At 35.4% G+C, this 117,903-nt stretch overlaps 5 protein-coding genes across 6 annotated transcripts; 2 read left to right on the forward strand and 3 right to left on the reverse strand.

Moving 5' to 3' along the window:
* Positions 1–3,724: 3,724 nt before the first annotated feature.
* On the reverse strand, positions 3,725–18,599 carry LOC137387633 (mitochondrial inner membrane protease ATP23 homolog). The gene is made up of 8 exons (XM_068074114.1): positions 18,540–18,599; positions 13,179–13,305; positions 12,305–12,426; positions 10,056–10,101; positions 9,619–9,700; positions 8,188–8,322; positions 6,757–6,843; positions 3,725–4,325 (listed from the first exon to the last, which is right to left on the reverse strand). Exons 2-8 carry the CDS (start codon positions 13,295–13,297, stop codon positions 4,095–4,097), a joined length of 822 nt encoding a protein of 273 aa, XP_067930215.1. The 5' UTR covers positions 13,298–13,305; positions 18,540–18,599; the 3' UTR covers positions 3,725–4,094.
* Positions 18,600–18,736: 137 nt separating this feature from the next.
* Positions 18,737–24,080, forward strand: LOC137387634 (mediator of RNA polymerase II transcription subunit 22-like). Its single transcript, XM_068074115.1, has 6 exons — positions 18,737–18,802; positions 19,713–19,915; positions 20,605–20,747; positions 21,095–21,175; positions 22,510–22,671; positions 23,527–24,080. Exons 3-6 carry the CDS (start codon positions 20,613–20,615, stop codon positions 23,581–23,583), a joined length of 435 nt encoding a protein of 144 aa, XP_067930216.1. The 5' UTR covers positions 18,737–18,802; positions 19,713–19,915; positions 20,605–20,612; the 3' UTR covers positions 23,584–24,080.
* Positions 24,051–66,306, reverse strand: LOC137387632 (solute carrier family 12 member 4-like). 2 transcript variants are annotated; one of them, XM_068074112.1, is made up of 24 exons: positions 66,057–66,306; positions 61,483–61,500; positions 57,930–58,009; positions 51,373–51,486; positions 49,542–49,688; positions 48,849–49,034; positions 46,653–46,885; positions 43,806–44,041; positions 43,266–43,409; positions 40,718–40,874; positions 40,131–40,249; positions 35,861–36,035; positions 34,549–34,647; positions 33,482–33,601; positions 33,045–33,149; positions 30,914–31,082; positions 30,648–30,736; positions 29,920–30,143; positions 29,160–29,341; positions 28,623–28,730; positions 26,322–26,339; positions 25,260–25,498; positions 24,490–24,623; positions 24,051–24,188 (listed from the first exon to the last, which is right to left on the reverse strand). In XM_068074112.1, exons 1-24 carry the CDS (start codon positions 66,235–66,237, stop codon positions 24,097–24,099), a joined length of 3,369 nt encoding a protein of 1,122 aa, XP_067930213.1. In that variant the 5' UTR covers positions 66,238–66,306; the 3' UTR covers positions 24,051–24,096. The 2 variants fall into 2 exon arrangements, with proteins under 2 accessions (XP_067930213.1, XP_067930214.1); XM_068074113.1 differs by lacking the exon at positions 26,322–26,339 and having other exon boundaries at positions 66,057–66,305.
* Positions 66,307–66,666: 360 nt separating this feature from the next.
* On the forward strand, positions 66,667–78,376 carry LOC137388838 (N-alpha-acetyltransferase 11-like). The gene is made up of 7 exons (XM_068075300.1): positions 66,667–66,797; positions 73,263–73,361; positions 73,517–73,575; positions 73,688–73,733; positions 74,979–75,139; positions 78,000–78,084; positions 78,204–78,376. The coding sequence occupies exons 1-7, from the start codon at positions 66,708–66,710 to the stop codon at positions 78,267–78,269; spliced, it is 606 nt and encodes a 201-aa protein (XP_067931401.1). The 5' UTR covers positions 66,667–66,707; the 3' UTR covers positions 78,270–78,376.
* Positions 78,301–116,271, reverse strand: LOC137388837 (divergent protein kinase domain 1C-like). Its single transcript, XM_068075299.1, has 5 exons — positions 115,888–116,271; positions 114,442–114,976; positions 106,495–106,679; positions 86,784–86,891; positions 78,301–79,525 (listed from the first exon to the last, which is right to left on the reverse strand). The coding sequence occupies exons 1-5, from the start codon at positions 116,059–116,061 to the stop codon at positions 79,328–79,330; spliced, it is 1,200 nt and encodes a 399-aa protein (XP_067931400.1). The 5' UTR covers positions 116,062–116,271; the 3' UTR covers positions 78,301–79,327.
* Between the last annotated feature and the right edge of the window lie 1,632 nt (positions 116,272–117,903).

Consider the following 117,903-nt stretch of genomic DNA (forward strand, 5'->3'; position numbering starts at 1 on the left):
GGGGGTCATTCGGACATCATATAATGACCGGTGGCTGGCCTTTCATGCTTCCGGCAGAGTCGAAAGCCGACTCGATCTCTTCTCTCCAATTCTACTAGTCCAAGGAGACTGAGCTGACCTTTTAGTCCAAGCATGATCGGTCGGACATGAGCGCTCTCCCCGACTCTAGGCCCTGGCGTCTCCTGCCATTACACTCTCCCCCATTAAAGGCAATGGGGTTTCCAATGAGCACCTGAGGGAAGCGATTAGCTGGGCCCAAAGTCGATGTAGCTAGACGGTCGCGCTCCAAACTCGAAAGATGAAAGCTAATTCTCCAAGATCTTCATTGGTTTTGTCAGTCATTTAAGAAAACGAAAGTAGTCCAGTGAAGATGCTGCTACCAATGCTTTAAATCACGAACGGTAATGTAATGGTAATGTTCAAAACAGTACTTTTAGGCCAAAACAAGATGACCTTTGTTGATAGAGGTTTTCTAAAAGCCCTACAGTGACTATTTCTAAAACAGGTTTGGAATGCTCAGGGACTTGTTCTTTTCAGATTCACTGTTCAATTTTGTGACAAACTTTCTCGATGTGGCTTCAACTTGATTTGACATGAGCTTTTCTATTTTTATACAATTCACTTAAAATTAAGTGTTAGAAGACACATGTTGCTACGCAGATAATATCAACTTCGTGGGCAAGAATGACGAAACGGATATCGTCTTGACGTGATGATATTTCTACACAAGATGTGTATAGTCTCTGTGATGCACTCGGTTAGCGTAATTGGTCGTAAACCTAAAGGTTGGTGGTTTAAGCCCACTCAGGGATGCCTTGTTTTGCGCTCATGTCAAACTATTGAGCATTGAATATCACAAGATGATATTTTGAACAGAAGATGCACAATTTCCCTGAATAGAAAATAGATATTGAAAATACCACAAATATTACAGCTATTAGACAAAGATGTACTATGATCTTGTCAATCAGTTGACTATGAAATTAGTTTCATGACAATGGTACTACCAATGTTCCAAACAATAAATGCTCAAATATGCGACAAACTTGCTTGATATTATTTGTAGCATCAACTTGATTTCAATTAAGTTTTTTTATTTTGGTATAGTTCACTTAGAATCAAGTGTTAGAAGTCATATATTGCTACACAAAATATGTCCACTCTACACACTAAAAAGACAAACCAGATATTTTCTCGATATGATTATATTTCCATCTAGGGTATGTGCTGTCTCTATGGTACGGTTGGCTCGTTTGGCTGTAAACTGAAAGATTATTGGTCCAAGCCCATCCAAGAACACCTTGTTTTGCTGCCACACATATTGGGCATCAGAATTCATAGGATGTTATTTCAGACATAAGAGAGCACAAATTCATTGAACACAAACAAGATACAGCCGTACCTCGACATATGAGCTCAATTTGTTCTGGGACTGAGCTCGGATGTAAATAGGCTCATATCTCAATGCAATTATATTGTCTATATAAGAAAACTAAATACAAATCAATCTCTTCCTTTATTATAAGACCAACCTAAAAACAGGATAATACGATGAAAATCCGTTTTATATTGCTGTAATTCAGTACCTACGCTTACAAAGCAAAACAATTACCTATTTAGTGGTTATGATCTGCAATAAAATATGACATTACTATATACAGTATTGTATAGAGTTCTTACCTTTGAGTTGTAGAGGCTAACGGTGGTGTGAAAGAGACTTGACAGCAACACATTTGATACACTAGACTTTTGTGACGCTATGTAACATAACACATACTTTAAATTTAACTTAAATGATATTTGTTTACTAAACACACATTTGAACCTAAGTTTTAATCTTTCACTGAACTTAACCATAATTTTGTGATCGTGAATATGGCAACAAAAGAGGTTGTGCCTGAGTAAGCCTGAACCATCAACCTTTCAACACAAACTCAGTGGGAAGGTATCATGGCAGAAGAAGGAGAATATCATCAGAATATCTGTTTTTCCATCGAGTTGATATTGTGTGTACCAACATATATTTTCAAGCATTTGATTTTAAATAAACTATATCGAAATAAAAAAGCTCACTTCATATCAAGTTGAACTGGCAGATCATCTCAAGCAAGTTTGTCGCATCATAGAACGGTGACACTGAAAGGCAGTTTTAGATATGTCAATGCTAGGCTTCTGGACAGTATCTATTAATGAAGGTGACATTGTTTTTGTTTAAAGTAATGATTTGTAAACTGACGTTCGTTATTTGGAAATTTGGTAATATCATCGCCGCTAAACTAATATACAGATAGAGTCAAATAATTGACAAAATCAAAGTACATTTACACCGTTGTCCAATATCTGAAATAATTGTGATAATTTAAACATCTCTTTTGTGTTCAAAGAATTTCTGCTATCTTCGATTTAAAATAACATCCTATGCACTCTGATGTGCAATAGTGTAGCAGCAAAACAGGGCATCCTTGGGTGGGCTTGAACCACCAACCTTTCGATTATCAGCCGAACACGCTAACCAATTGCTTCACAGAGACGTTGCAAATGCATAGGAAAGTATCAAGGCATCCGAAGGATATCTGCTTTGTTTTTCTCATGAACCGAGTTGATATCCTGTGTAGGATCATATATTATCAAGCAACTGGTTTCAAGTGAACTATATAGAAATATAAAACCTTGATTTAAATCAAGTCAAAGCGACAAATCTTCTCAAGCGAATTTGTCACATATTTTAGATATTTTATTTATTATTATATTTTATGTTACACATTTTATTTATATTATTTATACTTTATATTTATTCATTATATTTATTTTAAACACCTGTTTTAACAATAGATCAATATCAGGCGTTCAGAAAACATTTATTAATAAAGGTGACACTGGTTTAGCTTAGAAGTACTGTTTAGTAAATTGACGCTCGTTATTTAGAACTTTGGAAATACCATGATCTCCAGACTAAGTTTATAGTGTGAAATAGTTGACAAAATCAATGCACATCATTGTCCAATAGCTGTTATATTTGTAGTAATTCAAATATCTTTTCTGTGTTTAAGGAATTTATGCCATTTCGTTTCCAAAATAACATCCTGTGAAATCTGATAACCTATTAGGTGATAGCAAAGCAAGGCAAACCTGAGAGGGCTTGAACCACCGACCTTTCATTTAACAGTCGAATGCATGAAGTAATGTGCCCCAGAAACAGTGCAAATGGCATGGTATGGTATCATGGCATCAGGAGGATATCTGTTTTGTCTTTCCTATGAACCGAGTTGATATGTTGAGTACAAGCATACATTTTCAAGCCTTTGATTTCAAGTGAACTACTGTATACAGAAATAAAAAGCAACCAACCATACCAGGCAGTTTTGGTGCATGACCAAGCTGTGATTAATAGTGCTGAGGTTTTGTAAAACCTTTCCTCTGTATTCCGATTTTTGTCAGTAGTACCACTATTGCTACTATGTCACTATTTTTGCAAAGACGTACTGCATACAAAAGTCTCCATTCCTGAGTAGGTTTGAGCCATTAACCACTGGTTCAACATCTGATTCAGTAAAAATGTTGCACTACAACAATTGCAAATCATTGCAAGAGGGCAGAGTAATTCCAATCATGTCTGGTGCTAAAGGCAATGGCTGGGATGCAAGGATAATTGTTCAAATGTCTGTAAATATCTGCACAAATGCACAGCGAAGAAACATGTAACAATGACATGTTCATAATGAAATCAGCGAGCTCACTCGATCTGTATTAAATAAATTTCAGCTAGAACAGGTACTGGCTGCAACAACATACTATGTGTATGAATTCTATGTAATAAAATGAATGATTGACCACTCAATGTTGAAAAAAGCCAGAAATACTGTGCAACCTTCTTACCAAGTAAATGCTACACAAATGGTAAACAATGGAGCATGAAGTTATCATCTGTAGACAATATGGTAGCCTTAAAAAGCACCTGAGAATATAAATTTCATATTAATTTATAAAATTGAAAAATAACTCCATGGAAGTCGCAAGATGATAGTCAACCTCCACTGTGGTGCAGAGCTAGTTGGCCTGCCATCGACTGCTTAAGAATCACTTGCTGTTAGATGTCATCGTTTTGCATACTTATTGTGTGCATATGGATCTTCCGTATAGCCATACAGCGATGCCTCTACATATAGTCTCCGAGCATCTATAGTAACATCGCGAGGGATCCGTCCCAAAGGTTCAAGGTCGGGATAGCACTTGTCAAAGACTCGGTCAACAGCTGCATCGGCTTCCTCCTTGCTCACATTTCTTACAGAAAGAATGGAGTTGCGAGCTTTCCACCTCACACATTGCTGTAAAGGTCAACAGAAATTGGGTAAATCAACTCAACAGGGTTGAGTAAGTCAGCGTGCCATATGAGAGTGAAACAACAGCATCCAGCAGCAAAGATAACTGATGGTAGAAAGGAGGCAAAAACAGAAGGCCTGACCAAAAAGTGTATACAGACACATTAGTAGTTAATGAGAGTAGGTCTGGTATGATATAAGTAGTCAGTGAGAGTAGGTCTGGTATGATATAAGTAGTTGGTGAGAGTAGGTATGGTATGATATAAGTTGTTAGTGAGAGTAGGTCTGATATGATATAAGTAGTTAGTGAGAATAAGTCTGGTATGATATAAGTAGTTAGTGAGAGTAGGTCTGGTATGATATAAGTAGTCAGTGAGAGTAGGTCTGGTATGATATAAGTAGTTAGTGAAAGTAGGTCTGGTATGATATAAGTAGTCAGTGAGAATAGCTCTGGTATGATATAAGTAGTCAGTGAGAGTAAGTCTGGTATGATATAAGTAGTTAGTGAGAGTAGGTCTGGTATGATATAAGTAGTCAGTGAGAATAAGTCTGGTATGATATAAGTAGTCAGTGAGAGTAGGTCTGGTATGATATAAGTAGTCAGTGAGAGTAGGTCTGGTATGATATAAGTAGTTAGTGAGAATAAATCTGGTATGATATAAGTAGTCAGTGAGAGTAGGTCTGGTATGATATAAGTAGTCAGTGAGAATAAGTCTGGTATGATATAAGTAGTCAGTGAGAGTAGGTCTGGTATGATATAAGTAGTCAGTGAGAGTAGGTCTGGTATGATATAAGTAGTCAGTGAGAGTAAGTCTGGTATAATATAAGTAGTTAGTGAGAGTAGGTCTGATATGATATAAGTAGTTAGTGAAAGTGGGTCTGGTATGATATAAGTAGTTAGTGAAAGTAGGTCTGGTATGATATAAGTAGTTAGTGAAAGTAGGTCTGGTATGATATAAGTAGTTAGTGAGAGTAGGTCTTGTATGATATAAGTAGTCAGTGAAAATAGCTCTGGTATGATATAAGTAGTCAGTGAGAATAAGTCTGGTATGATATAAGTAGTTAGTGAGAGTAGGTCTGGTATGATATAAGTAGTTAGTGAGAATAGCTCTGGTATGATATAAGTAGTCAGTGAGAATAGCTCTGGTATGATATAAGTAGTCAGTGAGAGTAGGTCTGGTATGATATAAGTAGTTAGTGAGAATAAGTCTGGTATGATATAATTAGTTAGTGAGAGTAGGTCTGGTATGATATAAGTAGTTAGTGAGAATAAGTCTGGTATGATATAATTAGTTAGTGAGAGTAGGTCTGGTATGATATAAGTAGTCAGTGAGAATAGCTCTGGTATGATATAAGTAGTTAGTGAGAATAAGTCTGGTATGATATAAATAGTCAGTGAGAGTAAGTTTTGCATGATATAAGTAGTTAGTGAGAGTAGGTCTGGTATGATATAAGTAGTTAGTGAGAGTAGGTATGGTATGATATAAGTAGTTAGTGAGAATAAGTCTGATATGATATAAGTAGTTAGTGAGAGTAGGTCTGGTATGATATAAGTAGTCAGTGAGAATAGCTCTGGTATGATATAAGTAGTCAGTGAGAGTAAGTCTAGTATGAGATAAGTAGTTAGTGAGAGTAGGTCTGGTATGATATAAGTAGTTAGTGAGAGTAGGTCTGGTATGATATAAGTAGTTAGTGAAAGTAGGTCTGGTATGATATAAGTAGTTAGTGAAAGTAGGTCTGGTATGATATAAGTAGTTAGTGAGAGTAGGTCTTGTATGATATAAGTAGTCAGTGAGAATAGCTCTGGTATGATATAAGTAGTCAGTGAGAATAGGTCTGGTATGATATAAGTAGTTAGTGAGAATAAGTCTGGTATGATATAAGTAGTTAGTGAGGGTAGGTCTGGTATGATATAAGTAGTTAGTGAGAATAGCTCTGGTATGATATAAGTAGTTAGTGAGAGTAGGTCTGGTATGATATAAGTAGTCAGTGAGAATTGTCTGGTATGATATAAGTAGTCAGTGAGAGTAGGTCTGATATGATATAAGTAGTTAGTGAAAGTAGGTCTGGTATGATATAAGTAGTTAGTGAAAGTAGGTCTGGTATGATATAAGTAGTTAGTGAGAGTATGTCTGGTATGATATAAGTAGTCAGTGAGAATAGGTCTGGTATGATATAAGTAGTCAGTGAGAGTAGGTCTGGTATGATATAAGTAGTCAGTGAGAATTGTCTGGTATGATATAAGTAGTCAGTGAGAGTAGGTCTGATATGATATAAGTAGTCAGTGAGAATTGTCTGGTATGATATAAGTAGTCAGTGAGAATTGTCTGGTATGATATAAGTAGTCAGTGAGAGTAGGTCTGATATGATATAAGTAGTCAGTGAGAGTAGGTCTGGTATGATATAAGTAGTCAATATTCAGCTATCACAGACTTACCTGCTGCTGCTGCTTCCCCCAGCTGCGGGCTGGACTCTCGGCCATCGCTGATGTCATTGAACAGTGCATCATGTTGGCCGCTCGAATCTGTAAAAACAAAAGTGAGTCAACGCCTGGCCCTCAGTTTCCAGCATAAAGTTATTGCAAGCAACAAAATTAACAAGCGAAACAGAAGCAATTTGGGTCGACGGTGGAAGAGAGAAAAACAACCCAACAAGAAAAAACATATTACAGTCAAACCTTGATGCGCGATCACCTTTATACAAATTTGTTAGTGAGAAATGTAAAGTTCGAACACATATTTGTCTCGATGTACCAAATAATTTCAAACATAACATTCAACATCCACATTCCTTTACAATTATGAAAGGAAAAAGGATGGCAAAAATATAAGTAACTCGTACTCTGACAATAATAGTAACTAACTGCTCAACTAACTTTACAGCATTTCAAGGAGTTGATTGGCACAAGTCTGTGGTAGAGTGTTGGCCTACCAAGCCAAAAGTCATGAGTTCTAATCCTATTAAAACAATCTGTTTTCCTAACCTGTAAGCGTAGCTTCGGATGAACGAACTAGTTTTATTTTATTATTTTATTTCATTTTAGTAAAAACCAAAATAATATAAATAAGATGTCAGAATAACAAAAAAATTTATACCGGTATGTCATGCTGAACATATCTTATCAAGGGTATGTAAGATAGACTCTCTATCACTCATCAAACATGCAATGCCAAACCTACGTTCGCTTTCTCGCGCCTCCAAGTAGCAAAAATATCTAATTATATTGATTGGTAATCTATTAATTTAACTTTCGCATATAATCTATGCTTCTAAATAATTTTATATAAAGCAATTGTTTCACTATTATATTCAATTACCTCAAGTTCTTATCGTTGTTTTGGGCTCGAGCCCAAATAAGACAAAATACACTGTATTCTTACAAGAATTTCGCTCTAAAATATGACACGTTTTACATATGAGCAAACGTCAAAAGGCGTAACTTCGTATGTTGAGTTATGACAGTATCTAAAAACGCAGGTTCTACAGCAGTTGGATACACCAAAAATCCTGTAAAAAACCAATAAACTCGCTGTTCGGGCATCGCATGAAACTCCCATGACAACCATTTTTAACAATAGCTTATGCTCTATAGGTAATAACAGCCTGCTAAAGCTGACCAATCACAACTGCTAGCCAGCTGATGCTGTCCAATCACAACTGCCAGACTGCTGATGCTGTCCAATCACAACTGCCGGCCCCTAATGCTGACCAATCATAACACGCAAATACTGAGCACCTTCAGCTCAATGAACATCAATTTTCAAAAGTGAGTCTTAGCTGTAGCACTAAAAACAATCACAACCTTGTAGACTACAATAAAAACTATAAAGTAAATCAGTGTCAAGGCCACTGTTAGAGCTTTATGTACCTCTGTGCAAGCCAAGTGTTCAATGTTAGAGAGATCCATCTTGGCCCGGCAGTCATCAAATGCATGTATGAGTTCATGTGAAAGTACATTGCAAACCCTCTTCTGTTTAGTTGAGTTGTTAGAGCATACTACTACCTGCAATAGAATACAATGAAAAACCTTGAAGGCATGAAATGCACAAGTTACCTAAAATATTGTAGGAGAAGATGACTGCAAACAGATTGCACAGTGAGAACCTTCTTTCGAATATTAACATGATTGCAAGATCGCCAAATCCTTGTGTATGAATGCTTTAACAAATGCATTATCCGACATATAATAAAATTTGAAGTAATTTCGAAGCAATCTGCAGCATAAGACATCCGGAGGTTCTGCAAACAAGGCTGATGCATAAAGAAAAATGAAGAAGCCGAAAATGAAAGTTAAATAGAAGAGAAAACTATTGAATATAAAAACAATAATAAACCTCTTTAATTAAGTTAGTTTAAATTTCATCTAAGTGTAAGTTAGCGTAAGTTATGCTGCCTATCGCTATCTCCACTTTGACTTTTGCCAACCTAGGCATCACTGAGTCTATATTTCCGTTCACTGGTTTCTAATGTAAAGTGGCGATACAATGTAGAAGCCTCTTTTTATTACTCATTAAACCTCCTTCTGTATCTCTCTATAATGCACTTGTTCATCATTAGGTACAACAACCAGCAATAAGACACTATTGTAGATTTATTGCAGAATTGTTAAACTAATTACAGTACTCTTATGGAAATATATTATACAAAATACAAGTTTTAAAGTCTGAATCAGAACTTAATTAAGTTCATACATAGTAAGACTAGCTAGAGCTATATTAGAATTTGTTCGCTTTAGAATAATCTAATAGACGAATCACATGATAAATAAAAAAGTATGAAGAAGAGCAGAGAGATAGAAACAAACTTAAAAAAATCAATCAGAAAAAGACAGCTGAAGTTTTTTGGACACATCATGTGAGAGGAGGGTATAGAGAACTGGGCAGTAACAGGAAGAATTGAAGGAAAACGGAGCAAGGGCAGATAGCGGCTGACCTAATTGGGAAGCCTAAACAATTGGATGGTTCAACAACTAGAAAGAGAGAGAACAGAGGTATCGGTGCAAGCCCTATTGAAAAGAACAAGGGATAGGAAGTAACGGAGAATCACAATCACCCACATCCTCACATGACACGGTACATAGAAAGAAAGAGAACGGGAGTAGACAACTGATAAAATCTTAGTATTTAATTTATAATAACTGTAAGATTCAACCAAAGAAAGAATAGAGTAGAACTAAAAGAACTAAAGGAACATAAGTTAATCACAAACCGCACCTCTTAACAATTCTGATAGATATTCAAACCAGTGAAGCAACACTTTTCCTATGCATGCAAGTTGAGCTCTTCTTACCAACTCTCACCTGTTTGTTAATAGAATCATAGCCTCCATTAGCGAAAGATCCACATTCCTCACATGAGACGTGCCGGCTGAGTTTAAACTCACTGCAAAAAGGTATTTGTTTAGGTCAGGTATGTACTGTGGAAGCTGTAAGTACTGTGTGACATTAGAAAAATGGCTGCTGAATCATAATTTTATGTGTGTTTAGAATAAAAATCAAGGAATAGCTAGAAATACTTGCACGCGCATAAACTCCAATGGCCACAAAAGGCAAATAGAGAGCTCATATACAATCATACTTTTGGCCAAACCATACAAGCTAACTACACAGTTCATGTGATGCATCTCCACACGAACTGGTGCGAGTCAAGGTACGGTAACAGAAAGCTAAAACCTAATTAAGAAAAGCAGAAAACTAAGTAAAAAACAGACAAAACTTGAGCCGGTTTTGTTACTTACCAGCCTCGAGATTTGAGAGCATCAAGCAACAGCTTCACCATAGTATCTGTAAAAACAACATCATTCAACAGTTAGAAGCTAGTGAACACCATTCCAAGGTCTGACCTGAGACCTTACCACAGGATAGTCACAATAATCAAGGATAGCTGAATTGATAACTGATACCTTTCTCGTCTGGGACTGAGATAACTCTGAGAAATGTTTACTCATCTGACCCTACATATGAGTAAACTCAACTGGGTCATTTCGCTTTGTTTTTTTACCTTTCCGGTTTGTGACCATTTTGTTGCAATATGTTTTATAGGTATAAGCTTTGCAGTATAATTACAGTTTTAAGTCAATTAGACAATTTGTTTTTGAGATATCGCCGAAATACCGAAAGCACTTATAATCGATCGAGAAATGAAAAATGGATGCTGATCGAACATTTGTTTTGATTTACAAACTCATTGACATTTTTAGCAATCTTTGAAAGCTATACAGCCAGAATGCTTATTTTCTCCAGCAACAAGAGATTTACAATCAAACTACTTATTGTTCTATTTATAACAAATATTCATACTCCATCAGACTCAGTCTACAGCAACCATTATGTTTCTTCAGTTAATACTAAACAGCACATTTTTGAAAGAGTGAAAAAAATTACTATACATAATTTCAGTTTTTTTAATTATGCAAACTTAGAGTTTCGGAATGATAGTCAGTTAAAAAAGAATTTTGCTATTGTAAGTGCTTTCAAGTTCAATGAAAAGTTGTTAAAATGGTCTAGGGTCAGGGGAACAGCTTTTATATACAAGCTTCAAAATGTTACCCTAAAGAGATTTAATGGTTGTCTAGAAAGAGTCAAGGAAAATGAAGCTACAGCACGCACAAGTGTCAGTATGAAAGTCATTTACCATAAGCAGTATACCAACCACAAGCCTTTTATTAAGCAATGTCAGCAATCGTCAGCACCCACAGCAATAATTATCTGTAGGGGTATACATGTAGGTTTGAACACTGACAATGACCTGCAAACTGCCACCTTGTGAATTCATCATTTTCAAAATCTAATATCTAAAAGTTCTCTGGCAGTAAAATGCCACAGATCACCTACAAGGTCTACTATAACACAAACATCCTATATATTGAGATTGAGAGTACAGTAGACGCTACTACAATGTATACCTTCACATAACATAATTCCATATAGGCCTATGTAAAGTAGTGTCAAGACGGTGCAAGTTCGCAAATTCGAATCGATTAACAATAATCATGTAGTTATCTTTAAAATGTTGCTTTCTCTCGCGTCGCACTTGTGAAAAACAATGACATACATATAGCATTAACTCTATTATATATATACAAGTTCCATGATATTCTAGTTCGCCATGATAGATCGTCAGATGTGTTGACAAAACAGAGAGAACATGTAGCTGCGCAATGGTTCAGAAATATTAAAGACGGTCGATTGGTGCAGGTGTTACAGCGTCGGTTTACAAATCTGAATGTGAATGAGTATCGCTGAAAGTTATGTTTTATTCTAATCTTGACTCTCTGGATTCAGATAAGCAACGAACAGGTGGTACCACTTTTTTATAGTAAAATATTTTTTGTTTCACTTTATTGTAGACGTATAAAATATTTGTTATTAGTTTTCCTTTGCAAAACAGGCCTGGCTGTTTAGAAAAAATAAAAATATCGTTTTTAATGGATGTCTAAGATGCGTGCTCTTTTTAACTTATCATACACCATAAAACAAGTGAAAGTGATAAAAAAAAGGAGAAAAGTTATTCATGCAAACTAATAATGCTGCAGTTTCGGTACAGCCAACAAATTCAAAAGTCAAGTCTAGTCTTTCCTTTCTGTATGGCCAAAGGGGTGAGTTTGGACAGATCTTGAAATGGATTAAGCAATTTACATGTATTTTACTGTTCTTATAACATAAAATTCCTATAATGTAAACTTTCCCGGATTAACGTTGTAGGTGTTGTATAATCAGGTTAGTGAGCCCCAAACTGTACAATTATTTGGGGTCACGGCAGTTACAGGTAGTTACGAGAAGTTAAACAAGAAGTCGGTGACATAATAGTGACATAGTAGAGAGATGTTATAAAGGCTAGTGGAGAAGACCAGGCCTTCTTTGCAACAACTTCCCGTGAGTACATTCAGTTATACAACTGTAAGAGCATCTACTGTATTTTGATTTCACTGACTATTGCTCAAAAACGCACACTGCAATCACTTCACACCAGATATGTAGCACTTACTCTCTTCCACACATTTGATGACCCGAAACTGACATAGCATAGATCTATTCAATTCTTTACCCCACCGTCCACTAAGCATGTCTATTGTTGTTCTATACCAAGACCTTTCTTTAGGAATCTCCCTGCAATGGAAGTGTACAATTTTGAGAATATTCTCAACTATAAATGAACATGAAATGTGATAGATATTAATGTCTGGTGAATAGCACGAGCCAGTTATATGTGTCTGTATATACATATATAAATATTTATGTATAAATATATATATATATATAAATATATATATAAATATATATATAAATATAAAATATTTATAAGTGGAACTTCACTCTTGAAGTTCCACTTATAAATATTTTATAATTTAGCTCTGATTTATCATTGAGCACTCTGTAACGAACTGTGCAGCGTCCACTTTGTCTATATATAAATATATATATATATATAAATACACAAAAGGAGAGCAAGATGGCTACTATAATAGAGATATCAGTACCCAATGACTACAACGCAGCCAGCAAAGAAAATAAAAAGTGGAGAACTATCTGCCTACTGGAGAAGAGATTGAAACGTGCTGGCATGTTAGAACAACTGTAACTCTAGCAGTCACTGAAGGATTGGGTACAATAACATTTACACATATGATATAGTTTGGACAAACAACAATCAACACAAGTCAGCTGCAGAAAATAATCCTATTGGATATGGCAAGATCTTGAGGCAAGTGCTCAAACTCTCAGATCTCTGGTAAGAGATCCAAGCTTGAGTAGATATTACCACCCACGTGGGTTACCAGGGGTGAGGTAACTATTTCTGTACATATAAAATATTATACCATTTCTAAATATATTATTTATCCGTAAGTATTTCAACCCACACTTCTGAATCCCTGGTGGGGAAGAACTCGTATCCGTATGTCTCATATGGATCATTAGTTTTCCATTTCTGACTCGTAGCTGGATCTGGGCTCTGAGAATTAGCTTCTTTGTCAGACATTACTGGAACTAAAATAGAATTACAATTTGCTGAGGCAAATTCAACCTTTGCACAATCTGCTGATGCAAATTCAACCTTTGCACAATCTGCTGAGGCAAATTCAACCTTTGCACAATCTGCTGAGGCAAATTCAACCTTTGCACAATCTGCTGAGGCAAATTCAACCTTTGCACAATCTGCTGAGGCAAATTCAACCTTTGCACAATCTGCTGAGGCAAATTCAACCTTTGCACAATCTGCTGAGGCAAATTCAACCTTTGCACAATTTGCTGAGGCAAATTCAACCTTTGCTTAGAATACCTTTAGCTTACAGGTTGCAAACGTGAACAATATAATCCAATATGGTGTAGTGAGGGGTTTTTAAATTTCACCATCTACCATGCTGCATTTTAGAGTATAAAAGCATATATAGATATTTTAGTAAACTACATGTGAAAACCTAAATAAATGTAGTTCAAAACAAAAAAGGCTAGAGTAATGCCACTTTTGTGAATAAACTGTGGGACATCTACTTATGAAATTAATTCGGTGCGGAAACTGTTTCGGAAGTAGAAAATTCCTTAAGTAGAAACTGATTTTACTACATAAAGGTCCAAATTTGTTTCATACAAACACTTCTTGTAAAGAAAACAGTTTAATAACCATGAGTGTGAAAGTGATAGGATGCCATGATTTTCAAACAATAAATGATTATTTTATTACAGGAGATATCTATTATTAAACCAAACACTTTTTCAGCAACATTAATTAATTGTGTGAGTGATCAGCAGTGTGCTATCTTTAACAATATCTTGTAGATCTGTATCATTTATCCTCATTTGAACCTCAATATCCCTTGTCTAACATACGACCAAAACAGATTTTGCAATAAAAAAAACTTTACGTGGTGACAAATAAATTAATGACCGCAGCAAACTAGGAAGTCTTCAAAATCCTGTAAACTGCGATATTTCATAAGATGTGATGGCTGTAGCAATACAACAAACCTTTTTATTATGTTTAATATGATTAATATTAAAAACATTTTTATTATTTATTATTATTTTTATTATTTACTCATCTATGAAGATGATTTTGGTTTATAATGAACAAAATTATATCTTTATTAATCTTTATCATTATAAAATTTAACTCTATTTGATGATTTGACTGCTAAGGAATAATCTTTCAGATTTAAATAGTAAAACAGAATAACAGAACAGCAGTACGCAGCAGAACTAAGATCTAAATTAGGCATTACACAAAAATAACTAATAATTGAACAAATACAATTGTAACACAAATATTATTTAATCATTAAAGTGATAGAACTCATTTGGCTAGCCTTAAACTTTGGATATGTATTAAAGGGTCAATTTGGTAACCATTTATTGTTGATGTAATCAGCGATAATTCAAAGCTTTTCACTTGCACGTATTAAAATTCTCATGAAAAGGTTTTTCCTCGGAAAAATTATTGCAATTCAATAATAAATTTACTTAAATGCTTCATCCATAATATATTGCACCACATGCTAGCACATTCAAGATTCATCATCTAAGGAAGGGATGTTAAACTCAATTGTACATGGACCAAAATTCCAAACACGCTGTAGGTCACGGGCCGAATAAAAAAAACAGTTATTGAACACAACAAAACTACATGTTTTTGGAACATAAATATGAATAAAAACATACAGGACTATCATTCTGAAACAGACTTAAACCTTAAATTATATTCAATATTTTGCTTTCCTTAAAAATATCTCGTGTCAAAATTATATTATATAGCATTGTCAGTAAACATATACTTAGCCTTTTATTGGTTATTAAAGGCTCCGTTTTCATAATCAATTTTTCTAACTTTGTAATATCTTTTAATAGCTAGACTTAACTAACAAGAAAAGTATGTTGCGTTGTATTATGGGATCTGTAACCCAAACCCCGTATTGATTCATATCAATTGGGCATGAATAACAATAATGTAACATTATCTTGCGGGTCAGATATAATTACATAGTGATTTGGCCCGCAGGTCATGAGTTTGACACATGTGATCTAAGGGCAGACAACAGAAGCATGGCAACTAAGCATGGCAACTAAGCATGGCATAATCTGCAGGTCCTGAGTTTACTAAAATAAAATAGTCATAATGTAAAACTTATAACCTTATGCAAGAGACTATCTCAAGCCCTACACAAGTGTCAAATTCCTTCTTTAAAGTTTTTGCCATCTTGAAAACAGTCATAATATGACTGTTTTTAATATCATTTGTTTATTGAAACAGCCTAAACAGAATGAAAAGGGGACAGAGGCTAAAGCGACAGAAAATCTTGAGAATAATTTTGCTTTTGCTGGCAGAAAGGGTTCCTATGCAAACTCTACTATGGCGGCAAGAGTTGATAACTCTTCGCTATAAGTTTACTGCTAAGATTCAGTGGCTATCTATTACAGGTGGTAAGCCCTCGATGTTTTCTTTTCAAGCTGCTATTCGCAACTTGCCATTGCCGGCAATCAATGTACTTGCCTAGGAAACAACGACAACAAAACCACGACCTCAGTCCAATGCTTATAATGTAAAGGAACCGACTGAGTTCTTCTATTTGCTCCCCAAGAACCAAACCACTTGAGCACAAGGCAATGAGAATATATATTTCACAAATATATATATATATATATGTGGGTACAGGTAAATATGCAATAAACATGTAACTGCACAGTGTGAGACTTCCAGGCACTCTGCCTTCCTTTGCTAATTTGGGCTTCTTTATAGTCTTCGTGTGCTGTTAAGTCCTGCCCTCAGTCACAGGACTGACCGGCCAGAAGCTTTATCGAGGGCCATGTCATCAGCCAAGTCGGGGCTCGGCTCGGTCCTGGCATCAGTCACACTGTCATCCTCTCTCCACTCTCAGCTCGGGGCCCAGCTATCGACCACCACAATAAGACAAGCCTTCACTTGCCCATTTTCCCTCCAGCAGCGATACGACCAGTCCAGTTCAGGCTCAGCTAACTAGTACTAGCAATAAACCCACTGTGGCCCTTGTGATATCACCTACAGCACAAGTCCTTAAAGATTTGTAAGTTAACTTTGCTACATCTAATGTGAGAATGAGTCAAGAGTAAAACACATGCAATCGCAAAATTGGCTACAGTTCATCTGAGGTGTAGTTTGACATCGATTGACATCTGGCAAGTCAGCCAGGTATTATAGACATAAGCAAAAGCAAACTGGCGCATCTGCCTGCCCATAGACTGCAGATAACATATAAAAGCGATTAGATATTTGTAGATAATAGAATCTATCTGTGCAGAAATTTGGGCGTATGATCGATTGGCTCATGATAGTTTGATGGTTGCCAACATTTAATTACATCAAACAAAGGAGGAAACCAAATTTACAAAATAAAGTTCTAGTATTCTCATAAAGCATTACTCACGGGAGCCGCTGTCTTCCGCAATATCAAGATCGTTTATGCACAAGTCTAAATTAAGTTAGTACAACTGCTATTCATATAATGCTATATATACATGTATATACATGGGTATACAGGTATATATATATATATATATATATATATATATATATATATATATATATATATATATATATATATATAACGCTAGATACAGCTAAGTAGTGCCCCTATCTCACAAGCCAACACTGGAAGATGCTTAGGCTTAGTATATATATATATATATATAGGCCTATATATATATATATATATATATATATATATATATATATATATATATATATAACGCTAGATATATAAATGAAAAGCTTTTGAGTTGGACAATGACAGAATTAACTGTTATTGATGTAAATGAATCAATATTAACACAATTTAGTAGACACTTTTCTACTGATCAATTGATACTATGATTTCGGAAAGATCAAACATTATCAAAGTGGGGGTCAAAAGGAGGTGGCATTCAATTAGAGAGCGGTGCTCTATTTTTCAGCCCTTCTCTTACAGCGGCGGGCAAATAGAGGTGGCATTCAAATAGAGGTGACGTTCAAATAGAGGTGGTGTTCAATTGAAGGTTTTACTATATACATGTATATATTTATTTCAAAATAACTTTCTTCTTTTTTTCTCACTAAAATTGAATAAAGAATTATCTACAAATTACTATGATGACATTTGTCTATCTAATAAAACTCTGATTCTATTATAAAAAGAGAACTTGAATTGATCCAAACGAAAATGAGGAGCAACAGTACCTTTTCGGGTGAAATACGATTTGCTAAATGAGATATAATCATTTATGGAAATGTCATATTGGACAAATACAACCTTTTCAATAAATCTTTACTTCAACTCTGGTCGCCAAGCCTGAAGTGTATCAGTAGCTTTTTTCATACAGTTGGGGACACTGTCTGACTGCCCTAGTATAAAACTCCATCTAATGGCACGTCTCTGGATAGTTTCTAGCATATCTATTAAAAACTTATTATATGGCAATCACACCCGACAGGCGTATTCAAGCATTGGCTTCACAACTACTTTATAAGCGATAAGTTTAGTCTTTCAGTAAGGTCTAGAAAGACTTTTTTCTTATTGAGTCCAGTGTCTTATTACCTTTCTTGGCTACTTTTGCTATGTGTTCATGCCATTCAAAATTATTTTTGTTATAAAGATGCCTAAGCATCTTCCAGTGTTGGCTTGTGAGATAGGGGTACTACTTAGCTGTAAGATAAAACTGGGAAAATCTTTCCCAATCTCCATGTGAACACATTTAGTAATGTTAAAAGACTTGCCTTATTTGACAAGCTAATCACACAGTGCTGTTAAGTTATCTCAAAAACTAGCAGCCTAACAATCTGTAATATCCATGCCGGGTCTGCATAGAGTCGGCAGAATGCGCCCTTCACATCCAGAGGCATATCGTTTACAAAAATCAAAACTAGCAGAGAGCTCAAAATAGCAAACAAAAAATATCAAACAACTCAAACCTCGTGCCTTTAACAGTAAATAACAAAGTTCAGTTCCTCAGCCGTATCTCTACCCACTGCACTACATGAACACCGTATCTAATCCTTAAGCCTTAATTTTTACTGATAAGTAAATGATGAGGCACGTTCTAGTACAATCAGATCAGATCAGATAAAAATTTTCCGCAAAAGACCCTCCAATGGAGGTAAAAAACAAAATAGCGGAACTCAGCTTAAAAGAGCAAGCTAGCTACAAACGAATAACTTGGTTGTAAAATTGACATGTAGGTAACTTGCAATAAGCAAATGAATTTTTTGGTTTATAAACCTGAAAGTATTTGTAGAGTTACATAATCCTTTTTATTGGGATTTGTGAAGAGAGGCGAGAATATTGTAAAAAATGTCCGTAATGTACCGGCACATTTTAGTCAAGTACGATCACATCAAATTACATACATGTATTTTACTCCGATGCAAAACAGCGCTGAAAACATTTAGGAAACATAGCTTAGTTTGAAGCGAACCCGTTTTAGTCATCTTACAATAAAATCATAAGTTAGTGCTCCGCTGTACATCTTGAAGCAATAAACTGTGAGTCGCACAAGTCTGTACAACTTTAAGCTTATTGTTTACGATAGAGTAATTTTCCAGAATGGGTGTCATTTGATTTGTTGAAATCTTATCTACTTTTCAACGTAGAAGACTCATTCAGCATTTGCTCTTAACATGTCTTGTTCTTTCTGTAACCAAAGCTTTCAACAGTTTTTTGAAGTTTTTCAGAACACAATTGGTCACAGGCAGATGCACTGTGTGGCTTCACATTTAGCTTGAAAAGTAAATTTGTTTGAAAGTATTGTTTTTATATCGTACTATATTTGTTACACTAATTGGTTATCGTTTGTGGAGTCAACTTTTGTAGAATTTAGACAAGTTGGTAATATGTAAGCGAAACATTAGGCATGAGTAATTGGATCACTTAAAATTTCTTTGATAAGTTAGAATAGGAAGTTATAAAAGTGTTTGAGAAAGAAAAACTCAGTGGTGAATAGTTGTGATTTACTTTCATTGATCTTGCCTGTTAAAACTGTCATTAGTTCTGCAAATATATTTGCAGAATTCATTTGTTAAACCTCGTGTCCAATACTGTATGGTAGATACTGGTTTTTAAAAAGCACTTTAGTTTGACTGGTACATTTGTCAACAATAATTTGAAGCTCACGCTCCAAGATGCTATTCCACTGACAGTCTAAGGTTCTTTTCAATTTCCTTAAATATTTTCTAAGGTTCATAACAAAAACGGTGATCTGCTTAATATATCGATGAACAATGCACAGGTTAACTATTGTTAGGTATCAGACCTTCTACTCTTGTTTTAATTTAATGCTTTACAAAGTTTTGTATGCTACTCACAAAAATGTCTGACTGCATAAAAAGATGACTCAAAAAAGTTAACTGGTACAAACCTCCAGAAATTGCAGCTGAAATTTTTTCTCCTTTGCAGGTAACAAAGAAAGTTTAATTTATAAGTTGTCAGTCTCAACTTTGATTTACAAGAAGAGAGCTCAATAAGTTCTTCGTTGAAATTGTTGGAAGATATTTATTGAGTGTCAGGAGACAACACTCAAGATTCTTTCATCACCCATACTGGCTACAGCGGTTTTGATAACGTATTCAATGAGGCTGGTTGAGTAGACCATTTTTCTGGTAAGATATACTGTGTTTCTTGTAAGCAAATTCAAGTGACGAGTGTGGGCCTGCGGACAGATTCATTAAGTTGTTGATTAGCTGCAAAAATGCATATAATTTGCTTTATTGTACAAGTTTCAGTGAAATTATTTCAGTTACTCTTGAACTTTTTCGTTTTTAAAGTTTTGACTTATTTAGTGGGAATATTTGAATATGTTAGTTAGCAGGAAATGTTAGTTAGCATAAAATGTTAGTAGCAGTTTGTTTCAATTGTACACAGGCATCGATGCTCGTATTATAGCTATCAAGAATCTTTTTCAAATTTGCATTCCAGCTTAATTTCATCATCTTTTTATTGTTGTTTACAGAGGCTATAATGTCCGTAGAGAGTTTGGACATTGTATGTTAAAAATTATATTGTATTCGAGACAAAGATTTGCTAAAACTCATATTATATCTCAAAAGGTCGTATGTAGGAGTTATCTTACGACTGAGGTTTCTCTGTATTACATTTCTGGTTCAAATTTTCATCATAGCACACCAAAGTTAGCAGTCTGTTCCTATTCGAATTGGCAAGGTCATCAAATTCATCTGATAGAACTATTCCAAATAGAGAATCCAAGTATCATCTACAAAATATAACTGATGTTCAGCGAAATCTGGTTATTTAACGTGAATAACAGTTTCTTATTCATACAGTCTTCTAGTTTTAGAGATGGCTTCAAATAAACCTCAAGAAGCAAAGCTGTCAGACAGCAAAGAGGTTCAGTTGAAGGCCTATGAAAAGCAAGTAAAAGACAACATAAGCTCAATGATTGAAAACTTTACTGAGATAATCAAACAAGCAAAGGTAGTTAACTACTAACTGAATTACGCATGATCCTTTCCTTGCTGATCCCTATCTAGAGGCTGTTTATATTAGGTTGTCTTAATTAAATGCTTTACTAGCTTTTAAATTATATTAGTTTTACTCTGGATTGCATTGTCATCACCATAGTTTCCCAAATACACAACGTTTACTGTCTGTTGCAATAGACAATCACATAATCTGTGAATATGTATGTTCATAGTCACTAACTCACAAAGTGGCATCAATCGAAATCGGGGAATAACTCTTAAATCAGTTATTCATTTGTATCATTGGAGATGTTTGGATCTGGCCAAAATGTCATTGATGTGGACATTGTTCATTGGTAGATAGCTGATGGCACTCAAGTTAAACAGACAACAGAGGGTGAGCAAGTGCATTATGAGGTGTCGGTGAGAGCTGCCAATGTGGTAAGTTCACACATGGAGTTCATGAGCGTGTCCACAATTCTTTCTCGGATCGTGATGGTGCTAAATAATGTCAGAGAATCTCTCATAGTAGTTGATACGAGTTGTTGTCTATAAGAAAAATCTTGTTTTTAGAAAACTCACTGGGGTGACTAACTTTCATAGATGGCTGATTGGTTCCTCCATTATCTACATATAGTTTGCTCTATTATAAGTTATAAATTACATTTATCTTTTATAATAAACTGTGGAGTACTAACTATAATGACTAAAATGAAATTTTGTGGAAGTATGGTGATTGGGCTCACTGAACTTTATAACTTGTTTCATGTATCTCTCGCACGTATTTATGCTGCGTAATATCTTGTTTCATGTGTTACTCACACCAATTTATGCTGCATATTAACTTATTTAATTCATTTCTTGTATGAATATTTCCTAACACCAATTGTTAATCAGAATTAATTTAAAATTTAATATACTGTTTATGATTGTAAATGCTGATAATTAGTATGCCGTATATAGATATTTTACTTGAGAATTATCTCTGTAATGTTAACTGATACAGTTACAAAATTGAACATTCCTTTTCTTTTTGGAAGTTAAAGATTAAAGATGTGATTGCGTCAAATTTTAGTTGATTTTAACAAAAAGTATCGATTTTTCTCTATCATTTGAAATGTTGTTTTTTGTTTTAGGCGATCTCATTGTCGAGATACATGTATTTGAAAATTGAAATTGACAAAAATTGATCGCGGTAAAAACGCTCAGAAAAAAGATGTGCCCAGACTTGCCCAAAATGGCGTATATAGTGAGACAGCTTGTCTCTATCTTTCGTATTCACATCGGATATAGCAATAAAATTCTAGTCCTACGTGGCTCTATTGGCATATATTTTATTTTTTACAGCTACAGATACAATATTATAGGTGTCTCAAACGAGGGATATAAAAATATTCATTTTTTTTTCGGTCATTCAACTGAGAGTTATTTGTGTAAAGAGATTTATGCTGCGGGTGATATGTATTTGCAGTGCGTAATGTAAAAAAAGGAAGTAGGTCTGACTCAACTAAAATGTTTGATCATGTGATAACAACTTCTCTTTGTTGCCTGATCGCAAGCTACAGATGATAGGCAGCTGCCATAAAATAATTATTAGAGAAAACTTAGCAAAAGTTCACATCTGAGGGCCTTCTGGTTTAAAAATGGCAACTAAATGGTCAATGGCAACTAAATTTAGCTACCGTTGTTAAAAATTCTGTTCAAAAACTTTTTTATTACCCGTGAAATTTCGGGCATTCACCTAGTATACATAGACAGCGATGGTTTATTTGTAGGTGAGAGCTGGTGAGTCGCTGATGAAACTTGTCTCTGATCTCAAGCAGTTTTTGATTCTCAATGATTTCTCTTCCATTAGCGCCTCTACAGTGACTAGCAGGGTTAAGTACAAAAACAGCGCTGAGGAGAATGACAAGAAATTACTGGCTCTCAGGGATGAGGTTTGTTGAAATGTGTTAACTGATATATCAACTGTAGACGCTATCTCCTTGGTCTGTAGTACCATACTAATCAAGAGTTGATGTTATAACCTTGGTCTGTAATACCTTACTTATCAAGTGTTGATGTTATTACCTTGGTCTGTAATACCTTACTTATCAAGTGTTCATGTTATTATCTTGATCTGTAGTACCTTACTTATCATATGTTCATGTTATAACCTTGGTCTGTAGTGCCTTACTTATCATGTGTTCATGTTATAACCTTGGTCTGTAGTACCTTACTTATCATGTGTTGATGTTATTACCTTGGTCTGTAATACCTTACTTATCATGTGTTCATGTTATTATCTTGGTCTGTAGTACCTTACTTATCAAGTGTTCATGTTATTATCTTGATCTGTAATACCTTACTTATCATGTGTTCATGTTATTACCTTGGTCTGTAGTACCTTACTTATCAAGTGTTGATGTTATTACCTTGGTCTGTAATACCTTACTTATCATGTGTTCATGTTATTATCTTGGTCTGTAGTACCTTACTTATCAAGTGTTCATGTTATTACCTTGGTCTGTAGTACCTTACTTATCATAGACTTGAAATGTTTTACAGCTTAATAACCTATTAAGCAGATTTGCTTGTCGAGTTGCTAGTTTGTTTTTATAAGGTGGTTAGGTGATAGCTGTACTGGTTTTTTCTGAGCTCTGCCTGAGCATGCAGGTTTGTAGCTAGGGTTTCGGTAGACCCTGCCTTCACTCCAATGAATTACCATCTTTGTATTATGTTTGTGTTAAGTTTATTAAGATACTTAGCAATCTATTGGACATCATTACTGATGCTCATATTCCTTTGTTTAGATTGCAAGTGAGCTGTTTCTCCTGGAGGATGAGTTCTTCAACTCTGCAGTAAAGTGAAAGGCAAGATATGATTCCTTCCAAAGTGCAACACTAACATTTCCATGTAGAGCTGCGTAAACAGATCATAACAGAAGACTTATCATGCATTATAGCGTTCTTGAGTTATGATTGAAACTTCACTCCTCTCCAAGACTGTAATAAAATAAAGCTAGAACATGTAATTCTACTATGAGCAATAATAAATATACTGGTAGACTGGGTGGATTTCAACATGGAGCAAGCAAATATACATGATAAAACCTAAATTTCAGGAAAAATAGGAGTTGTGTCGCCTTCACATGCATTGGGTAAAGAAGTCAATTTCCTAAAATAACATATTAAAAGAGAATGGTGTAATCCATAACATAAATAAAATAGACAAAGCTGGCACTAAAGAAATGTTAAGTCTCGCATACTAAGTAGAATTGCCAACTGTCCATTGGTACATTCACTACATAAATAAACTGTCTGAATGCTCCAAGTGATTCACTGCTAGAGATCCTTCAAGTAATTGGTGTAGAAAACCCTGTCTTATGAATATATGGTGATGACCTCTCGTCCGCTGCCCCTGACCAGTACCGTTCTTTCTAGGCCCTCGGTCAGCACTTCCAAATACTCCATGTCTGTGTCATGAGTTAAGGTTTGTAACAATAATAGATACTTTTTATATTCTGCATCATTTTAGCACGTATTAAAAGCTAGCAGGATTGCAAGGTTACACACTACACTTCACTTTACAGCTACCAAAACACTTTAATTTCAAAAGGGTTGCTACGGAAATCTGTTTGCAACAGATGAAGAGCAACTACTGCAAATGATAATGCCCACTGCAACATATAACTTTAATATTTAGAGGTGAAGGTCATGCAATAGATGGTATGAAGAAAAATACATCAACAAAGGAACCCTGTAAAAAAAGGATACAATTCTCATATCCAGACTCCCTCTTTGGAGGTCCGGGTAGATTGATGAGTATGAGTTTAGCATCATGTGATCGTTCCACTATCACCTCGTTGATTCTCACAGCTGTATGCATCCGTCTAACATTCTTTTTTTCTCTGCAATATCATTTTTAATCACGTTCAAAGAGACGACGCTCAATTCTGAGAATATTTTCAAACTGTATAAACTCAAATAAGAGAGGACAACTCAAATAAGTTTTCTACTTAAAAAGCGACGATGGTCCAATTCTATGTACAATGTTTAATATCGAAGATCACAAAAATTAGCTGTAACAGAAATTATTGGTACAATTTTGTGTTGTTAAATGTCACCTGATAACAAGCAGCAATGTTAAGGCTGATTACGCTATGTTGCCATAAGCCAAGGTTGTCCTCTCGGCAATCATTCGTCAACTATATGTCGTTACCAAGTCAACAGGAATACGTCGGAGAAACATTGCATCTGACAAACCCTTAATATTTTGCTGTGCATCCACAAGTCTGTGCAATGCGCACCACTTTTGCGATTGGCTGTCGTAGATTGCTTCATCTAAATTCCCCTTAATGGTAGTTGCAGTGGGACTAGTATTTCGTAGTATAATGAGAACGATATGCCGCGGTCTATTCTCCAACGTAAGCGCGGATGGGTTTGCATTATTGTGAGCATTGTTATTACAGACGATCACCAATGTACTGTGGGTTAACGCCAACATACTGCGTGAAATAGTGTGACCAGCCAGTTAGGCTACCTACGGTTTTAAGTGAAGTAATCCTTTCATTTTATCCATGCCTGACTTGAGATCTGAGGGTGAAAAAGTGTAAGCATTGGCAGATTCCGAATCTGCAAAGAGGGATCCATTTCCTGACTTGCTTTTTCCTGCAGTGTCAGAGAGTGGTTGCTGAGCATCATACACCACATCATCGGCGTTCTCTTCATCAGCTTCCTCGTGCGTATGTAGCTTTGACTTTTGGTGACTCAAGTCAGTCATGGACTACAGAATTCAAGTAAAGTTACTACACACTCGTGCAACAATCTTGAATACAAAAGAAAGAGGTTGAGGTGAAGCGTAAGTAAAAATACACCTACTCGCAGATTAGTTCAACAGTGCTAAAACATTGTGGTTAGAAAAAACATGCCAAACAACTCAAGCTCAAACTGGATCTGACACATGCACACATTCTGAACAAGTGCGGTGTTTTCATTTCCAAGACCTCTCAAAATACAGTTACACTTTAAAGAGGAAACTACACAAGATATCAGTGGATTATATTAGTAAGTACTGGTGTTTTGTTATCATTTGCAATTGTTTTTGATGTTTGAGGTGATCGGACTGACAAGATGTTTTAAGATTAAAATCGACCAAACCTGATCACGGTTAAAACGCTTAGAAAAAAACTGTTTCAAAATGATGTCACTAATTGCTCGGCTGCCCGCCTCACACGTTATTCATATCGGCTTTTGCACTGCAGTTGCAGCGTTGTGCGTCTCTATTTTGTCAGTTTCTTGGCAACTACAGACGTTTTGTCAATTTTAATCCTAAAACATCCTGGTAGTCAGACAACCTCAAACATCAAAAACAGTCGCAAATGATAGAAAATACTAATACTTTCTGATGAAATGTACGAACATTTTCTGTAAGTTCCTTTTTATATGTACACAAAACACTGACAATGCTGTTATGGATAGAATCAACCATTGCCAGAGGTTCATTTCTATACAAACGGTGGCAACATATATCAGGAGCCAATTAGCATGTTAGCACACTGACACCACCAAAGAACAACACAGACTGTGTCTTATTTAACACTGCTTACCCCAAAATCTCCGAGATTCTACCATGCACAAGAAGAGCATAAAGATGTGTGAGCAATGGAAGAGCATGAAAGCAACCTGACCTTGATACCCAAGACAAGTATCAAACTGAGTAGGAGATGATGACCTATTTACACATATAAGCACCAGCAGGGAAAACCCCGATCTCTATTTACATATGTAAGCCCCAGCAGGAAAAAACCCCAATCTGTATTTACACATATAAGTACCAGCAGGAAAAACCCCCAATTTCGCCTTTGTTGATCTCACATTGTCTTCCAAACCTCCACTAATAATAGTATTATCAGACTGCATTGCAATGTGCATTATATCGACACACTTTTTACAGCCGCCACTGCCAACAGGGTAGATGAATACAGTAGAGTTATACCTCGACATACGAGTGCCCCAACATTTTGAGAAATTTGACGTACAAGGGAATTTTGAACATTATGCTGTTTTGAGATACGAGACGAATTTGAGGTCAAAGTTTATGAGGTGGTTCTCGATGCAACCGCTAAGTAAGCAAAAGGACACTTTAGAAAACAGCATCACTTCATCTTTCTAATTTGATCAGTTTGAAAAAGTGTTAAAAAGGCTAGCTAAAAGTGATAGTAAAAGTGAGGCAAAAAGCACAAAACTGAAAGAATATAATAATTAAACGAAAACAGAGACAAAATTAAATTGAGATTAGTATACGTTTAAAACTTATTTTCAGGTGTTTGTTTAGTAAGCCAACTTCATTTTGAATTAAATTTAAAGTTTGCTATGTTGCGTAGCATCACAAAAGTGCAGCATATCGAACACGTTGCTGTCAAGTCTCTCTCACACCGCCATTAGCCTCTACCATCTGCCTTGAAGTTAAGAACTCCATGCAGTACTGTACATTGTAATGTTACATTTTATTGCTGATCATGGCCACTAGATAGGTATTTATTACTTAGTAAGTGTAGATGATTAAAATAAGTGAAACACTGTTTTCCATCATTAAATCCTGTTTAACGTGGTTGTTCAGAGGATGGGAATGAATATATTTGTGTTTAGTCATTTTCTATAGCATTACTGCTTTGAGATGCGAGACAACTGACATACACGCTCAGTCCCGGAACGCATTGAGCTTGCATGTCGAGACATGACTATAATGAAAATGCTAGTTCATCGCATTACTACCGTACTTGTCGGACTATTAGCCGCTACTTTTTTCTGATGATTTGAGCCATGTGGCTTATATAAGGGTGCTGCTAATCTGTGGCTTTTTCTTTCACCGCTAGGTCGCATTAACCAGAATCTCCGGTTAGTGCGCCTCTAGCGGTGAAAGAAAATACGAAACAATGCCTAACGGTACTGTTCTGTTAGGCACTAGGTTAAACAGCGTCGCTTAATACGAAACAGTGCCTAACGGCACTGTTCCGTTTTAAACAGCAAAGTTGCTGCCGCGTTAAAAAGCACCGCCCTGAGTTCTGCGGCCTATGCAAAGGCCGCAGAACTCTTTATAGTCCGAAAACTACGGTAAACTAATGCCCTAGCGTGTGACGATTTAGCTAGTATAGTAAACTAAACGTGTTACAGGGAATCGCTCAGACTAAGAGCCAAAATGCATATCATAATCAAACACACAGTTTGCGGGATTATTCAGTCCATCACTCAGCTTCTCAAGCTCAATCAAGTCTATAGACTGTAAACAAAGTGGTAACTATCAAAGTTCTCTCAAACGAATATTGTGCAAACACTGGATAACACGAACAAGAGAGACAGAATGGTAACCAACAGGAACACGAGGAATCTACACATGTTACTTGTTACCTCTGCCAGAGGCTCCGTCTCAGTTACTGGCTCTGGCTCAATAATTAATGGCACTGATAGCCGCTTATTCATCGTATACTGAGCAAAAGAAGAAGGCCAGAGTCACTTGACGATTGTCAACACAATCAATAAAAACGTATAGATGTTGGCAATATAAATTATTAGTTGGTATCATTTGATTGCCTAGAGACAAGGTCTAGTTATGCACAGTTCTAAAATCAACTCAGCTTTTGTTGTACTGCTAAAACTCCCCAGCTATATGAGAAAAATTAATGCTATACTTAATAAACCTGCAAGTATAACAGAAAATCAAAAGAAAAATTTTATGACTTTGTGTAAACTTGACAATTTTGGTATTCAGCAGCAAAGTTTTGTGGTACCATAAATGTAACAGTTTATATAAGAGCAGCATGCACTATCATTGGTTATCGTCAAAGCATGACATCACCAGATGCCAACAATAAAGCTAGCGAAAGCAGATATTCAATATCAATTCTTACCACTACTTCCTTTTCCTTCTTTGTCAAGTGTAGATCTTTCAGCATCTGGCTCCTCTGTTCCATCATTATTGTCCGACCATAGGCATAGGCAGACACGTCACACTCGGCCTGCATAGTTAATTTACATTAGTTTTTATTTTTAATTATCAACTTTCCCCCAACATCGGTTATTTTAGAATGCAAGCCTTGTGATACAGCGTTTGTCATCCATACAACCATTTCATAAAATAAAAACACAAATATCTGGTCACTTGAGCTCATTAAAAAAAATGAAAATAGACCTGATATAAGCTGAGGTAAGACTATGAAGTTGTCTTCTCTTGTTTCTGTTGACCCTAGATTCATCAGCAAAACGCTGCTATAGAATTATAGTATTATACATTTTATCCAGTCAACTGAGCCCATCAAAGAGATGCAAACAGATCCAATATAAGCTGAGGTAAGATTATGAAGTTGTCTTCTATTGATTCTGTTAGCCCTTGACCCATCAGCCCCAACAGCGCTATAGAATGATACATTCTTAGACTTTTTACTTACCAGCTCGACAACTTGCACGTGTGCTTGAATTCGCAGGTGATATAAAAATGATTCTAGGTCTTTTTTCATCTGTATGGAGTTATCTTCCATCTGCGCCACTGTAAAGATTCTGAGTGTGCAACTTCTCCATACCTTGTGCTGCTGGAGGAGGAAGGGCAGGAGCATAAGAAGCCCTCCATCATCTGCTCAAATGGCTCAGGAAAATTTAGAGTGTCTGGCTTGTTATTCACAGCACCAACTGTTCTTAAGTTCCTTAGTAACAACCAAGTTATATTACAGTTACTAGCTGCCTTGACCTCAAGCTTCTCTTGAGCTTCTGTTGCTCAAGCTGGTTTGGCCAGGTGCGACTGATTGGCCAACTTAGTATTAGCGAATGAAATATTTACTTTATTTTTTATAAGCGAGCAACCGACTCAAACCTGATGTAGGTCAAACAAATGAAATTGAGTGACCATGAGACAGGATACAGATGGAACAAGGTTAAGTTTCTATTTGCAATTTAGACTCGTGTAGCCACTCTTTACAAATTCTAGTTGCTTTGGCTAAGATAAGCGTACTTCTTAAACTCTGACTGAAGGCTTGTCACAACAGATCGATGAAGCAAAATTGGTGGTACACACCTCAACAAAACCTATGGTAAATTCATTTGTAGCGTTTGTATGAACGAAAACTTACAGAAACTTAGCGCTGAAAATTCCCTACCGAGTCAGCCTACAACATTCAGATTAGATTCATCGATTAGTCGACAGAAAAAGGATACGCACAATCCACCATATGTCTATCGTGCCAGAAAGCTTCTCGGCATTTGTAGGGAACATCTGAACACCTTTGAGGACCATCAAAGCACAGCTTGCAGCTTCAGCTTGTCGTACGGATGTCACAAAACTTCTCCAGGACTTTTTCTCTGTATCATGTCTCCAGCCATAAGGCCATCCAATCATAATAGTGTTGTGATTAAGACCACCCAAGCCAGCTGTCTGTACACTGCAATAGCACTGAAATAGTTCTAGCATACATTTGGTTTTCATGCTGCGGTTAATCCACAAGTTTGTCGGCATCCGCAAGCTGGAAACGGCGAAAACCAGCGAGTCAAGCGAGTTTTGATATTCACATATTTTATTTTGCTGTGTAAACTATTCCATTTTAAACATTTTCCACACTTAAGTCGTATCTATTTCAATTTGAGCAGTTCCGAATGTGCCGCTATGACTTCTGGCATAAACTTTCTATATTTTTCACCAAAGCGCCGGCGTTAATTCGCAACATGAGATAGTCCATTGAAACACTTATCGCAAGGTTGCTCAACATGAGTGCAATTTCTAATCCGCACCGTTTGTGCACAGGAAACACGGTGATTGAAGTCGTCTCTCGAGTTATAACCCGAGACATTCCAATACACTTACCGAATCTTAAAATACTAAAAGTGTTGAAAAGATTACGTGACAACTGAAACCAAGTCAGAAGAATTATGTATGTAACAATACTAACAGATGTCCCATTCCATCTTCGTAGGCATTTGATACAACCACTTGTGTAAATCCCTTCACCTTGTGCTCCTTCAGCGCCCTTTGTATTTCCTGTATAAGACGAATTTTTTAAAGAGGAATATTGCATGAAAGGTGAATTTTGGGTAATAAAAGAGATACCAGCAGAGACAGAACGTGAAATAATTGGTAGCCTTGAATATTCAGTAAGTAGTTATGTGTTATTGTATCTGTATGATGATAGGATGACTCTATTTATTAGTTACTAACCTGTTTAGCGGCTGCCACTTCCCCAACCTTGTCCTCAAATTTACCTTCAAGCACTGTGGCAGCGATGATGAGCCCCTTGCCAGCCTTGAGCTGACTAGCAAAGGCAAACATGCTCGGGTACCTTGGCATCAGCTGATCATTAAGCTTGGCTAGCATAAGTATCTGAGGCCTGCATAAGACAACCAAAGAAAAGCCTTGTAAAATCCTCGGATTTGACGGATTCACCGAATCGCAACTGTAGCAATCCACTAGTAGACTGACTCGCATTACAATAATTATGTTTCCCAATAGCTGTGTTTTTGTAAGTGATGGCAGCGCAAACACTCGCAGTAACAAGATCAATGGGACACTTGAGGTTCATTTTTGTTTTAATAGATTTTATACATCTAATATCTGAGCAGATATCTTACTTTTATCATTGTTATTATTACTTTTTTTATTTATTATTGTTAATATTATTGTAAACAAAGCTTGCAACCTTGCAACAGGAAATGTTTATGTATTTAGCTGTAAAGTGTGCCAGGCCAGGCAATTGCTAAGCAATGGGTGAAAGGTGAAGTTTCATACTTATCTGATAGTTAAATTACTGTATAACATATACCTTACCATATGTCTTAATTCAAGCACAGCTGCAAATGAGACCTCAGTCAGTATATAAGTTTTACAACTACCTGTACAAACAGAGAGCAGCTCTTTTATGATACTAATATCTGTTGTCACGTGTTGAGAGAAGTAGCTCTTTTATGATACTAATAGCTGTTGTAACGTGTTAAGAGAAGTAGCTCTTTTATGATACTAATATATGTTGTCACGTGTTGAGAGAAGTAGCTCTTTTATGATACTAATATCTGTTGTCACGTGTTGAGAGAAGTAGCTCTTTTATGATACTAATATCTGTTGTAACGTGTTGAGAGAAGGCTGCGCAGTTATCAAGGTGCTCCCACCATGCACTCAAAGTTATTAAAAATGAATGCCAAAATGTGTAGAACTTTTAAGATCCCTATGCTGACTATAGACCCATGATTAAAATGACAGATAAGGACGCTCCAAGCCATATGTGTGAAATTAAAAGCATGGAAAAGATGATTGACAACCTATAATAATCTCACTTCTAAACGTACAGTGGATATTTCTATGACTCATCATGGAGAACTCGTCATTTGGAGGTTTCCCAATGTTCAACTTTTAGCTCAGTAAATATACATGTTACTCTCACCTTCAGTTGTTTAATTAGCTTTCTATTTGAAACTTTTAAAAAAGTTAAAACTGGAAGGTGGGCAGCTTGGTTAGTACTTGTCTAGGTTACGAAGATTTCCATGTCAGTTCAATTTTCTTACTTCAAACAACTTCTTATTTTTCTCAAACAATATCATATTATATGTTATATTATAAACAATATTATATTATATGTTATATTATAAACAATATCGGTCACCTGGTATTTCAACAGACATTCAACGGCTTTAACTAGCTCTAAATTTGATAATTAAAAAATGGCTTCCTACGTTAACTTGGAGGCCATTGTAACTACGACAACAATTGCTACTAAAGCTGTTGTTAGAGTTATAAATGATTAGTGCATTATATTCATCTGAATGATGAAAGTTCGAGCTTGCACTGAATGAACTGAACTCCACGGCTTGGATCTCAGTGCAAACGCACACTATTAACATGTTAGTACTAACTTGTAAATTTTTTTAGAGGCGAACTACCCTATTAAACAATGTCTCTACACATCTAGCCAACACTTTCAATTGAATTTACCTTGTTTGGTGTTCTCCATAACACTGATGATATAGAAAACACATTTTCCCAAATTGGCTATGACGATTTTACACTTTCTATCGAAATATGTTTCTTGTACTTGTAATTATAGCATAGCTCTGTACAAAGCAACCTTTCTTTGAAATCATATATCTTGTCGGACGATGGCTTAAAAATTAATATCCTTAAAGCTTGTACATGGTGCAGCGCATGCCAAGCTTGTTACAGTCAAAGAGCAAACATGCTGGGTTTTTTATAAGCCACTATAACGACACCTTAACAGTTGTAGTGTAGCCAGCAGCCACAAAAAATAAATAGTGCATAGCCACAGCTCACTCCACAGAAAACTGCGAGTTTACCAACTCACCTCCAGTTTTTTGTGTGAGGAGGATTCTCATCCAGTTTCATGAGAGCGTATCGAGCGGCAGACAAAGAGAGACCTCTGATTCCATCTCCCCACTCATTCTCAGCTCTGAAAAAGTATGTACTTTATGTACATGTATATGATGAGGATTGGAGTGAAAAAAGATTGCAAAAAGTTTTACAATGTTAGTGTTACAAATACTAGTTACGGTTGCCTATGTCTCAATCAATTTTTAAATATGTTCCAAAATGTTGACTAAACTCCAAAGCTGTAATATCTGTTAAAAGTAACAGACCTTGTTGTGGCCCTTGAAGGACATTGAGCAATAAAATCTACGATACAAATAAAATCTACAATAAACTCAAAAATCACAGTGCAGTCCGAGCACCATTGCTGTCAGTTATATGGAGACAACCATCAAAGGTCCGTGATGTACGTACCCTTTGTACTCGATATACTTGTAGATGCCGAGGGCGACTGCAATAGCCATGAGAGCATAATACCAGCCACTGATGAACATAAGGGCTACACACAGCGCTAGGCCTGCCAGAGAGAGAGTCCTGTGAAACAAACGGTATTACCGTACACCTGTATTCATTGAACTAAAACCCATGATAGACCATGTTTGCATGGACCTACTGCATGCACACACAACATGAACCATATGTACAGCTTGTTGATCCAGCTAGTGACATCGCATATAGAAGCTTGAATACTAAAATAACAGATTAAACAGACAGTACAGCTAAATTTAAAACTACAATTTAAACTAGGTGAAGTTCAAACTAATTTAGAACATTTTTTCAATATTATTATATTTGTATGCTCTCTTTCCCATTTGTTTTCAATCACAAAGCTGCAATACTTAAAAAAACTTCAAGCATTGCATGTTGGATATTACTGCAAATATTAGCTAGAACTTTGCAACTTCTGTTGAAAAATACTTATGTTAAGGCTGCCATAAGAAGAGGTCTGACTGTACCACGAATACGGTGTCACACATTCATCAAATATTAGCTAGCTGTCAATATTTAATACTGGCTTTCTGTGAAAAACAGATTATTGTATGAATTGAAGTTGGAGTTGTCTTCACAGCAGAAAAATATTTATTCATCTCACCTATGAAGAGGATGTTCAAAGATTATTGGGAGCATCACATTGCCATTTACCAGACTACTTATCAAGCATCAACTACAGCTGCGTTTTATAAAAACTAGCCTCGCTACAATCAAATGCGAATAGCATAAATTCAAACGACCTGGATTAAAGAGAGCATAATTGTGAGCAACTTTCATTTTAACAACAGTACTGCTAATACTCTACTAACACCAAATCAATAGCACTGATTTCTATTTCACAATTCCAGAAAATCGTACTATAAAGAGCTGAATTGAGCAAACTAAGAGGCAATACGTGTTTTTTTTCTAATCCTGCTGTCAAACCAGCCTAGCTCTGTAGTAACACAACATACACATATCACTGCACTGTCTATATGATAAGTACATACCAGTGATAGAACCTAAATCTGGGTCTCCAGCTCGGGGACTTGAGTAATGTCTGAAGAGCACAGGCTAGGTTCACAAATCCGTAGCACATGAGAAAGAACCTGTGAAAGTTGACAACAACTTATCAGGTAGAGCACCCTTTGCAACTAGCAACTAGAGCTTATCATCAATCTTAACTCATGCCATTCTATTATAACAATTATACATAAGCTCGTATTCGGATGAGTTATCCTTTCACGATAAAGAAAGATAGGATTACTCCTAAATTATTCTAGTAAAACAATATCTCTGGCACTAAAAACTAACAATGTTTTCAGTAAACTTTACAATGACAGAAACTTTACATAACATGAAAAATAGAAAAAAACTTCCTAAAAATTCACTAAAATTTTATTGCACAGAGAAAAAGCTCAAAAGGAAAAGTTACAAACTACAAGAAAATGTCATTAAAATGAATATGCAACAAATATTACAAAGTCCTATAATCTATATTACTATTACCTATATTATTATCTTAGCATATCATTGTAGATATAAAAATAGAAAAATAAAATGTCATCTTAACACATGAGTATCATCCTTATGTATACATGTCATCTTAACACCTGAGTATCATCCTTATGTATACATGTCATCTTAACACATGAGTATCATCCTTATGTATACATGTCATCTAAACGCCTGAGTATCATCCTTAAGTATACATGTCATCTTAACACCCGAGTATCATCCTTATGTATACATGTCATCTTAACACCTGAGTATCATCCTTATGTATACATGTCATCTTAACACATGAGTATCATCCTTATGTATAAATGCACAGGCCATTCTAACACATACAAATCAAACGATAAAAACTCAAATTTTGTATGAAAAAGCTGTAAAAATATAAGTAATAGAGATTAAAATTAAAAAATACAGCAAATGCAAATAAAATGATGCAAAAACTTATAGAACATGAAATAGTACCCCTTTAGCAGAGCATTTATGAAATCTTAATCAGAAGTTTACAAAATGGTTTGATCCTGCATCATATTCTTGCCACCAGTAGCGAGATGATCGGTGTTTATGCCATGAATAAGAATACATGGCCTCTGGTCAAATTCTTTAAAAAACGTTTTGTCAGCTCTACAGTTGGGCGTTTCTGTTTGTTTAACTATTTCTGTATTAGAGTTTATATGAGAGGTAGATTAGGGTCATAAGATGTTGTGTTGAGAGCATAATATTGCTCATTATGACAGTGTTGAGAAAGCGCACTAGGAGAGACAAGGAAAGCACAGAGAAAGCGCAGAGAAAGAGGACAACTCTTACATTGTGATGATGGGCGCCACATAATCAAGACTCGCAATGAGTATTCCAAGTTCGGAAATCCCAGCAGTTAAAATGAGAGCAAAAAGAGGCTCTCCCTTCTTCGTCGTTCTCGCGAACACTCCCAGAAATGGGATCACACCATCTTTTGCGATAGCATTAAGGAGCCTGGGAGCACCTGCAAATAAGTGCCATGCGGGTGCACAACAGCCCAAACAATTATCAACACACACCTAACAAGACAAGAAGCATATTCATTCAGAGGCGCATATGAACTAGTCTATGAGTTTCGAATGAACACTTAATGAGTTCAGAATGTAGAAAACAGCTCGGCATTGCCGAAAATACAAGCAACAAACTAGAAATATGAATAAATATTGTTAAATAAATTAATACTTGAACAATTAATCAAATTAAATAATAAAATAATAAATGACATAAAAATAAATAAAATACTAATAGACATTCAAAATAACAACTGAGAAATGAGTGCACACTCTTATACAGATTATGCGCAGCTTGATAAAAATTGCAACTAATGTTAAGCTAAGATAAACCAATTTAAATTAAAAGTGACAAACAAATTTTTTAAAACTAATCTTAAAGGGTAACACTTGACCTTAGGGTTATGAGACTATCTGTCACCAATATGTTATGCAGCAGGGCCCTTTTATATTTAATGACCAAAGTTCAAATAATATTAAGCATTAGCTTTCCTGTAACTTGATAAAAAATGTACATGTGCTAGACAACTTAATAAACATGATTAACCTCAGCTGGTTATCTGATGAGGCAGGTATTCTCGAACGATCTGTTGGTTATTAAAACCCATAATTTAATAAAACCATGAATTGAAGATCAAAATCAAAACACGTTATAAAAGGCGATGATATTCACAGATTGACAGAAGTTGTGACAAAGGTTGACAGATAATAATTTTGTCTGTTAGTACATATAGGAGTAATCTTGCATAGAAAATTTTATAGTTACCCTAGGACACTTATATTTCGCTAGTATTTAGTTTCGTGAGTAGCACACAGAGTAAAATTTCGCTGCAACTTAATTTCGCAGCTCTGATGAGTGCGAAAATATAGTGATGTGAAAATAAATACAGCGGAACAAACAAATTAGATTCCTCAGGTTCGGTCCTCTAGTAAAAAAAGTTTTTATATTTGCGACTAGTTTGTATTTGTAACCCGCAGGTATAAATGTATGGCAGAAATCGATAATTCAACGTGATCGCTTGCTGCCATTTGTTTCTTGGACTATCAATGACGTCTCGGTCCTTTCCGTCGTGATCGATATGGTACCAATATTAGATCTCAAGTATTTATAGCAAGCGATGGCCATGGCACGTTTTGAGTTCACAATATTTCAAATTAAAAAAAAATCAAATACAGTACATGTCTCATAAAAAAGAAAATAGATAACAACCAACATCAAAACCAGAACTGTATAACATGGTTGGACCTGGTGAGGGTTGTTATCGTTTTTGGTTGGCAGTAAAATTCATCACTACAATAAGTATTATTTAATTGTATGACTTCACCTACCAGACTTTCATCCTCATCAGTTACAAATTCGGTGACTAAACTGATATCATCATCTTCTTCGTTTGTCTTGGCTTTTCCAAAAAAACTTGTTATCTTAATTTGCTTTGCCATGCTGCTCATTCGGTGTATTAACGAATTTACTAGAAATTTCCCAATGAGCTCAATCACACACAAAATTATCTGCATTTCTAATATCACGATTTTGTTGTGGATATCAATGAACTACAGGGCTGTATTCCCTTGGACAGCTGGCCGGCTAAGACGCCCCAACTTTTTAGGAATTTCATAGTCCAACGGCTATAGAAAGGTTTTTATCGCTGTAGAATATCACTTTATTCATAGATACAAACATCAACTTTTAGTAGTTCTTAGGCGTCATTATTATCTTCATCAGCGGCAAAATATTCTTGTTAACGACTTTTATAAAGGTTTGCAAAATATCAAGTTTTAGCAAACATCTGCTTGCCCATATCCTACTTAATGAACTTGAAATAAAATCGGCAAAAATGATCTTTGTTAAAACGCTTAAAAGAAAAAGATGTCTTATTTCTGAGCTTTTTAACTGCATACAAGTTTTGCCTGTTTTAATTTTAAAACGTTTTGTCAGTCACATCAGCTAAAACAAAGCAAATCTCAAAAAATAGAAAAATGTTGATACTTGCCAATAAAAATTTTTAAAACTTCACGTGAGAGGCCTGGCTGAGACCTTACATAAGAGAAACCTGTTGGGAGCTTACAGCACCCCCCCCTCCTTCTCCACACCCCAGATGTTCATAACTAGTCGTCTAACATTAGCCCCCCAACTTGCAACCAGTGAATACAGGCCTGTGTAGAACATAGCTATTTAATTTCGAATTTTCGCTAGTTCGTTATGATAGTTTAGTTTCGCGCATGAATTTTTCGCGTGATGATGACTCCGCGAAAACGCGAAAGTTAGATGCCGCGAATACTTAAGTGTCCTAGGGTATTCCAAAATAGGACAAATAGTAGTTGCTTTTCGATGGCTCATTGCAAGTTGCCTTCCCATGAATAGTTGCAAATTAGCTTGAACCTTGGTGTATACACATATAATTATTGTGTCACTGTCTGATCACAACTGTGATATTTCTAATATATTGTTGCATGTCTTTCCATAAAAAATGTGACAGGTCGTATCATTTTCAATATAAATGAGGCATTTTATAGAGTGCACAATGGGTTCCCAGAGTGAAAATTGTCAATGTGGCTTAGACTTTTGTAAAGCCAAGTTATTCCCAACATTCATTAAAATGTAATGTTTGTAGCGTGTGGTTGTTATGACTTTAAACGTCAACAAATAATACTGTTTAAAATTCAATCTATCTTTGAAGACAAATTTTCCAGTTTGTTGTGTTAATCATATTGACCAACACCACCTTCGATGAAAAGCTGTATCTCTGGTTAAATCGCTTTGATTTCATATCTGAAAACAGTTTGAAAAACTGAAAAATTTCTTTTTTATATAGGTTAAAAACCAATTTTGTGATCCGACCTCATTTGTATTGAAAATGATATGACCTGTCACAAATGTTGGAAGCAACCACATAGACAGCATATTAAAAAGGCCTCACTAATAACAAAAATACAAATTGAGTACATACCAGGCATAATTTTAATGTCATATGAACACATAAACTATATTAAAATAATTATGATTTGATAGTTTTTTCTAACTGCAGAGCCTATCCATGGTCAGAAATATAAAAGCTTCCTAAGATGGTCACTCCAGACTGCCAGTTATTTGCAGCAATAACATATGAGCAAACTTACGTATACAGTAGACACTCCTATAACGTGAACCTATAACGTAAATGCCATTTAACGTAAAGAATTTATGTAAAGTTGTGCTTCGTAGTACGAAAAAACTTCATATAATGTAAAATGTCAAATCAGTGCAAGTTCTCGAATTCGATTTGAATAACGAAAATCTCATTGTTAGCCTTAAAAATATCGTTTTCTTTCTTGTCGCACATAAGAAAAAATGACGTATAGGAGTATCTTTACTATATATATATAAGTACTCAGACAGTCTAGTGTGCCGTGAGAGATCGTCATGTGTACCAATAAAATCCAGAGAATAAAGAGCTGCACAACTGTTCAGAAGTACCTAAAGGCAATCGACTGGTGCGGATGCCAGAGTGTTGTCATACCAAGCCGATTGTCATGAGTCGGAGTCTTGTCAAAGCTACTTTTTATCCTAACCTTAGCAACAGATAGATGAACGGATCGACAGATTGAGCAGACAGACACCGCTCTTATTATAGTAAAGACACACTTTTGAAAATCGACGTAAATTGACATTGAAGGTGTACGCTCCTTTTATCATAAAATTACCATAATCATAGACCCTAAACCGAGAGTAAGTGATGAGGAAAAAAGAAAAGTTGTCGAGACAAACCAGTAATACTGCAGTTACTGTATAATCATTAAATTAAAAAGTTAAGCCTAGTTTTTTCCTTTTTGAAGGGCAAAAGAGGCGAGTTTGGGAAGATCTCTAAACAAATTAGGCAATTAACATGTATTTTAATGTTAGTATAACATAAAAGTCCTGCAATTTAACCTTTCTGAATGAATTATTTATGTTACAGGAAGTCTACTGTATAGTTGATAATACTAACAGCGGTGCCTCAAAGCATAACATTGAGAAAGCAACTACCAAAATATTTGACATTAAATGTAATCGTTTATACATTGTAACATACCTGTAAGACTCTGTAGTCCCGCACCAACAGTTGAAAGAAAGGAACCAATCAAAATGACCCAAAAATGTGGCCAGGCCAGTTCTGAGACAACTAGTCTACCGTCTATACTAACTCCAAACCTACAATAGCAAAACATTCACAATATAAAAACAATCTATGCAGGCCCAAAACACTGCCGTGCAATGATCAGTTCAAGTTGTAGACCACCGAGCTGCGAAGAAACAGCAAAGAATAGAATACGTATAAGTGGTGATATGAATGACAAGCGAGTGTGCAAAGTTGGCCAATAAGACGGAACGCATGAGCGTGACAATGTTAAATATACATTATAAAGTGCCTCTAGCGACTAACTATACCATATCATACGGCTATCTTCTATAGTCAGTTGCAGAGTAATCTAAAACATGAGCAGTCGTTAACATGTCGTCTGCTCAAAATAACAACAACAACTTGGGAGCTCAAATACATCAGTCAGGTAATTTTCAGGGAATACGTCACAAATTAGCCCAAGATTCCTCGCAAAAACACTGAATCTAACAGAAATTTTTGTATGAATGGGAGCTATGAAAGGAGATTAAGGTCCTTACTTGTCTCGAAGTACGTCTCCGTCTATAGCACCACCAAAGAAGAGCACGCAGGAGAGATAGACCAATGATGTTGTTGCTATGGCCATAATGGTTCCTATCGGTATAGACTTGCTCGCGTCTTTCAAGTCTCCAGACCTGTTTGAGCCAGCCATGATACCTAAATGATTAGAAATGTATTTTATACACCTTACACAACACTTGAGTGTTATTCAAATCCTAACATCATGAACACAATACCTTAGCGATATATATAAATACATATCCTCTATATCAACATATATACACATCTATATATTTATAAATACATATACTCTATATCAACATATATACACATCTATATATATATAAATACATATACTCTACACCAACATATATACACATTTATATATATATAAATACATAAACTCTATACCAACATATATACACATCTATATATATCTATAAATACATATACTCTACATCAACATATATACACATCTATATATATATATATAAATACATAAACTCTATACCAACATATATACACATCTATATATATCTATAAATCTCAAAGTTTGTCATCTGTCACCATTCAGTGTCTGTCCAGCTATAGCGATTAACAGTATATAGTTAACAGTTAACAGCAATATTGTTTTCGCCAAGTTTTCACTTGATAACTTTCATCAAGTGAAAACTTATTGCTTGATAAGTTATCACTTGATGAGAGCACCTGTATCTGTTTAAAGTAAATTTTTAGTGATTGACTAACAGCAAAGTTTTCTTTATATTTTTATTTTATATATATTTCTCCAAGTTTGTCGTCACTGTAATGTCCAGCTACTAAAATTTTTTAATAAAGAATCCATATCGCAAAAGATTTGATCCCGGAACCTTCCATTCGTCAGTCCAACAACCTACCAATTTAGCGACACAAGCTTGATAGATTAGCTAGGCAATATATGTCGCTATATGGGAGCAAATACACTACATTTTCGGTCACTACTCAAAATCATGAGAAGCCATAGCTCTTATTAGTAAGCTTACTCAAATTATCCATTGGCAATGTGCCAAGCTAATAAGCTAATAACAAGAGGCAGGCAACTCTCATTACCTCTCATTGTTTATAAGCTGATTTTTAAAACCCGGGCAATGCCGGGCAGCACAGCTAGTAGTCATTATAGATATAAAAAAAAAATATATATATACTTCTACATCCTGACTGATAAGCATGTCTTAGCAAACCAGAACGCGAGGGCTACTATAATAGATATAGCAGTACCCAATGACTACAACATAGCCAGTAAAGAAAAGTAAAAAGTGGAGAAATATCTGCCACTCGGAGAGAAGATTGAAAAGTGCCGGCATGTTAAAACAACTGTAATCATAGAAGTCATTGGAGCTTTCAATCCAAAAAACACCTGCACATCAAATGTGGCTCGCTCAAATACCGGGACTAATCAAACAAGTGAGTTGCAAAAAAGCGCACTATCGGGAACGGCTAAGATCATGAAGCGCTGGCTCAAACTCCCAGGTCTCTGGTAGAAGACCAGAGCTTGTATAGAATCTACCATCCACTTGGCAGAGCCGAAATGAAAAAACATTTGTTACATATAGCGTTAACAGAGAAAGACGGCTCTGGTATTGCATAAACAAGAGATAATCAAAGTACGTATCATACATTACTGATTACACAGAAGCCAACATAAAATGCAACTAACAATCACTAGAAAAGGCAGAGATTTTTCACTAGCCGAGGAGATCTCAGACTGTATGATATCATTAGAATTGTTGATTTCATATACTGAAATCAATAATAGAAGAATAACTCAGTAGCCTCAAACAGAGAAAGGCCAACTCCAAAAATGCCAAAATTAACAATGCTCGCCTGCAGTAAAGCGTTTATTCGATTTTTATCTCTATAAATCGCAGTCTTTGTTTGTCTTTCCTTGGTCTGTCTGTCTGTGTGTCCAGTTATAGCAACAATATTTTAGGAACGAAAAACCCGCTGTGCACCAGATTTGAACTTGGAACCTTCAGTTCTGTAGACAGGCATTTATCCAATACACTACACTATACAGCAGAATATATACTTTGGCATATAATAAATACATGTACATAAACAATAAATACATGTACATAAACACACTGTCCAAAAGGCTATACTATGAAATAAATTGTGCGCGTACTCATTACACATGCCTATCTTCATTGGCTTCACGCTAAACATTTCGGCTAGCATTATGCTAGAACTGTTGGTCGGACGAAAAGTGCTTAAACTCACATGGGCAGCAGACTATTACAATCAGTTTGGACCGACGTAGGCACTGCAGCCGGTACAGTATGAATTACACAGAAATAAACACAGGACACAAAAATAAACAGACACTTTCATTTAGAAGTTAGAATGGTATATGTTGTATTTATTGATAAAAAGTAAATTTTTGGGCAAAAACTTTTCTACTACCCGTGTAAAGCCGGACATTTAGTATAATATTTTAGCAATTCATTTGCTTAAAAACGTAAGATCGCAGACTAGGACCAGTAGATATATAGTAGAGATAACTCTCACCTGTACAGGAGGGAAAGAAGATTGCAAGGAGAATAGTGAAAGATGTTCTGAGGTCTGCTATGATATCCCTGCCTTCAACCCCTGTCTCAGTCGAGTTTCCTGTCACAAACTGTCCGCTGCCTCTGTAGGCACTGCCTCTATTAGCTGTAATAATCTAACAGTGCAAAAACATGTCTAATTTTGAACTTAAGCTAATCGCAAAAGATAGAGTACGGTAACATTTAAAATGTGTGTCAATACAAGATGAGATAACTCCTAAATTCTAATATGTGGCATTACATCTTGAGGGTATCCTACACAGTTTTCATAGCATTCATACTAGCTGATGCATAATAATCACATAAAATAGAGAAACATTTCAAATGCATGGCAATACAAGAAATGATAACTCCTAAATGTTAATAGGTGGCATTACATTTTGATGGTGACCTCCTCTGTTTTCATAGCATTAATACTAGCTGAGGCAAAGACCAAAGCCATCAGGAATCCAGCAAACTTGCAAACACTGACGTGATCCCGCGAACAATGCCAACAGCTTACCCAAGAAGGTCTGCACATTGAGGCCAGGTATAGCAGGCTTCATAGAGACGTTATTATCCTTAAAGAAGCTGTCACAAGATGAAATGTTTACTGCCGCTCCGCAGTATGTCTCCCATAATGGAGAGATTTTCGTGACATTCTCTCCAAGGTCGAGCATGCGCTGTTTTGTGCAGTACATTTGTTCATCACGCATTACAAGATCGGATTTAAGGAGTCGGTTCCCGAGGAAACATACCCTAAAATAAGAATTGACTAGACATGTTGGGTAATTATGACATCAGGGTGGTATGACATCAACAGAATAATTTCAGTAAAACAACAAGTGTGTCGTTCTACCACAATGTATGATCACTGTTAAAAATCGCTGCTAGAATCTCGATCATTGCTTCAAATCTCCTCAGCTCTTGCACTAACTGACACACTTGTACAATAATTTTTAAAGCAAATATAACTTTTTTGTCATTTTTGGATTTTCAAACACGAAATTTAAATTAAAAATTATTATCTTATAAATTGTTAATATTTCGAATTAGTCATTTGCCATGTATCTCAGATAAGTTTTTTATACCATGTGATAGGCTTTGTAAAAGTTTTAAGTGAGCAATCAACAAAAGTGCAATTTCAAATACCATAAATAAATTTAAAAATTGAAAATTATGAACATTTTTGTTGAAATGAAAGACGTTACTACTTTTTCATTCGTCATATTTCAGCGCAAATCATTATAAAATGGATTACATTAAAAAGTGCCTGTAGACGAGTGAACATCCGCTGGATCAGTGGCAGAGAAAGTGATAAGTGCTAAAAATGGACGTAGGTGGTTGCTTTTAGAAATTGCTCATTACAGAGAGAAACAAGAACCTGCCTCAGCGACTTAATCAGCAAGGTACTTACAATTCCTATAATTGCGAGGTGAGCGCCTTGGGTGTGAAATTACCTGCAACGCCCCTTAGTAGGTACGCTTTATAACTTCAATTTCAATGGTCGCTAATTAGAAAGCAGACGATAGCGTGGTGCCAAACAATACTTTTCCAGAAGGGAGTAAAAGAAAGAGCAATCAGAAATCAAATTCACATTACTCTGCAGCAGCTAGTGTAATCACTTTGACAAAGCTTATAGTCGGTGAATCCCCTAGTAAGATTACTCAAGTAGAACCATGGCTCTAAATCCGATGCTGCCTGAAACGGAGCAGCCAGCAGATGGCAGATGAGTCTACAGGCCAGTAATGTTAATATTGTTATTGTTATTATTACTAATGCAGTCAACCCTGAAAAAAAGACAACTTAATCTGCTCTGAAATTTATGTGATATGTCAAAACCATATTATGTTGAGGCAGATATTATATATATTTTTATTCTTATATATATATTATATTTATAATCTTATATATATTTTATCTTTTATTCTTATAATATTTTTATAAGAATAATCATGTTTTGTTTCTTACAATAGTCTCAATGTCTCAAAATTATGTAGTTCTACTCCTCTATCATTCATACTTAAGGTAATTAAATATTAAATTAAATAGTTCTACGCCTCTATTATCCGTATATCAGGTAATTAAATATAATATTAATTAGTTCTACTCCTCTATCATCCGTACTTCAAGTAATTAAATATAGTATAAAAACAAATGCATTATGTGAGTCAATATAAAAACTAAATTGCATGTTCGAAAGTAAACTCACATGATAAAATAAAACAGGCTTGTATTGTCACTCGTTTCTTTGTTAAAAAATTGAATTGCAGTGTAGCCCGGGATTACAGAAGACAGATGGGGTGTAGGTAGAGGTCGTGTCAAAGATACAGAGCTCATATAACTTAAACTACATGAGCCATAAATTGACATAATTGATTTAAGAATATTTTAATTTTTATCTAAAAAAAATGTTATTCAATAGTATCTTGAGTTATATTGACAAATTATTTTAGATACTCTTTTCTTCGCTCCACTTCCACTTCCTTCTACACGATAACTACTCAATGACTTGGACGACTAAAGAATCGACTATAAAATACTTGCTCCTGTTTCTTTATTATTTGTTGTTTTAATTCCAAGGAAAGCATTATATTTTCCACTACTACCATTCACACTGGTCTTTTTGTTTTTGAGATCTGCAATTTCAAACCTATAAATGGAAGTTATGAAGCTGTGTCAAATGTTGTTCGAGCAATTTAGAACGAGTACCTAAAAGAGAAGTACCTATACTGATTTACAATGTTTCTAGAAATCTCACATGTCATGTGTTAAAATTACTGTGTATGTAAGGACAAAAATTTGATCAAAGTTGAGTGGCTCTAGAATGAGGTTTAACCATATTATTATTATTACCATTAGTATTATTATTCTTATTCATCAAAACACAACATTATAACTATATCAAGTTATAACTATAACATTATATATCATTATAATTATATACAATATATATTATATATAATATTATATATACATGAATTATAGTTATAACATTATAATTATATCATGTTACAACTACAACATTATATATAACTATATATAATACGTATTATATATAATTATGTATAATATATTATATATAATATTATATATACAATATATACTATGCATCATATATAATATTATATATACATGTATTATAGTTATAACATTATAACTACATGTATATTATAATAATTATAATATAATTAAAACATGATAATAACATTATACAAAACACACACAATTAGATTCAATGAGCATAGAAATTTTCCTATAAGCAATTTTTATAAAATAACTTATATTGTCTTTCTCAAGATGAAATACAAGAGCTTACAACTCCAGATTTCACAACATAACAACACAAGGTCTGACCTCAGGTACTCACTCAATACTCGGGGTGGACGATGAAGAAAAGATGCCGATGTAGATTGATATAATGGAAAGAATGACGCATGAAAGTGAGATGGCAGCGACGATGCTCACAAATCTCATGCCGAGAAAGACACAAAAGAATAGGACGAGCAGGAGAAAAGTTCCGTATATCCTATAATTATTGGCAGCATCAGCCTCATTGTGGATGTCCTCTCCGACCAGTTTTAGTACAGGAGCCATGTATTTCTGTAACAATACCAAATGAACAATATTTTCAATATACCTGTCAGCAATATTTTATTTCCTGCCATCTAATTGCAAAAATCACTAATACAGCCTTCACCTGCTGCCATCTGCTTTCAAAGCCCCATACCCCAATATCCGCTATCTCATGTTATCACATTCAATTGCATGCTATCACGTTCTGCCACATGCTGTCACATTCTGCTACAGAATATCACCTGCTGCCATGTTTCTACCTTCCATACATGCTGCCACCACCTGCTATTACATGCTATCACATGTTATCGTGTGATATCGAGAGCTATCACATGCTATTAGCCATTACCCTCTACTTGCTGCCATATGTCATCCTCATCATCACCTCATGTTAGCACCTGCTATCACATGCTAATCACCTGTCATCACCTGTAATAACCTGCCATGTATCACATGCAATTCCCTCCACTCTCTATAATTAACCACGCTCTTCTATATCCTACCCCAACCTAAAACTGACAACCGGTGAGTGAGAAACTATTTAACTATGTACACGGTGTCTCATGCATCCAACAAGATGCAAGTAATTTTAAAAAACCAAACATGTTGGATTTCAGGCAGGAACTAGTGGAAGCGAGTGCTACACAAATTGGTGCTCTCATCGGTGTCAGTCATCAGTGTGCGTGGTACTAAATCTAAAGTTCTTATAATCTTTAAATTCGATAGAGTCGGTAATTATCCACACCGCATAGAGTACACATTATTGAAATACAGTTTTTATTTTTATAAAAAAAAAGATGGTATAGGATGGTAAAATGGTGCAAAATTGCAAGCACCAGAGAGCACTGAGGAAGCATTGTCACATCATTTGTCGTAGAAGCGATGTTCACATGGTCAGATGGAATTGCCCGGGCATTTACTTCATTGCATCAAATGATTTTAGGTTAGCCTAATAGATAGCCCATAGATTAGAGGACACAGCGGAGACTAGCCATTCATTCAAATTAGCCTCAGACTACAGCTGAGTGAGTACAAATAGCCTCATTAACCGATACCGCGCTAGGAAATGTTACAAATCAGCTCCCAGCTCATACATCGATTCAGTTCCATACACATGAAGAAATAGATAATGCTATGAAGTTATGAACATACATTGACAAAGAATAAAGTTGGTCAGGCATAAGTGACAAAAGGTCATCTCGCTGCCTATCTTAGCAACTAAATAACTTCAATTAATGGATTCGAATAACCATATTAACTTTAACAAGGGATTAGATGACAATGACCTCCTCACCGGCGTTCTTCATTTGTTGTCATTTGAAATTCAACATCAGGTCACTGAGACAAGCCGATTCGTTGTGTTCTTATGAATAAAGAGGCAGAGAAATAATTTTGTGGAATTAGCAGGTTTTAGGCTTTTCGCAAATCAAATTTTTCACACCAAAATGAAATGAAAAAAGTAAATGGAGAAATGATTAGTATTATGACCGTACATCACACTGATTACTTTAGCCAATAGCAACGCTCCTTGATGGGTTATCCATCATTTAGATACCTCACAACTAGCATCCATAAGAAAATATGAACTATGTTACAAAGTATGTATTAAAAATGTCTGCTTGTCATGTAAATCCAATTCCTTGTAAAAATTTGGCAAGTCAAAATAACAAAATGCGATGTTAGCTGATGGTTTTAACAATAATAGCTCATGAGCACGACAGCAGTACGATTTTACTACAAAAACATTTTCAAATTGCCAAAACAATACAGCATGATATCCATGCTGTCACTAACTGCCATGTTTTACTCAAAACCCGACGAAACCGCTAGTATGACGAAAATTAGTTTTATTTTCAGGCCATGTCAGATATAATTTCCTCAAACTTGAATAAGACCAAGCCAAGAGTGGCACTCACCAGCAATGACCAATCAAAGGGTGGCACTCACCAGCAATGACCAAGCAAAGGGCTCATAGGCAAAGCATACTCACCAGCAATATTTCGACAGCACCCAGAATGTACATGGCAGAGGCAAATGTTGTGCCGAGATAAAAGAGGATACCAACGGCTCCACCAAACTCTGGTCCTAGAGAGCGGGATATCATAAAGTAGGAGCCTCCACCTGGCACAACTCCATTGGTCGCTATGGCACTCATCGAGATGGCAGTCAGCGATGTCTGCGTTGAATGAAAAAGTTTTTTAAGCAAAAGTAACAGAGCTCATAATAATCTGCTTTCAAATTGTAGAGAAAAAAAACTGGGGCATTTTAAATATTGCAGTTTATTTTTACAGTTTTAAACTTTGGGAAGAAAGGTGATGCTCATTAGTAAGATTTTTCTTAGTCAAATGACACCCTCAGTTTCATCCAAGCGACATGTTATTGTTTTAAGTTAAAGTGCCACGGTTTTACTACATCCAAAGCAAAATTACATATGCAGTATTAACATATCACTGAAAAACCACAAAGAAAAAGGTGCAACTCAGTATAAGTTAATCAAGAAATGTTGGCTCCATATTCATTTTCCTGTTAATCCAAATTGCTATAAAGCTGACAACTACACAATATAAATAAAGCTATGAATTGAATAAATTGCTCTCAAACAAAAGAAGACAACTCTTGATGAATAATAAAATAATAAAAGCTTAAACTGGCCCATGTCAAATAGTAACGAAATGATACTTACGGTTATGCAACAGAGCAAAACAATGAAGAAAGCTTCAAGCCAACCAGCAACACCGACAACCCAAGTGAGACGAATAAAGAGGATGACTCCAAATATATTCTGTATGGTTGGTAAGTAGACTCCTAGCATTGTTCCCAGTTTAGCTGCCTAAAAATACTAGGTCAGTAAATATACTATACATGTGTCCTTACTAGGTCAGTAAATATACAATACATGTGTCCTTACTAGGTCAGTAAATATACTATACATGTGTCCTGCTCTGAAATTTTTATTCCATTCTAAATTTGAAGTCATATTGTTATTTTATATTTATATTTAGCAATGTTTCATAAAAGCTCATTGTAATCATCAATATGTTTGCAGCCAAAACTAGCTTTTTATGTACAATAGAAGAGGAGTTATGAGCATCGATCCATTGTAAGCAGTGTTAAGATAGCCACAAGGTTGCCATTAAATAACATGCTAAAATTTGCATATTTATAAGTTATATAATGATAATCTATCAAATGATACAATATATATATTCACGAACATAAGCATACTTATATTGCATGCAGAAACAAAAATTAAAGTTTTTAAAACTGAAATATTTGTATCGTTTGCTCGGATAGCTGCGTTCTGATTGTTGCTTTCGATGGAACGCACATCTTCTACTCGTCCAATACCTTCCACAATGTCTTCTGACCTCAACTCTTCTTCTGCATTGCTGAACTAGTCGATATTAGCGTCCAAACTATTGTTTGGCAGAGCAAAACCTTTCAGCATTGCATTTAGCACAAATGCAATGCGTAAGTTTTGCTCGCTAAACATAACCTTTGGCCTAAAACCTGCAAACCATTTTTAATAGATGTGTACATTTACTTTGAAGTATCAAGACCGCGTTAAACAACGAACTACTATTAGCCTGAGACACTTATTAATTATTTCTATGGTGTTGCTTTCAAATTTTTAACGAAAAAAAAAACAAAAAAGTTTTTGGAGTTGACAACAAAATAATTGGTTATTATTAATGTAACGATTCATTATTAGTACAGGTTCGTGGACGCTTTTCTACTAATCACCCGATATTATGGGTTCATAAAGATCAATGATAGTCAAAGTGGCGGTCAAATGGAGGTGGCTTCGAAAAAAAGAGAGAAGACCAAGGACATCTAGTTAATAAGCATTTGTTTCAACATAAAAGCAACTTACATTAAAAATCAAATTTTCAACTCTTGGCAAAATATAGCCTGGATAATAGACATAGCTGCTATGCAGGCCTACCAGGCTACGAGATTGAATTCCCGAGTACTTTCTCATGCGATTTTTTTCCCATTTTAACGATTATTGCTTTTTCACGTCTGTATAAACAATACTATGGGTAGGAAAAAAAGTTTCCACTATCATGGGTATAAAACACACTACCAGACACACCACCAGTTGATCAAATATGTGATAAAAAAAGCATGCAACTCTGCTAGTTACCGTACTTTACAAGGTAGTTGTGTACACGACTGCAGGCCATTTCTGTCGTTCATAATTACGGGATAAAACTTTTGGATTGTAAAAGAGCCTTATCACGTTATTACAATGGCAAACATACTAAGGTGTATTCACCTGCATTGCTTAACCTTTACAATAAAAATAGCCCTACTTCATTCACATAGGCTAAAGGTAAATTGGTGGCCTGTGTCCATGAAAAGCCTATTAATTAGTGGCATGGCCAATGATCCCTAGTTGGCACGCCTCCACGTGTACCCTGAGGTAGCAGTACACGAGTTCAGATTTGTTTCTGCAGAGCTAGAGACAACTGACTAGGGGTCAGCCAACAGCCAGTGAGCGAATAACTTACCTGTGGAGCTTTAGCAGCCTTCTCCATGTCAGTAGCACTTGGCGTGAGACCGGCATTATAATTGGCTAGACTGTGAAGTATTCTTGAAATCTTTGGTCGACTTTTCAAATCTTCCTGAAGGGGATAAGAGCGAGTTGAGACATAATCTAGCTAGTTATAGCTAACACTGTCAGGATGTGACGACTCACCCTTTCCCATATTCAAAATATGGAGTTATTTAGTTCAATAGCATGTAATGTTTTTAAATTGAAAACATATACCAACACACGTCTATAGATAATACCATGCGAGTAAGCCTGGGAACATTTTTAGATCCCACGTCACCCTTTATATCCATAATTAGGTTGAGCTGGTAGTTCTACACTCAAGTTGGTAGTTTACTAATAACTTCAGTGAAATTAAAATGCAAACAAATATTTTTTACAATACAGCGTATAATATATTATACCCTAACAGCTTATGGCGTATATTGACAGTAAAGAGTCCATTTATTATGTAAAATTGGTTACGGAACAGAACTGTTAATAATTCGAATTGGTTTTCTGGAAGAATAATTTCTAATCCCTCGGTATATCTGCACAGTAGCTATGAACTCCTATGTAACAGCAGCTATGAACTCCTATGTAACAGCAGCTATGAACTCCTATGTAACAGTAGCTATGAACTCCTATGTAACAGCAGCTATGAACTCCTATGTAACAGCAGCTATGAACTCCTATGTAACAGCAGCTATGAACTCCTATGTAACAGTAGCTATGAACTCCTATGTAACAGCAGCTATGAACTCCTATGTAACAGTAGCTATGAACTCCTATGTAACAGCAGCTATGAACTCCTATGTAACAGTAGCTATGAACTCCTATGTAACAGCAGCTATGAACTCCTATGTAACAGTAGCTATGAACTCCTATGTAACAGTAGCTATGAACTCCTATGTAACAGCAGCTATGAACTCCTATGTAACAGCAGCTATGAACTCCTATGTAACAGCAGCTATGAACTCCTATGTAACAGCAGCTATGAACTCCTATGTAACAGTAGCTATGAACTCCTATGTAACAGCAGCTATGAACTCCTATGTAACAGTAGCTATGAACTCCTATGTAACAGCAGCTATGAACTCCTATGTAACAGTAGCTATGAACTCCTATGTAACAGCAGCTATGAACTCCTATGTAACAGCAGCTATGAACTCCTATGTAACAGTAGCTATGAACTCCTATGTAACAGTAGCTATGAACTCCTATGTAACAGTAGCTATGAACTCCTATGTAACAGCAGCTATGAACTCCTATGTAACAGCAGCTATGAACTCCTATGTAACAGCAGCTATGAACTCCTATGTAACAGTAGCTATGAACTCCTATGTAACAGTAGCTATGAACTCCTATGTAGCCTAATGGTAGCTATGAACTCCTACGTAACAGTAGCTATGGACTCCTATGTAACAGTAGCTATGAACTCCTATGTAATGGCAGCTATGAACTCCTATGTAACAGCAGCTATGAACTCCTATGTAACAGCAGCTATGAACTCCTATGTAACGGCAGCTATGAACTCCTATGTAACGGCAGCTATGAACTCCTATGTAACAGCAGCTATGAACTCCTATGTAACAGCAGCTATGAACTCCTATGTAACAGCAGCTATGAACTCCTATGTAACAGCAGCTATGAACTCCTATGTAACAGTAGCTATGAACTCCTATGTAACAGTAGCTATGAACTCCTATGTAACAGTAGCTATGAACTCCTATGTAACAGTAGCTATGAACTCCTATGTAACAGCAGCTATGAACTCCTATGTAACAGTAGCTATGAACTCCTATGTAACGGTAGCTATGAACTCCTATGTAACAGCAGCTATGAACTCCTATGTAACAGCAGCTATGAACTCCTATGTAACAGTAGCTATGAACTCCTATGTAACAGCAGCTATGAACTCCTATGTAACAGTAGCTATGAACTCCTATGTAACAGTAGCTATGAACTCCTATGTAACAGTAGTTATGAACTCCTATGTAACAGTAGCTATGAACTCCCATGTAACAGCAGCTATGAACTCCTATGTAACAGCAGCTATGAACTCCTATGTAACAGCAGCTATGAACTCCTATGTAACAGCAGCTATGAACTCCTATGTAACAGCAGCTATGAACTCTTATGTAACAGTAGCTATGAACTCCTATGTAACGGCAGCTATGAACTCCTATGTAACAGTAGCTATGAACTCCTATGTAACAGTAGCTATGAACTCCTATGTAACGGTAGCTATGAACTCCTATGTAACGGTAGCTATGAACTCCTATGTAACGGAAGCTATGAACTCCTATGTAACGGTAGCTATGAACTCCTATGTAACGGTAGCTATGAACTCCTATGTAACAGTAGCTATGAACTCCTATGTAACAGCAGCTATGAACTCCCATGTAACAGCAGCTATGAACTCCTATGTAACAGCAGCTATGAACTCCTATGTAACAGTAGCTATGAACTCCTATGTAACAGTAGCTATGAACTCCTATGTAACGGTAGCTATGAACTCCTATGTAACGGTAGCTATGAACTCCTATGTAACGGTAGCTATGAACTCCTATGTAACGGTAGCTATGAACTCCTATGTAACGGTAGCTATGAACTCTTATGTAACAGCAGCTATGAACTCCTATGTAACAGTAGCTATGAACTCCTATGTAACAGTAGCTATGAACTCCTATGTAACAGCAGCTATGAACTCCTATGTAACAGCAGCTATGAACTCCTATGTAACAGCAGCTATGAACTCCTATGTAACAGTAGCTATGAACTCCTATGTAACAGTAGCTATGAACTCCTATGTAACAGTAGTTATGAACTCCTATGTAACAGTAGCTATGAACTCCTATGTAACAGCAGCTATGAACTCCTATGTAACAGCAGCTATGAACTCCTATGTAACAGCAGCTATGAACTCCTATGTAACAGCAGCTATGAACTCCTATGTAACAGCAGCTATGAACTCTTATGTAACAGTAGCTATGAACTCCTATGTAACGGCAGCTATGAACTCCTATGTAACAGTAGCTATGAACTCCTATGTAACAGTAGCTATGAACTCCTATGTAACGGTAGCTATGAACTCCTATGTAACGGTAGCTATGAACTCCTATGTAACGGTAGCTATGAACTCCTATGTAACGGTAGCTATGAACTCCTATGTAACGGTAGCTATGAACTCCTATGTAACAGTAGCTATGAACTCCTATGTAACAGCAGCTATGAACTCCCATGTAACAGCAGCTATGAACTCCTATGTAACAGCAGCTATGAACTCCTATGTAACAGTAGCTATGAACTCCTATGTAACAGTAGCTATGAACTCCTATGTAACGGTAGCTATGAACTCCTATGTAACGGTAGCTATGAACTCCTATGTAACGGTAGCTATGAACTCCTATGTAACGGTAGCTATGAACTCCTATGTAACGGTAGCTATGAACTCTTATGTAACAGCAGCTATGAACTCCTATGTAACAGTAGCTATGAACTCCTATGTAACAGTAGCTATGAACTCCTATGTAACAGCAGCTATGAACTCCTATGTAACAGCAGCTATGAACTCCTATGTAACAGCAGCTATGAACTCCTATGTAACAGCAGCTATGAACTCCTATGTAACAGCAGCTATGAACTCTTATGTAACAGTAGCTATGAACTCCTATGTAACGGCAGCTATGAACTCCTATGTAACAGTAGCTATGAACTCCTATGTAACAGTAGCTATGAACTCCTATGTAACAGTAGCTATGAACTCCTATGTAACGGTAGCTATGAACTCCTATGTAACGGTAGCTATGAACTCCTATGTAACGGTAGCTATGAACTCCTATGTAACGGTAGCTATGAACTCCTATGTAACAGTAGCTATGAACTCCTATGTAACAGCAGCTATGAACTCCCATGTAACAGCAGCTATGAACTCCTATGTAACAGCAGCTATGAACTCCTATGTAACAGCAGCTATGAACTGAAGCCCCCTAAAAAACCTCCTGAATTTGATAAGATAATACTTACACTCTGTTTTTTTACTCGAGGGCTTAATAAAATCTTCATTAAGACCTAATAATCAGTCGATGCAGTGAAAACACACAAAAAACAATTCTTAGTAGAGGTATAAATTTTAATGCTGTACCAAAACTAGTTACTTTAGGCGAGTCTATGCGTGTCAAAAGAACTAAATATCTAAATATATTGTATTACTACTAAAATACCTTAAAGACAATGAAGTTTGTTTGTTTTATTAAACTTATTTCAATATCATAAAACAAAAATAATGGAATTTCCAATTTCAGCCGTGTTAACAACAAAAACTGCCAACCATAAAACACTTCCAGTCATCCCATCACAAAATCTTCAACATATTACCTTGTCCCAAACATGCTCGTTTCTATATTTGTGTTACAAGTTTCAAAATCCTGCGTAAACTATGGCCAGAATATTTGTATTTCTCCTTCTACACATATGAAAAACATCGTTTTTCATTCTATGACACCAACATACTACATCTACCATCGTATGTTTTAGTTTATGAATTTTCTGTTACTTCAACCTTCAATTTTTGACTCTTCCACAATAATATTAGATTAACAATTTTTAAAACACTTTAGTTCAACTCACTCAATAATTACTGATTTCTTTCTCTCATTTTGGCTTTCACCATGCTAGACCTATAGTGTAACGCCTGCGCTAACCATTGCTGATACAGAGGCTTACACCGCTGATCGCCATGTTAACATTCCAAAGTTATCAGATGGAAACGATTGATTCACTGTTGTTTGCATCTGTCTCCTTTCTAAATTTTTCTTACTAAATCTATACTGGCAACATACAATTAATAATTACTGTTGTGTAATTATTATTATTAGTTGTGTAATTATTATTATTATTAATTGTGTAATTATTATTACTATTAGTATAATTATTATTGTTAGTTTAGTAATTATTTAAGGAGACCTCATCAACTACTACATAGGCACACAATGGTATGCAGGTGTTGATTAAGTCCCATTAGGCCATTATATTGTAGGGGTTGTCTCATCCTACTAGTGATTCTATTGTAAAAAAAAATAATTGCATGCTCAAACTGTGCGGGAAATCTGCCTGTGTCTATGCACAATTACACCTTCAATATGAAGAATTAACTAAGATTTGACTAACCATTGACAGTAAATAGTAATTACAATGCAGGCCATCTTTGTCATGGGATAAAGGTTTAAATCAAAAAAAAAAATTTTTTGCTGATAGGGTGCTAGCATAGACATCTACTTCCCTTCATGAGTCAGTGGTAAGTGGGTTTTAAGGTTTCTCTCTTGATTATGCTTTTTATAGAAATTGAAAGATCTGATTATTTATTGAATGGAGTTATCTGGACTACCTAAGAAATAGATGACCAAGTTTATGATCAAAAGGGGGTGCAAGGTGTACAATTCAACCAAATGATATATGGAGTGATAACAACAGCCTCCATCTATAAATAATCTAGCCTAATTTTTCACAATCAGTGTTTTACCACAACTTTATAATAAGGTCATTTCCTTACCAATCCCTCTGACTAATTTCTAGAGCTAGACAACTTGAATTGTAAGGTCTCGGTGTATAGGCTATATCTGCAGGTAAGCCAGCATTTTATAGTCCGTATTCAAAAAGCTTTCATCGTTGAAGATTACAAGCTTTTGTTGGGTGGTCTGTGTTCAAAAACCTCTTCAGGTATGGCACCAGCTCTCTATTCACAACCTGGGACCTTTTGGCGCTGGTTTTTTGCCAGACTTTTGGGCGAAAGACTTTAGCACTGCTAATTTTAAAATTTAAACCTAAGAAATTATTTATGTCTATATACAGTAAATGAATATAATTATTTATTACATAAATGAACGTGCTAGGTGATGGTTGAACTAAAAAACATTATTTTATTCATGAAACTTTACACACAATACCTTTTTCTTTAAAATGAATAAAAAAATTATTTTTACGTTCATATTGCCATATGTTAATTAAACAATCTCGTGAACTGCATCTGTCAAATATGTAAATGCAGCAGTTTCATACAATTTTTTATTTTTTACTTATTTTTTACAAATTTGTTGAGCCATAAGTCACAGCGAAGGATGGATAAATTCTGTACCTCCGCCCAAAATTGTCCGCCTAATTGTAACCTACCTCAAAAAGTCCGGCGCCAGAAATTGTCATTCCAAAAAGTCCTTTTGGCATGATTTTTGGCACTAGATTTTTTGCCGCTGGTTACAAGTTCAAAATTTATACACCTTTTGTTGGAAAAAAACTTTGGTTTTCAATGTCTGAGCCAAAAACATCTATTTATACACACAATGTGTTCTATCTCTACACTAACCTGCTTAATAAAACTTGTTAGTTAGGAAAAAGCAACTAGTATGACATATTTTGACTGCTATTATTTGGTAAGTGCTGTCAAGAAAATATATCACATACTCCAAGATTATCTCATAGACTTAACAATATAAACAACTATCCACAGAGTTAGGAAATCTGGAAGAGTAATCCTACCTCATAAAGTTCCAAACCTTTTTCCCCTTCTCTTGACTCCATGCTGTGTAGTCTATCCCGTTCTGATTGTGGGCCATCCCCTGCAGATAGAACAAGCCCCTCAAATTGTCGGTCAGAACTAGTGAACAGGTTTACTTGATGCTACCCACAGCGATGGTAGTTACGTAATTGGCTACTAGTACTACAGCTAGTGAATTTGAAACTACATTTGTCTGCAACGAGTGGTCGGCTCTTACAACAAGCAGAGGAGCTGAGTAGAAAACTAAGAGTGGTAACAATAGCTAATAATTCTTGTGGTGGAGGAAGCGCCACACCCCCTGTAGACCTTACCATCGGACAGAAAGTTCTAGTCAGATAAAGTCAGTTTTTTTCATTGCCTTAATGACCTATTGATGCCATCTTTACGATTGCTGAAATAAATGTGAAACAAGTGTATGCTATTTCAACTTGCCTTAACAACTTGATGGTGGGAACTTAAATTTGGCTGACCTATTATATTCATGGATTTAAAAAATTTTACTAGCGTGTAACGGAATTGCGGTTTTACACTTTGTTTAGCACAGTATACAAGCATCAATAAATATTATTGATACAAATTCAATTAATCAAACATGAATAAATAAAAGATATATATCATTATAATACAATGTCATAATCAATACAATTTGGTCAAATATTAAAGATGTTACACCCTTGCAAAGTATGCATTTTATGATAGTATTATAATATAAAATTTCAAAGAACACCAATTCTTTTCCAACTTAGTGAAAATGCGAGCTATTAATTATGCGCAAATATGTCAGCTATTCCAACTTGCAGTTTTTGCATCTTTTGGACTTGATTGGTGGAAAATCAGCATTATATATTGTAAAGTGTGTGAGAGCAAATAAACTTTATAATAAATAGGACAGAGTTTGTGATCTGTGCATAAAAGGCTTTCCATGCATGTCCAACTACACTTGTGAAACCGGGCTAGCTAAAAGCTAAGCGAATATGACAAGCGCAAAAGCTCAGCAAAAGTCGGAAAGCGCTTGATAGTTTAACAAGTTTTATACATGAAACAAACACATTACATCCTTTCACTCGTGCAAAATACAGGAAATAGCTTAGCAAATATGCATGCTTGTGCAAATCCAGTTAGTTGACCAACTCAGGCAAAAATCATATGTTCAATTCATTAAAATTGATTAATACTTGAAACACAAATACTGAAAAATTAGCGAAATTCACCATAATGAGTACAAACATCTGTAACTTCCTGAGATTAGCTGAGAGCAAATTACCATGAGGAAGGCAAACCATATCTCAGAGAGTACGGAGTGACATGGCTGCCCTTTCAGTAGCAGGCTGCCGCTTCAATAGTACGCTGCCTTTTCAGTAGTACGTTGCTTCTTTACCAATAGTCATCACACACGAGTCAAAGCGAATGATTGTGTTGCTATATGAGTAATGTCTTTAATGACAGACAACGTCATTTATGCAAAAATAGACCTGAAGACAAATTTAATTAGACGAGGCAGAGAGCGCGTTTTCATGATGACAAAGGCAAAGCATATTTTATCAAGTATACCATTGTATATACAGTGTAAATATATAAACAAATTTAGATTTGCACCACTACGAGTTGGCAAACTTTAGTTTATGCGTGTTGTCAAGAAAAATATGAAAAATCTCAGCAAGTATGTGGCACGCATTACCTTCATCAGCGTCATGAAGAGGTACGGTCTCAACTATAATTGAGGGCATGATTCCACGTTGAGCGTCATCGCTACTCCGAGAATCCTGAGAGCTCATGGTAGCTAGGACTGTCACCAGCGAATGACAAGGAAAGGTAATAATCCACGTTACAATACTTATTAACAAGAACCAAGTTATCGGTCGCGATGGAGCAAATGAGTGTGCTGTAGAGGTGAAAGTTCGAGCGATCAATAGAGAAAGCAAACATAGACACAAGACTCCTTGTCGTGTGGGTGACGAATTAGCTATAATTGTGGAAAGCAGAACCGTTACGTCTCGTATGTTACAGGTATAGGCTTCGCAGTAAGTGCCCGGCAGCAGTGGAAACGGCCTCCAGTAGGAGTGCATTCACCATGAAAATTATTATTGTCAAAGTCGAATGGACTGTGTTTACAACAAGAGCGGAGAAAATAACGACAATAAGAATTCAACTATGAATAGAAATAGTTATAGCTAACAAGCAGAAGTGATTGGTAAAACAATAGGGCACTTAGGTAACAGGCGAGAGCTAAGAGAATGCTGAGTGCAGCACTTTGCATAACATAACTAATTGAATAGCCGACAGTAAACTTACTGAATACGGCCTAGATGAAAATGACTCTGCACCGGGCGACGTCTTGTTATATTGCCACAGTCTGAGCAGACAGTATGGCTGACAAACAATCAGTAAGCGAGCCAAAGTTGTCATAAAGAACGGTTTAATAACATATCCATAAAAAGGTGATATTTACACAATAAAAAATGACAGTATCATACTCGCTGGTACTGTTACGTATTATATAACTATACAAGTATAGTACTTTAGTATAGTACCTTAATGTAATGCCACCCTCAAGTTTTCAAAACGAAATTCAGGTACCAATGAGCATGACTGGGCTATCACTATCAAGAAAATGCAAACAATCATTACTTAATACAATTGCTTTCAGCTATGCTAAAGAAAGTGAGGGCCATAAATTCCCTGAGAGAAGTCGCTAATAATACAATGAATATATATGTAGCTTGCTAAACATCTCTTGAACAATAAGCTTGTCTCGAGAGAGCACACAAATATAGAAACTAAAGAGCGGAAAAAGATGAGAGAATTAAGAGGGCTTGCAACCTATTATGGGACCAAAAGCTGTTAAAACAATAAATATTTCTGAGAACAATTTTGGCAGCAGTTTTGTTATTATGTCCCCTTTGTGTTGAAGCAAGAAAGAAGACGACTTCCAAAACTAGGGTCGAATAAAAGCGGTTTATTGGCTAAATAAACAAAGAGAGAAACTCTGGCTAACTTAAAAATAGACAGAAAAGTTTTTGGGTATGACACTTATTAAAATGAATCAAGTGGCATAGTTTGTCCTGCAAGACACTAACTAGTCGAGCAAATCACAGCTTTGGAATTTACAAATTGTGGTGAGTCATTGACAGGAAGACAACTTGTTCATATCTTACTAACACAAGCTTGTTGCAAAAGGGGCATATATATATATGTTTGTTAGTCTAAAAATAGCTACTAGCACCCGCATTACCAGGACAGCACAAGACTTGCAGCATTTACAGGTATGCGCGAAAGCAGGTGTAGAGCAATTGATGATAGGTGAAGACGATTCCAAAGCAGCTCAAAGGTGACTAGCAAGTATGAGAAGCGTAACACACTGATGGACATCTTTTTGGCTAAAATGAAAGTTATGCCATTCTCTCTATCGGCAGCTATATTAGTCATTAGAAAGCAGCTATTCGCAGAGGTAAAATATTGTGGAAGCAATGAGTAGTATAATCATGTTAAGCAGAAGAAAAAAGACCCGAGCACAAGTATTGGTCACATAATTACCAAAGACTGCGTAGCCCTCTATAAAAGAAAAAGAATTTGTCATTGCCACACAAATCCTAGTTATACATGGCACCATAGTTAGAGGATTTAACCAACCTGCAATATACCAAAGTCGTACAATCTGTGAATACTCTATTTAACAAATATGTAACTTCTCCGTGTAGCAAATCCTACAGTCGCCCGCATATATCCCGGGAGATAAATACACATGGACTCTATAAAACATGGCCAAATAAAAAAATATTTAAATTAAATATGTAAACAAGCAAAAAAGTGTAAACATATATTAATATAAAAATAAACATATTTATATGTTTATTTATTTGTATCTATATCATTATATCTATATATTAATACATCCAACTTTGTCACTGCATGTCTGTTAGACTGCACAAACGCTACGCATTTCAATATTTTTGGCCAACTATTTTTTGGCTGACTTCGTACAAACTTCACACATTTACCACGTCTTCCGCCAGGAAGGCATGTAGTAAATGATGATACGCGTATGATGATACGCGTATGATGATACGCGTGTGATGATACGCGTGTGATGATACGCGTGTGATGATACGCGTGTGATGATACGCGTGTGATGATACGCGTGTGATGATACGCGTGTGATGATACGCGTGTGATGATACGCGTGTGATGATACGCGTGTGATGATACGCGTATCATCATACGCGTATCATCATACGCGTATCATCATACGCGTATGATGATACGCGTATGATGATACGCGTATCATCACACGCGTATCATCACACGCGTATCATCACACGCGTATCATCACACGCGTATCATCACACGCGTATCATCACACGCGTATCATCACACGCGTATCATCATACGCGTATCATCATACGCGTATCATCATACGCGTATGATGATACGCGTATGATGATACGCGTATCATCACACGCGTATCATCACACGCGTATCATCACACGCGTATCATCACACGCGTATCATCACACGCGTATCATCACACGCGTATCATCACACGCGTATCATCACACGCGTATCATCACACGCGTATCATCACACGCGTATCATCACACGCGTATCATCACACGCGTATCATCACACGCGTATCATCACACGCGTATCATCACACGCGTATCATCACACGCGTATCATCACACGCGTATCATCACACGCGTATCATCACACGCGTATCATCACACGCGTATCATCACACGCGTATCATCACACGCGTATCATCACACGCGTATCATCACACGCGTATCATCACACGCGTATCATCACACGCGTATCATCACACGCGTATCATCACACGCGTATCATCACACGCGTATCATCACACGCGTATCATCACACGCGTATCATCACACGCGTATCATCACACGCGTATCATCACACGCGTATCATCACACGCGTATCATCACACGCGTATCATCACACGCGTATCATCACACGCGTATCATCACACGCGTATCATCACACGCGTATCATCACACGCGTATCATCACACGCGTATCATCACACGCGTATCATCACACGCGTATCATCACACGCGTATCATCACACGCGTATCATCACACGCGTATCATCACACGCGTATCATCACACGCGTATCATCACACGCGTATCATCATTGTATGACGATATTGTATGATGATGTGTGTATGACAAACAATGCTCACGCAGACGCGCGTGTATATAATATTTACAAGCCTCAATAACCTAAATAGTTACATATATGCTAATCTCCGCTATTAGGGGAAGATATTGTTAGATACACTTGAGAGGGCCTCTATCAATAGAGACCTTAAAATCAACTGTTGCCAACTAACTAACAAGTGGATCGGCCTGTCCCTGGGGGACTTCTTGCCAGACACATAATTATGTAGAAACAAAGGCTAGCAAAGAGTAGCTAATGGATTACAGGTCAAACAATATGCTAACAAGGTCAAAGGCCTAAATATCCGAAAATCCTGTGATTTCTTGATGGTCACTACCCTCAACACTGACAAGGTTGCTAATGGCATTGGCAAGTGAGCTGTAAGTGGTCTGTCAGAGCCAGCGGAGCAGATTTGACATCCAGTCATGAATTATTCATGTCAGACCACATTTATTTAGAAACTCCCAGCTCCAAGGATTGTTGCAAACGCTCATTGAGGTAGTTTCTATTAATCTATTATGAATGAGAAAAATCTATTCACAAAAATACTGCATTAATTAACAAAAATATTCTTTTTGTGGGTATACCAGCATTTGCAAATGAAATTTTAAAAAGTGTACCCCTTCAAAGGGTAGCTGCTACATGAAGCAACAATACATTGAAAACAATTCCTTTACATCCATACATGTATGCACAAGCTGGTATTCCAAACAAACCACTGCATAGGTTTGCACCATTATACAAATTTTACAGCAAACAATATAGCTTGTTAATGAATATTCAACATTACACCCAATGAATTTTGCAACATACGACATTCCAAGTTCTTACCAGCCTTGAAGGTTTGTAATCAAAAGTGAAGATTAAAAAGTGCAAAATTAAAAAGACAATGTCAAAAAATAATGAAATCGCAAAAAGATTATGTTGAAATTTCAGTTAGCCTAAGTTTCAATAAGTTCCACCATGTAGTTATATTACTGCATCTACCTCCAAACCTATGCATTACCGAGCCACCACTTACATTTGCCTTTCATAAATTACTTACATAAACCTTTTGCACCCTGAAAAGAGCTTCATATTTGAAAAGTTGAAAATGTTTATGCAATGTTTAATTTCAAACATTAAAACAAGCCATTTTAGGCAGTAAAGATCTTCATTCAGCCTCATTCAGCCATTCATTTGCCTTAGATGAAGTAAAAATAAACTTTCTATTGATTATTGCTTTTTATGAATTTAGCTTTTTACATTTAGGCTTCATGGTGCCATATGAGGCATTTCTTTTAATAGTATGCGTATTTACCTGGAGTTCTTTATTAAGAAGTCATAGCGGGTTTTTAGACTATGGAACAAATTAAACAAATCACAGTGTAGATTTATATAAATACTTGCTCCAAGATTTGATAGTTTTAACATACAAAGCGGATCTCCGAAAAATTAATTTCATATGTAGAAGTTTATGTATACCGGCGCAAACGAAAGTTGGGAACAATTCACACAAAAATCGGAATAAAAAACAACAAATAAGTATCCCAACAAACAAATGCACAATACCATATGAAGGTAATTGATCTACTACCAACAATGCTTACCAGCGTTACAGGAACTAGAAAATACACGTTGAACTTACAAGCCAATAAACATGAGTGTATTATGGTAATAAAATTGATTCTTCCAGTCTATGACAAATAGCATAAAGTAGAAGCTACTACAGCAACAGCTTCATAACCGTTACACAATATTAATTATAGATTTCTTTAAACAAGACACTACAGACTAATTACAGAAACACTGCATGGATTGTATTACTACTAATCCTTACTCAGAATGTTAGTAGGCAGCGATTACTAAGGAAGCGCTGCTCCAATACCCCTGAGAGATAGATACTCATGATAAGTAGATGCGTCCAGCTTGCTAGAGTAGAATACAATTTAGCTGTAACATCACTCATTAGCTGTAACTAGAAGCTTTTATAATATAACCCACCATCTTTGGTCTCATCAACCTTCTCTACCTTCATAGCTCCCAAGTATAATATGAAGAATAGGTGTGTTACAGAGAAACTGCTTATTAAAACTCCACCTTATAAGCTGCTCAAAAGCAGACCTCACTGTTGTTAGAGGTTACTAACCTATTAATTATAGACCCATGTAATTCTCCATTTAATTCTCCTGACTGATCGCACCACTATCTTTTATCTGAATGCTTTTAATGACCAAGCACAGCATTAATTAAGCATAGTACTGTAAATTAAATAATTTAGGTACCCTTTTCATAAAATACCACGCTTTACCAGATGCTGCACATTTTCATAAAAATGGTATTGTGGCCCTTAAGCATTGCTTTAACTCAATTGGCTAATAGAGATTCTGCTACATGTACTACTTGAACTGTTCAATAAGAATGTTATCTGATTGGTTACTGTGATTTGGCTAGCTCAACAAAAAAAAGTTTATGTTATCCATAACTATGCAAAAATGGTTGAGTAACTTTCATATATCAGTTACGGTTCAGTCATAAAAACTTCTTTTAATTGTAAGGATATAAAAAACATATTTTGTCATAGTGTGTGTGTTCACATTCCTAGTTTAAACCTCACACAAAAAACTACAATTGTGGAACAGTTTATATTCCTGTGCTTCTTTAACACACTTGCTTGACTATTGACAAAATATCGACATGTTCGGTTTTTTATGTTCGATATTTACATGTTAATTGTAACAGTCATAAATCGACTAAAATATCAAATGTTTAGTCGTTTTCTTATACGATGTTAAACGCATATGAGATGGAATTTGCTTAAAACTAAAATAATAGCTTAAGACAGCTCCAAATACTTAGCCAACTTATGAAACCGATCTTTAAAGCATATTATGGTAAAATATATGAGAGCAAAACGTATTTTAAAATGTAACCTGATGGAAATTACCTCGTGTATCATCTGGAGAACTGAAAGCAAAGGTTTCTAGTGGCACTGCTCCATACGAAGCAACAGCCGACTCTCCTCCAATCCTGCTGGTATCTGGTACATCGTGGGCAAGATTGGCTAGGTCTACATCGTTGTTGCTCTTCTGGGGTTTTGAGACAAAGAAGCGAACTCCACCGCTCATTTCGTCGCAGCTTCGAAAAATAAACTTATGTAATACTCAGATCGTCTATGATGCTGTAAGATGAATCATATATCATCAACCAACCATGCTTTGAGTTTGATGTAATGAAATCTGAGCTTGATGAATGTGTTTTATTTTTTTATTTACATCCGTTAGTGAACTATCACCTTTGATGCGTCAGCTAGTAGGAGCCACAACGAAAAAAAAATTAGCTCGCTATAATTTACATAAATTGATAAACTTTAGTTTTAAATTATAAAGAACATCAGGAAATTAATATTTAATTGTGTTTTCATTTTAATCTTTGTAGTATTTTATTCTCGTGTTAACATTTTGTTTTCTAACATAGGTATATTTTGAGTCGCTATTATGTCCTGAACTGTGATTCTTGAAATCTTATTTAGTCCAATTATATCATTTAACGTCATTATTTAGGTTAAGAACCGCAACTATTTCGACGAATTGGCTGCATGAAGAAAAGAATCGAATCGATTGTTCATTCAACATATTTACTTAGGTGTCTGAAAACACTGCCCAGCATGAATATTCGTAATGCCAAGGTCAGAGTTGAAATTATAAAATATTCATTTGTGTTTAGGTACTGAATTAGTGACAACTATCATTCATAAAACTTATCGTTCAAATCCGTGATGTACCCACATTTTAAAGGTTGCTTCATATCTACGTATGCACTATAATATATTAATGTTAAAGTTTAATATTTTGCTTGTAGCTATTAACAATTTATTTATCGATATGAGTTTAAAAAATCACTATTTTTATTATTTATATAAAAGTACATCAAGTGTCATAGCATACCTGCTAGCGACATTTTCTCAGTATCCCATTTTTATAGTAGTACTGAAAAGATGGACCAACTGATACGAAAGATACTAAAAACCATTAAAAATTTCAAAACGTGTTGTCCCCTTTAACTAATAAGTAGAGAAAGAATACAAAACCTATGCTGGCATCTGTAGATGCAGTCTTATCTCAGTTATCGATCATTTCTGAGAAGTTATTCAAAAAACAATTTTTCTCATTATAAATAATGTAAATAGTTAGGGATTTTCCTAGACTAAAATATGATATTTTAAGCATTTAATGCATTTGTTAAACCATAGTTGTATAATAAAGATATCAAATAATATATAAGGTACCAATTCGTAAAGTCGCTCAGCTGTGTAATGTATTGGTGTAGCAACTTGTACCCTAATCTCTTTCTCTCTGATTTTATGTTGGATAAAAATTTCTAAAATGTTTTTTGCTAATTATTCTAATAAAAGATAATCTATATAAGATCAGGTGAAGCAAATACATCAATAATATTTCTCACCTTTACAATTTGTAGCATACAAAAATTAGCATATCGAAGGCTCACTAACTGTTGAATATTAAAAATAACAAGAGAGAGGACGTCATAAAGCAGCTATGCCAGGTTGTTGGGTTTTCTCGGGTTATATATTGAAAGTTTTTGTGTGCCAAATCTTTGTTCAACATTCTAAGCAGAAAAATTTTGTTCAAATTTGGTCTTGTTTGAGATCTGAGACATTCAAGAATGTAGGGTGATCTGTAAAAATCAAGTAGTAATACTAACAAGTATAACATATAAACATAGGTATTGCGAAGACAAATACCACAATTTAAAGCATGTTCCGAAGGGAGAATTGTCGGTTTTTAGTGCCTTCGAATTAGTAGGTGGTATCGATTGTCCAGTTGAAGGATAAGTGTATAATACAAATTTTACAAGTCTCTCAAAATTTTGTCATCATAAGCTATAACTCAGAGGTGTAAGTGTTCTCAGGCACTCCGGGCTCTTGCCTGTTCCAACACTTGGTATAGTCTCACGCCTAGTACATCTCTCAATTGTTATATGAGCTTAGTTGATCTGGTTCACTGTCTAGTAGCTGCTTTCAATAGCAGTATCCTTAGCTCTTTTTGGCCCTGTATTAATAGCAGGAGTTACAGATACATGAGGGTTCAGGCTAAAACCATATTTTATTTAGTATCGGATTACATCAATAGTAGATTAGCCTTAATTTTGCTGCTTTTGTATTTTTATTTGGAAAGAGGTATCACCTATTTGATAGCTGTTCCACAAAATGCTCTTGATACCGTTTTGTTTCTTTAGACGGTGTTTGGTTAAGCCATGCCGAGCTACCCACTTTCAAAATTTATCTGTTCCTCAGCGGACTTGTCATGGTGTTTTTGTGTCTGTAACTTTTGAAAAGCTTTCAGCTTGAGAATCTTAGGGTTTGTAATAGTATGTGTTGGAAATATCAAATGGTTGATTCAATTAAACATGGTCTGAACTAGTAATGTTGTTTTACTAGACATAAGCCTATTTCATTACTCTAGTCTACGACGATTGCTATACGTATATATACCATTTGTAATATAACAATGGTGAAATATTAGACGTTGTGGTAGCAAGGCTTTATTTTTATTTCTGAAGATCTGACAACTTCAATTATATCTCCATTCTTTTTTGTTGGCATGCTTGGTGGCTCTGTCTTCCAATAGTCGTATGGTTTTGTTGAAATGCTTGTTTTTTCAAAGTGAGAAATAGGTTTTTCATGTAATCGTCAACATGAAGTGCAAATCGTGTTTTACTTACAATGAAAAAAGCAAATAGAGATACTTACTGTAAGACCTCTATTTGAACGCCACATCTAGTAGAACGCCACTATATCAGATGGATTGAAAAATATAGTGCTGCTTTTTAATTGAACACTACCTCTATTTAGCAGCCAATTTGACATCTTTTGATTTTCAAGAACCCGTAATAGATTGTGTCCATATAATAATGACTCGGTTAAATATACAGCAATTAGTTCTTCCATTGTTGCCATGGTTTTAGCGGCGGTGTATCTGAGAAGATCGATCGTCACAGTCATCAGAACTACACTCTGATTTAAAGTCTTTAAGATCTAAATCATATCCACTGTTTTCAGATTCGTCAATAATGTAGTTTACAATCTTACCTGAAGACTAAAGCATTTTGATGAATGATGGTAATACTCTTCAGGAAGACCGTATGATGTAATAACAGCTATTTTTATGGCGTATCGATGTTCGTTTTCTAGCTTCAACGCTTTATGGTTTTTGTTCTTTAAAACTTTGAAAGCGATATCATCGAAATAATTAATAGCTGTGTACGGCTACTAAGTTTTAATCAAAGAAGTTCTTTGCTTAACTAGGTCTGATACTTCGACATACATGTATATGAAAAATGGTTTTTAACAAAAATGCTGCAGCCAGTGGCATTAATGGCACTCCGCCCGAAGTTGTGTGTAAAATATAAGCGACATTAGCATCGTTTCGCCTGTAAAAGGGTTAAACTTTTTTTTTAATTCTGATGAGCTAGTCGAAAAATACAGCGTCAGCTTCTATTTGAAGGTCACCTCTAATAAAATGCCACCTTAGGAGAACTGGGAAGGATTGAAAATACAAAGCCGTGGCATTTAAACAGAAGTTTCACATAAATGAAGTGAGAAAAATTCTTTTGACTATATCAGCACACATAGTCTTCGGAAATATTATATAGCAAAGTGGTTGTTATAAATTTTTCAAAGCACAAAAACGTCAGTTTGTACTTTAATTTGGGAAACTGAATGACGTGATCTGCCATTAATTCTCAACATGTTCATGTCGTAGTTCCCTAGAACTGTGGCATTAATGATATTCTATTCTGACTTAAATTGTTAATTAGTGTATGCCATAACATACACAAGCACATAGCTTGGCCATAAACCATGAAACTTAGCTATAGGTTGTCATTTTATAAGAGGCATTTGTTGGTTTTCGTGCAACACATTACTTTTTTATATCTTGAAAATATTTATACCTATAGATTGGTACAAATTTGCATCCATCTCTCTGTTTATGCACCATGCGTCAAAATACAGAACAACATCGTTACAGTTGCCTAAAACATAGCGTAAAGTAGAAATGGTCTGCCCAGATACCAAATAGCCAGCTTTGTAATTACACATCCTCCATTAGTCGTCCTATTTTATACTGAAGAAAAATGATAAAAGTCGTCCAAAAAAATTAAACCTAGCACTGAGTGTTCTACTTTCACGACAGAAAAATTTTATTAACACTTCAAATATTTTAGCTCAAAAAATCGAGCAATTTGGCTGTAACTACATATGTAGCGTAGTACCTATATAGCGTAGTCACTATTTCTGGTCGATATTCTACCAACGTTACGAATCTTTTCATCCAATTTTTTTTAATTTAAAAATGTTTCTAGTGTGTAAGAATTGATCAAATTAATGAAAAAATATTATTGATAATATTTAATGTTATCTGCTCCTACTAGGAGATTCAAGTTTTAATAGAAATTATTTAGATGTACGACACTGATATCCAGTGCGAGCCATAGTATTCTTTTGTAGCTGTTGAAATCTATAGGTTCCCAAATGGCAATCTTTAAAGGTTGACTTGCAACAAAATTCACATTACAGTTATTTGGTATCAAAAGATTCACCATGTCTTACTCTGTTGTGTTGTAAGTGCCAAATATGTGGAAATGTGATTACAAGCTCTTAAAAGCTCAAAAACGAAAAGCCGCCATATATTGGAATCTCTTTATTTCGATGATGTAACCACGAAATTTGGTTATCGTCTTGTCACGTATGTTCTCACGTGAATTGAAAGGCCAATACAAAGCTCAATATAAAACTTATCGTAGTACTAGTTTATGACAAACACTTCGGGTTTTACCGAAGACCCCGTATTAAATATAGATGCTCGCTACTTTACAGTTTTGTTTCGGCATTATTCAATCGTCAAGTCGTAATCTGATCATGTGACCCAATACTTGGCGAATAATTTTTGCAGCACTTTTCGATTATCACGGGTGACCAACAGGCTCGTCATGATTATCAGACAATGATATGTACTCCTTCGAGCTAAGGTTAAAAAGTTTAACGATTTTTTACGGTAAGTTATAAGATATCAGTGCTAAAAGTGACAGCATTACAATGACGATAAAACAGACGCGTAAGAACAATAGACATGGTTTTATTGAATGCGTGAAGTATATTTGTGAAAATATTTCGACGAATAAAGTTGCAAGAAAGTGTAAAGAGAAACCATCTCGCATAACTACATCCCATTTGAGCTGTTTTGGAAAGGGAATCCAAACTACGGCGATCTCGCGTGGCTGCGATTAACTGTTCGTTTTTTAGCTTTTAAGAGCTTGTAATCACATTTCCACATATTTCGCACCTACAACACAACAGAGTAAGACATGGTGAATCTTTTCATATCAAAAAACGGCAATGTGAATTTTGTTGCAAGTCAACCTTTAAAGGTTACAGTGGTTGGTTGTGAGTGTAGCGTGGGTTTTATCAAGTACACCGGCTGAAATATTGATCTAATAGAATACTATAATTGGAGTCGTCTGCTTTTTTTTGGGTGTATTGCTTATGGACAGGTTCACTGCAAGTAGACTATAAACTGCTTAATGACTGCAACAATTCATTTACAGCATATTTCGAGGCTAAGCTTTTCAAATGCTCTTGAACATTTTATAATCAGTTATGGAAATTAGTTTTTCATTTGGATCAAGTGAATTACATAGACTTTCTTGACAATTTCTTAGGAATGTTTTAATTTTGAAGGTTTACTTTTAAACATTTAAATAGTTTTCTTGTTTTTGTTTGATGGTATAAGTTGTGATCATTCTTTATTCTTAAATGATCTTTTAGAATGCTGTTCAACAGTTTTTAACAAATATAGCAATAGTATTTTACTGACGCCAAGAAAACTCAAAGAATCACCTATGTTTGCCAATTTAGCAGTGAGAAGTGATTAGCGCTGAGGCTCATTAGTCTAGGGTAAAACATGATACCTTAAGTGTAAACTATCTTAAATCACTTAACATGATTTCTATGACATGGGTTGACAATAAATGCAGACTGTACTGCCATTAGCCTTAAAGGTTTACTTGTAACAAAGTTCACGTTACAGTTAATTGGTATCAAAAGGTTCACCATGTCTTACTCTGTTGTAGGTGCAAAATATGTTGAAATGTGATTACAAGCTCTTAAAAGCTTAAAAACGAACAGCTTAATCACGAAAACGCCGTAGTTTGGAATCTCTTTATTTCGATGACGTACTCAAACATCGTGTTTATTGTTTTGACACGTGATGTTACCAAGTGAATTAAAAGGCCAATAAAAAGCTCAATATAAAACGTCTCGTAGCACTAGTTTATGGCACACACTTCGGGTTCTACCGGAAAGCCCGTATCAAATATAGATGCTCGCTATTTTACAGTGTTGTTTTCACCTGATCTCATCATCTAGTCGTAATCTGATCATGTGACCTCATACTTCTTGCCAAATGGTGCGAACAATTTCTGCAGCATCTTTCGACTATCACAGGTGACCAACAGGCTCATCATGTTTATCAGAGGATGATAGGACTATGCACTCCTATGCACTCCTTCGAGCTAAGGTTAAAAAATTTAACAAATTTTTACGGTAGGTTTTGAGATATCAGTGCTCAAAGTAACAGCATTACAATGATGATGAAACAGACGCTCAAGGACCATAAACATGGTTTTATTGAATGCGTGAAGTATATTTGTGAAAATATTTTGACGAATGAGGTTGCGTGAAAGTGTAAACAGAAGCCATCGTGTTCAACTACGTTCCATTTGAGCTGTTTTGGAGCGGGATTCCAATCTACGACGTTTTCGTGATGGCTGCGATTAACTGTTCACTTTTGAGCTTTTAAGAGCTTGTAATAACATTTCCACTTATTTGGCACCTACACCACAACAGAGATGGTGAATCATGACATCAAAGACTTGGTGAATCTTTTGATACCAAATAACTGTAATGTCAATTTTGTTGCAAGTCAACTTTACTGCTATGTAGTGAGTTACATTAATGTTGTTATTAGTCTTATGCCTTTTTAGAAGGTTTTTCATTATATTCATTATTATATTTTTAATAATAACAATATTAATGTAATGATTGTACTATATATTATTATACTTTTTGTAGCCAGAGGATTTGATGAATATGCAGCATTGCAACCTTTTGTGTTTGCCAGAGAATTATCAGTTGAAGTATTACTTTTATCATGGTCTCTCATGGCCCCAGGTGGGTTAAATACCTGTTTCAAGTCTGCTTTAAACATATTTACATGTAGGTATTTTAATATAAGCATTTATTTTCTCTTCATATGTTGAGCTCTGATGATTATTTAATCAATTGGTTTTATATTTTAGTTTATTTTATTTTTTATATTATTGTAGCTATCATATGTGGCAGAAGACGAAAATGGAAAAGTAGTCGGATATGTACTTGCAAAGATGTAAGCACCACCATTTGTTAAACTTACGCAGTTGTTTGAGGTGATTTTTGTGTTTAATTTCAAGTAAAGTGTTAGCATGCCCTCTTGTTATGCATTATGAATTTATTTGAAGGGAGGAGGACCCTGAAGATGAACCGCATGGTCATATCACATCCGTGGTAAGATAACAAAATGTTTCTGTGCTCACAGAATGTAGCAATCTTGCTGTTTCTCAGTGCTGAAAATTGTTTCGTACTGTTCTGTGTAGCCCATCACCTTTAACTTATAAAACTCACTGGCTCAAGCAAGTTTTATTTGAAACGTAAAGCCTGATTTGGCCTATTACGACTATGTGACTGGTTTACTTGGTATACGTGGGAAGTTTCTCATGACACACGGTGATGGATGTCTGTGTAGATTATAGCGGTATAGATTCATAAACTGTTTTTTTTTATTGTGCAATCTTTTGCGTAATAAGATTTGTATCATTGCAATGGTCGTCCTTTCGCATTATTCATGGGCTTTTTAATTAGTTTCACTTTATCATTTTTAAACATCACAATTTTGCAACGTTTTCAAAGCATAGATCTGCTGGTTTTATCTGTTGTTAGTGGATTTAATTTTCAGGTCTCGTAGGCTATGGTTTGAGTTTTCTATGGTTTGAGCTTTCATAATCTTATTTCTGGAGCAGAGCAATTAATGTGTGACGCATCAAATCTGCAACCTTTGTACTGTAGCAACTTGATCAGGATTTGAATTGTCAAAACCAAATTCAAATCTATTTCTCTCTGTCTGCACTGTATGTAATGACACTCTCAAATGCTGATGACTCGGATAATGCTACTGATAATGACTCATTACTTGATGAAGTCATATATAACTACACTTTTCATATTTCTATTGTGACTAAAATTGAGACATTCTGTATCAAGTGTTTTTATAGTACCTAGACAAGAAAAGATAAAAAACTCAAAATTCCAGCCGCAGTAAACATTTGTACTTCACTGTCCTACAATAATTTTTAAAGAATTTAGATTGGGTAGATAGATTGGGTCGCTGTCAGACCTCCTTTAAGCAGATCATGCCTTGACGATGTCCCACCTAGTCAGCTCTTTAGCCTCATCGAGTCACTCTGATGCAGACTAGCGTCATGCGCTTGCTTTCATAAGAATGTCTCCTTCATGTCTTGTGATAATAAATTTATTAACAAATTCGTTGTTACCGTATTTGTTTTTTGTGGAAAGCTTCCAGTTGTTTTAATTTGCAAAAGGAAGGACTACCAACCGATGTATGATTTATTGTACGTTGATCCGTGCACATTGCATGTGAATACTTCAATACGCTTGATTGTAGTTGGCATGAAATGAAATTAATGCTCAAGGAAGAACTCATTCTTGAACATTCTTACCTATTGTTTGTTTTAGGCTGTAAAAAGGTCCCACAGACGTTTAGGGTTAGCACAAAAACTCATGGACCAGGCATCCCGGGCCATGGTGGAAAGTTTTGGTGCTAAATATGTCTCACTACACGTACGGGTTAGCAACAGAGCCGCCCTGCATCTCTATAAAACTACTCTAAAATTTGAGTGAGTATTCTTATTTTACCTTCATTTACTAAAACTATAGCCTAAAATCCTATGTAGTGTCCATGCAGTCAGTTGAATTAAATAAGGTAACTAACATGAAATAGTATCTTAGTCTACTGAAACCACACTTAGTCAGTACAGTCATTAGTATCCTTCAAGTTAAACCTCAAGGCCTATTTAACAACTTAAATCTGTAAGAGAGTGAAAGGTGATACTCACTAGCGACAAAATGTGATTAGCGCTAATAAACATCGCTAATTAAAATCTTTTATCCATCGTTTTTTTTGACGTCATCACCCTGTTTGCACATGCGCTCGTCCACGAAAAAGCCGCCATCTTTGTAGAAAACGATCGTCATTCTTTGGATTAATAGTATTTTTCGGTGTTGTTTTGATACTAAAATAAAAATATGCAAACCAAAGCATTATTTACAATAATTAATTGCAGAAGCTTCGTGTTTTTAACAATAAAAGTTGTCCATAAAGATGGCAGACAACGATATAATGACGTCAAGAAAAAACGAAGGATAGGGCTCTTTGGTTATGTAGGGCCAGCTCATTGCTTTCTCAGAATAGCGTGTCAGTAAACTAAATGCATACCCACTGCTAGTGCATTGTTTTGTATAAAATAAAACATACTGATCTACGAGTGGTTGCAACCAAAACCTATAAGAAAAATAAAGGTGATACTCATTGATTTTATGTAATTTTAGTTTCAAGTAGTTTAAACAATTTTCAAATCTTTTTTGAAATTTTCATTTTTGACAATTTCAAAACATTTGAAGATCAAATTTTCAAATGTTGTTGAAGTCAGGTTAGTTCCGTTGACCGAGGAGAGAGGTATAGCCAATTGTGTTGCTAGACTTTTAAAAACCAAGTGTTCAACTTTAGAAATCTGGTATTGCTTGGTAGAGAGGGCGAGTCAGAGTTTTATTACGGAGGCATAAAAGAAAACCGGTCATATGATGCATATTTTACTGAAGTAGATCATCGTCGTTGTTATTTTATAATATACCAGTATTAGCTGGTCAGGCATTATAGATGTTGCGTTAATATCAATCCAAAAAGGAGTTGTCTGCTCCATGCAAATGAAGTACAGTGGTTGTTGCAGTGTTGGCATCATAAGGCAAAAATGTTGTATAGAGCGGTATGGAAACCCATAGTAATTATCTAATGCAAACACCCTTTGGTAAAAAGCATCCAAATTTTATAAACGGCTGTATTTACTAAAAATTAGTAACAAAATAGGGTAACGGTGCATCCCAGGTCGGTACAACGCGCATACAACGCATGCCCAACGCATGCCCAACGCACAAACATTGTGGATACAACGCCGACACAAGTGATTAATAACGCATGCGCCACAACGTGACACTGTTAACACATAAATATTATTAATAGTATTAATGTGTAATAATAATGGTAGTAATAATATTATATTATTATTCAATATTCTATTTATATTTATAGTCTGTTAACAAAACAGGTCTAAAACATTACACAAAGTATTCTATTGATTTTCTATTGACCGTTGTATATATGTTGTGATGATAGTGTATGCGCGTTGTATCAACAATGTTTGTGCGTTGCAAGTGCCTTGTATGTCCGTTGCGCATGCGTTGTATGCTCTTTGTACCGACCTAAGATGCACCTTTACCCAAAATAGTATATTAACCTTAATAACTAGAGTTAACTTATAGTTAACTCTAGTAACTCTAGCTTCGTTGTAATGGTAATCATTTTCATACTTCTTCCTCTAATGTCGTTATCAAGCTTAGGACACATATCTAACGAATTAAAGTTATATATGTAGCTATATAGTTCTATGCATAAAATGAATTAAACTTCATAGTAAATATCATATTTAACGCTAAACACACAATAAATGATCACTTTTCGCTTTTCACTAATTTTCGTTTTACTCAGGCGATATCAAGCATTAACGAAACATGAAGAATGCTGACCTGGATGGGAGATTGAGCACCATATCTCTTTTAAGTGTTGTGGGAGAGATGTCGGCGTATAGCATATCGGCATCTTCGTGATTCCAACATACTCAGCATACCAACCACCAAATTTGAATTTTGAGAAACATTTTGTTGACGTCGTATGACGAAAAAGATGATGTGACAAGGCGTCGAAAAAACATGTTCAAATATCGTAAGGCGAAAAAACTGTAAAACAGGGACATCGTAGCCCGAAGGTGTGCTGTACAATGCTGAAAGGTTTTAATTTAAAGCTTTCAGTCGGTCCTTTGTTAGCTTCTGTAGAACAGACATTGTAGATTACCAAACTCACAACCTGACAAAGGTCACTTTTCCGATTACATCAATAAACAAATAATGATTCTGTTCAATCTTTTGTCATGGCTGCATAACTGATTCCTTGTTTTGTATTTCTAATCTAACCCTGGAAACCTTTTTGTATTAAAAGCTTTCAATAACATGTTGGTGGTACTAAATGTAAAGATTTCTCAAATCTATTGGTTTCTAAAAATGCGCCAGTAATAAAATAGATCGTCTGCTTTGTGTGTCATTGACAAAAAGGTAGTATTAGATCTTGAAATCATCAAACTGAGAATGCACTTTGTTTATGAAGACAAGCAGTTGTACTGAACGCCATAAATAAACATGTTTGCTGCGATATTTTCAAATAAACCTCGCTGCTGTGATGATGATGATGGCCGCTGTTATCACAGGGAAAGGTTGTATCCAACAAAATCTTACATATGGTGTTAAGAGCATCAGCGGTCTGTTTGTCAGAATGCTATTCCTGATTGAACTTATGTGGAGGTTATTTGTGACAAGCGAAATGAGTATGCGGATGTAATAGTAATGATAAATCATGAGCCCTTTTTTTAGAATTTCCGAAGTTGAACCAAAGTACTACGCAGATGGTGAAAACGCGTATGAAATGAAGAGAGATCTATCAGATTTCTATACAAAGGTAAATATGAGAGTTTATTGTATAGCGTTCAGGCCTTGCAGGCATTATGGAATACCATTTTATATATAACACCAATGATTTTATATATGACCGTCACATTACTGCTTTCATCTTTATAGTACGGCCCTGGAAGCAGCTCGAAGAAGAAAGAAGATAGTAAACCTGTATCACCAGTCAAGGCATGATGTAGGCCTCTCTAGCAAATACTCTTTCAAATAGTCTGTTAGTATGATTATGTTTATTGTGTGTTTCGTGCTTTTATGCAGTCAACAATGAGACAAGTCAAAAGTGATATATCTGGGAAGGACTTTTAGAAAATTTAACATAAGCTCAAACAAAATACGTAAAAAATGAACAAATTTGTGCCGCCATAATATGATGTTACATTAAAAGCGACACGTAGTACACAACAATACCCACCACTGACTGAATCAACAAAAATAACTAATATTCTGTATATGCATATGATGAAACTTGCTAAAATAACACTAACTTGTCAGCCAGATCACTGGTTAGAAAATATAGTGAAAGTGTATCCAGCAATTCTTCTCATTGAGCAAATTGAAGATATGGTCTAAAAGAAATATAGTTCCGACAAGAAGACTCAAGGTAAAATTCTTAATTGATTAAAGATTATTCCCTAGCCACAGTTGTCGGATAGGCCTGTTGTACTTAAGAGTAATAAAATTTCAACAGGGATGACTAAGAAAGAATTTTGGTAACTTTTCAATTTGGATTCTCAAGAAATTTTATCACTGCTGAGTTAAATATTTTTTGAGAGATATTTTCTTAAGGTTATAGCTTCACCAATAAAATTTTTGAAAGCAGTTGTCATTCGCATGCCTCGATCAAGGGCAGGCAAATTCAAAACACATTTTCGTTGAAGTCCATTCCTTGACGACGAGTTGCTAGGCGGAGCATAAACAACTGCAGCTAGTATACTTCAGAAACAGAGCAGATCTATAACAAATAGTATCTCCAAAAACTACGTGAGTTTACCTATTAACTATGCGTTTCTTCTTTTCGATATGGTAATTGGATAAGAAAACGTACCAGCAAGCAGCACCAAAATCATTCGAGATAGACTTATCAGGATTGATTGCCAATAAATAGCAAATAATTCTTTATGGCACCAAGGCTTGTTGATAGAGGATATGTTCAGGGAGTACTCAGAAAAATTTGGCGCAAAAAATGTCGGCAACTGCCAACTTAATGTGCCATTCCGATGAAATTGGCGGTGTGCTCAGCCAAGAATCTGGTCATGCAGCAGCACTTTTCGAATTTCATTGAGAGCGTACTTGCTTTCCCTGGGTGACATTTTCCACGAGCTGCAGAGTGAGAGGAGACGATCAAGTGTATTCATGTGCTTTGCTGGAACATCTTCTAGCACTCCGTGTAGAGCATTCGATACGTGATGGCGAAATATCTTACTGCATATTGCCTGAAAGTAACAGGAATAAGTTTTGCTGGTAAATGATGCCAAAAAGAAGCAGTAAACGCAACAACTTGGAAGTAATTCTATGAAAATATAGTAGCTTTGTTACAACTAAACTGTAAAATTTTCCGCTGATTTGATTTTTAAACAATTAACATGCTACGCAACTTTTAAATGGTTTCCATATACCATAAAGGGAATAAACTACACCTTTAACACGGTTCACACTATATCGCCGTTTGTCAGCGTTTCCCTTTCGGCATTCATCGTCGATTATGTGAACCGTGAATTGATGGCATCGACGATGCATCGCGAACACATCGGAAAAGTTTGCAGCTGTCAAACTTTCCAGATACTTCGTCGAGCATCGACTACCGCCTTTCAAATGTGACCAATTTCAGCGATGATAATTCGCAGTCGCGAATAGAATGATTTATTCAAATCCGTTTATCGATTTATCAAATCCGTTTTTGATTTCAGCAAGCGAAAACAATGGTTTCTTCGCGAAAATTTAAAAATATAAATGAAAACACTACGTCACAGAGTATTTCCTGATGCAAATGGATTTGTGATAGTGTGAACATGGTTATTATCGACGATCACCGAAGTATTGTGGATCAACGCCGAGATACGGTGATACAGTGTGAACCAGCCTCTAGTATTGATGTTACTAAATGGAGTGAAGCCATATGTGATCAGGTTAAAGCGATATTTATATTAAAATGCATTTATCTTTTAATAGATTGGGGTCAGCCTAAACACAATGTTGCTCATCTAGCAAAAGTCTAACAATAAATTCTTTCATTCTAGTATATTTTCTGGTTTTTAGAATATTCTACAAATCTTAAAGCTAGAAATCAAAAATGGTTTTCTACTAATGAAGACCTATTATACATCACGCAGCACGCAGTACAAGAATTGTGAGATTTGATGATTTGGATTGACGCCGTCTAGCATCGAGCACACAATAAGCAGAAACATATGGCGCCTTACAGTGCCTCGTGTTGCGTGTTCGCAACTCGAGTTGTACAACTCGGCCTGGGTTTTTGATGAGCTCGAGTTGTGTTATACGCAAAACTAACACGGGTGTGTAAAAAAGCAAAGTGAGTAATTGGGGTGTCTCATTTACAGAACATTTACAGAAATTTAATAATTTATATATAGACACATTTAAATTATATATATTGGCGATATTTGTGCATATTTATTTCTATAAATATAATGAGACAAAAACAATTGTAGAATGTAAAAAGCAAACTAAAAAACAATCTATGTGGGAGCCGGGCAACTTCTTTTTCAAATGAAAAAAAAGTTATCTCTCTAGAACCTGACAAGAAACTGAATGAACACCGAAAATGAACATAGAGATTATTTCAACGGCGTTAAATGATGCACCAAAAAAAATTCCATATAGAAAATATAGGTAGCTAGAGAAATGAAATGATGAGCTGTTTAGTATGGCGCCTTACAGTGCTTCTCGTTCCATGTTCTCAAGCCGAGTTGTTGAACTCGAGTTGCTGTTGAAAGAACTCGGCCTGGGTTTTTGACGAACTTGAGTTGTGTAACTCCAGTTGTACAACTCGAGTTGGTAAATATAACTCGAGTTGCACAACTCGAGTTGCAAACTCGGCACACTATAATTCGCCATTAGCTCTAGTTTTGCAGTACATACATAGTTTAATTCCTATTAGCTAACGGGTGACTATTGATGTATCATTGTTAATATAACCAGATCTACGGTTATGCTACCGTAATACCAATATATTGCACCTTAATTTTACAAAGTCGCGTTGCGTGTTCACAACTCGAGTTGTGAACACGCAATGCGAGGCACTATAAGGCGCCATAGAAACACAAATAATGCATGTTAATGACAAGACGCCTGCATCTCTAATCCACAAATTGGAAATTGCTATTGCAACTTTCAATTTGTGAATTAGAAAGTTACTATTGTAATTTATATAAGTTACTATTGGAAGGTTATTTGCACTTCAGCAGATATTTGAAAATTACAATAGTACGATAGTAATTTTGAAACATCCGTTAAAGTGCTAAAACTTTCTGTTATGGCATGCTAGAAGGTTATAGGTGATAGCAGAGAAAACCTGCCAGTTTGATAAATGTATGCATAGCACATTTCTTTGACATTTCAGAGTAATTTGATCAGACAAAACCTGTATGATCAACCAAAACTTAGCACATTTGACTAGAAATACCGTAAATCCTGGTTCCCATATACGCTGCAAGCACCGGCGACAGCACGGTGGGGCTATCAGCGGTGAAACGTGATTCTACACGCTGGGTACCGCCAGTAATTGCCAGTGGTCAACGCAAGAGTTCAGCGCCGTTCAACTTTTGCGAAGAGCCGCAGGCAAAACTATCTCGAAATGCAGGTGATGGTCAGCATTTTCAAAACAGCATGGCGAGCGAACAATTTTTATGCGATTATCAGCGATGCAGATTCGTGTGAACAAAAGCCGTCGAGTCTAGCGCTGCAAGTGTTTTGTTGCGTCAGATTACCGCCGGGGTCTCGCATTCGATACGGGAACCAGGCTTTACCTGCTCAAGACTCTCTGTTTACCAATTAACAACTATTGCAGTTAGTATGTGAAATATTTAATTGTGAACCAGCTAATTAGCTTGCTGAAAGGGGGCTACATCTTGTGAAAAAGATAATTGGTACATGAGTTAGTGTTTTAGGTTGAAATATCAACATCTGGTACATGAGTTAGTGTTTTAGGTTGAAATATCAACATCTGTATACCATTTATTTGTGACTAAACATGAAATAAGGGGAAATAAAATGATGATAAATAACAAGCTAACCCAACCATTCCATGTGAATTATGTTTGATATGGATGAACTCAACTTATGCATGATAGCGCTGGTTGAGCAGCAGGGAACAATAGCAGATAAGCCACTATCAATACCCTATCATATCTGACATACTCTGGTATCGATGAATTAAACACACATGTGTACTGTACATCACCAGATAAGTCAGACAGAAATAGTATGAGTGACATGTATAAGATAAAAAGGGAAGTTAGCAAGTGAGAGTTAAAGGTTGTCTTGCAACAAAATTCGCATTACAGTTATTTGGTATCAAAAGATTCACCATGTCTCACTCTGTTGTGTTATAGGTGCCAAATATGTGGGAATGTGATTACAAGCTCTTAAAAGCTAAAAAACGAACAGTTAATCGCAGCCACACGAGACCGCCGTAGTTTGGATTCGCTTTCCAAAACGGCTCAAATGGGACGTAGTTGTACAAGCTGGCTTCTGTTTACACCTTCACGCAACCTTATTCGGCGAAATATTTTCACAAATATACTTCACGCATTCAATAAAACCACGTCTATTGTTCTTACGCGTCTGTTCTATCGTCATTGTAATGCTGTCACTTTTAGCAGTGATATCTTATAACTTACCGTAAAAATTCATTTAATTTTTTAACCTTACCTCGAAGGAGTACATATCCTTGTCTGATAATCATGACAAGCCTGTTGGTCACCTGTGATAATCGAAAAGTGCTGCAAAGATTATTTGAGAAGTATTGGGTCACATGATCAGATTACGACTTGGCGATTAGATCAAGCCGAAACAAAACTGTAAAGTAGCGAGCATCTATATTTGATACGGGTTCTTCGGCAAAACCCGAAGTGTTTGTCTAGTGCTACGATAAGTTTTATATTGAGCTTTTTATTGGCCTTTCAATTCTTGTGAGAACATCACGTGACAAGACAATAACCAAACTGTAATGACTACGTCAATGAAATAAACAGATTCCAATCTATGGCGGCTTTTCGTTTTTGAGCTTTTAAGAGCTTGTAATCGCATTTCCACATATTTGGCACCTACAACACAACAGAGTAAAACATGGCGACTCTTTTGATACCAAATAACTGCAATGTGAATTCTGTTGCAAGTCAACCTTTAAGTTTTTCATGAGAAACGCAGGTACCGCTAACAATATAATCTGGCTTTTTTGTATCTGATTTTGGCTATGGCGTGAAAGTTGAAACCATGCGAATTAGCTTTGACCCTGTTTCCTCGACTATGCGTCAAGTTATCTGAAAGTGGTAAATACGAGTTAGTGCTATCCTTTCTGAAATGAAAGGTAACAATCGACAGCGATTTTAGGACTGCGTGAAAAAATTTATGGACTCACAAAATACATCATATCAAAGTACCACAGTGCTTCTGGATTTTGATCAATCCTTCTGGGTTGATCAGAAGGGTATGAAAAATTATAGAAAACATTTATCAGGCGATTGGGTACACTATAAAAATTTATTTCATGTTACGTTTATCGATAAGTTTGGAGTTATCCTTCACAGAACCCATTCAGCTTTCTGTGACTAACACGGTAACTACGCTATTGATCACCCGCGAATGAAAGCAATGAAACATTTCATCATACACCGAGTCTATAGTGCGAGCACCTGATTCTCCCGACCTACAAACATCAAACTACAGATCTTGCGCTACAGATTTTAATTATGCATCAACTAGCATCCAATTATCTACTGTCTCTAGACCCTATGCCTGCTTCATATGCTTAGGGAATCTGGAAGACCCTGGCAGAAAGCGTGAAGTGGGAATTTTACAAACTTCATATGATAATCATTTTTTCGTGGTTTCATTTGCATTAAAAACCAATTTCACGCTATGATTCGTTGCGTTTGTTAGTAATTGTTTGTTGCCTACAAAATACTGTCAAACATCTACATACACAGGCAAAACCCTAGCACAAACACAGTGCTTCCATACATCCTGCAGATGATCACACATAAAACTAATGCACTATATAAAACTGACAAAATAAAGTGTAAAGAGCTAAATTATACGAGAAAATATAAATAATATGTAAAAAGCTAAATTAATAGAATAATAATCAAAAGAAGTTTTTGTTATTATCTTACGACCAGGAAAGGTGAGCCTTCAAGGCACATGAACAGAAGTAGAGGACCCAACTGATGCTTAGATTTGAAAGAAGAAGTGGTGATAGAGGCATAACTTTTGGCAGTTTATAACTTACTGTCTTACTTACTTAGTTTAACTAACTTACAGTTACTTAAATAAGTCAAGTCTAAACTTAGCTTGTGTATTTTTAACATTTTAATAATGTTTCTGTTTTCTTTTAAATTTTCACCTACCGATTTCCTTTCAAGTACAAAGTGACGATACTTCAAGAAACATTGAACATCATATAGTGGAAATTACTTCAGATAGAAAGCAAAATATTCAAAAAAGTTCCACATAGTGTTGAAAAATTGGTGCGTTAAAACTACTATAATTATGTAAATGTTTAACCACGGATCATATACGAATACAATCCTATAGCGAGAAATTTAAAAAACCAAATGCTGCTATATTTTTAGAGCAGTTAAAAATGGGATAAAATGCTGTGTTTGTAACGAGGTAAATTTTTGCAAAACCTCGAGTTCTGCGAAAATTTAAACATATTTAGTAAAGTCAAAACAAGAATGTAAGTAATCATTAACTTTGCCAACTTTATATATATATAGCAATATTATATATCATATAATGTATATTATATAATATACATTATATGATATAATAATATTATATCTATAACATTATAATATTACATTATATATATTATAATATTATAGATATATTATAATTATATATATTATTATATAATAATATATATATGAGCAAGGTAAATTTTATACTATGGAATACTATATATATAATATTCCATATCGTATAATATTTCTTGAAAATATGTCAAAATTTCCTCACATGTCAACCTTTTGTGTGATGGCGTTCCACCCGTAACTGTTTTTTTTATAAAACTCATCTTCATATCAAAAATTAGGTTATTCTAAACAATGTTCTATGAAATCCTCATATAAAAAAATGATGTAGTAACACTGTGTTGTTCATAGCATTAAGTTGTTTTAGTCAGCTACATAGCCATAATAACAATAATTTGTGTTTATCTTTTACCTGTGCTACCGATCACACATAAAATTCCCAACGATTATGAATTCGAGCATATGATAATTAATTATCCCTGATAAAATAAAATTGTTTGTCGCGTAAAGAGTTCGACACAATACATAGACTTTACTGCTGCCCATACTCACTCTAAAATTCAGCTTGCTAGAATAATATTCTGATTAGTTGTCATCTATGAATTTGTCTGTCAAGGATGCTGCTCACTTCCATTCAAAAAAAGATCATATTGTACGGAGGGATATATGTATGAGCGGAAACAGCAGTACTGAGTACTAGTCTTGTGTTCCAGTCTAAAACACCTCCCATTCCTTTTCACCAGCTGAGCTATTGTTGATTTCAGTGGTAAAGGCTAATTAATTTCATTATAGGATATTAATATGAAAAACTCCATTTTAGTTGACAATTCTGATGGAAGATACATGTATTTGCTAAAATTTAATTAACAGGGCCAACAGTTACAGCGCAAAATAAAACAACGTTATGTGATAATACTCGTCACGATTTGGCAAATTTGCTTTAAATACCTTTCAAAATAAACATCGACATTTAGCAATACTAACTTCTCTATATATTTTTGTTTCTGAAAAAACCAAATTTTTTCTGAAGAGATGAGCTCACACAAGAGTAACAGAGTAGGTAATTTTGTAACCTCTTTCTTATCATATAAAATTTATACCAACAACTGGTTTGTAAAACAATGACGATTAACCAATATGATTAAATGAAAAGGCAAGAGATCGACAACATTAATGGCACTTCCCGTGTAGTGAGCTGCAAATGGTAAACTTTTTGTCATTTTGAACGTTTATGAACGGATCATACTGGAATGTTGAAACATTAAATTTTGTAAAACAAAAAGCCATCTAATAATTTCAACACCCAAAATGATGACACGACATGAATTATTGCGACACGCAAGGCTTTGTACCAGTATTTCATTGCTTTTGCAGAGTATGAGTAAGTAGCCGTACTAGCGTTGCTATCAATGAGCTTCCATCCTTTCCATAGATGCAAGGCACAACTTGACAACATAGACAATTCACGCCAAACTAATAAGACCCTTTTAATATACAATCAAGCAAACACTTGTACGGTTTCAGACACTTCGGGAAAGGGCTGCCACTTGTATGCTTACTTTAATACCCAGATATGGCAAGAAATGGGCCTTTCCTAGCCCCCAAAGTATTAACAAAGAATGTGCGCTTCAAAATTAACATAAATATACTTAGACCTGGGTTCAAAGGATTCACCCAATTCTTTTGCAATACATACATGAAAATTAGTGTTGCTGACATCAGCATTACAGCGCCGGCTAGTCCTATTACAAGAGCCATGGCAGTCCAGTAAAGAGCAGTCAGAATCCCTGCGGCACGTGTCATTCTACAAGTTCAATACATGTACAGGTGATTTCACTCGGGATATAACGACAGGCAAGAGCACACCATGGCCTGATGACTGGCACCTGAGGTCTAGAAGTTGAACTTTTAGCCAGAGGTCATGTTCAGCAGCTACACAGAGGTGGTTAGGCAAGTACGTAATTTGTCTACTACAAAGGTTTTTTTAGTGCAGTCAACCTCTAACCATGATCATCTCACCATACAAGTCATAAAACGAGTGAACTAAAACCTGAAATATTGTACTATGTACTTGAAGTAATTTCCATGATGCGATGGTTTTTGTTTTTAAAAAAATTTAAAGATTCGTAAGTGAAAGTGGAGGCTGTTGAAAATTCAACCCAAAGTGAGAAATATCTCTCTGTTTTGCCATAGAATGAGGCATCTAAAGACTGTTTATGGTTGTGGTTTACATGTGACAGTAGATCTACAATCAGCTTGATTACAAGCAGCAGTCAGCCATGAATTTGATGAGTTTTTCCAATCATTGAAGATTCGCTAGTGAAAGCAAAAGCTGCTGAAAAACCAACCTATTGCAAGAAAAATATGAAAACGAAAAAAAGGATGTGAGTGAGTTGAGTGAGTGAGAGATATGCTAAATGAGTTTGAGTAAGATACTTTGCGTATCTTTACCACCACTTCTACCCTGAACCTACCTAATACATATCTTTACCACCACTTCTACCCTGAACCTACCTAATGCATATCTTTACCACCACTTCTACTCCGAACCTACCTAATGCATATCTTTACCACCACTTCTACTTCGAACCTACCTAATGCATATCTTTACCACCACTTCTACTCCGAACCTACCTAATGCATATCTTTACCACCACTTCTACCCCGAACCTACCTAATGCATATCTTTACCACCACTTCTACTTCGAACCTACCTAATGCATATCTTTACCACCACTTCTACTCCGAACCTACCTAATGCATATCTTTACCACCACTTCTACTCCGAACCTACCTAATGCATATCTTTACCACCACTTCTACCCTGAACCTACCTAATGCATATCTTTACCACCACTTCTACCCCGAACCTACCTAATGCATATCTTTACCACCACTTCTACTTCGAACCTACCTAATGCATATCTTTACCACCACTTCTACTCCGAACCTACCTAATGCATATCATCTTTACCACCACTTTTACTCCGAACCTACCTTTATGCATATCTTTACCCCCAGTTTTACCCTGAACCTACCTAATGCCAAGCCTTGCTTTAATGGATATGCCTTATTAATTCAGTATTGTACATATAGTTGGGTTCCTTACATTTAATTGTTTGCATAGATCTGAATAGTATGTTTGTTTTAAAACTATTTGCAATTAACTACGGTGTTTATTGAAGTTTAATGACTATGAAATGAACTTATTTTTAATAATTTATGGGCTGCTAGCAATAAGCCTGGTGATGTCTGAAATTTCTTCCATTTTCAATAAGATAGTCCAGAGGCGAATGTTTATAAGGCTGGTTTTTAGGAACCAGGCGGAGTTTTAAAAGACCAAAACTATTAATGATTTGACAGAAACGCTCAGGGTTTATCTAAACTAACAGATACACAATGTCATAGTAGAGTTTTCATGACAAGCAATATGCCTGACAATGCCTGGAATTTGCTTCAAGTTCAAACAGATAAACTGCAGGTAGGTGTTCAAGAGGCTAGTTCACAGGTACCAGATGGAGTTTGAAACCGAATATTTTTAGTGACTGACGGAAGGCGTGGAGCCTGTGAAGTCTGCCTGTCTTTTAACACTTTTCTCTGCATGGGCTAGTTTAGGACATGTAATATAAACTCTACGTTATAACAAAACATCAATATAGCCCAGAAACTGACAGGTTATCAACAATGTTTGCTGTTTGTATAATCTCAATATACAAATCCTTGTATAACACTTGTTGTAAACAACATTTCTCAAAACACAGTTTATAACATATTAGCAGTAAGCTTGACAATGCCAGGAATTTCTTCCATTTTCAATAAAAAAGTCTGGTATGTTTAAGGTATGGTTTAAGAGGTATGTTTAAGAGACTGGTTTACAGTAACCAGGAGTTTTAAAATTAATTATTTTTAGCGGCCTGGCGGAAGGCACGGAACATGTGCCTGTAAGGTTTGAATGAAATTCACCAAAAATGTGATATTAATATAGATAATTTCATTACAAACAGACACATTTTCCAAATTAAACTAATTATGGTATATTCCTAAGAATAATTTACTAAAGGAGAAGGAGATTTTAGCGCGTCAAGCAGATATAAAACTGAATGAACTTGTATAGAGAGATCTGACAGGATGATAATCATCCATCATGATACCCTAAGACACTTGTATTTCGCTAGTATTTAGTTTTGTGAGTAGCATACAGAGTAAAATTTCGCTGCAACTTAATTTCGCAGCTCTGATGAGTGCGAAAATATAGTGATGTGAAAATAAATGCAGTGGAACAAACATAATTAAATTCCTCAGGTTCGGATCACCGGTAAGAAAAAAATTTCCAATTTGGGACTAGTTAGTAATTGTAAACCGCAGGTAGAATTGTGTGGCCGAGATCGATAATGCAATTTGATCGCTTGCTGCCATTTGTTTCTTGGACTATCATTAAACAAAGCCATTTAATTTCGCGTTTTCGCTCGTTCGTTATGACAGTTTAGTTTCGCTCATAAAATTTTCGCAAGAGGATGACTCCGCGAAACCGCGAAAATTAGATGAGGCGAATACATAAGTGTCCTAGGGTATATCATCTACACAGGGTGGGAGCAAATCACTGCTGTACACAACATACCGCTAACCATTATGTTTCATTGCTGAAACATCCATTGCCTATTAGAATTCGTACCTCTAGACCACTTAGCAACGCACCACTGTCCCTGTAGCAACGACACCGTGTCACTACATAGAAGTCGATGGTAATTTTTGCCTAACAAAGGTATATCTAAATCAGCTGGTGTAAACGCTAGTGGCGGGCCAGGCAATCCAATGGGAATATCACCAGCATATTAATCTCCACTTGTAATGATCAATGGGTTTCCATGATTTCAACGCTTATCTTTCACCCTCTGATACATGGACATACGTGCAATTACAAAGATTATACCCACTAAATGGAGGTTTTACTGGCATTATTTTCCGGAGAATGAGTCTTATATAAATTATAAACAGTAGACCAACATTTTTAAACAATTCAACTTCCCAAGCGATATCTGGTTTGTATCAAATCGAGATCGCATTATATAAATTCTACAGTCGCCATTACCATAATAATGAAAAATTTAAGGCAATTGTACTTTTAATCCGCAACTGTAAAAAATTTGTCGCTTTAATTACAAAAAAGATGGTGTTGTAAACTCAAAGTGATAAACAGTCAAAATATGCCTCACGGCTTATTAGTTGGTGAACTTAATTTGGTTGCAGGCATGACAACCAGGTAGAATATATGAACTTTGGTTAATGATAATTTTTTTTGGCTAGATGGAAGCCTTCCAAAAATTATCCCAAAATCTTTCATAGGAACAGCATATCTTGAGAAGGATATACTGAAAGCCTAGAAATGCGATGGCGACCAGGGAGGCAATGAGGATTCGATCAGTTTTATGTAAACCAGTATGAACCATGTGTGGTCGTGTCTGGTCGTGTCACCTAGGAAACTATAATCTAGTGATGGCACAAGTGACAGGAATGATTCAGATGATGGAGAGTTCAAACATTGTAGAAATGATCAACAACGGTAAAGCATTGCGTACTTGTCTAACCAAGCTAGCACATTCTTGAAATTCTCGATTAGCGTTTCAAACTTATGACACAAAAGTAATAAATTGTTTCTATTGTCCTCAATACGTCTGCTCATTGTAACGTTTGACCCGAATGCAATTTAGCTATTACGCGATAAGAAAGGCTGGTTAGTGTCGAACTAGCATGAATGCAACTAAAGTTAGACTACTCAATATACACAAATAGTTTTATAGATTTACAGACTCTGCTGTATGTGAAATTAAAGCAATGCTCGATTCAAAATACGAACAATATTAAACAAAGAAAACAAAGAGCAGAAAGAGATATCCATAATTGTAAGCTGTCCCTGAGATGACCTTTCAATATGGTCAAATACCCCTGCCCCTTTTTCAGACTTCATTTCCCGAGACTTAAATTGACCGGACAACGATTGTCCGATGTGCCTGTCCGAAGAATGACGACTTTGACCGATAGGTGACTCTGGCGACACACAACGCTCGCGACGCTTGCGTAGGGCATTCCCGCGAGAGTGTGTACTAGAATTTTCGTTTGTTATTATTGATGTTATTTATATTATACTGTATCCTATTGTAGGTATAACCATATTTTACTTTCCTATGTATACTGTATATGGCATATTGTAACCTAAGAGTATGTATGTGAGACAATATAAGCTGCTTACTGTACTTAATTATCAATGTCCAAACTTTTTCAATGTTTAGACATGACCCAGTCTGTATTAGTCTCAACAAATCAGGGTTATCTTCTCCCATTACGGCTTGTGGTACAGATACATCTTTTTGCAAACACTGTCACTAAATTCTTAAACCATACGCAGTAGAATGGGAATCTTACACGTACATATATATGAGTGACTGAATGGATCAATGAGTATAGGGTTAGTGAGTTTTAAACTAATTAAATTGGTTCCAGCATTAGTGACCCATTCACAGGAAAAAATTCCATCACACTAGATCAACAGCAGCAACAGCGCAATTCATACCGGGCAGCAAACAAAAACAAAGAGAAAGTCTGATAACTCTAATTGCTTTTATCGAACAGTAACCCTTCCATGCTCTATTTCAATTCACAATGCGGGGTTTATTCCATGATGAGTTAGCCTATTAACTTTAAGTCAACAGCCCAGCAGCCTTTAACCTTGTATTGAGTCAGCAAGAAGTTTGCTAATTTAGCATAAAAGCCCGTCGACCTAATAAGACAGTATTAATTAGCATTTGCACAGAGGAATACAAGCTCAGTTCTCCGGGTGAAGGAGGCTATAGAGGACATTACAGGACTACATGATACAGTTATAGTGTGTCTAACTAAAGATTATTTAAACTAGTGCTGGGAACGGGTAATAAAACTCGTTAGACTTGCGGGTTTATCTTCTCTCGAGTATCGAGTAATGGAGATTTTGAGCATTTCGTTCTTGCGGGTTCGGGTTTTGAATTGCGAGTTCGGGTTTTGTTACACAGATCCGGCGAGTAGAGTGAACAAAAACTCGGTCTACTGCGCCCTGCTCTCTAAACACTGTTTAACAACCCGCCCGTTAACCCTTTGAACACTGGTCTTTTTTGTCCTTGCGTGCCAGTAACTTTATTATAACTATCATTAATAAATTTTTATTATATATATCTGAACGTGCTCATAATACAATGATATTAAGTAAAACACTAGTAAAAGAAAAGTCGGGCAACCCACAGCAAATGTCATCAAATAGAAAAAAACAGTACTTTATCATTATTCGGGCTTAAACTGTAAAAGTTTGAACAATTTTAAAAAACTCATAAAAATATTTACAATAGCATCATGTCCGTTGAAAACACGTTTATCATTATTTTATGACTCAAAATATACTGGAAAATTGTAATTAGTATTATAAAGTTCTTTATTTGCATCACAATCATTCATGACCTACCAACAAACGAGTTGTGCCAATTTTTTCATGATATCGTTTAAATAAAGTTTGTTATTAAAACGAAGGAAGTAGATAAAGATATTTGAAAACTGTTACAAATGGAGTGAAATATCTGGTCTAATATCTTGTGCAAAAATTAATTTGATTGATTTGCGCTGTTACTTAGAAATGGCTTTTGTAAACAACGCCATATGAATGCCGGAATTCCGGCCGATAGAGATTCCGACACACTCTACGCCATGCCTGAAAACTGACAGTTGGTGTTCAAACTTCAAAGGATTAAGGCTGCAAGCACGAATATCGGTCGTTAGAAAATACTAAAAGACAAAAAATAAATTGAATAGAATTATAATTGCTTTGTAAATTTTAAAATATGTTTGATGTTTGGAAATTTTAGACATAAAACCAGTATCAACAAACCCGATACCCGAAAAACTCGTTGGCCAAGAAGTACCCGTGCCAAGCACTACCATCTACTCGAAAAATCTGAACAGAAGGGGACGGAGTCTAAACTCATTGGCCAAGAAGTACTCGTGCCAGCATTAATTTAAACATAGAAACTTTTCATCTTTCGACACCCACTAAAACTAAATTGGGATTTGCCTTCTTCCATCTGTTGTTTCCAAAACAGGATGTTCGACAGTTGCCGACTAGTCAGTATCACAAATATCTACACAATGGAAAATAGTCCATAAAAACCTTTATAAACCGGCAATAGTTATATTTTTATCATGTGTGGAATATTCTATTACAGACTTTTCAAGCATTTTTAAGCTCGTCTCATTCATGAAAATATAAAATAAAGAACAATTTAATATTTATGCTTCCAAACTTGAAATGTTCAGAAATGTTGCAATGCCTCACGAAGGAAAGACCACAGGAAGGCAATGCCTCAGGAATAGAAGGTAATACCTCAAGGGTGGAAGGTAATACCTCAGGGATGGAAGGCAATACCTCAGAAAGAAATACCTCAGGGATGGAAGGTTGGTGATACCTCAGAAAGAAATACCTCAGGGATGTAAGGTAATACCTTAGGGAGAGAAGGTAATACCTCAGGGACCTCAGTAAGACCAAACAAACATGAATTATTAAGGGATATATAGGTTGCTACTGAACACCCACATTCTGGCAAGAACTAATTAGTTAATGATAATTCAGAACTACATAGATTCTATGAAAAAGCTGGACATGGAAAGCAGGATGGCTTAATTTAGCATGTGCATAAGGCAAATGATTAAAAGTTACATTACATATATTAAAATGTTTGTACATTTCAAAATATGTTATACATATACTAAAACATACAAATGTAATATATATAACACATATATTAAAATGTACGAACATTTAATGTAATGATGTATGCACATCATTGTATTACATATATTACAATTTTTCTGATATATATAAAACATCATATCATATAATATATATTACAATGTTTGTAATATATATATTGTATAATTTTAGACATTATTTTTTACAATTTATTTTTCAAACAATTTCATTTTGATTTAGATTATGTTGCTCTTTAGTAACTCGTTTGTTATTAAATATAAAATTAACTTTTTCAATCACTACAATCAGCTGTGTGCGTGTTGATTGTGTGCCTTCCTCGGAGTCGGCGCCCACTAACTCACATAGCAATCCTACAACATACTTCATTCATTCTTCAGTTTTTCTCTGATTAAAACTATTTGAACAAAAGCTCACAGGTTGTAACTCATATCAACCTCATCATCCCAGATTTTCAAAAAGCTGAGAAACTCGTTTACATCGGTTGGTTACACTCGCGCTTCCGCAAGTCAAAGTGAATCCGGCTTAAAAGTAAATGTTTTCCTTATTAGGATAATATTTGCCTGAGGAATAATTCATGCTTAGTAATAGTCTAGGGAACTCTAATATTGCCATGCTTTCATGAACGCTGCTAGGCAGAAATATTAGTAAAATGTGGAAACTAGAGAACAAGATATGGCATATCGAATCAAAAGTTATCTCCATATCCTTTATACAGCCCGATCAAAAGTTAATCGTAGCATGCACCGACTGAGATATTTATAATCACATCACCAAATATTTGAACACATCGCTTCACCCCAAACTGGCTCATTTCTGCATTTGTGCTACAGGTTTTAAAATTCAAACAAGCATCATTTTCTATTCCGTAACGCCAACATACTACACCCACTATCATATGCTTCAGTTCATCAACTTTCTGTTACGACAACTCACAATTTACCCTCCTGACTCCTCCACAATATTACTAGATTATCAACTTTTAAAACACTTTTGTTCAACTAATTCAATAATTACAGATTTGTCTTCTCATTTTTCTTTTGGCATGTAATTAAAAACATCATTTTATTAATGATTACTAATGGCCAAAAATTCTACATAAAATCAGAATCAGGAGCAAGAGAGATCGGAAAGTAGGAGTTACACTTCAGTGGCCGCAGTCGACGGTTGACGATGCAGCAGTAAGAAATGTGATGGCTCTTTAAATGAGTCGCTATATGTAAAATGGTTTTATGATCCTTACATAAATGCTCAAACGTGTTTCTCCTGTCCTGTGGATAAACGCAATAGCATACTTCAAAGAATCTAATCATCTCATCTATATAAATATAAGTGTTTGTTTGTCATCTGTCTTTGTGTGTCCAGTCGCAGTTATAAAGTTTTTAGAATTGAGAATGGAAACTTCAGTATTGCAGACAGGCAAGCTATCCACTATGCCACACAGCCTACTTGCCATACAATGGAATAATCATGCACGTATTTATTACACCTACCAATTTTTCATAGCAATTGATTAAAATACTTAAGCTTCACACTGCAGCTAACGCCCTTGAACTAACCTACGAAAATAAAAATTTCACTAAAAGAAAAATACTTTCCCAAAATGCTATAAATAGGCCTATATGTATATATAGCATTAACTTAATTAAACTTATAGCAAACACAGAAATAAATAAGCACCTTTATTTAAAAGTTATAATGGTACATGTAAATGTTGTATATATGTCAATTAAAAATAAATTTTCTATGCATGTAAAAACTTTTTTATTACCTGTACAACACCGGGCATTCACCGAGTCTTACTATAATAAGAGCCTTGTCCGTCCGAAGCTATGCTAAGAGTGTTAAGAAAATAAAATTGCCTTGTACGAGAATCAAACTCAGATACGGTATTCAGTTTCCTAGCTGAGCACACTCCCATCTGTGCCACTCAACTATATAACTGCGTCGCATGCAGCAAGATGTGCATGAACCTGCATGCACATCTTGCTGCACATGACGATCTCTCATGACACACCGGACAGCCAGTGGGCTAGTCATTATAGTTTTACACATTCCCGCGCATCAAAGAACGCGAAACCAATCTTCAAACGAGAATTATGTTCATCAGCAAAATTTTCACCTCTCGTCTAACAGAATGTAACTAACGTTAACTAGAGCTTGTAACGCAAGATATGTGTCAGTTGTCCAAATCATCCATTGTTAACAGTTGCTCATAATCTTTTGTAAGGAATCAGAAACAGGATAAAAGAAGTTAGCGAGTGCAATCTTTACTATAATAAGAGCCGTGTCCGTCCGAAGTCACACTAAGAGTGTTAGAAAAAAGATTGCCTCGCACGAATCGAACTCAGATATTCGGTTTTGTAACCAGTCACGCTACCATCTGTACCACTCTACCACCTTTTCACATCTAAGAATAATTGTGTACATACTTATTACATGTACATTACACATATATACTCATATCTCACGACGAGTGGGACTGCCAGTGTACCGGTGTGTGCCAGTGTACTACTTCTTTATAAATATATATATATGTACATATATTTATATAAGCACTCTAAAAAAAAAAAAAAAAATTGTTTCCTCACCCCGGATACCCCGTATGGGTGGTAAATTCTGCTCTAACTCGGGTCTCCTACCAGAGACCCGAGTTAGAGTATCCTAAGCACTCTCATATATATATATATATATATATATATATATATATATATATATATATATATAGATCGGCGAGTACTAGACTTTAAGGACAGGGCGCAGGCTAAATTTGCGCATTCCGTGAAAATGACAAGTTATGCGACAAGTTCATTTCAGTATGGAACAAAAATACCTCATTAGTCTTCCTTCAGTAGTTTCTTCATGCATTATTAAATATTCAGTAGTAATCATTAATTATTGAAGATATGATCCTTGCAACGCCGCTGATTTGTTTGTAATCCACTGAAAAATGATCATGTGATACTGTCAACTCACTGTTACATTTTTCAGCCAGCGCTGTTGTTACCACTAATTACAATAAATTTAGCAATATTGAAAAGGTTACTCTCATAGAGGTCCGTTCAATGGCTGAAAGCAAAACAAAGTTCTATTCAGTATTGTTTTCTACCAAGGGCAGCACTAAATACAAATTTAACAAGCATGCCATATTCAGCTCCATAGCGTCCATCCGTGCACCTTTTGTCACACCTACACTTTATATTGTTTATAGGAGTGGCATTCAGACGAGTCACCCCACTTGGCAAAACTTACTAAGGTTACACTCGCACAGCAGCGGTCTAGCAGGTCAAAGACAGTACAGTGGATCCTCGTCATACGAATTTCATTCGTATTAGTGTTGGCACCATAAGCCGAAAATGGCGTACAGAGGGGTATAAAAACCCATAGAAATTATCTAATGCAAACGTACCCCTGGTAAAAATCATCAAAATTTTATATACGTACCCGTACGTATTAAAAATTAGTAACAAAATAGTATGCTAACCTTAGTAACTATAACTAACTACAGTGGCTTTATAGTGTATTTAGTGGTTATGACCTGCAATACAATGTAACATTACAATGTACTATGTGTAGTACATACTGTAGGAAGCTTTTACCTTCGAGACAGACATATCTCGATCATGGGAGGATTTCAGCGAATAGCATATCGACATCTTCGTTATTCTGATATATTCAGCAAATCGACTGCCAAATTGGAATTTCGAGAGGAACTTTTGTTAATATCGTATGGCGAAATAATTTCGTATGGCGCACCAATTTCTTATGGCGAGGCAGAAACACATTGTGTTCCAGATCGCAAGGCGAAAAAACCGTATAACAGGCACATGGTAACAAGAGGACGGACTGTATTGTCTGCACAAGTAAGCAGCCAACTATCCGCTGAACTAGTAAGAACATAATGCTGTGAACAACGCCCCAATATCCATCTTTCTTCTTTCAAAATATTGTGTAGTTTCGTTGACATTAGCCTAATATTGATCACGAAAACCAGCCTTTCCATCAGCGTAATAATGGGTGCATTGTGATGCCACCTGACTTTTTGGGTACACCTTGCTAAGGACTTTTAGTCTATTATGCGCTGCTGTGTATTAATATGATGAACATACCAGCCAAATTTAATATTATATTTTACCCTTGGATCTATCAAACTTAACTCAAGATTACAAAAAGAGCTCACAAAAAATCTACCATTTGTCCAGAATGGTAGATTTTTACCAGAATTAGAAATACAACTACAAAATATTTTTTTAAATTATAGCTAATTGAATTAAGTTAAAACTTTGCACAAACGGTATTAAAAAGTCCTAGTCAGTGTCATTTGGATGTACCAGAACATAACGGGCGGACCAAAGAAGACAGACCTGAAGGTGGTTTTGGCACAAACCACAATCTCACTATGTTTCCATGATACTATGGTAATCCACACATTTGTCGTCATCCACAAGGTGCAAATAGCAAAAACCCACCAATTAAACGAGTTGTTACTCGCAAATTGTTACTCGCAAAAATGGAAACGGCACTTGCAAATCATACGCAAGCAAACACGGCGCAAGCTATTCCACTTTCAACAGCTACCATACTTCAATCATTTCTATTTCGATTTGAGCATTTCCAAATGCGACTCTACGACCTCTGGCTTATAAATCATTATCAGTTTTAATAAAGCGCCCTTGTTATCTGTATCAGGCCAATGTCCATAGATGTGTCCATAGAAACGCGGATATCGCGCGGTAACTCAACATGCACACAACCCTGAATCCATGTCATGGAAACATAGAACATACAATAGCTATTGCTCATACGGTTTTTGAAACCGTGATATCCCCCGTTTTATAGATAATAGGTAGGCCTATTATATATGCACTGATATCTCGTAAACAAACCTTGAGTATATGCTGTTAGTTTACTGTTACACAAGATTACAGAACATAAAGTTGTATACGCAGGGCAACGCGAGATACCAATGTTTGGCACATGCTTCTAATGGCAACGATGACACTGTCAAGCTGGTGTACGGTTGTGCCAAATACATCGAATCGCTATCACAGCATTGCCTGATTCTGTTCATGTTAAGCTCACGTTTGGAATGTTGAAAAACTAGACTTGTCATTATACAGTGGACCCAGGGTTACAGCGTCCCTGTCTTACTGTTTTTTTCGCCTTGCGATGTGAAACATTAATTTATTTGCCCCTCGCTATAACATTTTTCTCTCCGTATGACATCAACAAAAAATTCTCTAGAAATTCAAATTTGGTGGTCAAATCGTATTAATAATAAATCGTTATTTATCAATAACAATTAATTCTCTCGTCCAATTCAATAGTTTTTTTGTGTTAAAACTTTGGAAGCAACGCCATAAAAATAATTAATAACGGTCTCAGGCTAGTAGTAGTTCTTTGTTTAACGCGGTCTTTCTATACTTTGAAGTAGCCTACATATATATATATTTATAAAAACGGCTTAAATTCACGATGGTGAATGAACTTTCAAAGCAATGCTATAGAAATAATTGCTGTCTCAGGCTAATAGTGGTTCCTTGTTCAACGCGGTCTTGCTCCTTCAAAGTACATGTATGTATATAAAAAACGATTCAACTTTACAGTGGTAGAAGAAACTTTGAAAGCAACGCCATAGAAATAACTACTAACTGTCTCAGGCTAATAGTAGTTCCTTGTTTAACGCAGTCTTAATACTTCAAAGGACATGTATATAAACCGGTTTGGAAGTTTTGGACGAAAGTTACGTTTAGCGAACAAACTTCTACCCGTTGCATCGGTGCTGAATGCAGCAGTTTTGTTCTGCTAAAAAATTGTTTGGACGCTAATATTGACTGGTTCAGCAGCACAGAAGAAAATTTGAGGCCAGAAGATAATGTGGAAGGTATTGGACAGCTAGAAGATGTTCGTTCCATCGAAAGCAACAATGGGAATGTAGCTGGCCAAGCAAAGGATGGCAATATTTTTGTTTTAAAAATGTTAACTTTTGTTTCTGCATGTAATATAAGCATGGTTCGTTTATGTTACTTGTTCATGAATATATAACTATATCATTTGATAGATTATTATTGTATAACTTAAAAATATGCAAATTTATAACATGTTATTTAATAGCATCATTGCGACTATCTTAACATGGCTTACAATGGATCGACGCTCATAACTCCACTTCTATTGCACATAAAAAGCTAGTTTTGGCTGCAAACTGAGCAAACATATCAGTGAGTGCAATGAGCTTTTATTCAACAATATTAAATATAGATATAAAATAAAAACGTGTCTTCAAATTTGGAATGAAATAAACATTGAAAATGCTAACAAATTGCAAAGAAGGACACAGGCTAAAATATCATCGTGGGTCAATTGCAAGCAGTAGATATCAACTGGTAGAGATATTTCTTGATTATATTATGTTTTTTGATGCACATTTATTAAGAGATCATTGACAAGTTAGAGGTAAGTTAGCAGATTTATTGCGCCCAAAAGGTTTAATATCGCTCTACCAAAAAAGAGCAAAATGTAGGCGACATTCGCTTCACCTGTAATAGGGCTAAATATATCTTCCGAAAATTCCGATGAGCCATTTGAAAAATAGACTGCAAGCCTCTATTTGGACGCCGCCTCCAATTGACCGCCACTATTGAGGAAAGGTTGAAAAATAGAGCGCCATGGCGTTCAATTAGAGGTTTTACGGTGTATACATTAATATATATATATACATTAAAAAGTCGTCAGTATGATGTGTTATGAAAAAGATGGTGAAACGCATTTTCAGTATACATCGTTGTTGCTGAATATCAATGCCCAAAAGCACTGATGCATACCCCTGCGCATGAGAAACCAGAAGGCGATGTGTATACTATCAAGCCCTTTCATTCTGCTCTCCAAACTTTGTTAATAATGTTATTTTTTTATGTATGCACCACTTTGTACATTTGTATAATTGTACAACTGTACAATTGTACAATTGTATAATGGCTCAATGCATGCAGCCTTAATATCTAGATATAAATACATTTATATGACACTGGCCGCTGGGTACTACAGTCTGGGAGAAGCATATACCTAGTAGTTAGAGAATTTACTGGTGATCATCATTCAGCTATATGTTATATTGCAACAATAATCAGAAAGAACTTATTAGTTTGCATCAACATAATTAAAATATTTGATTTACTATAATTTACTAGAAAATGACACGCGAGCCTAACTAGTCTTGAAAACTTTGGATTATTGGGCCAAAACAATTCTTGTAGACACACAGCGTGGCATTTGGGAGAAAACAAGAGAATCTAGGAATTTCGGTTTTAATCTGAGCTGCTTTGATCTGATCTTCACTTATATGCACCGGCCAATGCCAACAAAAGCTAATCAGGTTGTGTGACAAAATGAAAATAATAATAACATGGGAATTAAATAATATTTAAAAAATAAATCCTTATAATATAAGAATGTTCTAGACACAGGACGGTCAAGATGTTCATGTCTGGTGTGCTCAGTAGGTTCTGTTTGTGTGTTGTAGCTATGAAGCGGGTAGTCGGGTAACGGGATAGCTTGCACAGTAACAGCTAGCTTCTCCTATTTCGTTAACCCTAGTCTTATGTCAACCTTGTCCCCTCCCTTTGTGTCAAACAAAATGGAAACGCAGTTAATGAAAAAAATGATAATTGTTTTAAGTACTTGGTATTAGAAATCTTAATTGGACAATTCCGTTATTATTTTAAAAAGCCTTTCATAAACCTATCATTACGAGTAGTAAAAGCAAAAATGGCCTGTCATCTGCCATTATATAATCAGTGTTAACATTTTTTTCTTTCTACTTTATTGACATTACTAAAAAATAGTGGTTTTTTTACTTATGAAAAAACGGTGGCAAAGTTGTTAGTCAGGGGTAATTATTGATAAAATAGTAGGAACCAGTGTAGCCAGGAGTCTACTAGTCAGGTTTTCTACTAGCAGAGTTTAAGCAATGAGCAGTGCCCCTAATGGAGAGAGGGAGAGAGAGGGTGTGAGGGTGGGCACTCACTTCTCCATATCTTGCAATACCACATTATATCGCATTAGCCACTGACATATTGAATAATAAGTCTGCGCACGGATAGCAGTCAATATCCAGATAAAAGATGCTAAATGAACTGCTGCCAATCTAAGAGCCATTGACTTTTAGACATACATTGGGGCTCATTCTTCATCATTCAAAGGTATGCATATTCTATTCATTTCCTGTTCGTCATGAGAAGGTCAACAGTCTGCAGAGGCATGATGCTGTCGATAATAAAGGTTACTTTATCGCTACAATTTGTCACAGTTGTTTCAACGCCGTTGAAATCGGTTTGGTGTAAAACGCAAATCGGTTGTAAAAGCTGTGGTCTCAGTCGCCGACACCAGATCGATAATATGCTGCATACTGTGTTTGCCTGTTTTTGACGCGAGTCATTGATGGACCGCAACAAGAACTTGACGAATCATATATCACAATAGTGCCAAAAATACAAGCATACAAAATGGAGGTGTATCCTGTTCTCCCAAAGGATCGGTTAAAATGACATTAAAGTTGATAAATATGGAACAACTAATAGCTGAATTGCAGCACCGTTTTTTTTATCTGAAACCACACTTATCTAGATTATTTGTCTTATTCAACAATTGCAAAAACCTACGTTAGACTAACCAAATTATTACTAATTAGTAATTACCATAAGAATTACTATGAACATTACTATAAACGTTAGCATGTATAAAATATGTAGCAACGGCGCAACTTCTTTTTGCATTTTTTGTGATAAGCGGTCAAAATGGAACGAATATCGATGTTGTATTTCATTGGTTGGAAAGGATGACCTATTTTGTATAGTCGTAGTTTGAGTTAGTTTGGTGTCAAGTCTTTGCAATTGCGTCTTTGTATTTCAAATCATAATTAGACTAAAAACTGTTCCAACGACTCTCTCTCGAGGTTGAAGAAAATCCAATAATTCGTCCTAGCGTTAACGCACCTTTAGTTCATAGCCATGAAAAGGGTTCACTCAGGCTAAGGAACAACAGGGACTCATCAGACAAACTAATAGACTTCATTCGAACCCATCCTTGCTGACTAAAAACTAGTAATCTTTCTACAATCATTCACAGTTATCACACAAGATTTTAGTTGATGTGACTATTTTAACTGCTTGTCACCGATAAAAACTGCGTCAGTGAGTTACAGTGCATAGAGGAGTGTCCAGACAGTCATTTGTAAGCTAACTGTGCACAAACATCCAGCTGAAAGTCCCTCCCAACAAATCATCAAGGAAGTTCCTTGATTAAGGATGTTCCTTGATGATTTGGAAGTTTTCCTAAACAGTTTTGTAAGTGAAAAGTCTGGTGAAAATTAATAATACTAGAAATTCCCCTGTCATACAGCCCACGACCAAAGTGATAATGGAAAAAGAACGGGCACTGCCGGTCGAGAAATGCAATATTAGCAGTCAAATGGCACTGCAGTGCAATAGGAGAACTACAATGGTAGTTGCAATGGTAGCTGTAATGTACTGGGTATCGTATCTGTACTGGTATTTCGTATCTGTAGGCCTATTACCACCTTCAACTCTGAAACTAAGCAGAAGCAATGCCAAACCTACAATTCTGTTTTTCGTGTCTAGATAGTAAAGAAGATTTTAAGAGACAGTTATACCTCTACTTACCATAACCTCAACATATGATTTTTAACATTAGATGTAAAATTTAACATACGATGTAAAATTTAACATATAATGTAAAATTTAACATATGATGTAAAATTTAACATATGATGTAAAATTTAACACATGATATAAAATTTAACATATAATGTAAAATTTAACTTATGATGTAAAATTTAACATATAATGTAAAATTTAACACATGATATAAAATTTAACATATAATGTAAAATTTAACTTATGATGTAAAATTTAACATATGACCTAAAATTTAACATATGATGTAAAATTTAACATATGACCTAAAATTTAACATATGATGTAAAATTTAACATATGACCTAAAATTTAACATATGATGTAAAATTTAACATATGATGTAAAATTTAACTTATGATGTAAAATTTACCTTATGATGTAAAATTTAACATATGATATAAAGTTTGAGCAAATAAATGATTGAATATTTGACTTTGTTTATTTCATGATTTTTGTTTGGCATAATTTGGAAAACATCTGTTTGAAATGAAATTATTGCCAATAAAATAACATATATGTATATACATAAAATGTATAAGTAGTCAGGCCTACTTTTAACAGAACTCAACGCTCTGAAAAGCTCAGAGTTGTAGACCACTAGAGTGTTGGTATAGGTTAGCTGTATTTATCTTTTTCCAGCTTGGCGGTTCTCTTTAGATTCACAGCAGATCTGTTTCGTGCTTCTGCGCTCTTCAGGTGACTACACCACCAGTCACCTGAAGAGCGCAAAGGCGCGAAACAGACCTGTTGTGACTCCAGAGTGAAACATCAAGCTGGAAGAAAACAAGTATAGTTAATCTTTTCAAACGTTCTAAACAAAGTTAGACAGTCTCTGTTGTGTCTAAACAGCTTCTGTTTAATTTAGATAAAAATCTTTCAATTTAAAAGCATTAAGAATAAAGCCAATCATGACATTTTGGAACTTATTTAAAGGAGTTTTAAAGATAGTCGAACAAGCGCTAAAATATACGTAAAAATCCTTCCGCTAGTATTATAGATGATATTATGGCCACTTTTCCCATTATGAAAAGTTGCCATAATATAAAGATACTGTTATTTTTAATAACAAATATTGTTAAGATGTTTGCAAATAGTGTGAACACATCTTAAACATTAAGATGTAAATTAACCTTTCTTATTATAACCATGAAGAAAATTATTTTTAGCATAGTTTAAAACATCGCTAAAAATCTTATAAAAGAAATTAATTTATTACTCTGATACAAAACTAACAGGCTGGTAGTAAATAACATAATATACCGAGTTTTAATTTAAAAAATTTAATATTTAAAAAGTTGTTAAAATTAAATTTTGAGTATACAACTCAAAATGAAACCAAAAATCAGTACATAAACGTTCAATTGTTAGTTACTATCGATAGTTTCTTTAATTACTACAAAAATAAACTTTTTCCAAAGTGGAATTACTTTTATAAATGTATCTTTACAAAAATAAATTTGTTTCAAACAATGCCAACCGGTGTGAATAAAGTTAATACATATCTATATTCCCAATACAACGCTGTCATTACATGTGTCTTAAATCTAAGAATACGTTTGTAAAATGTTGTTTACTGATATCCTAACAATGCAGAGAACTGCGAAATAGGGCGATTTTTAAATCATTCACAAATGACACTGCAAGTTTGGCATGATCTATATTAGTATATTGAGCGGTGAGCAGCTTCAGAAGAAGTTCTTGTGTATCATAACTTGGCCTAGATAAACCATCTATTGTCTTCATAGATTAGCCCGAATTTCACACGTATATCTTATGTTAAGTCGCGGGATTACAACTGCTCACAAACCATGTGAACTTACCTAGCAAACATAGGAGCTCAAACATAATATCAGCTGCTAGTCTCATCATCACACTGCTGGAGAAGGTAATATGGAATACATGTCTCAGCATAGAAATGAATGCTGTACTACGTGTATATTCAAATCACGTACACAATTGAGCGTGTCCTATATATCATTCTTAACAGATTCGATGATTTATGACAGTAGCGATTTAATTTTTGAAAGTGATTTCTTTTAAAAATGACCAGCTGGTTATGTTTACAATGTCAAATTAAAAGCGCATTATAGAAAAATATTTACGTAGAAAGGGATCGACTTGCTGGCGTGAAGCCATGGGTATTTCTAATTCTACGTGTTGAACGATCCTTCATAAAAATACCTTCGATGAATGAATGACTTGAAAAGATCTATAAAAAAGATCACGATTTTAGCACATGTTCTATTCATCAAGTAATGCCATAAACAATCTCTGAAACATAACGATACAGTGATTGAAAACCTCAGTCTTGTGTGGTATATAGGCTATGTTTTTAAAAGAGAAAATTCTGAGCGGATCCACGAGGAAGAAAAGTCAGGTAAACAGAACTACAATGACTTATATAATTTATATAACTTATATAACTACAATGACCATATATAACCTGCACACCTATTCCAACAGTATCCTGCCATACAAACTGTTATTTTTCATAAAACTTGCACTAAGTTGGTGTCACCATCAAATTTAAGACTTCGAAGATCTCCTAACAAGTCAACTAACCTGATAAAGTTTGAGACATGTTGTTTCATTCAAGGCAAGATTATTAGGCCAGGTTGTTTCACAAATGTTCAATGAACAGGAAAAATACAAACTTCATTCCTATTTTGGTCGTTCAGTTTTTGCTACTTTGCTGGTTTTAAGAAGCATTTTCAATAATGTACTTTTGCATGGAGTTAATATCTGTAATAAAAGAGTGAGATATCTGCAACCTTTGCGTGTTTAGATCAAAAGGTAGTTTTATTGACAATCACATCCTAATGTATTCATGCCTCAGATTATGTTACTGGGTAAGAGACCTGCGAGTGATCTTGAATAGTGATGGTTGGACAGTTGGGCTAATGTACCAACCTTGAGTATGCCTGCCAGCTCCCCCTTAGTAAATACTGAATCTAGGTCGACAAGGCCTATCTTCCCTCCATCTAACCAGCCAAAATTCTCACTCCGCACATCGCAAAGCATCCTTCCATGCTGTTCTAGTCGTTCAGCCAACTCTATGAGGGCTATGGAAGCAGTACGCCTCCCCTCCCAAGCACCTGTAACACGTGTCAGCATACCTTAACAATCACTCTAGTCGATGACGGCAGCAAACCAAAGGCGAAAGAATGAGTGTGCTTTGTATCAGCTCCTTCGCTACAAAGAGAATGCAAGAGAAACATTTGTCCTTGACATTTCCAATACACAATGATTTCTATCATAAAACTTGGGATAAAAATTGGATAGTTCTAAAATATTTTTCTAATATTAATTTCTAAATTAATATTAGAAAAATATTACTTTTTGAATTTTTTTTTCAAAACTGCTTTATATTTTTCTAGCGTGGCTGAGTTTTTATTTCAAATCAGATTGATTTGTCTAAGACATTTCAGGTTTTAATCTAAAACACATTTGCTATCAGTAAGCCAATAACAACACAGCCAGGACGTGCCCACACACACATCTAGCATTGCCTATACAAAGAATTCATTGCTATTCACTGCTGAACCAGGTTGTAAATTCTCACAGGACTGTTCCAAGGTGCCTCAGCATTAAAAAAAGTGCAAATTTACTCAAATATGTAGAAGGTTGAAAGATGCAAAATACAAATGGTAACAATATTACAGTGCTTAGAGAGTCAGTCCAGCGGCCTAAAAAACTGAACAAATTACACAACGAAAGAGACATCCAAAGCGCCATCTACGGCACTTCTGGGAGCAAGGGGATCGCTTGGACAGTTCTATATGTCTAGAGCAACGACCCAATAGGATGAAACCTCTCACTCAGAAGTAAAACACAAGGAGAGGTTGACAACCCCTTAGGTATGGGCACAACTAAGAGCAACTCCAGAATAGACTACGCTAACAGGCAGAGAGTAAATAGAAGAAAAGGTTGGTTGCACTTGAATAAGGTGAAAATATTTGCGTTCGTTCGTTGCAGCAGAAATCATTGAGGAAGCATCACGTAGGTTCTAAGTATGTCTATATCATTCCTGCTAATAAAGCCTCAACACTTGCAGTTCCCAGGAGATTCTCATCAACATGTCATATGCTATTTTGAATAGGCTATTACAAGCGTACATAGGCAAATGATCATATCATGTTGCCTATCATTGGAATACTCTGTTATAAGCTTTGTAACAAACACAGACTAGTTAAAGACAAGCTAGAGAGATATGATTTAAAGAGGCATATACAGTTGACAGATTATACACTGTTGATACCAAGATATGAAAGTCAAGATATGATATATATACATATATGTATACTTATACGTGTATACATATATGTATATACATATGTATATACATATGTGTATACATATGTGTATACATATGTGTATACATATATGTGTATACATATATATGTATACATATATGTATATATACATATATATGTATACACATATGTATATACATAGGTATATACATATGTGTATATGTGTATACATATATGTATACACATATGTATATACATAATGAGTATACATATATATGTATACATATATATGTATACATATATATGTATACATATATATGTATATACATATATATGTATACATATATATGTATACATACGTGTGTATATATACAGTGCACACAGAGATTATGATTACCCTGTTATACAGTTGTTTTACCTTATAATGTGGAACACAATGTTTTTTTACCCCCCATACAGTATTTCTTTGAAACACAAATTTAACTGTTTCAAATTTAATAGCTCTTAGCGATCGCCAAGAAGAAAAACCAGAAATTGGAGCTGGTGATAGGACATTTAAACACTACTAATTAAAAGACAGGTAATGAATTTTGAAACAGCTTTTAAAAATTTTTAAAATGCAAAACAAACAAAAGGTAATATTAACTAATAATAAAAAGTGCATCTCCAATTAGCGATAAAGATACCGTAGATAAAATGGCTGAGAATGATAAGAGCGGCTTAGCCTTGTGGTTAGGTGCTAGGTTAAACTAAATTGCAGTTGCAATCTTAATGAGTTCAAAACCAGTATGAGGCGCTTTTTTTCTAAAATATTATCGCTGCAACTGAACAGACGAGCGACAAACTTTGAGATTTCTATATATATATACTAGTTGAATACCCACAGTTGCCCGAGTAATAAAAAAGTATTTGCACAGAAAACTTATTTTTATTTGACATATACAACATTTACCATTCTAACTTTCAAACTTCATATGACAAATGCTTTGTGCAGTTGAAATAACTTAGAAAAAAATAAAACAAATTTAAATGTGTTTAACCCTTTCACTGCCAGCCATGTACAAATTTAGCTATAGGCCTACTGCCAGCTATTTTACCGAAAATTGCCTATTTTGCTTCATGATATGTATGCAATAATTTTTCAATTTCCAACTCTATCTAGAACATTTGTAATTACATATTTTACATGTATTTTGCCAACATTTTAACCAACACTGCCATGCAAAAAATTCAATGTATCTACATATCTATCTACGTATTTATGTATCTAGACTTTGTGCATTGCTAAAGCTATGAGAAGCTACGATTGCTACTATGCTAAAACAATCCTCCACAATGCTCCCTATTCTTACAAAACTTTTACTCTTACCACCATCGGAGTCAGCTGCTACTTTAATTATCTGTGTTATCACTGAAATCTGAATTGGCTATAATATGTCATCAACATAAGTAATTATCTGTCTTCTGACTCGCACGGTACTAAACAAAACTTAAACAAAAAATGTTCGTTTTTAGGTTGGGAATTCTCAAACAAAAATTTTTAATTGCTTCGTTATTTTATTTTTATTTTATAGAGAAATCTTAGGACAACACTGTCAATATCATAAAAGTCCTAGAGACCGTGGGTTATGTTGTCAACGAATAATAAAATCAAGTTACTACGCAATTGCTGGGAAAGTCGCAAAAATGCGTCTATACCAAATGTCGGCACTCGACCATAGAAAACGCATAAATGCGTCTACAGCAGTGAATGAGCTAAATGTAAATGTGTTACTGTAGTTGGCTACAGAAACTTTAGTGTATTCGGTGGTTATGATCTGCAAGAAAATGTAACATTACAATGTACTACAAACAATACGTACCGTGGGGAGTTCTCACCTTTAAGACAGTTGTATAACATAAATGTTGAATTTAACCTAAATGAATTTAGCTTATTAAACACATATTTAAAGCTAAGTTTAAGTATGTATTGTACTAAACTAAATTTCAAATTTGTCATAGGCTAAAATTTTATGACTTTTGCTTTCGAATTCGTTTTTACTATTACTTACAACGACAAACGTTGAACTGAGATAGTGAGCATCGTATGTCTCTTTCAGGCGTTGTGGGGGAGATTTCGGCGAATAGCATATATCAGTATTTTCGTCGTAATCAATACGACTGTCAAATTTTAATTTTGAGAGAAATTTTGGTTGATACCATATGGCCGAAAACAAAATCGCTTTTTAACATGGGCATCATCATAACTCGTGGGCGCACTGTATTAATTAATAATTTAGCGTGTGCAATCGCAAAAAGGGTATACAGTAAATAGAGTGATGGAATGGTAAGAATGGCATAGCCTCGTGGTTATTTGAGCTTATCTACAAAGTTCCGGTTGCAATCTTCGTCAGCTCAAATCCAGTACGAAGTTCATTTTACATTGCTAGATTTCAATGGCTATAGCTGGACAGACGACGACAGACAAACTTTGAGATATATCTATAGGTACACTATACATATGTATTCCCACACTGATGAAATGTGTCGCCAATGGGTAGTGTACATATTTACAGCGACTTCGCGTACCAACACTACTAAATGATGCTTGCGTTAACAAATAGATCGACCAATTACAATCGGCTTTGGACGTGTTAAGACCATGATGTTTTTACCCGATTTCTCAGTAAGAACATCATTTAAACAGTGAATTTGAGTAACACCAACATGACAACTACATGCAGTCTGCTAAACAAATGGATATCATAAAACGTCTTCGACAGAAAAAGGTCTATCAACTGTTTTAAGAACACCAAGTTTAACCTTTCTGCTACGAAATAGTCAATAGCACGATGATGCAACCAGAACTCAAGCGTTGTATCGTTGAATTTAATAAAATTATTGCTTCAAATTATCCAAAATTTATGGTGTAGCTTAATAACATATTCCTCATTTTCATAAAACGCAAATTCGGCATCATGGAAGTCAAATAGCACACCAACAAAATGCTTAGAAATGTGAGTTATGGTAAGCCCTATGTATAAAAATGGCTTTCAGAAAAGTGGTTCTTATTTTTAATAACTCTCTGACATGCAGTTAGAATTTATTAAAATAACATATAAATCATTTAAACACCAATCCGTTGTTATTGCATTCATAATAACTAAATTTTATTTTGATTCACCTTACATAAAGGTATAGTAGACGCTCCTACAACATGAATAAAGTAAAACAACAATTTTTATTAACACTAAAATGAACCGACTCTGTATTTCCCTCCATCTGTCCAAAGCCAGGTTTAGAAGTTATACTAAAACATCGCTTTCAACGAGACATTATGTAGTGACATTTGGCTTGGTAAACCAATCTACCACACTTGGGTATTTCTGAATAACTGTGCAGTTACGTATTCTCTGTGTTTTATGGACACACATGATGATCTCTCATGGCACCTTAGACGGCGAGGGTACTAGTATATATACAGTATATATAATAATAGAGATATCCATATGTGTACTCATAGAAACCCCTATAAGACACCTCTTTTTCCCTCAAAAGTGCAGCAAGAGAGAAAACGATATTTTTAATTGTAACTTTGGAACACCCATTATTTTTGGAGCTTTGGGACACCCATATTAATTTGAAAACTTGCACCAATTTGACTCATTACGTTATATACAACTTTTTACAGAACACGAAGCAAAAACTTTATGTTAAGTGGAATTTACATTATAGGAGGATTACATTATAGAAGCATCTACTGTATCACAAATTTACATTTTACAGATAACAATAGATCAATCTTTTAGAGTGGTGATCATATCTTGGTTATGAACACAGGCTAGGTGGTATAAACCATAGCTTGCGATACACTGCCAACAATATCTAACAAACTCGAATAGTTTTTACCGTTGCCATAGCTAGACTACTTAATCTCGACTAACGCATATAAATTTACTATTTGTTTAGTTATTATTAATTTATTATGCATTCTTTATCTTGTTATTATTATTATCTTGTGTTAATATTAGCAGCAACTCTAAGAAAGCAGATTAGGAATTTATTGATATTATGAAAGCATGCATAGCCATGATACTGTATATCCTCAAGAGAACAGGATAAAAATGAAAAGTCGACCAATCACTCATCTATTCTCCCTGTTACATGACACGCTGCTGTTAAAAGGTAACTTTGATGGTAGACATACACTATGTGTCCATGATGCGGATTTGGAATTGTGTGCACACGTTCAGTTACCATGTAATAAGCGTTTCAATAGACACTAGAGTGTGGCGCATTAACGCGGGCACTTTGTTAAAAAAGATAAGTAATACTTCACCAGAGGTCAAGGCGGCACACGTCTACCTTGTCAAATCGAAATAGGGCCGACTGAAGTGTGGAAAATTTTTAAAAAGGAATAGCTCGTGCGACACTTTCTTGCGCATCATTTGCAAGTGCCGCTAAGCGTGAAACAATCGATAAAAATTTCTGAGCAACAAAACTTGCTTGACTTGCAGGTTTTTTGCCATTTCCATATTGTGGATGACGCAGTGTCTGCTTATGTTACTGGCCGCTACTATTTCACTAGTCGACAAGTAGTACTCACATAATACTTCTTACTGATCAACACAAAGAGCAATGTTGAGACAATGCAGCGATTCAGTAATCTTGGGATCCGCCATCTGAGACACTCTCCAATATCTAAACTGAATAGCAATAACTCTAACATTGCTTAGAGATTCGAGAGATATGAGAGTGTATTTAAAATACTGAAATTACTCGATGGACTAACTAGCCGACACAAAGTCTTGTGGAAACAATATGTTTGATGATATTCAGATAAGGAAGAGCCATCAAGCAGCATGCAAGTCAGAAATCGTACGCTTTCGGTTAGAAACAGACTATTTTAGGATTTATCTCTCCACCAAATGAGGTTATGGTTGAACATACGCCATTAGAGTGACACAAATGAAAATAATATCAATACAAAGTTGAAACGTTAAGTTTCTATTTGACATAATTTGTGCCCTTGTAGATCAACCCAGTCTAGAGATAAAATAGTCTGAAAGAAATGCTTTTTTGGAATGCTCAGATTCATGCGGAAGTGCGATAATGAGGTTTATGGGTGTAATTGGCCAAAAGACCGACAGATTAAAGACGCTTAGACTGCAATTTGAACGCAATAGCCGATATCAATAATAATAGAGACAGGCAGCCGCGCAACTAGTGATGTCATTTTGGCATGTAGTTTTATTCTCAGCATTTTAATTGCGATAAGATTTTGTTAATTTTAATCTTGAAACATCCTGACAGTCAGATCACCTCAAAAATCAAAAAACAATCTCATATGGTAAAAAAATGTTGATACTTTCTGATAGAATCTACGAAAATTTTGTGTAAGTATATCTTTAAGACTAACCAATCATTTTATGATATCCCTAGAGAGAAGAAAATGAAACTGAACACAGAGCTGGCCAAGCGCATAGAAACTCAATTACTACCGAGATGTGTTGCGTCTCAAAACAGCAAACTTTCATTCATGTAATACATGGTCGGCAGATTGCATTGTTGGAGCTCAAGCCGTAACCAGGGACACAAAATCAACATCACTAGCATTGTTTACTACAGTAATTTGATTAGTTGATAGGGAAGCTCTGTTTGACAAACACACTAGGACTAAAAAAAGCTTTATACTCAGAGGCTTAGAGCCTGGCAACACCACATACACAACACGTATGTACCAATTTGTCACAGACACGAAGTTCACAAAGTAATGAGAGGCGAAGAATTATGCAAGGTATAGATACAATTGTGGACAAGTGTAGCCTGTGTGCCCCTCTTCGATAGCCTGTCATGCTATATAGCTGATTAGAAAAGAGGCCTTACCCCCCAATTTCAAAAGGTTTAAGTGCGAATCATTCAAAGCAACAGAGATGAAGTCAAAGCTGTCAATAAGGAAATGCAGTGTATCAAATAATGGTATCTTCTGGCTGAATCATGAGACAGACGTAAGCAAAGATAAGTGTATATCTGTGTGGCATGCACAAATTCCTAAGGTCATAACTTGAGTCATCTTATGTTAGTAGCACAAGCAATGACATTGATACAAATGAAAACATTATCTAATGAAAACATCAACAAGTAAAAGGGCGCAGAGTAACACGATATATGATGATTCTGGTAGTCGATAAAAAGTGCAAACAAATACGCTTCAACTCTCAATTTTTCCACCTACACAAATTCTCAACAATGTAGGAAGTTCAAGCCTAACTTTTTAGTGATTGAACAGGAGCTGTGGCTACTAGCAACAACTTACTAGTCATGACAGGTGAGCAACATAACTCAAGAGGGTGGTTGTTGCGCCCTAGTTAATTAGAGGACTACAAAGGTAGACAGACTGCACGATACTCGGAGAATGAAGTCAAGGTTTTACGACAATATACTCGGCCTCGCATAAGTTTAGTAGTAATTGTTTTACAGCCATCATCAAAACAAACCAATAAAATTTCAAAAGATTAATTGCCTACTTGCCAAACAGCTGGTGTTTACAAAATGTCGGGATGGACAGCTTCAACAGAAAAAGGAAGCCGATAAGACAAAAGGGCTGAAAAATGAATATTCTTACCTACTGATGTCCACGGCAGACCCGCAGTAAAACCTTTCATTCTAACCAGGGTATCATCGCTAGGCAAGTAGTCAACTGCATAGAAATTTCCACACGTCCCGTGTAGTCGGGGAACAATACCGGTAGACTGGAGGTTATTTATTGAAATATATTCCTCCTGCTGAAGTAGAGACTCGCCACTGGCGACTGCAGCCACGGCGTTGTGTCTGTGAAGGTCTAAATGGGACACAAATCGGTTGAAAGTCTCATTCGTCACAAAGTGTTGTTTTGAGATTCTCCGCAGGAACATTAGAGTCGTTGCTAGTGATCCCTGGGCCATTGAATCTCGCAAGATATTTTGATGGCCTGCTTGTAACTCGTGAAAGACAAAGCTCTTAGTCTTCAGTACTAGCTTCGAGTTTTCATCTCGCGAGAAGTATATAATTTTTTTACCACTTCCTGTTACATGTTTGCATTGAAACCTCTCTGCAGATGTATTTTGACACAATTCAAGGCACATGCTTCCTGTTAGTCGACTTCTGCTGTATTCAGCGCACTGAAAGAGCAAAGGTCATGGATAAAAAAGGTCAATGACAAGAGAACAATAAAGCCAATGATGGATGTTATGAATTTCTCATTAAAACCAGGCTATAATAGACTGAGTGGTAGGAGCAAAAAATATGCAACCTGGCACTAAATAATCTATTAATGTCATATGTCCAACAGAGAGTGAACTTAATTGTATGTTCCTTAATCAGGACTCTTTGAAACCCATGCCTAGAGTCTTTCATATCTTACACATGATAATTCAAGCTTCCAAAAAATTTTCACAATAAAATTACCAAACTTTGCTAGAAGGTGTGTAGGCCTACTTACACTGATGCCTTAGCTAGCGTACAGTATTCTATTCAAAAGTTAATAGTGTGAAGCAAACCCCTTATTCCAATTCAAAAAACAAACATCTTCAAAATGCTCCAACGTTTTGGGTTAAAAAGACCTTGTTAATATTTCTAATATAGATGAATTAAAGCTAAACTTTTCACTGAGAGTAAGAGTAAGTATCACAAGCATTTATCAGAAGCGTTTATCAAAAAGTTTATCAAAGAGTAAGTTTACCTCATGATATGCGAAAACTGAACTAAAAATTAGTATATAAGTCGTCACTTAATTGTTTTGCACAATTATAGTAAATCCATTCATTTAGTTTTATCAGCAAATTTTGTAGTTTCACGATGTACGTTCAAGTATTAGTATTATCAACAAGAAATATATGTTATCTGCTATCCATACTTAATGAACAATGAGCTAGTATAAATTTTAAACATGATATATTGCAGACATGAAGATTACAGGTAAAAGAAGATAAAAACAAAGAGCAGATAGAAATACAGCCATTCATAAAAATATAGCTTTACCAAGACAACAAAATAAAAACATCACAGTATCAGGGTGTATAACAATACTTGCCATGTGGTCTACTATTCCAGAACAAGTCCCAAATGTTGGTTCTTCAGACCATCTACACATTATAATGAACGCTCTCCCAACCAACCAGAATCCAGCCAAAAGTATAAATATGGCTTTAGAGCATGTAGTGAAACGACGTCCGATGGAAAGAGTCCTTCTGTGATTACCGGGCATGTTTCAATAAAGTAGAAACATTGGCAGGAATGACTTGAACTTGACATGTTAAACAAAAACAAAATGTATACTCATTTTAGCACAGCAGCGTGATGGTTGGTGATGCTTTCCCGCTCAGGCATCAAAAGGACATCTGTGAACGAACTGTTGTTTCTGTAAATAGAAAAACCAATAGCGTTTCTAAGCGAACTCAAAAACTGCGGTAGCTTAACCTCGTTTACTATAAACTATTCACAACGTGAGCTCCAATTTCCTGTTTGCGTTGCTTTTGCGAAATAGAGCTAATAGTGCGATAGCTCTTTCTTTCCACCCTTTCTTACTGTAGCGCCTGCTATCTTAATTCATAGATTAGGGCTACGCTCGTAAAACAATATCGCTGCTCTGCAATGTAAGCGTACGTATGATAGATGACTCGCCCATAGATTTTGACAATCACTTTTGTCGTTCCTAACGTAGATATTATTCAAGAGGACATGATTCTGAACTCTTAGTTACACATATACAGTGAGAGACTTGAGATTGCTAAAGAGAGTTGCTTTTTGTAAATTAAAACACAAATGTTTGTTGTAGAGAATATATTGCCGAATGGCAACGCTTTGACTAATGTTATTTATTTTCAAACTAACAAATAAAGTAGCCTGTAAAACAAATGTAGAAGCTTTAAATACAATTTTTGAATTATTCAAAAATAGTAAAAAGGTTTTTATATGATACTGCAAAGTGAAGTTGATTTTGTGTATCTTATGTTAGTTAATTTTAAAAGAGCTTCTAGAGAACATGATTTGCTACAAAATGACAGCAGTGCATAGCATATAGAGTCATAAAGTTGTAAACAATACTAACAATTGATAAATTAGGTAGAAGACCCATTTTTAGGCCCAAAAAATATATTCACAGTTAAACTTGCTGCTTTTAAAATCTATGATAGTTATACAAGCACTGAAGGTAATGTAACACTGTCTGATAATTCAGTGTTTCGATTTTAAACTTTGTGACAAACATAGATGTGTCATAATTTCTTTCAGCAGTTTAAAAAAGTACTTGAAAAAGATTAATGAAATTTGTTAACCATTTAGCAGCTTAAGGTATTTTGTAGTTGTCAATAAGTATTTCTTTCAAACAAGTGCATCTGAGTTTAGTAAAAATCTTGGTTATAAAGTTGATTAATGATGTTGATAATTGCTACAAAACTTATAACATATAATATATATAATATAATATATATATTATATATATAATATAATATATATATTATATATATAATATAATATATATTATATATAATATAATATATAATATAATATATATTATATTATATATATAATATAATATATATAATATATAATATAATATATATTATATTATATATATAATATATGTGTAATATATATATTATATATATATATTTAATATAATGATCGTCAATACCTATTTAAATAACTGTAGACAGTAAAATAAATGTTACCTAAAATTGTTAATTTAAAAATGTTGATAATCCTAACAGTTAATTTTTAAATTTTTTACCTTAATTCAGTTAAAAAGCAGGATGTTATAATTGTTAGATCTTGACAGAGTTTTAATAATTTTATACTTAGTTGATGTAATTCGCCAATGTAAATAATAAAAACCAGACCTTTTTCTGTCTAATATCAATGATATAAACCACCCCTTTTGTCAGGGTTTATATCATTGCTGATATACTTAGTTAATTTTTAATATTCCTTATAGGCCTACTACTGGTTAAAAGATTAAAAAATGTCAAACCTTAACGTTATTGTGCAGTTTAATTAAAGCTGTTTTGTAAACTATTAGTTTTTATAAAGTTTAAAACAAATTGCATAT

The sequence above is a fragment of the Watersipora subatra genome, chromosome 2, assembly GCF_963576615.1.
Source record: "Watersipora subatra chromosome 2, tzWatSuba1.1, whole genome shotgun sequence".
In the NCBI taxonomy this organism is placed as follows: Eukaryota; Metazoa; Bryozoa; class Gymnolaemata; order Cheilostomatida; family Watersiporidae; genus Watersipora; species Watersipora subatra.

Bases quoted from the DNA above. Each gene is read 5' to 3' on its own strand.
- LOC137387633 (XM_068074114.1), bottom strand. From the start codon at position 13,297: ATGTCTGACAAAGAAGCTAATTCTCAGAGCCCAGATCCAGCTACGAGT. The intron at 10,102-12,304 runs GTAAGTGCTACA...TTGTTTTTACAG, and splicing joins CATCAAATGTGTGGAAGAGA to ATACTATGGTGAAGCTGTTG. The intron at 6,844-8,187 runs GTACATAAAGCT...TTGTTTTTACAG, and splicing joins AACACTTGGCTTGCACAGAG to ATTCGAGCGGCCAACATGAT.
- LOC137388837 (XM_068075299.1), bottom strand. From the start codon at position 116,061: ATGCCCGGTAATCACAGAAGGACTCTTTCCATCGGACGTCGTTTCACT. The intron at 106,680-114,441 runs GTAAGAATATTC...CACGTGTTACAG, and splicing joins TCTGCCGTGGACATCAGTAG to GTGCTTGGGAGGGGAGGCGT. The intron at 79,526-86,783 runs GTATGTATTGCA...TGTTACTTTCAG, and splicing joins TCAGCAACACTAATTTTCAT to GCAATATGCAGTAAGATATT.
- LOC137388838 (XM_068075300.1), top strand. From the start codon at position 66,708: ATGAAGAAAAGAATCGAATCGATTGTTCATTCAACATATTTACTTAGG. The intron at 73,734-74,978 runs GTAAGATAACAA...TGTTTGTTTTAG, and splicing joins ATGGTCATATCACATCCGTG to GCTGTAAAAAGGTCCCACAG. The intron at 75,140-77,999 runs GTGAGTATTCTT...CCCTTTTTTTAG, and splicing joins AAAACTACTCTAAAATTTGA to AATTTCCGAAGTTGAACCAA.
- LOC137387634 (XM_068074115.1), top strand. From the start codon at position 20,613: ATGGCTTCAAATAAACCTCAAGAAGCAAAGCTGTCAGACAGCAAAGAG. The intron at 20,748-21,094 runs GTAGTTAACTAC...GTTCATTGGTAG, and splicing joins AGATAATCAAACAAGCAAAG to ATAGCTGATGGCACTCAAGT. The intron at 21,176-22,509 runs GTAAGTTCACAC...GTTTATTTGTAG, and splicing joins CGGTGAGAGCTGCCAATGTG to GTGAGAGCTGGTGAGTCGCT.
- LOC137387632 (XM_068074112.1), bottom strand. From the start codon at position 66,237: ATGAGCGGTGGAGTTCGCTTCTTTGTCTCAAAACCCCAGAAGAGCAAC. The intron at 49,689-51,372 runs GTAAGTTATTCG...TAGTATTTTTAG, and splicing joins AGGCTGCTAAAGCTCCACAG to GCAGCTAAACTGGGAACAAT. The intron at 40,875-43,265 runs GTGAGAGTTATC...CTAATCATTTAG, and splicing joins CTTCTTTCCCTCCTGTACAG to GTATCATGGCTGGCTCAAAC.